Genomic DNA, 144,179 nt, shown 5'->3' with positions numbered 1-144,179 from the left:
CTAGCAGCAGGTTATTTGGAGTTGATTGCGGAGAAGCATATGGAACTTGCTTAGGGTCCTCAAATATAACATCTTCATCAGAACTAACATACTCCGTCAGCTTTCGGAAAGAATCCTCTGCACAGAAATAAAAAACGCCACTTGATTAAGAGGTTGCAAAGTTAAGTTCCATAAGAAAATCCAAATTAACACAACTTGGCAAACTCCTAAGTAACCAAATTACCCTGACTGTAGTCAAGTGATACCGGGGGAAAACCTGGCTCCTGCTGGTTCTTGGGCATGTTAGTGAAAGAATCGAGATGGTTAACCATGGCAATTTCTTGACATGTTTCCAAGGGAGAGTACAAGGATGGTCTGTCATCCTTTTTGCACCTTTTTGCATGTGTTAAAGCAGCATCCCACATATGTTTAGCCATTGTTGGCCCAAGTATCTGCAACAACGCAAAGCAGTCTTTTTCTTACTTCAAACCATGAAGCTGAAGTAGAAATAATCTCTCCTATAAGTCTATCACAGTACATGTGCACTCAAAATTGTTTAGATTCTATGCCAACTAGAAGTGCTTATTAGTGGATACAATGAAACAACAAAATGTCACAAGTCGAAGATTCAAGTTCCAAATGTTGTGAAAGTAAATTTCTAAGGAAGAAGAAGTCAGTTCTTACGTCTCGTAACCGTTTAGCATCTTTGTAGGATTCAGTTAGAAAATCCCCCACCGTTCTGATATGATTTGCAAACAACTTCTTATGAAAAGGGCCATTTTTACCAATCTGTTTGAGTCGCCATACCTCATCTGATGGTGATGGGGGATCACGTTTACTGCTTCCTGTGAACATGACTCAAATGCATCAACTAATCTTTGCTTCAGAAAATATGCAGAGAAATGTTAATCAAGCAAGTAAGATCATAAAATCATCTTTGTTTAGCTGCTTCACTGTCTAGGCAAATGTACATATAAAAACGTAAATATCAAGTATCTATGGCAAGTAATGTATTATTTTGTAACAACTATTGAGTAATTGAACCTTATACCATTATCAGAGCAAGTACCTGATGGTGTGAATAATGTTTGTACACTGACAGTGCACAAACTTAAAACTTTTAAGAAAAAAATACATACTTAATAATCGCTTGTCCTTTACAAGGAACAATCCTGTCACCGCTTCTCTGACTTTAACTGTATCTGGTAGATCTACCACTCTTGCCCCGAACCTCAGCTTGATTTTCATCTTCCACTCTGATCCGTGTTTGAGTTTAATTCCGTCAACGCTGCCAATGCCTCCTTGCAAATTCAGATAGAGATCTTTCCCAAACATTGAACTTCGCCCTCTTCCCCCAACAATTTTAATATTAAACTGATCAGCTGTCCAATCTCTACCAGGATCAAAGTCCCCATTAAGAACAACGATTTCAACTTTTGCCCAGGCCTCGGGTCCATAGTTAACAAGATCCCCTGTAACAGCATCAACTAATGCTATGTCTATACCAGTGGTACCATTGACGACAATATTTTCCCCAGTATATACCTCTGCGGGAATAGCCTGTAAGAACTTTAACCTATAACATCTTGACTCAGTAGACTGTCGTAATTTTCTCTGTGCATTCCTGTTTTATATGAGATACATTTACAGTGGTCAGCAGATAAAACAGCAAACTGTTTTTTGATCTTTTGAAGGCTAATGACAACAAAACCAAAGAATAATTATCCTAATCATAGACTCCACACACCATCACCATCAGAAGAAGCAGATCTAGGATTTAAATTTTATGAGTTCAACATTTAGGATTTTTAGCATTGAACCTATTATATCTTTATAATTATGAGTCCACATCTACTATTTATTGCTATTTTCGTGGATTTTAAATTATAAATTTATTTTTTGAGTCAAAAGTAGTGTGTTCAGATGAACTCGGTGTCGGTATGCTACATCCGCCTTTGATTATTCAGCATCAAAACAATTGACCACAAAGCAACATCAAGGCATGCAACACTAGCACGGTACCATATCAAATGACACAACAGTAGCAGTAATAATTCTAGAATTATTTGAATGTTCTATTTATACTGACCAAAACCTTTGCCTGGTCGAAGTCAAAGTCCTTCACTTGGAAGTAGAAATTTAGTCGAACAAATTAAATGCCATGAGAGCACCTTATAGTGGCGGAGAATTTTTACCAAGGGGTTTCAACAAATAAAATGAGAAAACACGCTAAGAAGTTCAGGGGATTCAACATCTTATATATATACATAAAAATGATTTAACCTTATTTTTACAGAATAACTTTTAGGAGATCGGTTCCACCCAGAAGCAGATCCACTCGGACACAAAAAAACAATTCTCAGTTAAGAGAATTAGCATAATCAATTCAAGAAGCATAATTTGAAAATAAAAGAAAAAGATTTCACAGGACATGCAACAGATTTACATATAGTTATGGGTTGTAATTTGAGAATATAATGCATAAAGAGAAAGCCAAATAAAAGAATAATATACCTCAGCTGATTGACAAGCGATCCATAATCTTACTCACCTTAATACTATGATTTAAGGCCTGTAAAAAAGTTATGGCAATGTACCAGAGCTTACAGAGAGAAACTACATCCCTATCACCCTGAACAAGACAAAAATAGAAGACCAAAGAAACAACCTAAGTCAACGTATAACTTACATGCAAGTTGCAACCAATTAATTATAACCTTTTTCCCTATTCCACCAGATTAAAATGCCTAGCGAATTTAATATAGGACAATAATTACTCTTAGATTGTTAATCACCTAACGCATAATCATTTCATTTCATACTTCAAGTACTAAAAGAACTTAAAAAACTTCATATAGTGTATAGTAGCAGCCTAGCTAGTTCAGACTTCAGCATTAGAAGAAAACAACACAAATTAAAGAATTAATTAAAAAAACTCAATTTCTTTCGATAGAAGTACTTTAACTACCTTGTGAAAATAGGTGATTTAACGTTGTTTTGTTGATATCCGGCATTTCCATAATTGAAGTGTGACATAGTTGTTTCAGTTTGTTCAAGTGGGAGTTATGTCAGTTAGCAAGTGCAAATCAACTACTACTATACTATTTATGTACAAAAAGGGAGAAAAATGGTACTCATTCTACATTTCTACAGCCGCGTTATGGGGGCCCAACTAACACATTAGGCGCGTCAGATTTTTCCCCCATTTCCATTTTATTTCGTTTAGTAGTTTAAAGATTTTTTTACGAGATCAACAATTTGTTGGAATTTTTACTAAATTTGGACTATCATCAACTTGTTGCGGTTTATAAAACGGGCTAAATAAACCTAATAAAATCTGTTATAGGGAGGATCATTAGATCGAGAGTTGATGTCTATAATATATAGTTAGGCTCTTCTCATCTCCTCAACCTTAAATTAACTGATCAATTCGACTGTCGGTTGTAGGAGGAGCAATGAAAGGAAGACTTAACCAAAAATTCCATATTCTTTGCATGACTTTAATTAATTTCTGTACATTTAATATGTAAAAATAATTACACTATTAAGTCATATAGCATATATCAATTAACGTTTATATAGAAATTTTTCTACAATTATCTTAAAATGACATGATCATATTAATTATTTTTATACCATCAGAGAAGAGTTGCACTTTTTTTTTTTTTTTTAATAATGTATAGTACCCATGGGGCAAGGAAGATTTGATTGGACAACCCTAAACTTTAACCTTTGCATATGAACGAATTTTCATACAATCGATTGAATCATTGAATAGTTGCTATAAGAAACTATTGGAAAAGAGATTACGAAATTGGGAGTAGAAATGCAAAAGTGAGTTGTAACCAGTTTGGCCAAGTTTTGAGAGGCCAATTTTGCAAAAATGCTTCTGTTTAAAAATTTTATAAAAAAAATGCTTATTTAAATATCAAAGTGTTTGGTCAAAATTTTGATGAAAAATAAGTATTGTGGAGTAGTATCAGAAGTTGGTTTTCCACTTTAAACATAAGCTGAAAGGGTAGCTTTACCTAAAAATAAGATTTTTTTAAGGACAAATTACACATATAAAAAATTTATATTTTTCAAATTAACTAGTAGTAACTTATGTGTAATTTGACACTTAAAACACCATACAACAAGAAATTACTTAGAGAAGCACTTCTCGAATGATTTATTCCCATAGAAATTGCTACTTTTACCCCCACAAAAATCAGAAAATACTTTTACTAAGAAAACTTTTTCAAAATAAACTGATTTCGCAGCTTGCCCAAAGTAGCACCATGAGGAAATTGTCCTACTCTTCTGGGCAACCAAAGTTCAGTGAAAAGTTTTGGTGTTTTGAAAGATTCATTAATCATTTAAATTGGTTCAAGTAAATATTAGAAATAGTTATTTGAAGGTCACCAGTTGATAACTGCACTTGAGGAAACGAGTGAAACAAATAAAGTCTCCTCATACTGTTATTAGGATTCAAGTTATATACATCCATAAAAATAAAAAATAAAAAGAGGTAAATTATCATTTTTACCAAATTACTCGTTAATGCTTATCAAGAAATTTACATGTAATTACTTGACAAATTAAATAACCTAGTTGTATAAATATTTTTAAAATTAACCGTGCATATATAGAACATGAATTCTAATTAATATTACTATTGTTTAAACATTATAACTGAAATTTCTAGGACAATGCAATAATATTACTATTGTTTAAACATTATAACTGAAATTTCTAGGACAATGCAATTGAAAGTAACATCATTCGATGGCTTGAGGTTTACGCGTTACATTAATGCTGATTTTGCCAAATGCCATTGCAGAAACCTACGTATCGCATGAATTGTACATGTACAAGACTAAAAAGCAAAAGGCCAGCCGCCTCCATATGAGCAAAATATGCACGCTAGCTAACAGCACCAAACATGATAGAAAGAGAAGTGGGAAAACAGTTAAAGATCGAACCCTGTGAATTTCTCAGAAAATTTCAACACAGATAAATAATGTAGTAGACTAGTAGGTAAGATCCTGTAGTTAAATCACCATCATTAGATACCACATGCCAAAAATACATACTCGCATTCGATATTTATATTAAACTAAACAATTTAATCTTAACATACATGGGGTATAACTTGTTTGTTAGCTAATTAACTTGTTTATAGATGTGCGGCGGTTAGCTTGTAGATTTTGATCTCCTAACCCTTCTTTTGCGAAGGATAAATTATTTTAACCTTGTGTTATATTCTGAAATAAGGCCAAGCCCCTCTCTTGTACTTATTCTCATGATATATAACATCCCTACTAATAAGGGACAATTTAATTTAAAAAAGAAAAAAAAAAAAGAATAATGCATGGAGTATTGGTCCACATTAATATGATTTTTAATTTCTTTTGGCAAACTGAATTTATTTTAAAGTATCAAATGCTTTAGAAAAAACAGCAAATATTCATTGCAGCACTTTTTAAAGTAGGATGTTTAAGAAGAGACGAATGATAATTTGAATAACTGTTCTTATAACAGTAATATTTTGAGAAAAGACATCATTTAACCCCTGAACTTGGCATGAATTTAAAACTCGTTTAAACTAAACTTAACTTCTATTTATTTACCCCCCTTAACAACTTACGTTTTAATTAAGACAGGTTGAGCCGGGTAGTGTTAGACACGCGCGAGCTAATTGGTCCACGTCATTTATTAATTCCCCAACTTATTTTTTTTAAATCGACCCATCCCAAACAAAACACCCAACCACGGTTCCAATCGACACTTTTCCCCTTTCCACTACACAACCAAACCTCCACAAACCGATCATTGCAAAGTTAAAATCCGAAAATATACGTAAATCTTGTCGTTTCTGAGTGATATTGAAGATTAGTTAAACACAAAGGTACACGATTCTTGTTGTTCTCGTTAGGGTTTGTCTAGATTTCGATTTCTGTTGCAAAAAATTAATCTTTAACTTCGTTTTTTTTTTTTTTTGGTGTAAATGGTAATCGAATCTTGTAATTTTTCATTTATTTTCAAATTTAGGTTTTGTGAAGAAAATATGTGTTTGTGACTCGAGGTTTAACCACGGAGGTAATTTAGAAAAAACCCCTCGTATTAAGTATGTTGGAGGTAGTGTGACGGATTATTTTGATGTTGATCTTGATAAATTCTCTTATTTTGAGCTTGTTTACTATGTTAAAGAAATCGGTTATAATGTTTCATCTTGTTGTGTATATATTAGACACCTAAATGTCGATTTGTAGTAGAAGTTAAAAGTGATAGGGACATTATGGTATTGCACCTCAATTAAAAAACGGAGATATTGTTGTAATTTTTCCGACTCATCAGTGGGAATCTTTCTACTCGCTTTTGATTTTTGTTGAAGATCCATGAGGGTAGTCAAACATTTGGGGGTAGTGAAGGCTTAAATCATGAACTTTTCCATGATGATGATGAAGACTTAGAAAGCGAGAGTGAATCGACAATGTAGTGGTAGAGGAAGGTGAAGAAGAAGAATTTGATAGTGATGTCCATGAGGAGGATAGGAATCTAAGGAAAGATTTCTAAAATCAAAAAAGAAGAAAGAGGCTAAGAGACCCAAGGGATATCTGTAGATATGGGACATGATGAATATTTATCTAGGAGTAAGAGTACTTTTGAAGGAAAATTAAAGGGATGAGCCATTTTATGACTCGGATGAACACCAGTTAGCTTTGAAATAGGACCGATGATGAAGCCTTGATGACGAAGGTGTGGTTGAAAAGCCTACAAAAAAGTCAAAAGACCCAAAAAGAATTAGAAATAGGGTTATTTTTTATCCCGAGTGTAAAGAAATAGTTTCGGTCTTGCATTTGAAAGTGCTAAGCAGTTTAGGAAAGCACTTACTAGGTATGCAATTCAAGAACATGTAGAGTTGGATAAATATGTCACCGAATGAACCAACTAGGGTGAGGGTAAAGTGTACCGTCGTCCATAGTTATTGTTTGCCGTTTACGATTCTAGAACAAATGATTTTGTTGTCAAGAATTATAATCTTGTTCACAAGTGCAATGGCACAACAAAGAACAAGTTGGTAAATTCTTTGTATATTTAAAGGTACAAGGATAGAATTATTTGCATTAGAATTTTTGAGCTTCAAAATTTGGTAAGAAAGGAATTGGAGGTGTATATTGGTTAGCATTGTGTTGCAACAAATCATGGGTGACAACAGGAGTTCAAAAGAATTTTGGATTATAGGGATGAGCTTTTAAGGACTAATCCAGGTAGCACATGTGTGGATGAGTGAAGAAACTTTTGAAGGTGGAATCAAAAAGGTTTTCAGTCTTTATATATGTTTTGATATTGTTTGGTTGTAGGAGAGAATTGGGTTGGATGGGTGTTTTTTAAAAAGTAAAAGGCAATTAAGGATTCGGATGCAAAAGTTGTTGAAGTTGAGAATACTTTTACTTGGAGATGGTTTGTCAACATTCTAAGGCATGATCTTGAGCTTGGAGAATCGGTTTGACAACTCTTTCAGATATGCAAAAGGTAATGTATTCTGGTTATTGCGAATTTTTTTCATTCTCTTAACTTATCAAGGTCACCTAATATTTTTTTACATGTTATTGTAGGGTCCGGATATAGCCATTAAGGATCCGTTGCCAAATGCAGTAACAAAAGAATGTGTGCAAGACATGTGCTTGCCAATTTTTCCAAAAAATGGAAAGGCATAGTAGACGGAGATGTGCTAAGTCCACATGTAGAAAGCGTGAGTTGCAAAAAAATTTGGATCATATGGAGAAGTTAGGTGATAGAATAAATGGAGATTTGTTGTATTACAACATAAAAGATAGGTGGTCAAGGTCTACTTTAAATACCTGTTGTGATAGTGTTGACAACATGGCGGAAGTTTTAATTCCGGATTTTGGGCCAAGGCACAAGACCATTATCACAATGCTTGAGGAAATTAGAGTCAAAATGATGAGAAGTAGGACAACGAAGAGAGTTTTCTCGAGACTTGGATAACAAACAATGGAATGGCTTTAGGTATTGCAAGAGAACACATCAAAGTCAATTAAGTGTACTCTTGAATGGAATGGTGAATAAGGTCAAGGACAGCTTCGTGGTAATAAATTCATAGAAAAACAAAGAATACTTGCACTTGTAGATCTTTGGATGCTTTAGGTATTCCCTTTCTTGTCATCATAGCTGCACTTCATTTTAAAAATTGGAACCTATTGACTATGTTGCACATTGGTACTAAGGACACTTACCTCAAAACATACAACTCATTCATTCAACCTGTTACTAATATGGCAATGTGGCCAAAGACAACCAATCCTCCTGTCTTCCCACCTGAGATTAAAAAGCTGCCGGGTAGGCCAAGGAAGTGTAGAAGAAAGGAGCAGACAGAAAACAAGACAGGGAAGCTGTCAAAAAGAGGTGTTGAGATGACCTGCAGCTTGTGCCATGCAAAGGGTCACAATAAGAAGGGTTGTCCTATGAATCCACAATCTGTGAGAGGCAGAGGAAGGGCAAGGGGGAGAGGGACAAGTACTAGTTCAACAAGGTCAAACTGAATTTATTTTAAAGTATCAAATGCTTTAGAAAAAACAGCAAATATTCATTGCAGCACTTTTTAAAGTAGGATGTTTAAGAAGAGACGAATGATAATTTGAATAACTGTTCTTATAACAGTAATATTTTTGTTATAGAGGTGTGTACTGTCATGAATGATCACGTCACAATCATTTACAGACGACAACATATCTTAACTTAAATCATTAAAAAATCAAAAGATTCTCGTAAAGCCACACCAGTCCTTTTACAAAATCATGACTTTTCCACTTTAAGTTGATGCACCATATTTATTCAATTTCACAAGAAATTTGGGTTGCTTTGGATGAGCTTCAACCTATCAGAAATTAAATATTCCAAAAGCAAAACTCTTATAGGGAAACAACAATACATTCCCTGAATCAATCCGAGATACTCTGGCAATTTAATATGACCAGGTTAGTATATTTCCTTGTCACAACCATGTACATGAAATACTGAACTTTCTATTGCATGCTAAACAAAGGAAATTAAATTCACAAGTGGACAATGAAAAAGGCAATTCTTTTAATCAAGGTCTATAGTAAGATTTCTAAGCAGATCAGATTTGTGCCTAAAGTGATTAATCATATCCTCGAGTAAGCCATTAGTACTGTATTAATTGAGAATAAAATTCAGAAATAGTTATTTTTTACTAGAATTCAAAAAATAACGTGGAGATTTTTTGCTAATTGAATGACAATTTTTTTAATGACAATGCTAAAAAGTGGCTAGCCCGTACTATAACTACTCTTGATTTTTTGTTGCCATCTATTCTAGCTAGTTGGCTAATTGGACCACGTCCTTGAGCATTTATTTCTATTTAAGGATCCTAATGGAATGTGTACTTGTAGTAGCACAATGTTATGGGCGAAATGCACCAGTAGCCATCTTTTGGGCCTACATTTATGTCTAAACCATAGTTTGCGAATTATTTAAAGTTTAGCCAACATCTAAAAATGACATTGTCCGTTTCTCTTCTTCTTTTGTGCTTTACTTAACTCCGAGTACTTTTAACTTTAGGACAGTTCAATGAAGAACATTTGAAATTTCATGATCATCATGAAGTTTGAACTCTACAACCCAACAATTTATTCAGTTCAATCTTAAGAGTTTTCCTTCTATGCAGTACATATGATAGGTTTTCTAGTTTAAATGTGATGTCAATAAAAATATATATGGAGATCACTCTTCAATATTTCAATCATATGATTCAAACAATACAAAGTAACATTCAGAACTGAAAAAAGCTGAAGTTTGAACGTAAAACAATTGAATTTTAGGACATAAAGCTTAAATCCTGAAGTTTGAATTGAGAAAAATGAACTTTAGGACACAATGGCTTGAAATTTTGCACTGAGAAACTAAAGTTTAGAACAGTGTATCTTGAAGTTCAATGAAATGGAGAAGAAGAACAAGCAAATCTCTGTTCTCTTTTTAAGTTATGACTAAACTTTAAATAAGTTGCACACACGTAGTGGTTAAAACTTAAATTGCAGTCGAGTGGCTACCAGGTGCCATTTCCACCATTGTTATGGCTTGTCCATTTCATACTAGGCACAGATACATTACACTTAATGGCAAAATAGATAGAGGAGAATAATTTTCTGTAAGACTGGATATGAAATACTACTCCCTTCAGAGGCGTGTCTAGCATGTTAGATGGGGTTCAATTCAACCCCTAACTTTTGACGCGAAACATAAATTTATGTGTAAGAAATTACTAAAATTATAATAAATAGTAGATATGATCCCAATAACTTTAAAAATATAATGGGTTTAATGATAAGAATCTCAGGATTGAACCCATAGAGTGTAAATCCTGGATTCGCCTCTGACCCCCTTCGTCTCAATTTATATGACACTCTTTTCTTTCCGTCCTAAAAAAGACAAGACACCTTTCTATATTTAGTAATTATCTAAATTTAAACTTTCTATTTTAACCTTAGTGAGATAATTTATAACTACACAAATATCCATGATTATTCTAGACCATCAATGTCAAAAGTCTTTATTTTCATTCTTAATTTCTGTGTCCAGTCAAATACCTTTATATAAATTGGGACGGAAAGAGTAATTGATTCAAATTTTGTTTTACAATTCCACTGTTACTCTATTTGCATCCTGGGGCAACATAGTGTTTGGGCTAGAACAAGAGGTTCCGACTGTCCTTCTACCGGACCCAATTTGTTTCGAAAAATTGTGCGGATTGACCTTCATGCTGGTCTTTAATTTTTGCTCCTCAAATCAGTGGTCTTTAATTTTTGGCCCTCAAATCGGTGGTCTTTAATTTTTTTTACCCTACTTTTCATTTAATGAAAATTTATGGGCCAAAGTATCCTTATTCGCCGGTCTATGAAACCAGAGATTTGAGTTCGAATCCCAGCAGAGGCAAAAAAAAAAAAAAAAAAAAAAAAAAAAAAAAAAAAAAAAAAAAGAACAATTTCATAAGTCAAGATTTCATAGCAAACTATGCCTATTTGGGCAAAAGTTATGCCTTATATGTAAAGTATGTCTTGTCCAGTATAGTTTTGTAGTATAACTTAATTTCTACAAAACTATGCCGGACAAGACATACTTTACATAGAAACTATGCCTTAAAGCATAACTTTTGCCCTAATAGACATAATTTGCTATGGAATCTTGCCTTGCGATTTTCTTTTACACTCTGCTGGGGTTCGAATCCAGATTTTCAGGGATATTTTTGGGCACTTTTTAATTACTTAAAGTAACAAAGGCCAAAAATTAAATACCGGTGATTTGAGGGCTGAAAATTAAAGACCACCCCAAAATAGGGAAAGTCGGACGAATTGCCCACTTATTTTACTACATAATTCTCGTTTAGGCCCAACACAATTTTCGTCAATTCTCCAACTAACCCAAAGTTTGGAGGAAATAAAATTTCTTGACCTCTTACAATTTGAATTAAAAAAATGATTTTTTCAGATCTCTTATGTGTAAAAAATAAAGATCTCCTGTAAAAGAGTTATAAAACTAAAAAACTTTGTAAACGACCAAATAATTATTTCTCCCCAAAGCTTGCTTGTCTAGAATTGCCTAAAACGCATAATAAAATGGACTGCATGGATCAGGTCGTACTCCCATAATTAAATATGCAAAGACTAAACGTTATAGATTCATACTACAATTGAAAACCATGATATAAATAAATATATGAACTACGAAGTACTCCCTCTGTTTCAATTTATGTGAATCTATTTCCTTTTTAATTCGTGCCAAAATGAATGATTTCTTTCTTAATTTGGAAACAAATTCACTTTATCAAATAATTTACAGCCACACAAATATTCAAGACTTATTTTGAATCACAAGTTTTAAAAATCTTCACTCTTTTTTAAATGTCGTGTCCAGTCAAATGAATTCACATAAATTAAAACGGATAGAGTAATGTTTAGTAAATCTAGATTTAAGTGAAAAGCACATCTTTATGTGAGTGCCAAAAAAATCCCAAATGTCAAGAGTACTTCAGTCTCATCTTATCTTAACTTTTAGTCCCTCCGTCACATTTTAAGTGTGTTATTTTTTTTAATCTGTTTTTTTTTTTTTTTTATATTTAGTAAATTGACAATTCAAACATTTTACGTGACAACTTTAAAAACACAAGATTCAAAGTTCTTTTACTATTTTATCCATTTTTTATTTAAGATCACAAGATTAAAAAAACTCATTTATTTATGAAATTCCGTGTGAAATCAAATTAAGACACTTAAATTGAGACAGAAGAAAAATATTAAATTATTTGATTTTATATAAATATCGAGTAAAAAGTATTTACCCCATATGATTGCCTTATAGTTTCGGCATAACCAAGAAAATATCAAACCACTCAACCATTATTGACCACACAACAACGCACCACCACCGCAAGCTGATCATACTGAAAATGAAAGATCATGACTTATCAAAAGACTTGGAACTAATCTACTTTGCATCAATTAAGTAAAGAATTTTATTAGGCACTTCATCCTTTAATGTTCCTCTCTCCAAAATTCACGATATTGTAAGAAAAAGTAAGAAAGTGTACATTACTACATCTACATCCAGGATTTAAGGATAATTAATGACTTCAAATATTTTTGTCTCTAAAAGTCAGACGCTTCAGTTCATAATTCATAATACTTTATGTAATAAAAAAACAAACACACATAATAAAGATCATCACTACATGGTGGAGATAAAATATTAAACGCACAAATCTCCAAATCAGCAATCTCGACCTAAATGCTTGACCAGGGTGTGCGTCAAGCTTAGGCGATTGTACGTTTACGATGTAGCTAACTGAAAGAGTCGTTGAGAAGTTTAAGAAATGTCAATCTGGTCCCTATCAATATTGTTATTGCATTTATGCCCTCGTCGTGAAAACTTAGGGCCTGTTTGGAAATCCACCTGGTAATTGGAATTAGTATAATTACTAGGTTGGTACACTACTGTGTAATTACAATGACCTGTTTGTTTGTTATAACGTAATTATAGTGTAATTACAAGCGTGTTGTTTGGTTGCACAAGTGTAATTACACAGTTAGTTTAATTTAAAAATAAAATTTAATTATAAAAAATTTAAAATTAATATTTAAAAAATATTTGCCTTTATAAATGATATTAAATTAGTTATTTAATTAATAATCATATATTTGTAACTAATATTATAAAAAATAATTGATATATATGTTTCGAATTATTAAAAGAAGACTTTTTTTGTGACTCGTTTTTTCCAATATTAAGAAGTGTCGTTCAAAAATTAGAATAATAACACAGTTATGCTAAATGAATAAAATAAAAAAATACGAGCAATTACATGGAATAACAAAAAAGAAGATTGGGAATGAGAAGAAAAAGAAAAATACATTTAAAAATAAAATAAAAAGAAATGAAAATAATATAAATAAAAAATAAAAAAATAAAATAAATAAAAAGGAAACAAAGGAAAAAGTAATCTTGTAATTATAAGGTGTAATTACACCGGATTCTCAACTCCCTTGAGAATTAAAAAGTGTAATTATATCCAACTTCTACCTAATTATGTAATTAATTAATCAAATATCAAACTGTGTAATTACATCAAATTTTAATTATCTTGGTGGCTTTCCAAACAGGCCCTTATGGATTGATGCTATTGAGTTAGTCACATTCATTAGCCATCCACGTGCTACTTATAGGTTGTACGCATAATTACGACTTTGGTGAATCCATTTTTTTCCCATTCCGTGACATTTTTGTTAGTACTTATAACTTGTACGCAAACACCTTTAATAAATATTAACTCGAGTCGTTGTAGTGTTCTAGTTAACTGCTCTCTGCTCCATTTTTGCAGTTAAATAGATCAGCTTTCTGTACTTAAAACAGTCTTAAACTGTGAGTTATGGCAATGTCTAACGTAGGTATCCCTAGTCGACAGCTGTACATTGACGGTGAATGGAGAGAACCCGTCAAGAAGAACCGTATACCCATAATCAATCCGTCTACTGAAGAAATTATTGGTACATGATTAGCATGCTTAGTTATTTCTCTGATTGTGTTGAAAATTGCTTTCAGTTACTGCAGTAATTATTTACTAGCAAAATAAGTTGCTTAGGTTTAGGATGAATCTACTTTTTTGAATTTTATATTTCTGTAACTTGAGTGTACTTCTTGATACTTCTTTTCAGTTGGATGTCCTTTTACTTGTGAGTTTGATTTTTTTTTTTTTTTTGGGGCGAAGTACGTGGAAATACTTTCCTTGTTGAGTGATATTATGTTGAATTGTGTGACTAACGTCGGCTAAAAGTTTAAGCTGTTTAAAAGAATATATTTATTAACTTATTTATTTGTAACTCAGTGAAATTGGATTTTCAGGGGATATTCCAGCTGCTACCTCAGAAGATGTAGATATAGCTGTGGAAGCTGCTCGGAAAGCGCTAGCTAGGGATGACTGGGGTTCTACAACAGGGGCACAGCGCGCAAAATATCTCCGTGCTATTGCTGCTAAGGTGTCTCTACTGCTTTGGCATGTTATATGTTCATGATTCTTTTTGGGAATAATTAGAAACCTGATGCAGATATTTACTTAAATGATCTTTATTTCAAATGCTGATTTCGTAATTATGTGTAAATTCGGAATAGTGTTGGGACTCAAGTTACAGGATCTAGCTGTGTTAGTTTGTTCAAATTTTTGTACTTAGCCATGAACTTACAGCGAGATCGCTTTCCTTGTGTCCTTGAGCTCAGGTGAAGTGAAACTTCTAGGCGTAAAAGCTAGGTAATTGCCTCTAAATACTGCTGAGTGTGACTGATAATTAAATCTTCAACAACCTACAACGTCAAATTCTACCTCTCCAGTGAAGGATAGCTTTGAGAATGCTAGTTTTAAAGATAAGATATTGAGTATCGGAGTGAAACAGTCCAACTGGAGAAATGAGTGTAGACGATATAATTCGAGATTTGGGCATAGTAGTAGCTTTAGTGTATATGTAATGTTTACATTAGTGATTCCTCCGAGGCGTGAGTACCTTTTGAGATTGTCCTATGCCAAAATATTTATCCACTTTAGATGCCTATTAAATCGTGCAGCTGTAGATGTCGCGGAGGATAAACAACTTGTTTTCATTTTGGGGTATCTAGCTTACTGCTTTGAGAAAGCAGAAAATCTCCACTCAAGTAGATTATGTTCTTATATTACATTTGAACTGGTGTTGGCAAGATATTGAAATGATCATTCATGACTAATTGACTACTCTGCATTTGCTAACCGTTTTAGATTTTTTTGTAGGTACTGGAGAGGAAATCTGAACTTGCAACACTTGAATCGCTTGATAGTGGAAAAACATCGTTCGAGTCTGCTGCAGATATGGTATTTTCTTGCATAATGAGATAAACATATTCTGCTTTTACTCAAAGTACACAATTTACTTTAATGTGCTGTCTTATATTTCAGGATGATGTCGCAGCATGTTTTGAGTACTATGCAGACCTCGCTGAAGCTCTGGATTCGAAAAGGAAGACTCCAGTTAATCTTCACCTGGATTCATTTAAGACTTATGTTCTTAGAGAACCTCTTGGTGTGGTGGGATTGATAACTCCATGGTAAGTGGCATTTTTCAGTTATTATAGTTTTGTTAGTATTACAAACCTTACAAAAGGGTAATCCTAATTGACTTGGTCTAAAGTCATACTTTTGGTATACTTTTTGTAAATGGGCGATTTTTTGCCTTTTTCATAAAATTTAATACTTTATGGAAAAAAAAAGAGGTGAAAACCTTGTGCTAAAAGTGCATGCTTCGATGACTATTTCAAGTTAATCAGGCCTTATCCTCTTGGAATTCTTTTGAAACAGAGTGAATTTTCACTGGATTTTTATAAATGACTAGTGATCCTTTTGTTTTCATAATGAAGGAATTATCCGTTGTTGATGGCCACATGGAAAGTTGCCCCTGCTCTGGCTGCTGGTTGTGCAGCAATACTTAAGCCATCTGAACTAGCATCTATGTGAGTCCTTATCATATCATCTTCATTATTATCTTTGATACACATCGTTTTCTTTAATTACACGACTCTAATATTCAAATGCAGTACCTGTTTGGAGTTGGGTGAGATCTGTAGAGAGGTCGGTCTTCCTCCTGGTGCCCTTAACATTCTAACAGGATGGGGGCCCGTAGCTGGTGCTCCTTTGTCATCTCATCCTCACGTGGACAAGGTTTGCCTGTTTCTTTTTCGAGTAACACTTTTTGTATATTTATCGAATCTCACATTTTATTCTTTGGTGACAGATTTCATTTACGGGAAGTGTCCCTACAGGGACTAAGATCATGACTGCTGCTGCTCAACTTGTTAAAGTATGTTCTGGCGTAAATAAGTAATCGTTTAGTTTACAACAGCAACATACCCAGTATAATCGTTTAGTTTATTACTGACAAAAGACTAGCTGGCAGGTGGATTATAGCTAAGCCCTTATGTTTCATTTGCAGCCAGTTACTCTTGAGCTTGGTGGGAAAAGTCCAATAGTCGTGTTTGATGACATTGATAACCTTGATATAGGTTCGCGCTTTTTAAATTGTACACTTAACTGGTTAAGAAGTTAACTTCACCCTCTGTCTAAGAAAATAAATTTGGTACTTTTGTTCCTGTGTTCCTCATTGTTTAATGCAGCTGTTGAGTGGGCTCTTTTTGGTTGCTTTTCGAATGCTGGTCAAGTTTGCAGTGCAACATCACGTCTTATAATACAGGTAACTAGCATTAATTCTGAATGAGGTCCGCGTCTTATAAACTGTAGCATTTCTCGGTCTTTTTGATGTATTCTTTTGTGGTACTTTCCTTTCTGCTATCTACAACATTAGAGCTTTTGTTGAAACCAAATTCTCAATACTGCAGGAGAGCATTGCTTCTGAATTTTTGGACAGACTGCTTCTGTGGACAAAAAACATAAAAATCTCAGATCCTTTGGAAGAAGACTGCAAGCTTGGTCCCATTGTTAGTTCGGGACAGGTAAGAAAATTTATGCTTTTGGGTTAACAGAAGATGTGGTTCTAACTATAAAGTGCTTCTGGTTAATAGAAGATGTGGTTCTAACCATAAAGTGTTTCTCAGAAACAATATGAATTGTCTTGCCTTGAATTGAAACTTATATTATCTTATTAAAGTGAATAACTTATCAGAAGACAATATTGTTGGTTTGTTTCTTTCTAATGTATTACTTTCTGGCAGATCTTGTAGACAATTTCTATGTACTAATTTTCGTTAACTTACAGTATGAGAAGGTATTGAAGTTCATTTCAAATGCCAAAAATGAAGGTGCAACCATTCTTTATGGTGGCGAACGGCCTGAGGTAAAAATCCTTCCAAGCAAAGTCCTGCAGGTGCTTTATTTGTCAATCTTTTGTGATACAACTTAAGTCATAACAATTTAATTGCAGCACTTGAAGAAAGGATATTATGTTCAGCCAACAATTATTACCGATGTTAATACTTCCATGGAAATCTGGAAAGAGGAAGTATTCGGACCTGTTCTTTGTGTCAAAACATTCAAAACTGAAGAGGAAGCCATTGAACTAGCCAATGACACAAAGTGAGTTGGCTATTCAGAAATTTACTAATAATGTGTATTTTTCTTTTATTTTTTCCCTATTTAGTTAGTCAGAATTAAGTTTTGGTCATGTTAATATGTTACTTTAGGTCCAATATTTTCTAGGATTCTTTTAGTCTTCTCAATGGATTATATGTTGGTAGAAAACAGAAAGAACTTCTAGTGCTTTTCTTTTTGATTTTATTGAATTGAGATGAGCTTAACTGAAACAATATCACGAGGATTCATATAGTCTATCCAACTTGCTTGGGATTTAGGCATAATTTAGCTGTTTGTTGTTGATTTTTTCTTCCTTTTTTCATAGGTATGGTTTGGCTTCTGCGATTATGTCAAAAGATGTTGAAAGGTGTGAGCGGTTTACAAAGGTGAGAGTAATATTTCTCATTTGCTACAGACAATTCTTTTATCAATATCAAAAGGCATGGCATTTCTGCAAGAGCTAGCAGAGTGACCTCATGTTAATTGGATTTTGCAGGCTTTTCAGACAGGAATCATTTGGATTAACTGTTCACAGCCAACACTTCATCAGCTTCCATGGGGTGGTAAAAAGCGTAGTGGTTTTGGACGTGATCTAGGCGAATGGTAAGCACTCACTAGCCTGCTATGAAAAACATATATAATGACTAACATATCACATATATGTTAGGATTTAAATCCCAAATCCGACCTTTGTAAGCGGGTTCCCGGGGGGAAAGATTGGAGGGTCGCGGTGGACCACTTAAATACCAACCTCCTTAGACAACCTACTTACGCCGTGATGTAAGCGAAGAATAAATAGCACACGCGTATTTATAGTGGTTCACCCTCAATGTGAGAGCTACGTCCACGTTCTTCGCGTGATCTTATTAAAGAAGAAATATTACAAGTGTTTACAACACTCAACCTCACAACCCCAATCCCAATTACACTCAAGAATTTTTACTAAAAATTCTCTCAAAGACTTCTCTTACTTAAGCCTTTCACTAAGAGTATTTCTCTTAGATTTTTCTCTCTATGGGATGTGTTGTTTTTATTCTATTTTTGGTGTGTCTTGAATGAAGAAGAAGTGCCTCTATTTATAGTTGAGATTTCAAGTAAAAAAATATATTTTCTACTTTCACTTTCGGCCAACATCATTATGATGTCTCCACTTTCACTTTCGGCCGACATCGTTATGATGTCTCAACTTTCACTTTCGGCCACTTTTCTTCTTTCCCACATGAGTGGACCTCAACCCAACAATTCTCCCACTTGAAGACTAATTTTAATTTGTCTTCACACTTTTGATCGACGCGAGCGTTCTTCTTTCCTAGTATCATACTTCCTGCAGGCCAACTGAAGCTGAACATAGCTTCAGTTTGTCTATCGTCACTGCCTTTGTCGCACATGTCTGCTGGATTCTGACTCCCTGCGATCTTCTCAAGCATTAACCCTCCATCTTCCAAAGCTGATCTAATGAAGTGGTACCGGAGTTGTATGTGTTTCGTTCGAGCATGGTAGACCGGGTTCTTTGCCAAATGAATGGCACTTTGGCTATCACAATATAGCACACTTCCCTCGTGGTCCCGATCCATTCCGATTCGAGAAAAGATTGTAGCTACATCATTTCCTTTGGCCTCCGTTGACAATGAACGTACTCACCTCACACAACTAGAGAGAGCTACTATCTTTTGCAACTTGGAGACCCAAGAGATCGCGGCCTCCGAAGGTGTAAACATACCGGATGTGCTCTTTCTCGCTATCAATATCACCACCGTTGTCGCATCAACATACCCTTGCAATCCCGTTTTTGATTTTTGAAAATAAGAGTCGAACCGAGCCGCCTTTCGTATATCCGAATATCCACTTCACAGCCCTCCCAAGTTGTTGCTTTCCGGATTGCTCATAAATCGCCCGACAACTCCCATCGCATGTGCAATGTCCGGCCTTGTACATATCATTGCATACATAAGACTACCGATGCGAGCGCATAAGGTATCTTGTCCATCCGCTTCTTCTCATCCTCGGTTGTCGGCGATCGATCCTTTCGACAACCGAAAGTGTCCCGACGAGGGGAGTATCGGCGGCTCGGGCATCATGCATGTTGAACCTTTTGATAACTTTCCTCACATATTCTTCTTGTGAGAGTTTGATGCCCTCCTTGCTTCCATTGGGTTCTTCCTTTATCCGATAAACCCATTTGTTTTGTAATGCCCTCTTATCCTTTGGCAACTCGGCTAACTCCCGTGTATGATTTGCCGATAGTGAATCCATCTCATCTTTCATTGGCCCCACTGGGTCGATTCATCGACTTGCATTGCTTCTTCATAACATTCCCGCTCCCCTCATCGGTGAGTAGAATGTAGTTGAGTGACGGAGAGTACCGTGAATCGCTTCCCGATCCCGGATGATCTACGAGCTTCGTGATTGGCGTCGCTATTTGTTTGAGAATCGGCACTTTCATCAGCACCTTCTCGGATTGTTTGTTCCACTTCCTCGGCTGTACCTGGCTGCGGCTCAGGTGTCGGGAAGTCTCTCAAATCGACTATTTCCGATTCCTTGTCCTGACATTCCCGAAATTTTTTGCAACTTCTTTGTACGACCTCTTCGTGAAGACAACATTCTCGTTCGGATGATCTTCCGATTTTGTTCATCCCAAAATCGGTAACCAAGCTCGGTGTCACCATAGCCAATAAAGTAACACTTCTTTGATTTTGGATCAAGCTTGCTTCTAGCCGTATCATCATTACGAACATATGATGCAGTAGACCGAACACTTTAAATGAAAGATTTACCTTTCGCCACTCCGGACTTCTTTCCGGGAATTCTAAATCCAAGGAACCGACGGTCCTCGGTTAATTAAGAAGGCCGCGGTACGGACCGTATCCGCCTGTAATGTCTTGGGCGGTCCGCAGTGTATTCTCGTACTCCGAGCACGCTCGTTCAACGTTCGGTTCATTCTTTCGGCTATTCCATTTTTGTTGCGGCGTTCCAGAATAGTCTTCATCATCTTGATTCCATTATCGGCACAATACCGTTTGAAATCACCATCGGTGTATTCTCGTCATTGTCGGACCTCAAACACTTCAACTCGAGGTTTGTTTCATTCTCGACCATGGCTTTCCATCTTTTGAATACACTAAACACATCGGATTTATTTTTCATAAAATAAACCCATACCTTCCGGTTGAATCATCAACGAAGGTCACGTAGTAGTGTGATCCTCCAAGCAGTAGGGATGAAGTGGTAGGTCCCCACACGTCCGTGTGCACTAATTCCGGCTTTTCGACCTTCAACTCCCCGCCGCATTCGAGAAGCTTACTCGCTTTTGTTTTCCGAGAACGCAGCTCTCCTCACACGTATGAAGGTCCACCGTCTTGCCCTCCGAATTAAGCCGTTTGTCACCAACGAGCTACCATCCCCCTTCTCGGCCGACATGTCCCACCTCGACAATGCCACAAATCTGTCTTCTTTCGTGTTGTCAACCACAACAACGATGATCACGACTGCCTAGTCGTATACAGAGTGCCAATCTTCTTTCCCTACCAACTACCATAAAGACCTTTCGCCACCTTCCAAGACCCATTACCAAAATCGAGATCATATCTTCATCATCAAGCCGACCTACCGAGATCGAGTCTCGCATCACTTTGGAACATGTCTAACTTTTGTAATCTTCCACGAGATCCATTTGACATCTTCAAATTAATGTCTCCCTGCAAGGCTACCGACAACGTCTAGCGGCTCTAAATCGGCTAAATAAACTTTGCGAGATTAAAACCACGTAGTTTGTCATTATATCATGATGTGGGGTGGTATGAAAGGACGACTCCGAGTCGGCATGAGAACCTGTCAGTCTAATCGCGGTTGATAACCAATAGCAACAACGTATCAATGTCTTCCGTAGCGTTGATTCCAGCCCCCTTCTTGTCCTCCTTCGCGCCTGGCGCCTGCGATTCTTGAAGTGACCTGGTTTTCCACGGTTCAACACTCATGTGTTCGTCCCTCTCCGGGATTGACCCCCGGCCATTCTCGACTTCGATCTCGCCACATTTCGGTTGTAGTTTTTGTCAAAATTTACGCTCGCATTTCAACATTAAAGCGAACCCGTCGATGCCTCTCGAGAACCGTCCTCGCGCACCTCCTCAAGCAAGGATACGATCGAACATCGTTGAACTTTAGTTTGTCCTTTGTAGGCAGAATTACTAACTTGTCGCTCTCATTGGCTCACTATTGGTAGGGATGCCAACAAAATTAGAACTTGTACTTCATCATCGAAATCAATTTTTACCGATGACAATTGATTTACAATGGTATTGAATTCATTTACGTAATACAACGTACGAGCATTTTCCATCATCTTTAGATGAAATAGTTTCTTCATTGAGAAATACCTTATTATTTGCCGAAGGTTTCTCATACATATCGGACAATACCTTCATCATATCCGCGGTGGTCTTCCCTTTGCCACGTTGTGAGCAACGTTCTTCGACGAGCGCCACCTTCCGAATGACTCTAGAACTTTGTCTCGTCGGCGAGATCCCAATCTGCTTGCTTCATCTCCTCCGGTTTCGGACTCGAGAGGTTCGAAGTTTTCTGCCCATACAAATAATCTTCAATTTGCATTCTCGAATGCAAAATCTGTACCATCGAATTTACCGATGCGTGCGTCGTACCATCTTCGCCTCCCATCGTTTCTAAAATCCAACACAACTTTGTTGCTCGATACCGATTGTTAGGATTTAAATCCCAAATCCGACCTTTGTAAGCCGGAGTTCCCGGAAAGATTGGAGGGCGGTGGGACTTAAATACCAACCTCTTGACGGGGAACCTACTTACGAAGTGATGTAAGCGAAGAATAAATAGCACACACGGATTTATAGTGGTTCACTCTCGATGTGAGAGCTACGTCCGCGTTACGTTCTTTGCAGATCTTATTAAAGAAGAAATATTACAAGTGTTTCCAACACTCAACCTCACAACCCCAATCGATTACACTCAAAATTTTTACTAAAAATTCTCTCAAAGACTTCTCTTACTTAAGCCTTTCACTAAGAGTATTTCTCTTAGATTTTTCTCTCTATGGGATGTGTTGTTTTTTTTCTATTTTTGGTGTGTCTTGAATGAAGAAGAAGTGCCTCTATTTATAGTTGAGATTTCAAGTAAAAAAATATATTTTCTACTTTCACTTTCGGCCAACATCATTATGATGATGTCTCCACTTTCACTTTCGGCCGACATCGTTATGATGTCTCAACTTTCACTTTCGGCCACTTTTCTTCTTTCCCACATGAGTGGACCTCAACCCAACAATATACATCCAATACCTGCTCTAGGCCCCGACTAATCCAAATTCACGTCACGTAAGGTCTATTATTATTTTTTATGTTTTCATCCGGAGTCCGATACTCGCACAGGACTCGACTAATCTAAATTCACACCATATGAGGCCCCTTGAAGGAAGAAGCGCTCCCTTCCTAAATATTTTCATTCTCAGGACTCAAAACTCAAGACATCTAATTGGTTGTATCTGTTTGTCAAACCATATCACCAAATGTTTACTTTTGTTTAAATAGCCTCAAATTTGACCATACTCGGGATGGAGAGGCGGCCAATGCAGGATTTCGAAGGAGGGTAGTGATTGGATATCAAACTAGTGAGCGTAGAGTACCACTGCACTCACTATTCTCTTGTGGCAAACTTAGTCTAAGTGTGTATTTTTGTTGAATTACCTCTCATCGCACTTATATTAATAAGTGATATGGCTAGTTAATTATGACATAATGTGTAATTTGGAAAAGTTATCCGCCTGATAAGTGATAATCACTTGTCTTCATTGATGCAGGGGTCTTGAAAAATACCTGAACATTAAGCAGGTGACAGAGTATACTTCTGATGATGCATGGGCTTTTTACAAGTCACCTTCAAATTAGAACCACTGGAAGTAAGTTGTCTGGAAGTAAGTTGTCTACGAAGCAGAGGTTGAGGCTTGAGATTATGTGCAACTCAACACTAGTCGACTTTTGTTTGTGTTGCTCGTCAGTCAGTATCAGTTGTAATAAACTCAATTAAATGGAGAAAACTCAAACAGATTTGTTCAACAAAATTACCTTTCTATTACATCTGTATCTTTCATAACTTTATCATCTTTTTCGGAGTAAGCTTCACAGAAGGCCATGTATTATGATTGTCGGAGTAAGTTTCACAGAAGGCCATGTATTATGATTGCGACAATATTATCGAACTTATTTTGTCAAAAAAAAAAAAAAAAAAAAGCCACTCAGCTTTCACTTTATTCCATAGTTGTACAGGATAAGTACATTGCAAGGAAGTTCCTTGATTAAAAGAATTTCCTTTTAACATCTTATCTTAAACAGTATCCTTCTGCGGAAGTAATTATTTCTCAAAAGGGTATTGTTTGTGTAGAATAAAGGATCAGTATTTAATTCCTTCAACAAACTATTCATCCCTTAGTCTACCAAATAAAAATAAAGTTAGCTTAGACATTCACCCCTCTTCACAAGTTTTTCCATAAGGAAGTTCCAAAACAAGTCTACTTTTTCTGACTTTCCAACTTTTGTTTCGTGAAAAGAAAAAACGTAAGAGGCTTCTCTTTATGAAAGTACTTATTTGACCTTAAATTGGGTCATTGAGCGTAAAGGACTGATCAGAATATGGATACCCACTTTCATAATCAAGATAAGAATATAATAGCACCAATATACTCCCTCCTTTTCACTCTTATATGTGTCTCAGTTTGATATGTGCATAAAAATATAAGAATATGTTCAATAAATTTAAATTTTGTGATCTTTATTTGTATAAACATAAGAAAAATATACCTTAAATTTTGAGATCTTAAACATGTCATTATCTTATATGAGAGTGTTATTAAAATAAAATCGGTATCAATATAGTATTTTCTTTTAAATGGACTAAAATAAAAAAGGAAAGTAAGATGCATTAAAATACTCATTTTGCAGAATAATTAGTACTAGGAAATTTCCTTGATTGCCACTGTCTCTCTTCCAATAGATAGTCAAGCAAAGCAAAGACACCAAAGTCAATGCCTCATTGCCAATCATCAAAAGCTTAAATACCCATTATTTTCCCTTAGCTTCATCCCATCCTCACCACAATCATCAATCTTTCTTCAAGATTCTTGAAAACTAAACAGTAAAAGTTGCAATCTTTGAGCAGCTGAGGTAGCAAAAATGGTGAGACTTGCAGAGGGTATAGAAGTCAAAGATGAGCTGATCAAGAAAGCTTGTAACTTAGCCACGGAAGCTCACAATTTGTCTTCTGGGAAGCCTTATATTTACAAGAAAAAAAGTGGGTCGATGGAGGCTGTTTTTGGTTTTGCTGGAACCTGGTCTCCTGATGGTTGGTACATTAGCACTTCTTTTGGAGAGACAAAGATTAACCGCACTCTGTATCCATCTTTGAGAAATGTTGGTACAGATGAGGTAGCTATGGTGAATAAAGCATTTTACAGCAGATTTGAAGACATATTGAACAAATCTTCACTTAAAAATGAGGTACTGTAGTTCAATAATTTTGTTCCTTTTCTTTTGGTGGTTTTGTTTTATTGGCTTCGCGTTAAATACTGTTAAAAAATGATAGTAGTAATTAATTACCAGTAGAGTATTGTGAATTGTGGTAAAAGATTCAATTTTTAATTTAGGTAGTGGGGTTGTGGAAGGAGGGACTATTGAACTGTTCTAAAAGAAGAAAGGAAGAACCTGAAGTTCATATGATATCAGTGGAAATGGACCAAAAACTAAGGACACATTCAAATGAGTATACTAGCACATAGAGGAGATTGAACATCATCTCCTTTCTTTTAGACATGTTTTTACAACTGAGTCTTACTCCTGTCCAAGAATCATATTCTAAGACGGTCTTTAAGCAAAGAATTCTCTTTTTAGTTCAAACTTTTTTTAATTACGTTCATCTTTATTGAGCTAGCCTTTATGTGAATATTGGTATTATTGCCTCTTTTATTGGAACCTACTTTGTCAATATCATCAATGAGAGCCTTAAACATTTATCTCAAAGTCAAGAGCATTAGAAGTTCCATGCCTGACAATATAATGCTGATCAACTTAATTCTTCTATAGTGGTTCTTAGTTATTAGTTTGTCATGTCAGCAAGTCAAAATAGAACACTGGTTCCAATAACAGATCCTTTCAGGCAGGGTTGGATCTAGAGTCTTAACTTTTGCTCAGACCCTATATATTAAAGAATCTACTAAATATCTATAAATATCTAACTGTACTCACTTTTTATTATAGTATCAACTTGAAATCATTGTAGGAACTTATCAATTACAAATCCTTGATCCGCCTCCGCTTTTAGGACAATACCTTTGTAGTCTAGGTTAATGGAGATTAATCTTCATAGCTTCATCTTTCGTCTGGCAAGTGAATGTTGATTCATGGGGTCTGTTGATTTTAGGTGGAGAAAGCAATGTCAGATGGAAAACAGATAGTGTTTGCAGGGCATTCGTCCGGTGGCCCCATAGCTATTTTGGCAGCCCTCTGGTGTCTGGAATATTGCCGCACAAGACCAAATGAAAACCTGGGCACAAGACCAAATGACAACCTAGGCACAAGACCAAATGACAACCTAGTTTATCCATACTGTATGACTTTTGGATCCCCTCTTGTTGGTGACAGAATATGGTCTCATGCCCTCAAGCGCGAAAATTGGGCTCGTTACTTCATGCATTTTGTCATGAAGTACGACGTTGTCCCCCGGATGATGCTTGCTCCCCTTTCATCAATTCCAGAATTGGTTCAAGCAATCTTTGCCTTCATCAATCCAAAATCCCAGTATTATCAGCATGAGGCTGTTGTAAGATCGAGTGAGGCATCGCATTTCTTCATGACTGTAATGAGAAGTGCATCTTCTGTTGCAAGCTATGTTGCATGTAATCTGCAGGGATGTACAAACTTGCTGTTAGAAACTGTTTCAAACATTGTTCAACTCAGCCCTTACAGACCTTTTGGAACTTACATCTTCTGCACTGGAAATGGGAAACTGGTGGTAATTGAGAATCCAGATGCTGTTCTGCAGTTACTATTCTATTCCTCTCAAATGAGTTCTGAAGCAGAAGCTGCAGCAGTCGTTGCCAGAAGCTTAAATGAACATCTGTTATACAGAAACGAAATGCAGGAGAGCTTAGAGATGCAAGATGTGGTTTATCTCAATAATCTCACTGATATTCCTTTGTCTTCAAATGTCATTCCAAGTGATGAAGTTGCAGCTATGAATTTAGCCCTGGATGACCTTGGCCTAGTAAGCGATAAATATGGTTAATTTATGTCCTGATATTTTAACAAAGTTCCAAATTTTCTCAAACTAAAGGGCGTTTTCATGTTTTCTAAATCTCAGAGTACAAGAGCAAGGTTGTGTCTTCGTGCAGCAGGAGAGTGGGAGAAGCAGAAAAAGAAGAACGAGGAAAAGATTGATCTTAATAAGAAGAGCATCAAGGAAGGATTAAGCAAGATACAGGAGTACCAGACCAAGTGTGATATCCATAAAGTTGGGTATTATGATGCATTCAAGCTTCAAGAAAACATTGATGACTTCAATGCTAATGTGAAAAGACTTGAGCTAGCTGGAATATGGGATGAGATCATTGAAATGTTGAAAAGGTATGAACTCCCAGATAGCTTCGAGGGAAGAAAGGAGTGGATACAACTAGGGACACAGTTTCGCAGGCAAGTTGAGCCCTTGGATATTGCAAACTATTACAGGCACCTGAAGAATGAAGATACTGGACCTTACATGATTAGGGCTAGGCCTAAGCGTTATCGGTTCACACAGAGATGGTTAGAGCATGCTGACAGAGTGCAAACAGATGCGCGTTCCGAGAGTTGTTTTTGGGCAGAAGTGGAGGAACTAAGAAACAAGCCATTCACAGAGGTGCAAAACAGGGTTTTGATTTTAGAAACAAACGCGTTGCGCTGGTTCCAGAGTGGCCTTTTGGGAAATGATGTTTTCTTCCCCGAGTCCACCTTTACCAAATGGTGGAAAACACTCCCTGATCAGCACAGACGGGCATCTTTGATATCGAGGCAAATAAATTCTTAGCTCCTTGCGCTCTAATATTTTGATAATGATGGTGTTCGGGCCAGCTTGCAGATTCCTCAAATATTCCACCACGTATACTCCAACGCCCTAATAAGAGCAGCCACGTGGTATCTGCCTAAGATAATTAAAAAAAAAAAAAAGGATAGACTGGGCCGACTGGCAGGTCCACATTACTTCAATGAGACAACCCAATGTATCTAGCTAAAATAATTGAAGATGTTTCAATTTTCCTAGGAATTGCATTTACCTGTATGGTAGACTAGTATATGGGAACGTGCGTTGCACGTTAATTCCAAAATATATAGTAGAAAATTATATTGCAACACGATAAATTTTAAACGGTACTCACAAACTTTAATCTTTCTTTGAGCAATAAAATAGAAATCAAAGCATACAGAAAGTAACAAGAAGTAATTTGAAAATCAAATTGTACTTTAGTTATGTAGTACCTTAATTTTAAGAGAAATATATGCTCGAGCATATGTAAATAACATGCATATAATAAAAATACTTATCTCATAAAAATTAACAATTATGTATGAACGTTAAAAATCAAATTGATATCTACTTTTAATCACATTGTGACAAACCCAACTTTTCAAGTCATGAGTCAATTTTCATTTGCCTGAAACACATGAATATTAAAAAAAAAAAAAAAAAAAAACATTATAGGTTCCCAATTTATATATATATCCTTTTCACAAATTCCATCGATAATTTTTCACATAGCCAATCAAAAGAATAACAAACTTACAATGAATTATCAACTGATAAAACTTCATTGTATCTCTGTCTTCGCTTTTCTTCGTCTTTCTTTTTCTCTGTTTTTGTCGGTGAGTTGTATTCACTTGTAGAGAATTATAATGTTTGCTTGCCTCGGAAGATTGGTCACTGATTGCCATGGATGTAGTGAGAAATTAGCTAGAAATCTATATTCTTATTCTTTGCTAAAGACTTCTATGAATTAGAGAATTTAGTTAATTACCATCTCAATTTCTACAAAATGATTTTTATTGACAAATCAAACATATAATAAATTAACTACATATCAACTTACATAAAAATATATCATTGCGTGTTAGAGAAAATAATTTTACTACCTGAAAACAATACCACTTGAAAAAAATTATTCTGAGTTGCTTCATTACTGCATCAACTACGAAATTTTAGCAGCACTGCTTAACTACACCTGCAATAAATAAAGAAAATAATAAACTCATAGACAACAAGAAAGAGATACATATATATATATATATATAGCAGTGGAAGGTGGCTCCCATATATATATTATGATTCTTCATTACCCTCCACCTATACTACAACTCTTCATTGCCCAAGTCTATTACTCCACAACTCTTCGGCCAATTTGCAGACTTGGAACTTGGAAGATGAAAGCATCTCAATGAATACACATTTAATTATATTTTGCAATAATTATTGGAAGTAATTCCAAGTCCAAAAACGTTACAGACTACACTAATAAATGCCTGGCAGATTCAGGGAATTCACCCCAACACCAATGACTTCCCATTTTATTGATTCATATATATATATTTATTGGAAAGTAAATTTACTCTTTAGTACAAAAATATAATAGGAGTAGTATTTGAATGAAGGATAAAAATGTCGTTTAACTTTTGATGGACATTTTCGTAATTCAACTTTACACTTAGGATCTTCCTACTTTTATAATAATATGATTAGTATCAAGAATACCAACATTCAAGTATTTACGGTGGGATACAACAAGCTCACATTTTCCCCATTTACAATAAGAACTTCCAACTTCAAACATTTTAAGAACCTTAAATTAACCAAGCTGGCAAAACTTTGGTTTTACAACTTTTAATAGGAAGAAATCTGGACAACTTTTCACGGAAGAAAGCCAAATAAGGTCAAAGTTGCCAAAAATTGAAGTCATTCATAGTTAGAAGCATATGATTGTTGTCATTACATAGTTTTCTTTGTAGCAGGGATTCTGCAACCATAACATCATAGTTGCTTGAAATGAAGGTCTCAGATCTACCACCTTCAGCTTGTATGAGATTTTCTTTCCTCCATCTAAGTCAACTTGGGATTCACTGATAGCCAATTCCATACAAAAATTTGGAAAAGATAACCTCGTGAACATCATAATAAAGTGTAAATTATACAGAACCAAACTTTTATTGCTCCCGTCAACATCCCAACAATCTTATCAGCCATGGGAAACATGCATCGATCTCATTTGTTTATCCGTGGAACAAACCAGAGGCTCCAAAGGAATTGAACCTCAAGAACAGCAAGGAGAAGATCAGCTGTAGCACAAAGTCTTCTGTTCCACGGAAAAGCAATCAACTTGTACAAGGGAAAAAAGAAGCAACACCACATAATTGCTGCTAAGGCTCTAAAAACAATTGTCACACTAACACAATCTCGTTATTCCAGTAAGCAGACGGTAGAAATAAAGCTTAGAAAAAGTTTGAGATAGTGAATAGAAGCTCCACATGTAAATGTTAGCTTTCAACAAAACTAAACATTTTTGAAGACTTGAAAATCAACCTTTAAACAGCTTAGGAGAGGGGAAGGGAAGCAAAGAAAGGCATGGGACCTTTTTCGAGGTACTTCCAAATGACAGTCGCCCCCAGAATGATATCATTTTCAATACTGTTTATAAGAATCTACTGAATGCACAATCTGAATCCAATATAGAACTATTAGGAAATGCAACAAAGATAAATTCAACAAGACTACTTCACTTCAAAAAACCCTACACTTAAAGGTGACTCCCAAAAGCACAAGAATTTTAGCATTTCAAAGAGAATCTAAATATCTATATCTAAAATTCACTTCTTTATTACCTTGAGGCAGAGCATCAATACATATCTTCTGGTAAAAAATATTTCAATACATATCTGCCGAACTAGAAGCCCATAATGTGGTAAGCGTTTATATTGTGGTTCAATCCGAAACTTAATTGAAGAGAAAAGTGAGCGCAATAGACCAGTTAACAGCTGATTTGAGGATCAATATATAGGCTGCGTATTTACTCAGATTCATCGCAAGCAGTCAAGAAGAAAAACAGACAAAAATATTCAAGAAGAGAAGATAATCATGCAATTGATGTCCAACTGTTCTCTCATTTTTATTCATGGTAATCTGATAAAAGGTGACAAAGGGCTCAAAGAGACAAGGACCTCTATATCATCAAATTCAATCTATCGATCACCCACCTTATCTATTCACATAAAGAGTCTTCTACATCAGCACAAGCACCATATCTATAATGAGCAAAATTATAAGAGAACCATAACAGTTCCCCTGTGCTTTCAAACTCTCGAATCCTATATCAACATCTAATGTTAAGAAAATTTGGAGTCTGACAAAGTCAAGCCACATAGAGAAAGAGCACGCAACATACACATTCACAGAAAACAGAATCTTCCTACGACCTTGAGATCATGCTATAAGAACGAGCCGGTCGAGACATCAGGCAGCCTGCACCTTTGTTTGCCTCTCCCTCAACTGGATCATGTTTATACTGCTTCCTGCAACCTGGACACCGCCCATCCTCCTCAAGAATCCTCTTGTGACAAAAGAGACAAAGCCTAAACCCACAAGGACAAGGGAGAAAGCTTGAATCTGTAAAATCCAAATCCTCACAGCATATAGGACATGATGTGGGTATTGATAAACTTTTACATCCCCATACAGAGCCTCCCCGGTAATGGCGCCCCGAATTCATAGGGAAAGTATACTGTTTCGACAAATTCGGAAGACTCTGTGGTCGGAATGCATCATCAGACCTCCACGTCTTGGGATTCTGCTGTGATGTATCCATCCCTGATACCTGCCGGTCAGAAACTTTTGGCTGAGAACTCATATGCACCACTTTGCCGTCACTCTCTGTAGATGAATCCAGGCTAGAGTTATGCTGCTCCTGCTTCTTATCAGTGGCAGCTAAAGCATCAGCAACAGCTTCCCAATCATCCAAGCAGTTATCGTCCTCTTCGTTATCTTCCTCGCCGCTCATACTCCCTGAACAACATCCACCACTGCTACAACTGCTGCTGCCACCTGTGAAATTGGTCCCAGAATCATTCCCTTCCAACACGCTACTAGTGTGGCTGGTGGGGCTATTTGAAGTTGAATCAAAATCACTGTAGTGGTTCATGCAACCTCCATTTTCTTCTTCTCCTCGAGGCTTTATAGCTAACTTCTCCATCAATTGGCCCCTCTCATCAGCAACGTGAATCTCCTGCCCACAAGCTCCTCCCCCACCATTCGGTTCCTCCTTGGAGCCTTTATTCTTCACTACACAAGCCCCAATTACCAAGAATTAAGGCACATACAAATAAGAAAACAACATAATGAACAACAGAAATACAGTGAAGTACCAATCTTGAGATTGATCAAACATAGGGATGGCAAATGGGGCGCGGCGGGGCAGGGCAGGTCCAAGGTTAAATGGGGCAGGGTCGGGCGGGTCAGGTCAACACTTTTTTTTTTTTTTTTTCAAAATATTAAATGGGGCAGGGAAGATCTAAGCTCGGTCCTGTTTAGTTGCTTTATTAGTAACTTTTTGTTTGCCACAACTATAGATTACAGTACAGCTGTGTAATTAGCTTAGCTGACTATTTAATTATCTTTACTCAATTATAGATCAGAGGAAGTATTTATTCCAAGTCATTGAATGAAAACCTTTGAAAATGAAATTAATTAATCAACAAGTATCTTATCATTGCTAATCAATATTCCTTTACTCTAACTTGGTATTTTATTACTCAACTGGGGATAACAATCACTGAATCTGCTTCAAAGATTAAGCAATTAAATAGAATTGAACATTCAAGTCATTCATTAGAAAGTGACTGATAACATTTTCTTATAGATGAAATGTCCTTACATTACCTGTACCTTTAATCACTTATGTCTCGGGTAACAATATTAGAAATTGAAGATGATTTTCAACGGAACAAATTGGGGAAAAATTAATTTTCGTAACAAAAATAAAGACCAATAAATAGAGGCTAAACGGGGTGGGACAAAACAGGGCTAAACGGGCCAGACAGTTAAAGGGGGCAGGGCAGGGCTAACTCTAAACGGGGCAGGGAAAAAGCTTAGCAGGTGAAGACTTAACCCGCCCCGCCCTTTTGCCATCCCTAATCTAACATTCACCAAAAGCAAACAAATATTCAAAGATTTTAACTTAATGGGTGTGAAATACCTCTTTACCCAATTTTTTTATTTACAATTGATATGAGTAGATTGTCATTACACTGGTTATGTTGTTGTTGTTGATATAAGTAGAGTGTCATGAGCTCAATTAAAGGCTGAGTGCCGAGCTGGATAAATAAACAAATCAGGCGATATGCATTAATGAGGCGCAACAGCTGTGACTAGCTGAAGAAACAACCTTATAACTAACATTTGGACATGGCTACAGTGTTAACAGATATCTGGTGACAAACTCTCCCTCACGCTTCTTCTTCTCTTTTTCTTCTAGACCCTTCTATTCTTCTTCTTCTGCAGACTGGAATGCTATCGAGTTCTCATTTCGCGTAGTTTAATTCCTGTATTTCATTACTTGTAACCGTTTCTTTCAAATTTAATAGAAAACCCCGAACAATGTCCCAAAATTCTCGCATTTTTAAATTTAGTCTATCGCAAATGCATTCAAAGATTTTAACTCAATGGGTGTGAAATACCTCTGACCACAAAATTATTTATCATATGAGTAGAATTAATATAACTATATATTCTAGAAAAAAAAAACTTGTTAATTGTATATATTCAAGTCCAAAGTAATGAACTTGCCCCCACCCAAAAAGACAAAATTACTAATACATGAAGTATACATAAAAAAGGTTAAAACTTTAACAAACCTTGTGAGAGCCACTGTTCCCTTCGAGCATCAAGTTTGCACTGCTTCAACTTAGCCGACCTATTAGCCTGAAATTCAAGAAAATATCAGAAACATATACTCCCTCCATTTCAATTTATGTGAACCTATTTCCTTATTAGTCCGTACCAAAAACAATAACCCCTTTCTAAATTTAGACAAAACAATACGTAACTCATTTAACATCACAAGTTTAACAGTCTTCTCTTCTTTCTTAAACTCCGTAACCAATCAAATAGATTCACATAAATTAAAACGGTGGGAGCATTACATAACACAATCACATTGAAAAAATACACACACAAAAAAAAAAAAAAGAACGAAATTGTTACCCTTTTTTTCTTGTTGAAATCTTTGGGATTAGAGGAAACCATAGGGATTGAAGGTTTGACAATTGAATCGGAAACCATTGTTGTTATTGATGAGTCACTTTGGTAAATCAAATTTGTGAAAAACCCTAAATTGATCAGAGAAATATATCACAAAGAATTTAGGTGGATAGGAATTATAGAGAGAGAAGATAACGGAAATTGCTTTGTTGTATTATAAAATTCTTTACAAGTGTGTGTCTAATATATAAAGACAGTATATCGAAATTGCCCTTTGTTTTTACTAAATCTCTGTGTTTTATCAGAAGATGACACCGTAAATAAGTGGAAGTTGAGGGGTAATTTCGGTTAGTTATTAAAATTACACAATCATCAAACCTTATACTGTCCATGGTAAACAAAATTAGAAAAAGGAATCCGAAATAAAATATCCTACCAAAAATGGAATAAGTTAATCGAGAAATTATAATCTCTTATCCTCAAACCAATATGTTACTCTATTGACCCCACTATTTGGTGATCAAATTATTTTCTTTGGCTACAACTTTTTTTTAACTTATAATAATATTCTTAACTAAATAAAATTATAATTTATACTAATTCAATTTACAACTAAGTATATTTTGAGTTCACCTATAAGAATACAACTAGTATTTCTTCCATATCATAATCGAAGATAAAGGTGAGCAAATAGGAGGCATTTCTTAACCTATTTTTTTTTTTTTTTGTGTCATATTTGATTAAGGTAAACAAAAAAAATGAGAGAGAAACGAGAGTAAAGAAAAAAATGGTTACAAGTTGTATTTACCTTACCTCAAAAAAGGCTCACTTTTACAAAGGGAAACTTTAGTTTTCTAGTCTTTTCCTTAATTTCATTCTTGCTTTTCTCTTATCTCACCTCTCTTACATGAGTGGGGTTTCCTTTTATTCTTGAATTCTAATTGGATAAGTAAAAGTGATATCTACATATCCTCAATATTTTTTCCAAAAATCCACAAGAAATCGATGAGAGTTTTAAGGTAAACATTTTCTTGTCATATACTACTCCAATAACACAAGTAGACATCACCATTTATACCAAGATTGTACTGCGTGTGTTAAAAAGAAGCAATGAATTTAGTACTAGTAGTAATATATTGTATCCACAAGTTATCTCTTACATCAGTAGTTTATTATGAGTATATAAAACATAGTAAAAAAGATTAGGCCAAAGTCATAGATAACCAAACACTATTTTTACTTACCTCAAAAAACGTCATCACTTTTACAAAGGGAAACTTTAGTTTTCTACTCTTTTCCAAAATAAATATCAAACACACAAATGGTGTGTGTAATCTCACCCAAAAATAACAAATAAGATGCCACGTGGATTTTAGCTTTAAAAAAATAAAATAAAAGGATTTTACAAAAAAAAAAAAAAAAAAGTAAAAACAAAAAGTCATCTTCTTCGCCCCCCCCCCCCCCCCGACCGACATATCCTCAATATTTTTTCCAAAAATCCACAAGAAATGGATGAAAATTTTTAAAAAATAAAATGAGAACAAACACGTAAAAAAATCAACGGATTTGATCTTGAAGTGGATGCTTTAGGTTTTTCTCGAAATGGCCATCCTAAATGACTAAATGTTCGGAAACTAATTACCATTTATACCAAGATTTCTTGACTCAAAAAATAAAATTATCACTGTGTTACTAATTTTTTAAAAGAATTTGTGAACTTTTGAATGTTAAGTAATTCATTTAGATACCAAATTATAATTATAAACTACTAATAGAAAACAAAGAAACAAAAAAAACGTGGCATTAGGAACCAATTTGGAGAAAAAATCGGTAGATAATTAATAATAATAATAATAATCGTTGGATCTGCTGAATCTAACCAAATTGACTAAAATAAGTAAAGAGGTGTGTTTGGATGAAGGGTTTTTTTGTGTGTTTATTTCAAAGGACTATTGATTTTTTTGGTCCATTAATGGAGAAATCATGGACATTTTCTGTTGAAGAAGATGAAGGGGAGAGAGAGAAAAAGTATAATATTCTCATGTCTTTAACTCTTGAATCACAATGGGAGCATTAAAATTTGAAAGCTTCTCTTAAAAAGTGGGTGACGCAAATAAACCAATAGATCGTTAACTTGGAGGGTTCCCAAACTTGAGAGGTCCAAATGAAAAATATGTCAAGTTTTTGTGATATCTATGACTTTGGCCAAAAGATTATAAACATTTTGATAAGGTTTTTCGTGTGTCAATTTGGGATACATATCTAAACCAAAGGCTAAATTGAACAAGTCAAAAGCAGGTAAGTAAATAAAACAACAGGTCATTAACTTACCCAAACTTGAACGGGTTGAGCTGATCAATATTTTCATGAACTAATTTTGTCACCGCTAGTGTCATATGGTTAAATAGGCGACGAACAAAAGCAGTTGGCCTTACTTTTGCTTGCGGACAAAAGTTTCCTTTTGAATTGCATCAAAAGCCAAAAGCTACCATAAGGGAAACAATACGAAATGGGCATACAAGATATGAGAAAAGGAAATTACCAAACATACTATTTTCTACACAAAATTTTCTTCCTTGGTTGTTATAACGCATCTGATGTGTTCTACCTTTTAATACCATAATGACTTGCCTTTTATGGGTGATCGCATCCTCGTAAGGAAAATCCATTGCCATGCTATCTATGTATGCTACTTGCACAGTATGTCTCATTGTATAACAGTAAAGTGTTTTGCACATTCATCTTGTAAATATAATTATTAATGAATGCAAATCATACAACTGTGGAACTCCAATATCGTTTCAACTCCATCTAACAGTTGTTAGCTGCTATAACTCAAGAGTTACGGAGACTTCAGCAACAAAATAGCAACAGAAAATGAATAAACATAACATACTGTCCATCCAATTTGTTCGTTGGATGAGAAGTTCATGAAGTGCTGCCGTGTTTTAAGTATCCTATGGAAAAACTGTGAAAAAATTATTACACAATGCGACAAGATTCAGATATCTTCCGAAATTTCTGGCTGGACCTCAGCTAGCAACATGAAGACCCAGTGTAGGACTTGAAAACACGTCATTCTCCCTGCTGAACTACAGATCCTTCTTGTTCATTTTTCTGCTGTTGCAGGACGAAAATGGCCATATATCAGAAAGCTTTCTTGTAGAACAAACAATTTAATAAATGAAAACCATATGATGGCAACAGACTACGTAACATTCAGATTCAGTAAAGATTATCTAGGAGAGACAGTTTGCTGTCAGCATTCAATAGTCCAAAGGCAGAATGAGTATAAAGGTGACTAACAGAACGCACATACAATAAGCACATGGGACGCAAAGCAAGATGCCTGAAACTAGATGGATATAGTATTTAAAATTTCATATCAATTGGCAAATATAGCACACCAGCATGAAGGATGGTCCAGCTGCTTGCTTAACTCATTATATACATCAGCCTCAAAGTAGCTGCACATACACAATGAGTGAAGAAACCAACTTAGAACACAGCAACTCTTCAAGGATTTTCTTAATCAGTAGCTCATGCTCAATACATCTTTCAGTAACTCACTAGATCACAAAACAAGTTTGTTTGAGTTTAGATATGAAAAGAACAGAACAAAAGACGTTTCAGCTTCAGCACCAAAGAGAAGAAGAGGTGTGGTAGGAATGGAGACCATTCAGAAGTATAAACAATAGCACTTGAATACTTAGTTGGTCCTCAAGAAATGAAAGCATTTGAGTTACTGCAAACTCATACTACTGAAGCCAAAAAAGAGATCCGTCAACCAACATACTTCAGTTTTTGCGCTCCAGTAATTAGTAGTTTGATAAGTAATGATAAACTCTAATCTTTATACGCAATTGGAAAGACTCCAAGAAAACCAAAATACACATCCACCCAGCATGTCAGATGGAATTTCACTGATCTCTGGCAGCAAAACAGTTTCATTTTTTATCACATTCTTTTCCACTTGGAAAGCTAATCATTTGCAGCAATTTGGGAATGTTTAACTATGTTTCCATTGGGAGGGACATAAGAGAATGAATTTCTGTCCTTTACCCTTCTCCTACCCTTATGGAACTAACACCGCATTAGAAGTTCACATCCAACAGTTTAACGATTAAAAAGTCACAAAGACAGGCATTTCTTGGTATTAACTTTTGATACAAGTTTCACAATTCACTGATTACCCACAAATAAATCTCTCATTGTTAACACAAGCTAGACATTGATAATTAGATATTTTCATGTAACTGCACAAAAATAGTAGAGCTAAATCTTATGGATAAGTTTTAGAGGAAAGGTACAGGCTCTTCCAACGCCCAAGCGGAAGCTGGAACTTTGGTCCTGTTTGACTGTCTGGTTCACTGAACAACAGGGTTTCAAGTAAGGGCCAGTAAAGCCAGCAGAACATGAAGTACAACTCTTGGGCTGAACAATCCACGGTGATATATCCCGTCAATACAAAGGGGTAAAGATAGAAAAAGCAATAGACAAACAATTGGTAGTAGAGAAAGAAAATCAAGGTCAAGTCTTTTAATTTGTACTAGGAAACAGTGGCAGAGCCAGGAATTCAAGCCAAAAAAAGGGCAGCGCGGTGCAATATAATATTTACCATTTGTCCAGGGGATTCGACAACGTAAAAGTATAAAAGAAACTATTTTTATCCTATTTATGCAATATAATTTTACAGGGGTATTCAATTGAACACCTTCACAATAGGTAGCGCCTCCACTGCTAGAAGACGTCCTTCATGAAAAACGTATTAGTAACTATGTTCAACCGACTCATTTTAAGGGTAGGTAATTCGGGTAGTCTAAATCTTGACTAAGTTTTAAGAGTATTTTCAACAACCCAACCCAACCTAATCCATACCACACACGTTCTACATGGGCAAGTTAAATAATCCATGTAACATTAGATACAGAGACAAATCAAATAAGCATGACGGAAGATCAAGAAGGGGCTACTAAAAAATGGATCGAGATATCTTCACAAAATAAAAACAAAACTATAAATTATCATTTCCAAATCATCAGTTAGAACCCCACAATTAGGGTTTCGATCAACAAAAATATAATAAGTGTGTTAAGGGGTATTGTGGAGGGTACCGATTGGGCTTTATGCCAAGAGAGACCACGGTAGACGTTAGCGGAGAAAGTAGCAGTGAGATAAATGGTGGTGACGCCAAGTCCCCCCACGAAGGCCTTAAATACCAAGTCCCCTGCTTTGCTTGCTGCTCCCATTTTCTACTTTTGGGATTGAAATATGAGACTGCAATATGCAAAACCACAAAACCCCTCTTATTATTTCCCAACTTGAGAGGGGTTTGGTTTATGATTACGACGTTTTTTCTTTTTGTTATTTTCTATTTAATCCTGCTTAATTCATCTATTTTACAACATGTTTTGGACTGAATTTGTTTTAATCATCCATATTCCTCTCGAAAATATTTATTTTTTGGTTGGAATGTTACAATTTAAATCGACGAAAAATTACTGGTAATATATATTTTTTTCATTTACCATTTAAATACCTTTAATTTCTTAGAAAGTTGGCATTTCATAATTTCTTAGAAATGGCCATGAGAAACTTTCACTTTTTTCCGGATTTTTTTTCACTTTATTTGAAAATTAGTGTTTGGCCATGAAAATTTCAAATAAAAATTGAAGTTGAATTTGGAAAACACCTAAAATTTATTTTCACTTTTTTCACCTTTTTCCACTTTTACTAATATTCATTCAAACAAATATTCTTTGAAAAAACTACAACCAAACACAACTCCATCTTCAACTCATTTCAAATAAAGTGAATTTTTTTTAAAAAAAATTTGGTTTTCATGGCCAAACGTCCACTATGTTTCCGTTGATCATTTCTGTGCAAAAAGTTACATAGTAGAGTTTGGTATACCAAACTTTGTACATGATCATTGACGTGAGACTAATCTATGTCCTAACCAAAAATCAAATTAAAATATTGAATTCAAGGTGGTTCATAAACTATTTGAGCAGGTTTGGCTTGTTTGATTCTGAAAGATGAAAGATTTCATCCATCCGTGTTAATGAGACCTCTGATGTTCTTTGGAAGCTCAGTAAAAGAGTTGAACATCTAGATTTCTTCAAGGCTATGACTCAGATTAGCCAATCTATCAGCTGGTCGATTAGCTTCTCTAAAGCAATGGTTGATTTGGAATTCATGTTCTTCTATTAATCTCTGAATTTCATCAATGAAATTTAAGATTCTCCAAGAAATTTTCCATTCTCTCTTTGTGCATTTAGCAATTAAAAGAGAATCAGTTTCTTGTTAGCACACCATTTGATTCCAAAAGCATGGCTGCTGCTTCAGCCATGTTACTTCTTCCATGTCCAAGGGGATAGAATAAAAATGTATCTCCCTTGGCTATCTCTGAATGGACAACCTCCACCACATGAGCCATGAGTGCAGCTTCCATTAGTATTGAGCGTGAACATTTTTTTTTTTCCACTTGAGCTTGAAGGTTTTTTTTCACAACTTTACTTGAGCGTCAACATTTCTTTTTGAAGTTTTGATTTGGATGTATGTGACCTGCCGAGAAGATAACGTGGATGTATCATCAAATAATATTTTGATTTATTTGTTATTTTGTATCGGGTACCAAGATTATATTCTTGATAATTTGTTTATTATGTTTGTTATTTTTGATGGTGTAAAAAATGAAAGAGAATGATCATTACTTTCCTATATTCCTTTGTCACAGTCAAAATCCTCAAATGAACACTTCAGCTCTTTTAACAGAACAAGGGATGCCAAAGGAATCAACAAACATCCCACAAGAAACCACCAAAAATGTGGTTCTCTATCAACAGATGTATCCCAACATATATCTTTGGAAGTGCCAATCTTTATCAACAAATAATTCACAATTAAATATGGAAAAGGATGATTAAACTACTTAAAACAGATTAAACTACTTAAACAGGATAGATGAACAACAATAAGTTTGAAAGCTATATATATTGTACAATGACAGAATCCAAACGATATGATAATGACAGTTCACTTACTGGACATCAGAGGCGGATTCAAAATTTGAAGTTTACAAGTTCCTACAGCAATCTCAAGTTAATATACAATAAAAACTGGGTTCCCTAATTTAGTGGATTTCTTGATACAAATACATGATTTGGGAAAAAGTTAGGATTCACGTGAATCCGCTACTCTAAGGCCAAATCCGCCTCTGCTGGACATCATGCCTGTAATCACTTCAATCGGGCATCCCACTCCTAGACCTCCATCCTTAATGACATGATATTCAAAAGGTGGATTTCAGAAATAGCTGACAGAAGACATTCCACATTTTCCGGCACAGAAGACATGGCACACTCTAATTTCACTAGCACTTCTTCTTAGATAAAGGAACTAGCTGTCAAGAACAAACAGGGAAGATATGAGCATCCAAAAGACAGTACAACATATTTCCAGAAATTTAAAACTACTCTACCACATTTAACAGCCATCAAACTTTGTCGCAGATGCAAAGCATAATGGCAACCTGCTGACAGTACTGATCATTAAACCAGCATAACTTGCTCGTTGCAACAAACAGAGTTGATACATTCATTATTCCAAAATGTTCTTACTTGAAAAATTTATCCTGAAGGAATAAATTTGTTCCGACTCCTATAACATCTTTCTATGAAGAAGCTTAATAGCGTGTTTAGCCAAACTTTTTTGGGAAACTTGACGTGCTCATTTTTCAACCAAAAAAACACAAATGTTGTCAACAACACATTTACGACCAAAGTCTCATAAACATGCTCCCTCTCTTTCTTTTTTTTGATTTTTTTATAAATATTTTGATAAAATGAAATTGAATTTCTTAATTAAAGTCTCATAATAAATATTTCCAATGATTTATCTATTTAGTAATATTAATTGTAAAGTGAATATTTACATGTCACTTTTCATAATTTTGCACTCAAAAATATTTCTGGAAAGATTGGCCAAACACAGATAACTTCTATAATATTAACAAAAGTGTTCCACAAATAATTTAGTCAAACACAAACGGCTAATAAGTTTTTAAGAGTAGAAGGTTGGTCTTTGCCACTAGAATGAGACCTCCTTAGTATAAACTTTGTAAACGCTAGGAACTGATGAATTGTGAGAATTTGTGGAAGCCTGGAAGGCTGTCAGTAAGTCCAGAAAACAGACCAATCTTCATGGAGTTGCAACATATTCTCAAAACTCCAGGACAATTCCCTACATAGATCTAAAAATAGACAGAACTTCAATGTTTTCTCCTCTTTCATATATTATAGTTTTCAAGTAATCAAAATGACATCAAAATTTGTCACCTTTCCTTTCTCATAATATTTCTTTTGGATGGAATAAAGCATATTATAATAGTTGGACGAGCTCTACCAGCCTGCTCATAATGTCATCAGATTCACACGAGGGAAGACTTCTATATGTATCTCATATTGAAGGTGTACCAGTCAAATCAGCATATTAACAAAGATAGGTATACAACAGAAACATCAATGGCATAGATAAGTAATAAATAAATAACCAACCTGTTGAGCAACCTAATGACATTTGCCAACTGTCACGAGATGATTCTGTCACTGAACTCATCCTGTGTGTCCAAAAAACTATGTAGTTTCAATACATTCTTGTTCTTTGAAGGGCTCTTTGGAATTGAAGCATTCTCATCAGATGCACTCAACAATTCTCTCTTCCTCTTTCTTTGGTATGTGTACTTAATCACTCTATTATTTAGAGGTTGGCTAGGAACCCTATTGTCTACATCAGACGCCCTTGATTCTGACTTTAACAGCTGATTGCAAAGATTTTTTATAAAGAGCAACTGATTGCAAATATTTTCAATATCTTGTTCTGAAAGATCCATCTTTCCCTTTAACTCCTCATGCTCATCTCTGGCATAAGGAACACCACAAGCATCAATAGACTGCAATTTATCATCAGAACTTTCTGCATATCCCAGCTTCATGCCTTGTCCTTTGAAAAATCCTAGGGCCATCTCAGAAGGATCTTCAATAGGAGCATTGCCTGTGGCTAGAGTCGATTCATCTCTCAAAAAAATTATTTCCATCTTTGAAGAGTGTTCGGAAAATGTTTCTTTATGCATGATTTCCCTATCTGACGGATTTCCTTCAGCAGCATGAATTCTCTGTGTATGTCCATTTTGGTATAACTCTGGCACTTCATCTTTCAGACTTATAGAGGGTAAATCTGCACTAGCAACATAACAATTTCCCGTGTTAATCTTTGTATGACAAGAATGGTAACCCTCAATTTTCTGGTTCATACTGTTGACCTCCGTATTAGAAGTTGTCACAGAATCACCCTGTGACTCTGGAGGCAATACAACTGCGTTCACCTTTGTTAGTTCTCCAGGATTAGTAGTATCAAGATCCTGTGATTGCTTTCCCTCTTTCTCTTCGCTGCCGACTCTCTCAAGTTCAGCTTCAACTTCTCTCAACTCAACCCTGAGATCACTTACAATATCTTCTGCTTCCTCAAGTTGAGCTTCAAGTTCTTCGATCTTCTTCTGTTGACTCAACGATGTCATCTCTGCTTCAATAATCTGTCAAAAAGGACAGATCAATAAGATATGGAAAAAGTAGTGGAGGACCAGCAAAGAATATGTTTGCAAGATGTCTTCTGGAAGAATGATATATAAGGAAAAGAGAAAAGTTAATGTTGCTTACATATGCTAAATAATTAGCCAGTGAGGAATCAAGAGTCACAGAAGTTTCTTTTGTAACTGAGAATCAAAGAAGCTTCGTAAAATCAAAAATGGGAAAAGCTTCCCTTTGTCTCTCCTCCCTCCTTATCAAAAAATAGAAACAAAAAGGCTCGACATTTATCTTATTATTATTATTTTTTGATAAATGATCAAATCCACTATTTCAGTCCTCGAAAAACCATAACACTACTGTTGTTACTCGATGTAAACTATGCAACCAGATTGGCCATGTTACAAGTGTCTACCAATCTAAGTCCTACAATCACTTTTGTGGCCAAAGCCAATTACATCTCTGACTCAATACCACTGCCAATCCTTAATCAACTCTGCTGCCAACTAGCAACCGTATCACAGCAGCCAGGATGTCTACATGGGCGATGGTAACAAAATTTCCATTTCACATACTGGTTCTACACAGTTACAGGCATCAAATGATGTTTCTAAGATAACTCACACTCTATGTGCTCCCGCCATTAAACACAATTAACTCGCACTCTATGTGCTCCCGCCATTAAACACAATCTTATCTCTATTTCCAAAGTATGTTAGGCTAATCTAACATCTGTTGAATGTCTTCCTTTTCGTTTTGTTGTAAAGATCTCAAAATGCAGACACCGTTGGCATCCAGAACAAAAATGGACTGCATGAGTGGCCCATTTCACCTCCACAAGCACACATGTAAGCTCATCTACATCCATTTCACAAAATGACTCTGAAAAGCTCTAAACCACTTTAAATTATTTTTAGTGATTTGTGAGAGCCCTTTCTTGTTTTATCTCTTGATGAAAGATCGTATTGTTGCATCTTTTTTATCTTTACAGAAGAAACACTTGGCTCTACACACTACCCAAAAAAAAAAAAAAAAAAATGAAGTCAAAGAGCTTTTTCAACAATCCCATCCTTCAATAAAACATTTCGATGCCAAAATTCTATCGCCTTATACCGATGGTGAAGGACAGCAAAAAGTCTTGACCATATCTTTTCCTTCACGGTATCAAACATCTTTCTACTCCATCCTATATGCCTCAAAGAGTTTCTCTTAGTGAGCGTACACATTGTCACATTAAAGAAACTGCAAGAACATTTTTACATGAAGTGTCTCTTCAACGAATGTTTTGGTCCTTCGCATGTCACCACGTTGTTTATCTAATTAACCCGTCCACTCACATCAGTTTTAAATAATTACTCCCCGTTGCAAAAATTATTTGGCTAGACACAAGACTATACCTCTAGAAGAACATTTGGATGTTTACATTAAACCTGGCTTAAACCATACTCCAAAAATAAACATGCACCCAAATCTACCCGATGTGTCTATCTCGAGTTCTCCTCGGCCCTTGTTTAAATCAAACTGCTAAAGAATCCTAACTAAACTAGAAGATAACTATATATATTTATCTCTGATAATCATCTAATTTAAAAGATAAATACTACTCCCTCTGTTTCAACTTGTTTGTCTGGTTTTGAATTAGCGCGGAGTTTAAGAAAGTAAAGAAGACTTTTGAATCTTGTGGTTGTTAACCAAAAATATGTAGAATTTACCAAAGTGACCTTTAATTTTGTGGTCTCAAACATGTCGAGTTGCCAAAAAAGAAAGAGACATTCTTTTTGAAACATACCAAAAAGAGGCATTCCTTTCCAAAGTAAGACAAACAAATTAAAATAGAGAGTAGTAACAAGAAATTTAGGGTGTGTTCGGTATGAAGGAAAATATTTTCCATGAAAAATGTTTTCTAGGAAAATAAGTGGTTTCTCACTTATTTTCTTGTGTTTGGTACGTAAGCAAAATAAATTGTCCTAAAAGTATTTGTATATAATCTAAATATATACTATGGGAGGTGGGGGTGGGAGGTAGGGGTGTGGGGTAGTGGGCAGTGGCGGATCCAGGATTTCCACTCAGGGTGTTCGGAAAAATAACTGGACCACTTGGCCTAGCCTTTTGCATTTGTTCAGGGTGTTCAAAAGTTAATATATGTACATGAACACAGAAAACTTACCCTAAATATACACTGTAATTTACTAAATCCGCCCCTGGTAGTGGGAATGGGGGCTACGATGGTGGGGTGAAGATGGGGTGTGTTGGTGGGTGGGAGGACACAAACAATATGGCATGACACTTGTGGAACTTGTTTTTCTAGTGGAGTCATTTTTCTCATTTTAAGAAACTTGTTTCCAAAAACTTTGACCAACCAAACATGAAAAAATTGGAAAACACCCCACTGAACACACCCATAGTGTTCAATAGAGTTCACCTTAGCATCCATAATCTGTTTGAGCCTCATCAACCTGAGTAGCCCCTTTTCTTTCACCACATGCAGCTCTTTCTCAAAACATTGAGCTTTCTGTTCCCACATCATAATCCTCGCTGCTTCCTCCTTCTTTGTGTTCAAGATTATATCTGCAGACGCCTTCTTCAAGGCTGTTAATCTCTACAACAGAAAAAATAACATACCGAAATAATCAGAAAAATGCCAATAAAATTAATACTAATACTAGTAATACTCCCACTACTAAAAAATCGTTATTTCCCCACTGAAATTTCCCGCTAAAATATGTTCAATGGCTATTTCCCCAGATATTGATTGAATCGGTGAGAAAAGGAAAATAGTAGTATTTACGCACAGAAATTTTTTTTAAAAAAAATTCAGCGTTTCAATAGAACCTGTTTCCCACCATACTTTTTTGCATTGAGCTAATTCGGTGAGAAAATCATATTTTATAACACAAATTTCACGTTATCGGTGGGGAAAATCTCTGTATGTTGTCCTCACTCCTATATATTAGGAGTATAAGACTAAAAATAACGTCTTGAAACAACAACAACAACAACAACAACAACAAGTGTAATCACATAGGTGGGATCCGAAGAAGGTAAAATGTAGCAGACCTTACCCCTACCTCATGTCGTGAGGTAGAGAGGCTGTTTCTGGAAGACCCTCGACTTGAAAAAAAAAATGAAAATTTGAAAAAGAATTAAAATTGACACCTCGTCGACATCCATTTCGGTTTCCATAAACTATTCACAAGTTGTCGTTTAAGGTTTTTCAGACCGAAGTGTGAAGAACGAACGTTGGCGAAGGTGGTGTCTTTTTTTTTCTTTTCTTTTTTTTTTTGTTTAAGAAACAGATGTCTGTTTATAAACTGGACGTCAGTTCTGCTGCTGTGGGTGTAATTACTCAAGTACCCCTGATAAACTGATTTAAGTACAAGATTGTCACTTTACTGTCAGTACATGAGAAACTTTTGGAGGGAAAAAAGGATCTTGAGCGGCAACGGCCTAAAATATTTGTTTCTTTAATGTTTCCAGCAATTCACCAAAAAAAAAAAACATGTTTAATATGTTTGTTTATTTGATAAAAAACAACAAGGTTGAATCAAACTAACATCTTACTAAAATAATTTTTACAAGCAATATTAGAATACAATTTTGCTTCTGTGAACTTATACTAGTTGTTTATAATAATAGCCTAATTTGATAACCTAGTAAAGTAAATAACCTGTTATAATAGGTAAAAATAGGCTTAAGTATAAAAAAATTAAAATTGCTAGTGTATAAAAAGTTAAAAATCTTATCCACTGAACTAGCTAGAAGCTATCGCTTCGGGTCGAAGCACTAAAAGAAAAGGATCGGGAATAGCCCCCATTTTCATCAGACATCCAATGAAGTAGGAGCTCGCTCCCTACCTAGCGAAATAAACTTGGTTGACTTTGCTTTCATTAATTGATCAAAGAGTTTTGGTTTAAATCACTCATTTTGCTATTTGTTGCTTTGTATTAGTAGAGTTTTTTTTTTTTTTTTTTCACCAGCGTTCGGTACCCGTATTGCAGCCCGACTATATTTGGATTCGCACCGTGTCGGGTCCATTTCTGAGGAAACACTCCCTACCTGGATTTCACTAAACCCTATTTACTGTCCCGTAACTTTAATGGTTGAGAAACTATATCCCCTTCACTTTTTGACCTTCAAAGGAAAATATGAATATTTTCGTTCATAATTAATCTGAAAGAAAATGTGAAAGGTTGCTGTGTCATTGACGAAGGTCTGGTACTCTAGGGAATAAATTCATCTATTTAAACAACAGACCGCGCAAATGAAGGTTTTCATTTCTCTGAGAAGGGTTATATTGATTTTTTAAAATACAAGGAAAAAAAAAGTAATTCGACATAAATAGACTACTATATGAAAACTGAATACTTGGAAACAGGGGCAGAGCCAAGTGGTAGCCAGGGTGTTCACCCGAAACCCTTCGGCAAAAAATTATCATGTATATACAAGATTAAAATTATTTTTATGTATAAATAGTAGATGTTGAACCCATTGGCTTCCTCGTTTCTTACTCTTTTATGTTTTTGAACCCCCTAGTGAAAAATCATGGCTCCACCACTGCTTGGAAAGCATTGAAAATCCAGTTTCTCCAAATAAGGTGCACTTTGAGCCAAATCATGAAGTTAGAGTTAAACGCCAGCCCTTCGCCTCAGCCTGCTGCCATAACACCCATCCCTCTATCACCAGCAAGCTTATTCACAAGTTTATCAATCTTTCGAAAATGATAAGGCCAGCTGACATTGTACAGAAACTGGCATAGATCAAACCTGTTGTCCGCAGGTGAATAACTCTGCAAGACGAAAAATGTTATATGCTTCTTTCTATGATAAAACAATCTTAGAAAATATAGGAAACTTCAAATACTTTTTCTTTATTTTTTACTTTGTAATTATCGGTCTGAGATAAACTTAAATGGAGTGATATAATCTGTGAGAGAATTCATAAAGTTGGCATCAACTTGCTTGGGATTGAGACATAGATGATGATAAAATGCTACTCTAATGAAAGTATGGAACACACAGAACAAAAGTTTTACTACTACATGTTTTATTCCTTTCTACTGGCTCTGACTATCTGGATATAAGATACATGGATACAAGAACGAGTAGGTAACTGATTCTCTGACAGTGGCGGAGCCACAGCCCAGGAAGGGTGTTCAACCGAACACCCTTCACTGAAATATAATACCGTGTAGACATGTCAATTATTACGTATTACAGATATGTATTACATCTTGAATACCCTTAATATATAGTATAAGTATTATATAAATCGAACACCCTTGATACAATTTCTAGCTCCTCCACTGTTCTCTGATACAACTATGTATAAGTAACCGATATGGGCATTTGTAGGCTTTTTGCTTATTTTTGAAGTATTTTAGAAGAAACCCGTGAAGTACCTATAGCAGAGAGAGATACTTCAACGCAAGTAAATGATCCATGCAACATAGAAGTGACTACATCGAGGCATGATATGAAGGCGTTAGTATATATAGTACTATTTAAAGAAGTATCTCACTTTGTCAGCCACCTCTGCAGGCGTCAACTTTGTACCCCATTTGTAACACAGATTCTGCAATATGATTCGGTAATCTGTCAAAGACTACGAAAATCTGTGGATGAAATGATCTTACAGCAAGTCTGATACCATAATTGTTTACAGAATGAAGAGGAGAAACCTCAAATATTGATACAGGTTCACAGTGAAAAACCTTCAGCAACCTTCCATACACTGAAAGTTCATCACAGGTCATACCCATACGGGCCATATCCACCTCATCCAGCTGTTTCACAAATATTGTAATGCAAAAACTTTTAATTGCTTGATCACTTCTTCGTAACCAAACTCCATGTAATTATGGAATTCGTTGAACTTCCAATGCAAAAGCTTTCAAGAAACTATTTAGTCAAGATGAACGTGAGAAAGAGGTGACCTCGGGAAATCTGGAATGGGACGGATCTAGATGGTTAGTTACTGGTTCACGTGAACCCAATAGCTTTATTACTCAGACCCTCTGTGTATATATGTAAGGAAATCCACTAAATATCTATAAATATTTGACTGTGAATGTTGTAGGAATTCATTAACCTCAAATAATGGATCCGCCCCTAATCTGGACATTGATGGCAAAATGCACTGAGGAAAACAAAGACCCGCTCCATCCAACCAGAAATACATGAGAAATCTGCAGAGTGAAGGATGAGAAAATACTAGAAACAGGAAACAATGATCAACCACAACACTAGAAAAAGCATCATTAACTGAAAATTGACAGGACACTACATCAGATACCTGACTATAATTTGAGCGTATAGGCTCCAATTCAGCATTAGGCGCACCCATTTCAGAAATGTTTGAAGATCCATCTTACTGATGCTTCCAATTGGATTTATATCTGCTGAACTATAATCATACTGCAAAGACAGACATTATCACCAGGATAAGTGTTAGAGAAAAGAGGGATGCACTAATAAATAGTTCAAGGAAAACCATGAAGCCAATTTGTTATCTATTTACTGACATGCTCTACAAGCACAGAAGATCAAATACAAGGAGAGTTCAAGCTAGCCGCAAAATAAGTCCAAACAGTAGTAGATGCCCCAAAAAACCTCAATTCACTGGATTTAATTATAGGATAAATGTTGTTAATAGAGAAACAATGTTCAAAACAACAAAAGTTTCTTCTACCTTTGTCAGGTAACCTCGTAATACTTCATCCAAATTGGAGCCACCCAAAACTAGATAAAAACCAGGTTTATTATGGACCCATGGCGACAGAGATACTAGCATGAACACCAGGACCATTCGGGCTCAAATTTGAATGTTGTGCAACCCTAAATTTTCAATGTTTGATCCTCCATCTACCTGCAAAGATGGAATCAGGTCAACATTGCACTGTGATGCAATAACTTGATCTTCATTTCAGAAATGGTTCCTCGTAGCCCAACCAACTATTAGTTGGCTAAACAACATGAGGGTAATGGTTTCAATTCCCACATAAAGCAAATAATAAGATATTGGTTAAAAAAAAAAAAAAAAAAATCAACTTTTCTACCTTGCAGCGTGGAAACTTCCCAGTGATTGTTTGAAACAGAGAGATTAACACAAAGACCGCCCCATCGATGCGAACATTAAGATGCCAAGATCCTATCTCATCAGCCACCTTTGCCAGATTTGTTGTGGCTTCTCACACGCATACACTATCGACAACACTAGTTTGGCTCAAAATATCAATTCAAATAAATCTTTTGTCAAATATAGAGTTCTAAAAGAAGACGGTGTTGGTATTCTCCGGAACAGAGAAGAAGCCACTTCTCAACTGAAGGTGACATCTATGAATCAATAGAAAGGCATGAAATCTGTATTAGATCATCAGCTTACTGTTAGAGATTATCATTCTATCTCTAATTTCATCTGCCAATAAAAGTAAAATGTGCAAAATTTAAACAGTGAAAGTTCTTTAGCTTATTACGATTTGTAAGGTAAGGTCTAGCTCCCCTTGCTTGTACTCATCCTTTTGAGGATTAGTTTTATTATAAATAAAAAGGCCACTAGACACTCTGTCTAGTGGTATAAATTCATTAATTTAAATTAAAAAAAAATAAAAAAAAAAGGAGGTGTCATTAGACAATGGAAATATCAAATATTCGCTTCTTGGACTGCTACTGAGTCTCTTGATATTAGAGAATGAATGTCATTTAAGAAACAAATGAGAAGGGTTGACTCCTAGAATGCGGGTATTGGCTTTGTTTTAGCAGGCAGCACAACTCTGAGTCCAGCCAAGATTTCATGATGTGTACCGGAAACTTGACCAATAATGTGACAAATCAAGGATCCCTCTAAATTTAGCCATGCTGTAGCATTTTCAGTTCAGCTGCACCGTGGAAAGTTCAATCCCAAAATTATATAAGTGAATGACCATTCTTTAGTAACTCATACATTTTAACAAAGCAGAGCTCCACACTCATCATGTTTTCTCAAAAGTAATTCACCAAATATGGATACAGTTTAATAATTTGAGTAATCAAACAGCACCAACAACTTTCTATCAGTTTTCCACTGAAGGAGGCTGTTGGTTCCCTAGCAAAATACCTTAGGTTCAGGCGGCTACAGGGATAGGGGAACATAATGACTGCATTTTCATTCTTCACTCAGAGGAAAAAAAAAAAAAAGACGAAACCTATTTACATGACATCAATATGATTGTCAAACACTAGCTACAACTACAGGAAAATAGCTAGTACTAAGTACTAACAATATAGATGTTTACGGAGGGAAATTCAACCTTTTACTACAAGCTGGCACATTGGACAAACTATGGCAGCAAGGGAGGAGCTATCAGCACCACCAGAAAGTGGAAGCAGAAAACCAGATGCACCAAAACCAGATGCACCACTTCTTCTTAGGTAATTCCATAGCCAGCAAGCAGGTCCAAGTTCTATTTAATTTCCTCCTCCGGGGAGTGGTATCTAATCTGGAAACAAAAGCACTTTACTAAGTAACACACTTAATCAAGCAACGGCGAATCTACCAGACATTACACTCAAAACAATCGGCTTAAGGTGCAGTAGAATTCTAAAGAAGATAGAACAAAATTTAGCCGATACAAAGCTGAAAAATTAGGAGCTTTGAAACATTTAAGAAATAACTACAGATGGAAGTTTAACAAGAAAGACAGGAAGTTTCGTAGTAGATGGGATGAACCCAGTTTGATTTGGCTAAGGTGGATATCTTTCAAGTGCTTGAAAGATAGGTATAGACTTCAAATAGAAAGCCTGGCAATTGAATAGATTTAAGTGATCTGAGATTGACAGATAAATGGAGAAGACCAGAAAATTAATGCCTCCAAACCATCCCCTCCCTGCCAAGACGAGGGTGAGAGAAAGAGAGAGAGAGTAAGAAAGAATAACTCATTACTCGTATAGAGATAAGATCTGTCTCATGATAACACATAAATTTAATGGCTCCTAAACAGGGGCGGAGCCAAGTGGTGGCCAGGGTGTTCACCCGAACCCCCTTCGGCGAAAAATTACCATGTATACACAAGGTTAAAATTATTTTTTATGTATAAATAGTAGATGTTGAACCCCCTTGGCTTCCTCATTTCTTACTCTTTTATATTTTTGAACCCCCTTAGTGAAAATCCTGGCTCCGCCACTGCTCCTCCTAAACCAGCAACCATAAAGTTCAGTCAAGAAAAATCTTCACAAATAAGAAAAAAGACCATTTGGAAGACTTGAGCGTAAGGGTTTTAACTCAGCAGGGCTGCTTAAATAAGGAAAAGCACAGGGAATTAGTCATTACATGCAGAGGTTGTTTTTGAACACCATTGACCTTACACAATAACTTTCTTCCAGTGGACTAAAAAGTGACATCCGGAGGTTAAGAAAGGCAAAGCTTGTGCTGCACAAATACTTTAGCTTTACAACTTGCTTGCTCTTGAAGGCTACTGCTAGATGACCTAAGGCTTGCAAACTGGTACAAAAGAGGAAGTAAGAACTGTTATCACTTGACTAAATGGATAGGTAACAAACATTATTTCTTTCTATAGAACAAACTCTACATATCAAGATTTGACTATTTTGTTGTGTGCTTAATTGACGAAGCACAAATCTACAAGTCTAAGGGATTAATGAGCAAGAATAACCCCTGAACAGCTAAGCAGAGAATGGAATTGATACAAGTAGAGATGGAGTTTTAGAGAAGAATAGAGAGAAGAGTATTATTCAATCGATAAAATCCTCAACAATACACGAAGGGATTCTTTATACAATTCCCGGAATCAGTTGGGCCTCTAAGTAACTCACATAATACTGGAAATGACTAAACTGCCTTTCATTAGCCTAACTACTCTCTAACTGATTAGCTAACCGACTTTCAGCTAATATGTATATATAACATATTGCTTAGCAGACATATCAAAATTTAAGGGAAACTTAAGATTAGTTAAGCTATGAACAATGTGGGATCAGTAAGCAAAAGCATGAACGAGCAATTAATACGCGCATAAGCATAATCTGAACCAATTTGTTCGCATTAGTTTGGTAGCCCACAAAATACTTAAGATACCCCCACCAACTCGCTGATGAGGAACAAATTGAAGATATTATATAGAAATATTTTCAGACATTGAGCTCAAAATTCAAGCATACCGCATCTAGATCTATTTGAGCAAAAACCATTTCAACATCTTTCAGGGAAAATTGTGAGCCTTGTGCTACCACATCTCCGTTTACAACAACACAAAAACATCCATCTGCCAGAGGTAAATCAACAATCAATACACACTAAAAAACTGCACAAAAAGGTTACCAGAGGGAGTTAGTGAGTATATAAACACTATTACCTTCATTTCACCTCAGCTAATAAATATGGGTTAGATTACTAATATGGTAGATTACTGACAGGACAGAAAGGAGACTTGCTACCATAATAGGGACAACCACCATCACATCCTTGGTGATTACTGGATATGTAAACTCCCCCTCGAATATTCGTGGCACTTACAAAACCACGAAGGCGAAGATCAAGCTTTCGTAATTGATGATGACTTCCACTTCATTCATAAACACTTCAACTTCATTCAATGCAAGCTCATTGTGAGGAGGTTGAGGAGTAAAAAGTTCCTCACGAACTTTAGCTGCACCAGCTCTGGAGGCAACATTAGAACAAAACTCAACCATATAAATGGTGAGCAAAGTCAATAAGCTGCAACATATTGTTACCACACATGCAAAAAAAAAAATATTGACTGCTAAGTACGGCATTGTGTGTTCTTGGTAAGAGAAATCTCCCATACTATGTGGCCACAAAGAAGCACTTAGGCTAGGAAGAGCACTTTCATATATTTTTTTTTTTTATCCTATCCTACTAATTTCTTTCTTTTGCTAGCACATTGCAATCAGGAATTTTATCCTTTCCCCTTTTTTCACAAAAATGAGAAGTTTCACAGAACAACTCGAAAGATAACATAATGTCAAGTAAATTACTAAGAAGCTTCAACTAATGTCATTGTTAATATTTCAATTTATATAAGTGTCTAACAGAGATTTAACTTAATTAAGTAGCAATTTCTCAACCATCATGGAACTACAAAGAATGATGGACACCAAATTCAGTAGTCTCTATGATACGGGACTGGAATTTTGAGGAAGCTGAAGCATTATCCCCTACCTAAGTGACTTCTGTACTCTACATGTTCACCAATTTTTTGGATTATATCGATAAAAAAAGAGTTAATGTTATAAGAAATAGAAACTAAATATTCACAAACTAAGCATAAATCATTCTTATATCAAAATCATGAACGAGTAAATTTGAAAATGTCAGTTAGTTCTATTTTTGGTAAACGAAATAGGACAACATTGACACAGACTGAGTAATCGGCCGAAATTGAAAATGCCAAAAGATAAGGAGCATTATGGTCAAATAATGACTTGTGTGACTCTAATACACTGATACTACCTTGAGCAAGGAGTCTTTTTAAACTGTTTCATGAATAGTAAATTATCATACAAAAAGTAGTCAGAGAAGTAAAAAGTATTTTTCTTATATAGCAAAAATATCTGTGGTCAAAATAAGAAGGACAAAAAACCCGAACTGACTGAAGCAACCCAAAGCCATTTCTTTTGAAACTTATTCAGCTGGTTTTGGTTTTGAAGTTTATTTCTGTTTCTGGTATTGGTTTTGTCAATTAAAATCTGTAAATACGCCACCAAAAAATCCGTCAAATAAAGAAAACTGAACCGATTATTCTTATATAAGTTCATACAAACTATTCTTAGTGTGTTTAAGTTCATACAAATTATTCTTAGTGTGTTTTGTAAATAAACTTCTAACAACTGGCCAGTAAAAGATATTCCCAAACAATTAGCTCCATCTAATGATAAGAAGAAATGTAAAATTTATATGTTAATCTCTTATGAAGTTGTTTCTTGAGCATTCAAGATATGGTCTACCTTTTCCAGCATATTTTCATTTGTTGAAGAAATGTGTATCTTATGTATGTGCTCTTAATAGGTAAAAATTAGAGCATCATTTATTAAACGGAAAAGGCTCAAATATGCCATCGAACTATCGGAAATGGCTCATCTATGCCACTCGTCAATAGTTTGGCTCATTTATGTCATCGCCGTTACCAAAATGGCTCATTCATGCCATTTTTCATTAATTTGGGTAGGGCTTTTTTATTAATTTGGGATTTAAAATTGGGTTGGTTTAATTAAACAACGTGGACCTCTAATTGGAGGCCACGTGTCATATCTGGTATTGTAAAACCGGTGTTAATGAAAAATGGCATGAATGAGCCATTTTGGTAACGGCGATAGCATAAATGAGCCAAACTATTGACGAGTGGCATAAACAAGCCGTATCCTATAGTTCAATAGTATATTTAAGCCTTTTCCGTTTATTAAACTAAGAGCTGGTCTTCATACTCATATTTTTGTTTTCTATTTCAAGTGTTTTATTCAGATGATCACTTTGAAAAAGATGCAATGCCAGAGGGGAAAAAACATTTTATAGAGAGAAATATTAAAAAAATGATAAACCCAAATACTCCAAACTAGAACCAAGTACCAACAAAACAAAACAGACAGTTTTTTACACTATTGGTTTGGTTTTGTTTTTTATCTTGGTTTTGGTTTTTATCTTGGTTTTGGTTTAGGCAAAAACCAGATCACCAATAACTGTGCACATTTCAGTTAAAATGAGTTCTCGGAATTTAGTACCTTTTCACAAATATGTTTTATCGTAAAGCATTCCTACTTATCCGTTGTTATAATCAGATCCGCAAATAAAAAAGTTTAGTCATGCAACTTAATAAAAGTTCATTCTAAAAACATGAGTTTACCACTCTAATTCTATATAACAATACTTTTCACTCTTCACTCAACTTTTTTAGCACAAAGCTTACCAATACTGAACGATTTGGCAACTCGATCAAACTAAACCAAATAAAGGGAATACATTTTCCTAGACTGAGTTGGCTTAGTGTAGGCATACCACACCATAAACTAAGCAACCAAGAACATACATAAATTGATCTGTTTTTGAGTCTCCCAATCCCAAGCAAGCTAGAAAGAGAGGCAGAAAAGGAAAAGAATAATAATAAACAAATACTATGAATGTTTAATAAGGACAAGTAGCGGAGTAACATACGTATCTAGAAACTGGACATAGCCATAACCCGAAGGTACTGTTGTCTGAGACAAAGCATCTGAAATTTCACTTGAGAGATGGAAGTCCTCAAGATGCTCTTTTTGTTTCCAAGCGGTAATCCGTCGGAGTTCTCGGGAAGTGCCATCATTTGCTAGCCACATCTTTGGCAGTTTGATGATTATTTTTCTGTTTAGACACAACACTTGACAGTTATAACGTTCCTAATCTCCTAACAGTACTTCTTTTAAGCATTCGCACCTGCAAATTTGTGGAAACTTCACAAAGGGGAGAAAGCTCAAATAGTGATTTAATGTCTCTCTACTTCCTTTCTGATGCCAACTTATCAGCAAGTGTTTCTTTTTAAACATCAACTAGTATTTCAATGGTCAGAAACATTGATGATACCACATCAAAGGGTGTGGACAAGTGATTTATGAAGTGGATTGAGAATCGCGATATCTCGGGTTCAAATCCAACAGCGGCAAAAGCACAAGTCTTGATGGATAGAATTGGTGATACCTATGTTGGTGGGAGATAGCACGTACCGTGGAATTAATTTGAGGTGCGTGCACGCCGACCCGGACACTACAGTTATCGGGGAAAGGCAAAACAAAGTGAATTCCATCTCAAATAAAACACTAGCATTTTGTTAATAAGTTTCATTACATCCACAATATTACCAAATACTCACATGTACAAAGTAATTAGGAGAAAAAGGAAAGTGAAAATAGATATCTTAACATAGCACATAAAGAAACTTACGCGTGAGCAATAGTATCAAGTTCCAAGATGTAACAACCTTGGGTCTAACTCACACACCAAAATCTAGCTATTGAGGTGTGAGAGCCCAAGTTTATTTAAGTCGCACACCAGCTTCCCATTCAGCCGATGTGTGATGCATAGGATCATAATAAGCGCCCCCACTTGAGTACCAACAACATCGTTAGTAACGACTGGGCCAGTAGGTCACGGCTGGCACCCCTCTCGAGTCCAGGCCACCACTCCGAGCCTTGGCCCCATGCGCCGAACGATTGGCTCTGATACCATGTAACAACCTAGGGTCTAACTCACACCCCTAGGTGGATGTAACATATTAGGTAGGAGTTCAATTGACCCCATAACTTTTGAGGCGGATCACAAGTTTATGTGTAAAAATCTATTAAAATTATAATAAATAATAGACATGAACCTATGACTTTGAAAATATAATGGGTTTGATGCTAAAAGCTTAACAAAAAATTGCGCGTATCGCCCTTCATATGGACTGGTCTTTAATTATTTTCCCCTAATTCTCATTTAATGAAAATTTCTGGGCCAAAGTGAAACTAGAGATTCGGGTTCGAACCCCAGTAGAGGGGAAAAAAACAATTTCGCAAGGCAAGATTTCATAGAAAATTATGCCTATTAGGGCAAAAGTTATGCCTTAAGGCATAGTTATGTAGTATCCTATGGAACTATGCCTTAAGTTTCTATGTAGTTCCTTTTCTGGCATAATTTTGTAGTATAACTTAATTTCTACAAAACTATGTCTTGCAGCATAATTTGCTATCAAATCTTGTCTTGCGATTTTTTTTTTTTTTTGCATACTCTGCTGGGTTCGAACTTAGAATCTCGGGGTATTTTCGGCCACTTAAAGTGCCGAATGGCAAAAATTAATGACCAGCGATTTGAGGGCCAAAAATTAAAGACCACCCCCGAAATAGGACATTTGTGCGAATGACCCAAAGCTTAAAGGTTGAATCCATCGAGTTTAAATCTTGGCAATTGCAAGATTTTTTTTTTTTAAATTTTGCCCTATATTTGTGGTCTTTAATTGTTGCCCCTCAAATTGCTGGTCTTTAATTTTTGTCCTTGGCGTTGCAACGCTGAGCTTTGCGCAGAAATCATGAGGTTCTGGGTTCGAACCCCCGCTCAGGCATAAAATTAAAAAAAAAATCGCAAGACAAACCTTGGGGCGCGTGTATGCCGGATCTGGCATACACTTCTTAAGGAATAACTATAGTTATGCCGGACCCGGCATAACTATAAGTTCCGCCTTATAAGGTAAAGTTTATGTCTTAAGGAAAAGTTCACCTTAGGACATACTTTTAGTTATGCCTTAACTAAAAGTAATGCGCTGAACTTTTCTTTAAGGCATAACTAAAAGTTTGCCTTATAAAGCAAAGTCATGCCTTAAGTGAAAAGTTCATTCTTTTGGGCATACTTTTGGTTATGCCTTAACTAAAAGTCTGTTCCATAAGATATAACTAAACTATGTTTTAAAGAAAAATTAGGGGCAGACTTTTAGTTATGCCGGGTCCGACATAACTATAGTTATTCCTTAAGAAGTGTATGCCGGATCCGGCATACACGCGCCCCAAGCCTTGCCTTGTGATTTTTTATTTTTCTTTTATACCTGAGCGGGGATTCGAACCCAGAACCTCAGGTATTCGCTCACCTTTTCAAACGAAGGGCAAAACTTAAAGACCACAAATATGAGGAGCAAAATTTAAAGACCACAAATATAAGGGTTAAAATTTAAAGAACACCCCAAAAGAAGGTCAACCCGCGCAAAAAAATGAATCGTGAATCCGCCGGGCAATCTAGTTACACGGAAAAAGGGCGCGTGTATGCTCCTTCTTTGGTCTTTAAATTTGCCCTTCATATATGAAATTTTTAAAGGAATAAATCCCATGGTTTTGTGTTCGAACCCCCACACGGTCAAAATTTTAAAAAAATTAGGGGGCGTAGTTTAAATTTCGCTATGTTTAGTTCCAACACTTGTGAAGGAATTACAAAGTTATTCGACCCGGCATACTTATGCCTTATGCGTACTTGGCTTAACTAAAACCCTGATAATTCCTTCACAAGTTTATGAGAACAAAGTTTGCCCTTTAAGTAGCCCCATCGGCATAAAAAAGGATTTACCAAAAGCAAAGGGGGCATACTTATGCCTTATGGGCAAACTTTGCCTCAAGCATATATATGTATTTTTTCAAGCATATAAACCAAAGTTACATGAAAAGTATTATGCCGCTTAACCAAATGTCAATCCTGCATACAAATTCACATCGGCAATACAAAGTAGTTAGCAATTGTTGATGTTTTAAATTTGGCATTCAAGTGCCACCCGATCGCATCTTATGCGTACCCAAGAAACATTTTCCCATCTTTATTTTGAATGCTCCATCACAAAAGACCGTGGTACGGATTGTTGGTATGGCTGGGGTACACTAGAAGAATAAAATGCAAAAATGAAATCAAATGTATCTCACACTCGCTAGACACAAATCAAAGCCAATCGCTTCCATTACTTGCGCATTTTTGGTATGCTAGTGGCATTGGTTTTTCGCATTTCAAAATATACTTTCTCCGATAGACGAGAGAGATTGCACAACATATTCACATCCAAGGCAAGAACAACTTCTCGAGTATTCTTTATTGCTATAATCGCTATCCCTAGCTAAGTGTAGTTGATTGAAAAGGGTTTTTTTTTTTAATGTAATAGTTGCTCCTAGTTTGACTTATACAAGTATAGTGAGTAGGAATTTTACCAAGACCAAGGTTCCTTTATGCCGTAAAGGATGGAATAAAATAGACTTTCAACCAAAAAAAAAGTTTGCCTTATAAGGCACCCCAACTTTTTAGTATATTTAACTAAAAGGTCAACCCGATCCGCATAACTTTAAAAAATGTATCTTCGGATCGTGAATCCGCCTTGAAATTATTTTTTATTTTTGCCCGAGCGGGGTTCGAACCCAAAACTTCATGTATTCGCTCATCTTTCCAAACAAAAGCAAAAATTTAAAGCACCACAAATATGAAAAAAATTTAAAAGTTAATTAAATTGAGGGCAAAATTTAAAGACCACCCCAAACGAAGGGCAATCCGTGCAAAAAAATGAATGATCTTCCAGTGATTTAAAGCTCTGGGCCTAGCCTGATCTTCACACAGGAATCTGATTCGTAAATGTTCCCCAAATTGCAGTCGAAATCCATAGCCCATTGGTTCAAATTACGTGTAGCCATCTTCAACAGCCTCATCTTCAATTTTGATTTTGAATTACTACTCTCAAACTATGAGAATTCGAGGCGTGCGAATCCTAATTTGGAATGTGAAATTCGATTGAGAATTCATTTTGTAGTATTGTGAAATTTTGCTGGTTGAGTTTCCAAAGACCGCGAAGTACATGAAAAAAGATTCAAACTGCATTAGATAGTTTGAAAACAAATGCCAAGGGGTTTTTATCATTACGGTTTTAGGTAAGCTAATACATTTCTAGTAGTAATTAATTATCAACCCATAACTTTTATTTACGTTTTGTAATAATTAATTGTTCATAAAATTGATAGGAATAGAGATAATACAGCTACTGAAATTTGATTGGCAGTCTTTAGTTATTAACTTTGCATGGTTGCATCAATATGATATTCGTGCCTCATTGATTGGAACTTGGATAATTTTTTTTCATTTTGACAGTTCAACTAAAAAAGTGACGACTTATTGAACCCTAGCATATATGTAACATGTGCCTATTAGACCCTTCAGAAATATTCAACCGAAAGTACAAATGCATGTAAAATACACGCTAGTGATGAACAATTGATGTCCAATATTATGAACGAAGTTGCTGGATAAATGATCCATAAAGATTTTAATGATGAAAATTATGGGAAGATGGTTGAGTATGTCTTTGTCAAACTCAACTCAGAGGTTGTGGTTTAGGCTTGAGGTTCTACATATAACACTCTTATAGAGGCACTTTTTTGGTTAGGCAAGAAGGAAAGTGTAGCCAGAGTGTATATGAAGCAACAAAGAGGGGACTATTCACTGGGTTGTTAATGCTTCTGTTAGTTTCCAGGCAGGAACTTATGGAATGAAGTGTATATTATTCTAAGTCATATTCACTAGTTATTCTCTACTTCATCTGTTCCAATTGGTAGACGACACTCTTTCCATTTCAGGACGTCCCAAAATGTTTGACGCCATTCTATTTTTCTATAATTTTCATAACTTTCACGATTTTAAATTCATTGAAATATTCCCAATTTACTTCTATCATATCAATGACTAATTATTACTCCATGAAGGTTGATTGGACTAATTATTACTCCATGAAGTATGATTGAGAAGTGAATGCAAAAGGTGATTGATAGAAGTTGGAGAACTAGTTATATCAGGTGTATGAGTCTGTCCAAGTTTGAGTTGAAATTTTAAAGTCAGTAATGAGAAAGGTGGCAAATGAATAGATTTCAAAAGCTTTTATGTCATTTTGGAATTTGCCAAACATGAAGTAGATTAAATGAAATGGATTGTTTCATACAGTCTTACAATATAGAAAAACCAAATTATGACCATATATCATTGCTACTTCTGCCTGAGGTTCTGAATGACATGCCTTTCTATAAACTTTCTACTACAAGTTGAATTGGGGGATTTCCATTCTTAATTTGGCCTCCACTTATAAATACAGAGAACCCAAATCATCCAGGCCTGCATCCCTTGTCAAGTAATAACCTAAGCTAAGAGTAGGATAGTTCAATATAGATATCCAATATACATTAACCAAAGATCTTGCATGCCTGTCTAGCATACACTGTTAACAGGACGGTTGGTGGATGACGAAAGCAAAACTTCTCACATCTCTATGAGTGTAGCCTGTAGGTACTAATACTATGTGAATGAAATCTTTGACTTGGATTTGAGATTGATCAAAGCTTATTCCATATCTACTCAATTGGTAAATCTAGCAAGGAAGAGTCCCTTACTCATACGCCTAGCCTTACTAACTAAAGGGTTTAGTCATCCCGGGGCCTAATTTTCTTTGTGAACGAGACAAAGTTTGACAAGCCAAGAAAGTCCATAAAAGTAAAAACTTAGATATAATGACTTGAATCAAAATGCTCTTTCGGGAAATGTAACCCTGAGTCTGATTCTTGAGGTCAATGATTTTATCCCCTTTGTCCATTCTGGAAAAACGACATGACTAATCATTGGCATAATGCCACTAGAATCTTTAGAGGTATAGCTTTATCATGGAAATCCACTTATATCCAAATGATGGGCAAAATTTGGAGACTTCAAACTATACTGGAAAGATTCTGCTGAATGATTAACTATAGCAAATTCAACATGCCACTATAGGTTCGACAAATTTCTTATGTATGTCGTCATTGGTCGTCCAACACACATGTGGGTTGACAGCTTATATAATTGTTAGGTAGCGTCATCCAACTTGTCTTAATTACTTTGACTAGCAAGTGAATCCGGTGCTTAATTCGTACTATTTTGTGCTGAACATTAATTAATTAAGCAGGGTAGCATTTATTAGTGACGTACGTACTATTTTGTGCTGAGTTATGTCAATTTAATGATACAACTCGGTTTGTGGCATGCATATGATCTTGTGCAAGCTATGTTGATCATTGATCTATTGACATAATTCGATTTGTGAAAGGCCGAACCCTATGATTTTACTTCACATTATTTTTCAAGTGCTGATATTTTACATAGTTGTAGCTATGAATTTGGCAAAACTTAGTTTTGGCTCAAGCTTTATATTTGTGTCCAGGAGTCATAAATAAAAAATCTCCGCTCCTGCACACCTACGGTGAGAATTAAGGGATAATTTGAGCAACAATTTGATGTGGATATCATGTGCTTGAACAACTATACAGCTGTGAGAACCTATCCTGGTCTAGATTAATTAATTCCGATTTGGTTGGCTAATCTTCAGCTGATGAATAATTCGTCCCTAGTTATAGACTTATAAGGTCTAGGGCCTAGATATATTATGAAAATGGAACATAGAATCTGTTGGCCATCAACATAATGGAGTTCAGATGAGAATATATCTGGTCAATAAAACATTAGTAATAAATATTTATTGCAACTTGTAGATTATTTTGGCAGACAAACCAATAAAGGAGACAGAAAAAAGTTATCCAAAGTTTTTATAAATAATTCAGTGATTGCATCTTAGCATTAATTATCTCATGTCATCCAGATCCATCAAACACTGTACTACATATTTTACCCACAAAAACCAGAAGAGAAAACAAAAGACCAGTTGAATGTAGTTATCAAACTAATTTTTTCTTTTAAATTCCCTTTGATTAACTTTAGAAAACAAAAAGCCCAGTTGAATGTGGTAATCAATGTTATCAAACTCCTCTTTTATTTTTAATTCCCTTTGATTAACTTTTAGTTCTGGTATATTCGTTTAATTTGGTAAATTGATCGTTAGAGACAATGGCTCTCCTTTTGACATGTTCTGCGTGAGTTGCTTACTTTAACTTTTAAGATTAGTATATGATGTAGTATTATTTAATTGTCACATGCAACCCTAATGGTCCAACTTTAGAAGAAAAGCTTGCTGCTGAAAAATGTCAAAGCACCTTTGTGGGATTCAGGCCCTTCTTCTTTACCTAATTTAGATGGAATGAAGGGCTTTGGAGCTTCCACTAGGCAACACACAAACGTGGATGCGCACATATACGTTATGTGTGTACAAATATATGTAATATATGTGTGCACGTTGACGTATATTGAGAGTTAAGAGTTAAGAGGACAAGAGGGTTTTACAGTGGGAATTACTATAATATCTGAATGTATGACGATATTTGTAATGTAATCAAGTGTGAGTTGCAAGGTATGAAATATTACGCAAGTAAAATGAATGTTTGTTGAGCTAGAACATAAATATATTGACATCTTACATGTAGTAATTCATATTCTTCAATTCTAATTTTGTTAATTATGTTGCATGTATCATGCAACATATTATGAGCAAATATTGCAGTTGGCTGAGAGAAAAGGCACAAAGCCACTAGGATGCCAAATAAAACTTTGGTTTTGAAGTACTATAGAAGTGTTGAAGAATTAATTTCCTCATTTTCCATATTTTGATGGCTTTTGGTACCTTAGACATGAAGGAAACTCTTTTTCCTCTACAGTCGAAATCATGAACCATTTTTTTGTGAAAGTTAGTGGGGAAGTCTAAAATCACATGCCTAAAACACACCATACATTCAAAGGAGGAAAGGTGAAGAAGAAATTTATAAAAGGCATAAAAGAGAAAAAGCATAAAAGAACAGAAAAGAAGTATCAAAACAATGTCAATTCCCAAAAGCAACAGGATAAGGGAATTACCTTATCACGAGTTTACATCAAAACCTTCTCTTAAACTTAGTGCTGCTACCTTTAACTTCTATACACTAACCACATTTTTTTTTAAAATACACAAAATGCTGATTTTCCCTTTTCTTCTTATATTATATGGTTTACTTATAAAATATACAAATGATAGAATGAGGATGAAAGCTTGCACATTTTAAATTTCACGCAAAGACAGTAATAGCCCGTTTTGTCAAATTTCTAAAATCTGCTAATTTTGAAAAACACGTTTTGTCATAAATGATTTTTGGAAAAGGAATTTTGGAGAGTAGCAATTTGTTTTTGGTGAATTATTTGTAAAATATTTTTGTCAATAGTAGAGTAGCAATTTGTGCTTGACCAAGTTTTTAAAAAATGCTTCTAGGGTGAAGCTACTCTTTTTTTAGCTTTTGAAAAAAATATTTTATGTTACTACTCAAAATCACTTATTTTTTTCCTAAAAGCTTGGCCAAAATACCTCAACTTTCTAAAATAATAATTTTTCAAAAGAAAATAAATACTTTTAACTTCTCGGAAGCTTGGTCAAGATATGTTTATTTTCTTTATGAAATTTTACTTTAAGATATTGAAGATGATGACAAAACTCTCAACTAATTAGGGTCGATAATATGAATCCTCATTATAATAAAGCTCTGTTTGGTTCTCCATTGGTTTATATTTCCTTTTTCTCCCCACTCAACTTTTATATTTTTATTATATACGGTCGCGCAAACGATAATTGTGTACGTACTTGTTCTTATATTAAGTCCAATTGTTCTTGACAAGAAAAATAACCTCGAGATCAGAAATTAGTCCAATGCTTCTTGAAAGAGGTGATGATAATTGTAAAGTAGTCCATAATTATAGTGCATAATGTCTGAAAACAACGGGTTTTTTTTTAATGAAGTTCGGAAACATAATTAGCTGGATCAACGAGTTTAAAATTAATTGACAGCTTGATTATGTAGTTAATTAAGAAAATTAACAATTGACTTAAGTTAACCAAACTAAGGAAGATAATTCAAATTTAACCTCGTATCTTGATTCTTATTTTCTTGATAGAAGAACCTTGTATCCCTTAGAGCTGGTAAAAGATCTTCGTTAAAAGAAATATATGTAAGGACGATGTTTTCTGTTCCCGAAAAATTATAGACTAAATTTTGATGATCTCTGTATCAGCAAGCAATAACTGTTTAATTTCCATTTAAATTTAAAAAGCGCATAATACCTAAAAAATTCCTAAATTTTAATCGTTTATTTGATGCACACCTGAATTATTCGACATCATAGCCCCTTGAACTTGGTTATTTGATAGACTTTACCCCATGAACGTTGACGTGACAAAGAGCATGAATATACTATTTTTCTGAATGCATGGGAGTGAACAAAATCAAAAAGTTAGCTTCCAAGTAAGATGCTGTCCAATTGTGAATTCTTAGTCAGAAAAAAAAAATTGCCCAAATAATGAAGTTCTAGCCAATTTCTTTAAAACAAATTTGACCCAAAAAAAGATGTCTGGAAAACTAATGACTTTTAAAACTTAAAGATATACTAGTATAATTTATTTCTTAAAAATTGTCATGTGGGAAAAAAAATCCACGATACAATGCGTGCCTCTCACTTTCTTCTAATGAGATCATCTAGCAGGTAAATGCTAAAAAATAAAAGTTCAGGAAAGTAATTAGAATTACTAATAATTTAGATGTGCATCGAATAAACGGTAAGAAGAATAATTAGGTATTATGTTTTTAAAGAATAAACGGTCCTAATCAAACCAAGCAACTACGTACACTTCTTTTGGTTTCATTTATTGAATTGCTGGCTATCAGATTGTTCTCGGTATTACTGATTTGCAGTCTTTGTAAGGAATTAATGAAGGAAGAAAATTAAGTGATTCAATTCTAACTAAGTTCTGCTTTTTGTCTTCAATTCTAACTAAGTTCTGCTTTTTGTCTTTTTTATACTTTAGAAACAAAGTTAGTTTGCTGGAGACCATAGACTATCATGATCTAAATTCCTAAATTAAAAACTGTTGCAAAATCAAATTGACTCTTCAAACTTCCACCTCTCTTATAAAAAATTCTGACACACTTTGAGAACAAAATTATTTTAGTACAGCTATTTAATCGTTACTTAGGCCTCATTCGTTTTCATTAATCAACGCACATCCGAATGAAAAATGTTGTCTTTCATAGACATTTGGACGTTTGAAGTTATAATTTTTTTCGGTTTTGTTAAGAATGCATAAGTTGCATTTCATTAAGGGTAAATTTGGAATAAGGAAAATGGAGGGCAGAAGTTGGAAAAAAAATTTTCATTTAAAAGGCCAGGTGGCCGTCCATATTCCCACTCATGGTTGGCCAATTGTTTTGAGCCAAGAAATGGTATATGTGTTCATTTCATAATTGTGGGAGCTAAGGTACATAAATAAAGATGACCATGCAAGATTAGTCATCTTTTACAACTTAAGGAGAATTCTAGAAAGTTTGAGAAAATGAAGGGCTCGCCGGCCACCTCCTTATATATATGTATAGACATGTGATGAATAAGGCAAGACTTATTCATCTTTTCCAACTCTAGAAACTTAGGGAGAAATGGAGAAAAGAAAAGAAAGAAAGAGAAAGAAGAACGGCCATGGCCGGCCGAACCAAGGACCATGAGGAAGTGATCAAGAGAAATAATTTTGTTCTAGCTTTTCAACTCATCGGGAAGGCCCTCTACAACATGGAGTAATGTGAGCAAGAAAACATTCACCCTCACAAGACATGTCCTAGCCGAGAAAGAAGAAGGCAAAGTGGATGGAAGAAGGTGAGACAGCTTCTTTACATGTTTGGTAGGTGTTTATACATGTTGTGATATGTAAAATGAATGAAGTTCATGAAGTTATGGGGTTGTGTTGTGTGGCCGTGTATATGTAGTATGGTATGGAAGTGATGAACTAATTTATTTAGCATGTTGGATTGTTGTATTATGAATGGTGTGCATGTTGTAATGTGAAGGAACGGATAGAATTCATGAAAATGGGTGTTGGTATGTTGGCCGAATGGGCTTTGTGAAGGAAGAATGAATCAAATTTATTTAGTGTTTTTGGCTATTGTTGTTGAGAATTATATGGTGAGAATGAAAGTTTAATGACTTATGTTGAAGTTGTAATATCGTGTGGAAATGTCGTTTGGGGAGCCAATGTGATTTTAATATGGCTTCTTGTCTTGATGAAAATATTGTTGCTAACGTATGGAATTGGTTGTAGTGTGTGAATTCGGAAGAAAGAAATGTATTGTTGTCCCTATGGAAATGGGTGGTTTCGGGTTCCATGGCATAGTGTCGGGATTGTCTTGAATATTTTGTGGATTGTTCGGAATGTTCTTAAATCTTGTTTTGGATGGTCGTTGGTTTGGTTGTTGTTGAATTGGCCGAGTTGAATTCTCGGGGATGTTGGATTCATAGAGAACCCAAATTTCGTGGATAAAGTGATGGCTTGGAATTGAGTTCTTCAATGCTTATGGCTAATGTTGGATGTCCAATGACCTTATGGGAGATTGTGAGAAGCCGAGACGTAAGTTTGGATTAGCTTGATAGGCGGCTACAAGGACGTAAAGCTTACCTTTCTTTCTTTGGCATGTCTTAGTGTAAATAGGCCATGATATGATCCCCGAGGTAATTCTACTCCTCCGATCCGAGCATGTTCATGATCCTTATTTTGATATCCGTATTCGTAATGTAGTTAAATTATGGTCCTTACGCTTTTGTATGACTAAATATGAATGTGTATAGAAAGACTTTGCTGGTCCGTAACTACGAATGTCCGTAACTTTCGTAGATGGAACCGGATGGCCTTGAAACCTTCGTAGGAAGTTTTGTAATGTGTAATGACCTTAAACCTCCACAAAGCGGGCTCGCATCGGTTTGATGATTTTCCGTGGGCCCGCAAGATATTCTTTGTATAGTTCTAACAACTTGTTAAAAAGAACTTAATACGACCGTTATTCCGACACTCGAGTATGCTTACTTAGTTATCGTTAAGTCGTATGAGGATTCTTATACATATGATTCCGATACATAACTATGATGACCAAAGTTTTATTTGACAAGTCCCAAGTGACCTCCGAAAGAAATTGGATTTAACTATGACTATTGGCTTGACTTTTGAATGATAGTCCGGTTTGATTGTTCTATGGAATCTGTGTATAGGTACGAAATGAGAATCTGTATGTATATGATTTTGGTACGTAACTATGATTAATAAAGTTTTAGTTGATATGCTTCCGAATAATATCCGGAAGAGATTTGATACGACTAATGCTATTGGCTTGTAAATTAAAGTCCGTACAAATGTTGTGAATGCATATAGATCCCACGATTCTCGCTCGTGCATATTATTGTTACTTCCTTCGCCGAGTCCGGCCGGTTACTATCGTGCGCACAATTCGAAGTATGATGAGCTTCCTAAGTATGATGAGCGTACGATATATGATATGATACGAAGTATGATGAGTTACGAAATATGATGTGATCTCGATTTATGATGTGTGACGGAGATACGGAGATCCGAAAACTTCCGAAGTATGATGAGTTGTGGCGCCCGGCGCAGGGGCGACCACGTTCCATCCGCCGGGTACTATGGACCGCATAGGGTATATGATATGATAATGTGATGATCCGATAATATAATGAATGCATAATAAATATAATATGATGACTCGTTTAATCCGATGATATGATAATATGATGGTTTAATGTGATGATATGTGTATTTTGAAATATGATACGTTGGTTTCGGAGCGGTGGTGGGGCAAACCCAGTGGCGGGGCACATTCCGCACCGGTTTGGCGAATCCCACATTGGTTTATATGGTTTAGGCGAATCTATTAATGATTACTATGATATGTTCTATTTTTATATACATATGAACAAATGTTTTTCAAACGAAAGCTAAGTTTCGAGCATTCGATTATTATATCCGTCTTACGTACCTCCCACTATTTGTATTACGGATACATGTACTTCGATATTCGACTATTATGCACTTTTTACGTACTCCTCATTTCGGTTATGATCTCGTTTCCGAGAGTACATATTCCGTACCGATCCCCTTTCTTCGGGTCGCGTTTCATGCCGCGGTACACCCGTACGACTAGAAGGGGATTGGCGAGCTCCACTTCCTCCGAAGGCCGCCGAGTCGAGTTTGTTTGTGTTATGGAGTCAAGTTAGAGACTTTGCGTACTCCAGTCGCGTGTGTGAGCGGCTCTATAAGCCGTTGTATTGTTATACATGATATTGGGATTTTGTACGGTTGCAAGTTTTGTTTGATTTGAAAAAGATATAAAGTATGTTTGTTTTTCGGCATTTATGGATCCGGTTAATATTTTTTACGAGTATTATGGGCCTAAGTAAGGGTCGTGGTGCCCATCACACCCTATCGGATTAAGGGTGTGACATGAACACCGAATGTTTGTTTTTCAATATCCGAATGTGCATAATGTATTTATTTAAACATAATAAATATACAATTCAAATTAAAAAGTAACTAAATAGTAGAAAATAAATACAAATTTAATAAAAAAAAAATATTTTTGATTAAAAACAAATGAAACATTTATGTTTTGGAGATGTGTACGTGGTGGGTGGTGAGTGGGGGTGAAGGGGTGAGTGGGTAGTTGGGTTGAGAGGTGGAAGGTAGTGGGGGTGGGGTTGGTGGGAAGTGGGCGTGGGGTTGGTGGTGGGAGGTGGGGGTAGTGGGGAGTGGGGGTGGGTGGTGTGGGGTAGGGGTTGATTGGGATAGTGGGGTTGGTGGTGGGGTTGGTGGTGGGTTGGGGGGGATTGGGGTTGGGCGTGGCGGAGAGGGGGTGGTGGAGAGTGGGGGTTGGAGTAGTAGGTGCGTGGGTAGTGGGGTGGGGTTGAGGTGGATGGGTGGGGTTGGAGTGGAGAGTGCGTGGGGGTAGGGTTGAGGTGGAGGGTTGGGGTTGGGGTTGGAGCTGGTGATAAAAAAGTTTCATACAAAAATACCTCTTAATGATATTAAAGGCTTGAGATTTTAATGATTAAAGACATTCGGGCCGATAAGTCTTTAGATCTTAATGTAGAAACAAACGCAATCTCAATTGATTCAGACCTCCAATAAGTGCAAACAAATGAGGCCTTTAGTTCAATAATTCTACTACTTCATCAATAATTACATGTAATACATAATGGATATGTCTTATACTCCATTTAAGGTTTTGGTTGATAATTCCCTTTAATAAATCTGTGGATTGAATTTATATTTTATTTGAAGATACCTAATCTAACTACAAAGCAAAGACTTCTCGATGTTTATTAATCTGAAGTACGGGTCAAAACAATAATTATCATATCAAATTGTTTCTTACACATTGAAATATTTTTCTGTATCAATGGCAGGGTCAAAGCAAGATGGAGACAAGATAGACACCTCTATCTCCAATGATCCAGATGAGATGTGAACCCCATCATCAGCTTTTCTTTATAATTTATTGTCTGGACGTCATTAAAATGAAAAAAAAATAAAAAAAATATTACCATTGTCCCCCCAATTATGCAAGGAACTGAATATCCCTAGGCTAACTAGAGTGTTTAATCTTATCATAAAAAATAAAAAAATCTCTCTTGAATTTACCTCTCTCTTTGGCCTAGTATTTTAAACTAGTCACAACCTTAAAGAATTTGAAATACAGGATATAGAATCAAAAAAAAAAAAAAAAAAAAAAAAAAGGGTTCTTCGCTTCCTTATGAGACGATGAAACTTGTTAAATTAATGATATTACAAATATATATTTCGATTCACAGTTTATTAACAAAAAAATATATATTTCGTAACATAGATTTTACTTTACCATATAGATGAAAATAATTATTGAAATATTTTTATGAACTTTTGCCAAGTGGTTCGTATCATTTTTTTTTTTGCTACATAGTTTCTTTTTCACTAGACCCTCGTGCCTACAATTTTAAAGTCGCGTTGTATGACCTAATTCAGTTTTAAAGGATTAACTTCTTAATTTTTGTTTAGTTTTAAAAGTAGTAATTTATAAAATAAAAATATAATGGAGTATTAGAAACATGTGCGACTCATTAACCACCGACTTTAAATGAAAAAAATAATTCAAAGAAGTATTAAAAGTATTTTATTTTTTTCTCATCCCATGTTAACTACCTTTGGTAGGTGCGACTAAATCAGGATTCGCGCCGAAAAGTTACACAATGGGGGCAAAGCGCTCTCTAATAAATGTAACTTTGTACTTAACAGAACTCAAACCCAAGACTTCTAATTAAGAATGAAAGAATACTTATAACTTCACCACAATCCTTGTAATTCCTCTTTTAAATGTTTATGGTATAGCCAGAGGTGTATCTATGACAAAAAGTTCTTGTGAGTTTATTTGAATCAATTTCTTTGAACTCGAGTATATATATATATATATATATATATGTAAAATGTTTACATATGATAGGACGTATCAAATTTATTTTAAATTATTGATTTAAATTTTAAATTTATCTCAAATTATTTGTAGCTACGTCAAACAAGATGAAAGAGATGGAGCATTTGACAAAGGCAATGAACCTGTTTCAATTCCCTTTTTACGTTTGTTCTCTCTCATCTCTCCTCGTTTGAAAATACATTGTATTTATCTGGCACACCATGAAAATAATAGTCAACTTGAAAAAGATTCTGCTATTTGCGTGATTAGATAAAAGGTTTTATGTATATGATATGTCTAACGCAATTTCATCTGTCACATTCAAGGAAGATTATTTTTTGCTTGTAAATTGTCGTAGTCAAATCCAAAAATATATATACAATCCTTTGAAATGTAATTAGCGAATAGTTTTGGAGTTAGGAGAACAAAAATTAAGTTTTTTAATCTTGAATTAGGTGTGGAAGTTGTTGTGTAGCTATTAATAAATAATGCCCAGATACTCCATCTCTTTCATCATCAAATGTAGAGAAGAAGCTATCTTTCTAAAGTAACAAAAATGTCCATGTAAATTTTATTAATTTACGCCTATAATATGCCAATTTCTAACCCCATATATACTAAATTTAAAGAAGAATAATCGTCATCAGACATCTCACCCTCTCATCAAAATATATGGTATAGGCAAGTGCACAAATAGTCGCTTGGAAGACCACTATTCTTCTTAAATGATGAGAAATCACGCACCGTTAGAAATTGCTAAACATTAAAAAAAAATGTTTAAAAAAATTCAGCTATGTCTTAAATAGTAGTCTTCCAAATGGTTATTCCGTTCAGGCTCGATCCAAAACCTTTAATTTAAAGATGAAATGATCTCATCTATGCTATCACATTTTTTATGATAAAATCATTTAAGCAAAAAAAAAAAAAAAAAAAAAAAAAAAAGGTCATGTAACAAACATGATTAGGTAATGAAAGGTACTTACATGGGATAATAATGCGAGGGCACTGGGTATCCATAAAGATTGAAAGGTACTTACATTACAGATAAAATAGGTAATGAATTAGCGTGGCCCTATCAAGAAATTTAACATCATTATCTTGAATCAAATAATTGAGGAAGGAACACAGCTAGCCACCCATAGTTGTGTTGTAAAGATTTCAACGTCTGTTATTTACAATTGGAAGGTACCTAACTAATTAAATACCGGACTTAATTAAATAAGTTTAATTAGACAAGTTTGTCAGCTAATCAATCACTAAGCATTTCTTTTTTCACGTGATTCTTTGTTTATTTACTTAATTTTACCCTCCACTTGCACCAAAAATTTTGATTATTTAAGTTGACGGTACAACATTGGTTTTAGTGCATGGAACCAAATCACGTTAGCATTGATCCAAGTTTAATGTATTAATTATTATCTTAACTAAAGTCAATTTTTATCTTCAGAAAAGATAATGTTATCGCTTTGGTAAACAGTAGGTGGTCCTGTTTAATTAACTTGCTTCTTTGACCATTTTTAAACTATTCCATTCACCGACTAATCAGAAAACTTTGCCGGAAAGTAAAGAAGCTAAAGAAATTAATTATTAATTAGTCTCTAATATGTAAAGAGCACTGTTTGGGTAAGCAAGTTAAGTATATAACCGACTTGAATGAATAGTATTTTTGGTCCCTCAATTATTGATGACTTCTAATTTTAATCCTTATAATACATACATTTGACATTCAGTTAATTAAAATGTTTGTTTTTGGTCCTTTTACGTAGAAAATATATTGTATTTAGACTAAGTCAAACCTCTCTATAATGGCGGTTGTCAAGAAAATTTATGCTAGCTTTATAGTGAGGTCTTGTTATGTGTGTATCGACATTTGATCTTAGATCTCGTTGAGATATAAACAAAAGTACGCAAACAATTATTTTTATGTTATAGTTGTACCATACCAATAAAGAATTAAAATCCAAAAAAAAAATTCATTTAAAATTAAATGAGAATTTAAATATTTCAAGTTTGACGTAAGAATTGTAGGTTGTTTCATAAATTACAGTCTCTTAGTGATAATATAACACTTAAAATTGATGAAAAATTTTGTCCAAACATTCAACAAAAGGGAAATTAAAAGCTTTTCCTTGAAGGCGGTCTAATAACTTAGCAATTGACTCTTCTATCTCACCTCAAGTAACAGTTGACTCTTAACAATAGCTTTTTATTTTTATAAATAATATATTATTACACAATATTTGAGTATGACTGTTATAAAGAGGTAATTTTACAAAGAGTGTACCGTTATAATGAATGTCATTGTTGTTATAGGTAGAATGATGTTATAAAGAAGTAAAATATAACATGAAAAATCGGTTCCAGAGAAATACCGTTATAGTAAAATCTTAGTTATAACGAATGACAATTATAGAAAGGTTTGACTGTATTTTTAGAAGTATATTATCCTGATCTCCACTCTCATTCTTTTTTGGTCCCTTTATTTCTCTCGTAGTACAATTATTTCTTAACAACAACATTAGGATGGACTTGGGGCTTTTGAATTGCAATTAAGCGACGAATTGTGTAGATATAACTTTACATTATTAATGTAAAAATAGTAATTCATGTTAAAATTATAAGCTCTCGAACAAAACTGGGAATGATTGGATTGAAATTGTCAGGACACAAAATTTGACAATTTTAAAATTCTAGCATAGGAATTCTCTTTAAATGATAAAGTCGACAAGATATAATCTACACACAATGAGAAATAATCAGAATTATATTATCCAAAGAAAAACTGTATCTCATTAATCAATAAATACATATGGGGTGAAAATCATTTTCACAATGAGAAATAATCAGAATTATATTATAAGAAAAACTGTATCTCATTAATCAATAAATACATATGGGATGAAAATGATTTTCACCCCCAACTTTGCTTTAAAATCAAACTCCCCCCTCAACTTTGAACAATAGTCATTCTCCCCCCTTTATCCTAATAGACTTTTTAAAATTCCTATTTTACCCTTACATTATCAACTTGTCTTCTTTTCTTTTACTTCTTTAAAATCATGATTTTTTTTAATCTCTTTAATCTATGTAACAAATTTCTCATTAAAAATAAATATTATTTTCGAGACGGAAAAGGAAAAGTGATAAATACTAGTTAAGTATATAAGTTAATGCCGTTTGATAATGAAATAAATGAGAATAAATAAATAATTTTTTTAAATAATGATTAAAACTCTGATATCTACTTATAAAAGTAAAAATAACAGGTAATAATAACTTTATAAAAAAATATTTTAATGCAGGTAATACAAAATAATTAATAAAATAGAGTTATATTCCATAACAAATTCCTAAAAGATTATCTATTTATATTATAAATGAATTTTAAATTATAATTTAAAATATTCCATTAATGACAATAGAGAATAAGAGAGAAGTGAAACTTAAATATACATATAAATATATATGTAAAAATAACATGCACTATATATATACACACACACACATGCATGTACATACATAATATACTTAATCCATGTAATATTAAAATATCAAGCATAAAAAGTAACATTAGATTTTGTGATAAATTTATAAAAGGATTATTCCACTTATAATATGAATTTAAATAAAAATCTATACATACCTAGGTTAAAGAGTAAATTTTATAGGATATAAAAAGATATTACATGGATGGAGGATTATAAATGTCAAGGGTAAAATAGATATTGCATAGCATAAAGTGCGGAGAATGTCTATTGTTCCTAGTTGATGGGCGAGTTTGATTTTTAATGCAAAGTTGGGGGTGAAAATCATTTTCACCCATGCATATGATGTGTCTTTGTATACACTCTTTATTTAATCGTAATTGATATAATTAGTGCCAAGTTGATTAATACAGTGTCAGTCATTCTTTTTTAATTGTCGCAATAAAAGTCTAACAAATGGAGAGATTACTAAATATAAATAAATATACAAAAACTAAATTTAAACCCATATGCAAAACTAAATTTAAACCTATAAAATTTAAATCATGCCTCCGCTCGTAAACTTTTATGCGTAGATTTTCATTATCTTCTCCTGATGGTGACTGCAATTTGTGTCCCAACAAATGCTATCTGACAAAATATAAATATAAATGATCTTAATTAGAAGTAATTTATTTTCCCAAACAAAATTCTGACAATACAAGCAACGACAAAGTCAAACTTCAGTTCAACTATCTTGGCCAATGCAATTAATATCAAAGCGAAAAGAGAAAGACAGTATACATTGATAATTCTTTAAATTTGTCAGTAAATTTTATTTAAATATTTGAATTATTATTTATTCCAATAGAACACATGAGAAAGTATTCTTATTTGATCTATTGCATGTATTTTCAAGCACATATTACGTAAATAAGTTAACCATATAAAGTATATTATTTTCATTAATTATACGCATTAACCTCAATTATAACAGAATTTTGCGACTTATTGAGGCTAATGTGTATAACTAAAAGATATTACATATTTTAAGTGATAATTTATCTACGTAATGGACGCTTGAGAATACACACAAAAAAAATTTAAATTTTGAACTGAAAGTGTTTATAGGAATACTTTATCGTATGTTTAGGTGCTTAATCGAAACGAGCCGTAATATGAATGCATAAATGAAATTTATTGACAAATTTAAAGTATTATCGTTTGTGCATTTGCTACTCTCATCACCCATAGATAGTGATAGATTTAAGGTGTAAGGATGAAATATTTGGTGCATGCGAAGACGAATCTAACATTTCTAGAATATGAGTAGACTACTTAAAAAAATAGTAAGTGAGAATTGTTCCTCGATTCTTGTCTTTTTAAGTAAATAACTCAACATTCAACCAAGTGCATCATTTAGCCTTTTTGAACCATGAGTCTTTGCTAATTAATATTATACCAATTTTAAAAAATATATATATAAATATCTAATTTTATCGAGAGACCATAAATTCATGGCCCGTAATTTACCTGTAAATTCACCTGTGAGTGGATTAGTCTGTCATTGATTTTTCTTTAACTACTTATTACTACTGCTTACTTCTTCCATTCCATGAATGCGGTCAAACTTCAAAGTAGAGAATCAAATTACTTAACTTTCAGTATTAATTCGTACTTATAGTTTTAATTGTTTAAAATAAAATTATTGCATATTCAAAACTACACGAAAAATATTATAAATCAAATAATTAATAGCTCAATATAACTAATGATATATAAGAAAATCAAAATAGTAATAGTACCACAAAAAATGAAACTGAGAAAAAGTTAAATAGCTATTTTTATAATTAAAAGCTCTCAAAAAATATCTGAAAATTGAATAAAAAACTGTTTGAATCATGAATAATATTATTGTCATAAAAGAAACACTATATTAACTTATGTTATGAGAGGTTAATATTATTAAGAATATTTCTACTATATGGTTTACCCATGTTTCGTCGTTAGTCACTCTTTAAAAAAAAAAAGAGGTGGGCCCCAATCTTCTTTAATAGTAGAAAAATTGTAAAAAAAATAAATAAAAAAAATTAAGGTGGGGCCCAATCTTCTATAATACTAGGAATGAAAAAAAAAATTTAAGATGGGGCCCGCTCTTCTATAATAGTAGAGATTAAAAAAAATCAAGGCGGCGTCCGCGTGGGAAATTAGGAGACAACTGCAAAAAAAAAATAAAAAAAAAAAAAATATATATATATATATAAGATGGGATTCACGTGAAGAAATAGGAGACAATTGCTAGGAAAAAAATTAAGGTGGGCTCCACGTGAAAAAGTAGGAGACAATTGCAATAAAAAAAAAGGATATTTAAATAATGATAATAAGTTTAGAAAATAGTAAAGATACACTTAGAGAAAATGTAAAGAAGAGAAGTTCGGGAAAAAAGAAATAACGATTTAAATTGAACACAAAAACTGCTAAAGAAGTCATAAAATCAAAAGATTTAAAACTTATACCATACGTCTAACTCCAATAATGAGGAATAACATCAAGAAGGCGAAATATAAACGGTCTTCTATAATAGTAAATTTAAAAAATAAAAAAAAGGTGGGGCCCACTCTTCTATAATAGTAGAAAATTTTTCTTAAAAAAAAATTAAGTTGGGCCCCACTTTTCTATAATAGTATAAATTAAAAAAAAAAAAATTAAGGTGGGGCCCACTCTTCCATAATAATAGAGATTAAAAAAAATAAGGTGGGATCCACGTGCAGAATTAGGAGATAATTGTAAAAAAATAAAATTAAGGTGGGATCCACGCGAAGAAGAAAAAATTAGACTATTTAAATAATGATAATAAGTTCAGAAAATAGTAAAGGTACTCCTAGAGAAATACAGAAAAAAAGAAATAACGATTTAAATTGAACACAAAAACCGCTAAAGAAGTCATAAAATCAAAAGATTTCAAACTTATACCTTTGGGTATAAGTTTAGACATATATGTCTCACACAAATAATGAGGAATAACATCGAGAAGACGAAATATAAACGGTTAAGAAATGTATACACATATTTTCTTAAAATGATTAAGTTGGTCTATACTTAAAAATTTAAGACTACAATAGATGGTGACACATGAAAGCGCTTTTCAGTGTTGTTGATTAGAAAGAGATGATGGCATGAAACTCGGTAGGAGAAAGTGTATTTCAAATCTTTCAATTGGAGAACTAAATAAGGAAATTCATATATGGGAGAAGCGGATTAAGCAAAATAATTTGTTGATATTTTCAATTAATTGAATTATAATACTTTCTGCAATAAAAATTTCATAATTATATTACTAAAAGGTACTCTCTCTGTCCTAATTTATGTGACATAATTTGACTAGACACGAAGTTTAAAAAAGAAATGAAAGATCTTTTAAACTTGTGGTCTAAAACAAGTCATAGATATTTGTGTAAATTTAAATCATTTTATTTAAATCGAGTTAAATGATTTCTAAACATAAAAAAATATCATCCTTTTTTAGAGAGTCTACAAAAAAGGTGCACTATTTTTTTTCCTCCAACTCATGTAAAAAAAAATAATAATAAAAAAAACATGGACCCCATATTAAAAAATAAGCAATATCAAAAAAAAATAATATGGACCCCATATTAAAAAATCAAGCAATATTCATGTAATTCTCAAAGTATCCCCTATTAAGTCAATAATGGTACATTCATTCAGTTGGATTTCTATACCACGCACTACATTTGCAGCATTTTTGAATGACTGTCCAAAAAAAGTGGCCCCTTTGTTGGTAGATCAAAGTATTCACTTTCTCTTATTGCGTTATTTTTCTAACTGTTTTATTGGATATTCCATCTTTTATTTTTAGAAATTTATGGATAACATGTGTTACATCTTCTGATGTCTGCTTAATACAAAACTCCTTCCTTCCCAAAAAAAAATTGATGGAGGTAGTTTCGTTGTCCACCTCCAACTCATATAAAAAATAAAATAAAATAAAAAGGTGGGGATCCACATGTGTGTTGCAGGTCCTACCAAAACTTTCGCCACATTTTTTAGGCTCATTGTCACTTATGCCCTTATTTTGTGTTGTTGTTTAATTTTTGTCCCTAAAAAAAAAAAAAAATCTGGGGTATAAATTTATATTTATGCATCATAATATCTCACAAGTTATGTTCCGCACCATTAAAAATTATGGCCACTAGGCATAAAATTTAGGAAAAATAACAGCCTATGTCTATTTGGAAAAAATATTTACCTGAAATGACTCATATTTTTAATATTAACCAAAATAAACCTTTTATACATTATTATACACTTTTATATAAGATCGATACATTATTTACAGTAAGTGTACAATGTTGTATATTGTGTGTATAAACACTATTATAAAAAAAATTGGCTATACAGATGTAAATTAAAATTATAACTATGTGGATATAATATTTTATGCTAGAATGTGTATTATTGCAATTATTCCTAAAATTAATTGCTAAAGGCAAAAATTAAATACCAGCCCATTTGAAGGACAATTCGTGCAATTTCTTCCATTTTTTTAGTTTTTAATTGGGAAAATACCTTAAACCACCCCCCCCCACCCCAACCCCCAATGTATAGCCAGATTAATTATGACGCACCCAACCTTTGCGGGCGACCTATTACCCCCCCAGTCTTAATTTTTCAGTATTTTAGTGACCTTTTAGCGCTGATTTTTAGTGACCCCCAATTTTTTAACTTACCCCCTTAAACATAAACAAAATTCATTTCCACTCCCCTCTCTCTCTCTCATCGATTTTCACAGCATTTGCACTGTTTACCTTGAGAATTTTCAATCGATCTTTCACCACATACATTAATTCGTGTAATACTTAGTGATTTCTAGGGTCGTTTTTGCATTCTCAAGTTTGGTGAAGTTTGTTTTGCTGAAGAAGGCTATCATTCGTGATTTTACAGTTTTAGATTTTTTCGTTTTGTGTATTTTGTAGTGTATTTCTTTACTGATATAGTTTGCTTGTTAGGGTTTTGACACATTTAATTATTTGCTTGCATTCTAGGGTTTTGAATCGGGTGTTTGTTAATGTAGGTTTTTTTTAGTAGAATGAGGTAAATGAATGAGTAACTTTTGCTGCTGATTTTGTTAAAAATCATATGTTTCCCTTTGATGTTGCTTGTTGGTGAGAAGTTTTGTTGCTTTGTAATTTAAGGATTTTGTTAAGTATTGTTACTTTGTAACTTTCGTGTATGGTCACGATTTTATTTATGTTACGTTGAAATGGTTTTATGGTGGGGTATTTGATTTAAGTAGTGGTGTGCAAGATATGAGGGTGGTAATTGTACGTAATTCTTAGATGTTGATGTTGATAGGTTGTCATATTTTGAGCTTAGGGACTACATAAAGGAATTAGGATATAGTCCAAGTTATGGTTTTAAGGTGAAACCCCCTAATGTCTTGTAGATGTACTTACTGACAAGGATATTTTTGACCTTTTCCTAAGTTTGAAAGATGGGGACATTGTGGAGATTTATGTCTGCCACATGGTAGATGAACCGTAGGATGTGCCTCATTGCCTTTGGAATATATTGTTCCCAACAACCAAACAAAAAGTGATGCTTTTAATGAAGTTAGTGAGGGTATCCAATGTGAACCAAATGTTTATCAAAGCAACCCTAATGAGAACCCAGCCACTGAAAATACACCACTTGAAACTGCAGCAACTACTACTTCACCCTCTCAATTTCCCACTAATTCTTCAACCCCACAAACAGAAGCTGCTGAAAATTCACCCAAACAAACTGAACCTGAAGATGGTGAAAATACAAAGCAAGTAAGTAATGACCGTGTTGACTCTCAATCAAAAGATTCTGATGTTGAATCAGATGTTGAATCTGATGTAGAATCAGACCATGTGACAGTATTTGATGGTCCAGATGGTGATGACGGATCTGATGTACATGAGGAAGTTAGAACATTTAGGGGGGTGAAAGGAGGAACATAAGAGAAGCACGAGAAGAGAGAAAAAGGGGCAACCTAACATTGATGATGTTCCTTTCGGTGAAGTTGAACAAGACATAGGATTTGATGAAACAGAACCTAATGAAAGAGGTTTGGAAGGAAAGGTAGGTGGTGATGAACCTTTTTTTACTTTAGTTCTGATGCATATAGTTGTACATCGGAGGGATGATCTTGAGGAGGTAACATTGAAACCTAGAAGGAAAGTAAATACATAAGGTTTGACCTACATGTAAGAAGGTAGTATGGCGACTTGGTATGATTTTTCAGAATGTTAATGAGTTTCGAGATGCTGTGACTAGATATTCACTTCAGAAGCATATTCAGTTAGATAAGTTTATCAATGAGCCTTCAAGGGTGAGGGTTACATGTAGGGATGGTTGTCCTTGGTTAATTTATGCTAAACTGGACAATTCAACCAAGAATTTTCAAATCAAAACATACTATCCTAAACATAGATGTGTTCAAACAACAAGGAACTACATGTGCAATTCTAAGTACCTAGCCAGCCACTACAAAGATAGAATTCGAACAACCAAACATCGAATTCCAAACTCCAAGAGGCAATTAGGAAGGAAGTTGGTGTACATGTTGGCGGTGTCCACTGTTAGAGAGCTAGATTTAAGGTTTTGCTAGAGATCATGGGTGATCAAGAAAAAGAGTTTGGAAGAATACTTGATTACAGAGATAAAGTGTTGAAAACAAATCCGGAAGTACTTGTGTGGTGAAAGTGTCTCTACGAATTTCTGTGAAGATGGTAGGCCTTGCTTCTTAGGTTTCTACATCTGTTTTGATACCTTGAAAAGGTCATTTTTGAGTGGTTGTAGAAGATGCATTGGGTTAGATGCTTTTGTTTCTTAAAGGGTTGTAGCAAGGGTCAAGCTACTATTCTTGTGGCTAAGGATGGCAACAACCAAATGTTGCCAATTGCTTGAGGTTGTTGTGGAGTATGAGAACAAAACCACATGGACTTGGTTTTTGAAAATATTGATTGAAGACTTGAACTTAGGCGATGGGGACTAGTTACACGATCATTTCGGATATGCGAAGGTACTAAACTGTTGATTTTATATTGTTTATGTTGTTACACTTTACTGATTTTATATGCAGAAGGTACTAAACTGTTCATTTTCAAAGGCTTCTTGCCACTATAAAAGAGCTCCTACCAGAAGTGGAGCAAAGGCAATGTGCTAGACATCCGTCTTAAACCGGTCAAAAGATTGGGGAGGCCTTGAAAGGAGGCTGATTTTTTGAAAATGTGCTAGAAGCACATTTGAGGCAGATTTGAGGAGAAATTTGGACAAATTAAAGCTGCTTGGTGGTGAGAAGATTGTTGAGGATTTACTCTACTACAAGGAACACACTTTTTGTAAGGTATACTTTAATACTGAAACTAAGCGTGACATCATTGACAATAATATGGCTGAGAGCTTTAATGCTTGGATCTTGCCTGCAAGACACAAGACCATCATAACCATGCTAGAAGATATTAGGATGAAGGTAATGAATAGGATAAGCGTGATGAGGTCTTTTGCAAACACTTGGGTCACGAGAATATCTCCAATGGCATTAAGGACATTAGAACAAAATATGGGGAAGTCAATGAACTGTAATATTATGTTTAATGGTAAGCATGGGTTTGAGATTCTTGATGGTCCATATCAAAGACACTTCGTTGATATTGTCAATGAGAAATGTAGTTGTAGGTCATGGCAGCTCAAAGTAATACCATGTCCACATGCCATTTGTGCCATGTTGTACAAGAAGTATGAACCTATTGAATATGTCCATGATTACTATAGCAAGAAGAACTGGTTCAAAACCTATTGTCACTACATTCAACCAATGACAAATATGGCAATGTGGCCTAGGTCTGCTAATCCTGCTATTGCACCACCAATCATTAGAAAAATGCCAGGTAGGCACTCAAAAGCAAGAAGGAAAGAGGCCAGTGAAGCAAAGAAATCTGGAAAAATGCCAAGAACAGTGCTCGATGACTTGCGACCAATGTGGAGGTAAAAACTACAATAAAGAGAGGGTCGAAGGGTATGTCCTTCCTACCATTTTCTTGACTTTGCAGACGCACTATTGAATTTTTATGACTTTGCATTTTACTTGTAGAGGGGAACATACGGGTCGCTTTTCTGTCGCTTCTCGCCCGCATCTTGCTTCTCAAACATATTTGATGCTTCTCGCATCGCCTCTCAAACTAATGATACTCTCAAACCTTTGTCGCTTCTCGACCAATGCCTCTTCTCAAATAATCTGCCTGAAATAAGCTTCAAACAATGTCCCAAGGCGAGGGGACGCCAAGAAAAGCACACGTGGTACACGAAACTCCTCAAGACCAAGGGGTAGGCCAAGAAAAGATTCTAATGTGCACAGTGCTCCTCCAAGACCAAGGGGAAGGCTAAGAAAAGAACCGCATTCTTTACTCCAAAGCCTAGAGGAAGGCCAAGAAAAGAAACAGAGGCTGTTGCTAGTCCTTCCCCTGCTGTTCTCAAAAGAGTTGATTCTGAGGGTCTCCCTTCTTACCCAAATAAAAGATCTAAAACAGTTGGTATCGGAGTCTTTGTTGATGAAAGTGGTTATACATCCCTGAATGTAAGTTTAATATTTTCGTTACAATGGCATTGGTGTGTGAAATTGTGAAGTGACTAATTTTCAAATTTGTTTATTGCAGCATGGCATGCCTACTAGTAGAGTCTTTGAATTTTGGTGGTAAACATCAAGCAAGTCGGCTATAAGATCTCTTGAAGTCACGGGAGACCTTGGTCACAAGGCACGGCGAGGGATGAGGTACAAAGGCAAACCTTGCTACTCAAGAAGCATGCTTGATGAAATTAGAAGGACAAACTCAACAAGGCCACTGGCAATGAGCAAAGAAAGAGGCTATGGAAGTGATGACCATTATTTAGATTACTAGAATTAAGTTGTTTTTGGATATTAAACACTTTGTATGAATTTGGCGAGTTTGGAAGACTTGAATTAGCGATTCAATGACTTAATGTTTTACGCTTAATTAAGTGTTAGAATGACTTATTAATCATACTTGTTTGTGTCATTGTTTGTGCTCGTTAGCGTGGTACTGTGATTTGGGCAGTGTGTACATTGAGCACTAAAGTTAAATGTGCAGTGTGTGTACTGTGCCATGTGTGTACATATAAATGTGGGCAGATTTCTGTGGCGGCTTGAATTCAGGTACATTGACTGAAATGAATTCAGTCATGCATTGGACGATTCAATTCAATGTAATTGAATTCATGTACATTGACTGGTAGTTGGGAAGGCTAATGAGAATTGTAACCATTCAATATCATCACCTATAAATAGCCTATTGTTGTCCATTTCAACTCATCCCTACACCATTCCTTCTCATTCAAACAACAAATTTCATAGCAAAATGCCTCACAGGTGAAGATGAGGCGATTTACTTCGAGAAGAAACTAACCAAATCATACGTTGACAACGATGACTTTGTAAGTGTTATTTTGCAAACTTATTTCAATTGATGTGTTTACTTATTCATAATGCCTCATGTATTTTGTGCAGATCCTACCTTCTAACATACAAGATTTTCTTCCAAACACAACTACACAAGCTGTTGTTTCTACGAGCGGCGTGAATACAATATGATGTATAAGGTTGGCGCGCATACCCGCCTACGCAAGGGTGGAAGGATTTCATTGATGCAAACCTTCTAAAGGGAGGGACACGTCTTATGCTTTAATGGTTGTGAACATAATGAGAAAGTAACCTTCTTTGTTAATATCAAGAGGGAAGTTATCGAAATAGATTAGATTTCTCCCTATTATGTAAAGTTTATGAATTATCATCAATGAAATCTATATCTATGAACTTTATCTTTATCTATGGTTTTTCTTCTCAAGTTGAATGAAGACAACTTTTTAGTTGAACATCCATGACAAGAAACTTCTTCAACTTACATACATAAAGTGAATAACAATCACTTAAACATCCTTCAACATACAAACATGTAATCCTACTATGGCAATCGACATTGGTAATGCTTGTTCAAAAACACCCAATAAACCAAATAACAACACCAAAGAAACAAAAAAAACAAAAACTTGATAATAGTAATGCATCTACCCCTCTTCTCTTGTTCAAGTTTCATCACTTTCATCTCTTCTTCAAGCTTTGACACTTTCATCTCTTCTTCAACCTTTAACACTTTCATCTCTTCATTTGTAGTGATATTCTCATTACCGATGGCCATTTCACTATTGTCATTACCAATATCTCCATCAATGCAAGAAGACTCTCCTTCTTCCATTTCATTTGTCAAACCAACTTCTTCCGCCATTTTCTTCTTCAATTCCACTGTTTGTTCTTCCATTTTCTTCTTCAATTCCACTGCTTGCTCTTCCATTTTCTTAATCAATTTGTGAATAACAAACTTAGACCTTTCATCAATAGGATCATCCCTCCATTCAAAGAACTTACATTTCTTAGCCTATAAAATAAATTCAACTCATGTTAGGCACACTGTAATGTGTGGCAGAAATAAGGCACGCAACATAAAAAAATATATTTATAATCGTACCCCATAGAATGGGCATGTCCAAAATCTTCTTCCGGGATTATTGGGAGACCAAGAAATCTGCATTTTTAATAATACTCCATGCTGGCATCGCACTTGACGCTTCATCTTTGGATCGTCATTTTGAGTACAAAGATTGTTCAACTCCGATTTGAGCTCTTTCATTAAGAACCCTAGAAAAAAAAATTAAGTGAAAGATATAACATATAAATAAAAGATGAGAATAATAATGAGTTTGGAGAAAATATTACTTACCACTAGAATGCATGGCACAGATTTCAATTTTTTTTTTCTTCAAGCTTTGGCAAAAATGGAGTCAAGATTAGAAAATGAAGAAGAAAGAAGAGAAAATAAAGGGGGAAGGGGGTGGGGGGGGGGGGGGGGTTTGTCCCATTATATTTTATACACATGGCAAAAAATAACAGGTCAAATGCCCCCTCATGCGCTGCTTGGTCGTGTAGTCACGCACAGTGCCAGAGCAGCGCTAAAAGGTCACTAAAATACTGAAAAATTAAGACTGGGGGGGTAATAGGTCTCCCGCAAAGGTTGGGTGCATCATAATTAATCTGGCTATACGTTCGGGGCGTTTTAATGTATTTTCCCTTTTTAATTTGTAATAGACAAATTCCCTTTTTTAAAACTAAACTATATAAAAGCATGAGTTGAAGAAGTGGATCGTCGATCAAGGGCAATTTGGTCAAAGCACTTGCCATTGAATAATTTTATTAGTTAAAAGTAGAATTTTATTGTAGCTTAGTATTAAATATATTAGTACTTTTCCTATTTTGCCCCTGCTCATAAAAATTGCATCAGAACAGATGATGTCATTTCAAGTGGCAGGTATTAATTATGTTTTTGGCCACGTGTCACTTTTACACTCCTTTTACTTTTCACTGTTTTATCATGGTCACATAATTCCACTTAATAAACAAATAACATTTGTGTATAAGCCTTTTCTGGAAGCATTATGTTGAGTCACTCTAAGAGTAGAATCAACAGCTCACCTCACCTTTTAGGAACCAAATGAGGAATCACACGTAGACGGACCTGAGCATTCTCCTGCTCTACGGAGCCCTCTGGAGCTAGAGTTAGGGCTCACCATCTTCCTTTTGATTGGCTTATATCTTTGAATCCGATCTTTCGCTATTCCCACAGTCCCTTAGTCCCGTACCGGCTGTCGGTCTATCTCATATTCGCAGAAGAAGGAACTTGCTTAACTTGTCAAAGCCTCTTCAATCATTGAATCATTGTTCAGCGCTTCCTCTCGCATGCCTCTGTGGTCAATGGGAGCAGCAAAAGATCAAACCCCACCCGTACCGCACTTTGGGTACAAGATCGGAAATTCCATTCTCTTTTTTACCATCTAAAATCAAAGAAAAGAAAGAAGGGCGAGATAAACAAATAAAGAGCTAACTTTCTTTATTACTATGTAAGATTAGAAGATGCAAAATGAATCGGCGCTATGCATCGATAGTGCAAATTCACGTATGTTTATTAGCAGTATAAAATATATATATATATATATATATATATATATATATATATATATATATATATATATATATATATATACTATTACTATCCAATATATAAATCTTTATAATTAATTGTACATAACTATATACACATAGATACACTATATAATTCAAAGTGTTGGGGCCGTGGGCAGCACGAGCATATGCGGTCTGGTATATTTTAGTCGATATGTATACGTTCTAATTTTTTGCAGAAAAGTTCGACTCCATATAAATTTTCTGTATTATCTGGATAGGCCCTAGGCATCACAACCTAGGTCCTCATCCACATATGAAATGCGCCAACATTAGTTGGTTGAGAATTCCAATAAAATCATATACTCACCTCCACACCGAAGATTCGGATTAACCGTCAATTCGTCAACACGTGTTCGTCTCAAACTCCGATATTATTCAAGTTACTCCTAGCCGCATGAGGAAAAAATAATCTAATCCGTCCCTTTATTTTCTTAGTTTGACCAGAATATGAATTTTAAAAAGTTGATTTCTTTGTACAAAACTCGTGATCTTAGTTAAAGGGAAGTTACACCTTTGGTTATTCGATAAAAAATAGTATTAATCTTCACTAATTAATATATATGATACTCCTTCCAGTTCAAAAGAGAGTAATTGAGGTTTTAGACTTAGGCACATAGACACTTACTTCTAAAAATTAAAAGGTATATTAACTAAATAATTTAAAAAAAATTCGTCAGTAAAAAAGGTATATTTGCATTATTTTGTAACGACAGAAGTATATTTACATTACATATCTGCTGTAAATCACAAAATTGAGAGGCATATTTACACTTTTTCCCTTAATAGTTTAGCTCTACAAATTAGTCACATTGACTCTCGCGAAGCGAAACTTACAAGTAAAAGTGTATGAGGGAGTAAGTAGTACGAGTATACTATAACTTAATTTAATTTAATTTTTTATATATAATAAGTGGTAGCATCACACCTGTCTATATATTTCCAAATCTCTATACACTCTCTGTTCCGCTTTATTCGCTTAGGTATACGGCTTCCATTCACAAAGTATACGTTTTAGTCATCACCAATTGATTGTTGGAGAAGGATGTCTAGCGCATGTAGCGACAAGTCATCATCGTCGTCGATGACCGGCGGTTTAGGAGGAGGGGAAAAGGAAATCATGTTGTTTGGTGTGAGAGTTAAAGTTGATCCTATGAGGAAAAGCGTCAGTCTCAACAATCTGTCACAGTACGAGGAACCAAATACTAACAACAACAACAATAGCAACAATGGTGGTGATAATATCAACGAGTCTTCTAAAGTGGTTGATGAAGGTTATGCTTCTGCAGATGATGCTGTTCAACACCAGTCCAACAGTGCTCGTGAGCGTAAGCGAGGTCAGATCTCTGATCTTTGTTGCTATTAATATTTTTCCTAGAATAATCCCTTTGTTTTATGATCGTCTTCATTTTACAACTGTAACATGTTTTTTTTTTCTTGATTTGATTCAATTATTTCTGTCAGTTATTAGTCAATTAATGTAGGAGTATTATGTAAATGTTTTTTTTTAAAAGAATAATCGCATGTTTTTATGATCATATTTATTTTACAACCATAGGATGTCTTTTTCCTCCTTTGATTCAGTTGTTTTTCTCTGTTAGTAGTCAATTAATGCCTCATCCAGTCAAGTTTTTATTAGATTCATCGATCATTTTCTCTGTTATGCACAAAGTTTTTGAGTTATACTCTTCTATCCTAATTTGTTAAGTACAGAGTCAAATATTATTGTTAACCATAAAAATTTGTGATTTATCTTATTTAAATTCTGTTTTAAAAATGATTCCAGAAGATGATGGCTGGATTCATAGAAAAAAATTAGATCCTGTAAAAAAGAGTTTATTTTTCCCCTGTCGTAGGAGTTGGAGATTGTTTTTCAATTCTCTACGGGAGTTCCAGGACCATAAAGTAGGGTTTTCATCCATTCTGCTAAGGTTTGGATCCCTGAAAATTGATGTTTGATGAAACTTTGTTGATTTGGTTTGTATTAGGAGTTCCATGGACGGAGGAAGAGCACAAGTTATTCCTTTTAGGATTGCAGAAAGTGGGAAAAGGAGACTGGAGAGGAATCTCTAGAAACTTCGTAAAGACTCGCACACCGACGCAAGTTGCTAGTCATGCTCAGAAGTATTTCCTCCGCCGAAGCAACCTCAACCGTCGTCGTCGCCGATCCAGCCTCTTTGATATCACCACTGATTTGGTACGTTATCGCATTATGTTGCTGTTGTTACTCTTCTTCTGTATGTTATGTACTGATTTCCCTATTCGTTGTCATGTTTCCATCATTTTCATATTTAAATTGCGCTACTTGAGCCGAGGGTTCATCGGAAATAACCTCTCTATCTTCGTGAGGTAAGGGTAAAGTTTGCTTACACTCTACCCTCCCAAGACCCCGCCGGTGGGATTACTCTTGTTATGTTGTGTTGTTGTTGTAACTATATTTTTCTCTCTTTTTACCCTGTACTAGTGAAGATTAAACTTGATTTAGGTGGTAAGCAATTGTGTATAGAGTGTTTTGCATAAAATAGAGGAACTGATATCGTAATTGAGATAGAAAGTTGTAGATGGTCTAATTTTTGTACTTCGATCATATCACTCTCTTTAGACAGAGGGAGTATTATTTTGCAATTTTATAGTTTTTTGGTTTTTTGAATTGATATTAGTGCTGGGTTTTTGCTGTTATTGTTGTTGTTTTCCTGTTGTGTCTTTTTTCTAAAAAGATTCTTTCTTGGTGTCAAGTTATTTGTCTTATACAGTTATACTTGTGTTTTTGAAAAAGATAAATTTTGAAGTCTGATGAACACTAGCTGAAATCTGTGGAAATGCCACTTTAATACTTGGTGATGAGATTTGTTTTTTAGGCCAATTTCTAAGATTCTCTTTCTATGACAAACAGGTATCAGTAATGCCAATAGAAGATGGGGAAAATAAGCAAGAAATCCCAGTTCTAGCACCAGCAACATTACCTACTGCAGAAACTACCAAAACCAATGCATTTCCGGTGGCACCAGCTGTTGGTCCTATCATGTTACCAGCACAGATTGATAAGTCAAGAGAGAGTCCAACTCTGTTTCAACGAGATCAAGGGAATTCATCGATGCTGGTTCGTCCTGTTCCTATGTTTTCAATGCCCAATCCATCAACAATGATCGACCTTAACGCGAACCAGAACTCAACAATTGAGCCATCGTCTTTGTCACTGAGATTATCCTTGTCACTAGATCAAGGACAAGCATCATCTACTAGACACCCGGCATTTAAAGTGATGTCAAGCTTCAGCAATGGAGAAAGCATCATCAGAGTGGCATGAGATCAAAGCATCTCTGAAAAAATGAAAGCAATATGGAAACCAAAAAAAATAGGACGAGTGAGTAAGGGTTCATAATTATAATTTATATGTTCAGGAAATGTTTATTTAAGGAGATATCCATGTGATTAATTGACTAGACTTCTGGTCCTGATTTGTACAGACCAGAAATATGTCATGCCTTGTGGTACTGTTTAATGCTAATCTTATTTAACTACATTCTTCCTTGTTTATGTCTGGTTAGGGGGGTTAAAACAAGAACATTGAATAACATCACCCCTGCTAATATCTAATATCAGTGGGTGGTATTTTCCATTACCATGAGTTCATAAAGCAACATACTAAATGAGGCCACAGTTGAATGCAATTTACTTTTCCATTGAAAAGCACAATCAATATTTATGGTAGATCTTTGATGAACAGTGATAATAGGGGAGAGTGGTCCTATAGGTATCTGTGGGTGATTGGATTACCATGTGATAACGTTATCCAAAATCCCGAATGGGTTAGAGTGTCGTGCATGTGTTGGGTTGCAATTATATTTCTCATCTGTTTTCTTGATTGGGAATGTATGGATTACAAGAACGGTGGAAATGTTGCTCTAATTGGTTGGTTCTTTGCCCTCTGGTTTGGATTCTGACTTCAGTAGAGCTTTACTCACAAGCTAGTACTCCCTCTGTTCATTTTTATTTATCTAGTATTTTAAAAATAAATTCACTTTTATTTGTCACTTTTAGCATATTATGAGAAGATAATTTATTTTTTTCTGTTTTATCCGTAGTATTAATTACTCACTTCAAATCATTTTTCAAATTCAATAAAAATATGCATAAATTAATATGGGTATATTAATAAATTATATACTCCATTTATTATTTGTTAAAGAGGGTGAAAAGTATAAAGTGAACAAGTAAGAGTTAGCGGAGGGGGTATATGCTTCTTTTTTTTTCATGATCACCAGCTGGCTTCCTTTTACTCTTTTATTATATAGGGGTGCCAATAGTTTTGCGAAAACGGGATGGAATCGATGGAGTCGAATCTTATAGGACTTGATTATTAGATTCTTTTTAATGAAATGATAGATTTTTATATAATTTTATAATCGTGTTGAATAATTAGGATAAATTTGAAATTTACAAAAGAAAACAAATAGATATCAAAGTGAATAGATTATTAGGCTCTTCTTAATAAATTGTACGAGTAGTAGGTTTCTATAATAATTTGTTATCGTGCCGAATAATTAGGATAGATTGATTGACTTTATACAAGAAATGGAAAAATACCAAACAGAACCTAATAAATTTATATATAAAATATACTTTTATATATATAGAGTACAATTTAAATATCAGAGTACAGCTTAAATATAACAAGACATTTATTATTGGCCTTCGCTTTGCAGCAAACTAAATAGAAACGACTACAATTAACTCCCGAACCTACCTATTGAAACTAAATTGGTCTAGACTTTTCAATAACAAAACAATCTACCAACCAACGTATGTTTTCTTCTCTTTTTTCCCCTCTTGTATCTGAGAGATATTTGAGTCAAATATCAAATCTATATTTTCCCCACAATTTTAGTAATACGTTTTTTTCTTTCTTTTCAGATTCGATGCATTTTGAACGACAAATTTCCTATTAGCAACTCAATTATCGTTTCAAGGATATAACAATATCTGTGTTTGGTAAAGAATGAGTTAGAAATGCATAACTACTTGTATTATTGCAACTTCTGTCTTAGAACTCAAAATCTTACTTGAACATTGTATGTATATAAGTTCCTGTAGTAAAAATTGTACTCAACGAACACATCATACTCTCATTTATTCTTTATTTGTTATATTAAAGGTTATTACTTTACATAACAATGATACGTTCTAATAATAGTACGATTCTTATGTGATGTTTTGAAAATAAAGTATCAAAAATTAATCGTATCGTGTCATATCAATAGAAAAAATAAATGGTGATAACTGACACTATTAATTCTGGAAAATCTAATCTTAATAAGACACAGTATAATAACCGAAAAATCGATTTAGAATAAATTTTCTAAAATAACCAATCCAATCGACCTATTGACACCCCTAAACGCCTGTAGAATTGAACATAAGTTAAAAATACAATGTTAATTCTTTATTTGTACTTTTTGTCACGAGTGGAAACATCAGTACTAGTAAGTCGGTAATGCTGCCTATGCGTGTTCCTAAAACTGATCAATTATTGGCCGTTAATAATGAAAAGTGAATAGGTCAAACTTGAAAAACTGTGCTAGGCATAAACTAATACATACTTAAATTATTAGATAAACTAAAAAATAGTCTCCAGATTAACTCGAGGCTAAATTGGCCTATCAAAAAGAAATTTTTTGTGCAGTGGTTCCAATATTATTGGCCTTCAAAAGTCATGTAGTGATACCCGCACTCGAATCTGTGTTTAATTTCTGTGTGCATCTAAGAATGTTGCCAATAAAGCTGGATTGGTGATCATAGGATATCAGAATTTAAATTTTCGCAAATAACAAAATACTTAGGTGATTTATTTATTTAAAATTTGATGCGCAAAGTTATCGAGTATTTGCACTGCTGGAAGAATTGCATATTAATTATTTAATAACTACAAATTAACTCGGATACCATCATTATTAGTAAAAAAAAAAAAAAATATATGCTTTGTTGTGAAAATGCGTTTACGTATGGAAGGACATATCGGCAAGGGGTGAATAACAGATTGTCACGTTTACACGCAATAAGGTTCTCAATTTAGTTGGAAAACCACAGATAAGATGAGGGTTGGTAGGGCTATAGCCTATAGATATTCCCCTTTTTGCTCAACAGACAACAATATTCTCTTGCCACTTGACACAGATATGCATTTTCTTTTCTCTCTTAATTTATTCTCTCTAATTATTCATTTTATATAAGGAATTTTTTATTTCTCATATGATGAGACTCCACTAGTTCGAATTCGCGCTGAGAAATTCCAATTTGGAGACAAAGTGCTTCCAATTTAAGGCGACTCCATCCGAAGAGCTCAAACCCAAATTTTTTGAGATGAAGAAGTACTTACCGCACATCTAAATAAAAATTTAAAAAAAAAAAAAGTAAAGATAATTGAACAGACTTCTGTCCGTCTTGTTCACCTATCAACATAACAACTAGGGGTGTTCATGGTTCGGTTTGGGTCGGTTATTGGTTAAAATCATAACCAAACCAATTTAGTCGGTTTTTAAATGTCTAAAACCATAACCAAACCAAGTAAAATAATAACCACCGGTTTAGTTATTGTCGGTTTGGTTCGGTTTTTCAATTTATGACTAGCCGTGACAATTCAAATATTCTCTCTCTACATTCTTCAAATTTCTTATGAAGTTCTTTTTTCTCACTACCACAAGCGAACTTTGTCGCATATTGAGTGAAATACATGTCTAATAAGCAATGTAAAATGAAAAGAGATAGTAGGATTTTTACTTTTTACCCTTATGCTTACGACTTATTAGAGTTGGGTTTGGATTGTTGACTTGGACATATTCTTTTAAGACATGGGCCTTAAAAATAAGTAGACCAAAATTAAATTAATAATGAAAAGGTATAAAATATCTTTAATTATTTATGAAAAGTTAATATTATACATATAAATAATTATAAATTTTATGTATATAATTATCGGTTTGGTTCGGTTATTTATTCGGTTATTTTTTACTATAACCATAACCAAACCAAATATTATCGGTTTTTCAAATTTAAAACCAAACCAAACCAAATGTCGGTTTTTTTATTCGGTTTGGTTTTGGTTTTAACCAAAACTGTGAACAGCCCTAATAACAACAATGGAATATTTCTCCCTGCCCCTTATTGTAGTACATACTTTTGCCTCAATTCATATCTCAATATCTCTCTTTTATTGCCATCAATTCTTTTGTATATGTCAAAGAGTTCTATTTTGAGATGATATTGTATTACTTTGACAAAACAAAGCTGGAAATAAAAAAATTGGAATAATGGATCACTTTAGGAAATAATTACTCTACGATAAATAGAAGTAAGACGGAATACATACAATACAAGTTTAATCCAACAAGAAGAACGAATGAAAAGTAAATTTACAGGATCTCGGTGAATGCATACAATTCAAATATCTAGACTTAGTCTTAAAGACGTAGCACAAAACAAATGTTATACTATAGAAAAATATCTAGCAAACTGAAAGGCATGTATTATAGAATGGTTGCGACTTGCGAGACCAACGTTTAATGAATTAGGTATTGACACAAGATTGGACAACATCAAAGATGTTGTTTATATATACCTCCATGCAGAACCAGGATTCATATTAAGGGGTGTCAAAAAATATAGAAATGTCACAACCCAGGTTCAAACATGGTACCTTAGGAAATTTTGCAACCCCTTAACCATTGAGCTAAAACTTCAACTTGTGTCAACAAGTGTCAACAGTGGTATATATACCTATAAAAGCAAAACTTCACCTATCTATATAATGTAATTTTCCGGCGAAGGAGTGTCGCTTGACACCTCTTGGACATGGATAGCTCCACCCCTGCCTCCATATGCCCAGTCATAGTGCGAGAATAACATAGCTAAAAAGAAACACAATGGAAGCACTGGACCCATATAAGCGAAACAACCCTTTTGGAATAAAGGGTTAGGTCGTTACACTTGCATTCAGTAGCGGATCCAAGATTTTCACTCGGGGGATTCGAAAAAAACAACAAAAGCTAAATATAAAAAATAATGTTGTTGATAGGAATCGAACCTAGGATGCTAGAGACAATTTTGCACACCCTGGACCGCTTCAACTAACATTTTGCATATGTTTAAGGTATTCAAAAGTTTATATATCTACATAAACACAAAAAATCTATCATATGTATACACTGTAATTTTTTGCCGGTGAACACCCTCACCTCCACTTAAATCCGCCCCTGCTTGCATTATGTCCTATGCTTACTAGGTGTCTTAATATTCTGCATAAAAACTTACATGCTATTTAAATGATAAAATAAGTGCAAGATTTAGATAATCATAGATTCGGAGAAGCCTTAATTCACCTAAAAAACAACTTATTTAATATCGGAATGAGATAAGCTTTGTTGGAAATAATAATTCAAAATTGTAGGAAACCAAAATTGGTTAGGCTTTGGTATTTTAATCCATGTCCAATTAGAATTTATAGTCAAATTAGTATAGGAATAAATTTTCCTGTTTTGAGTTAAAGTAGGTTTTATATTATTATAAATAGGGTTGCTGCTAGTTATTTTATATTGTGAAGATTGTAGAGAGCATTCAGATTTTCCTTCATGCTTGAATAAAACGGAATGGTTAGGATTCATATAACTGATTCCAACTAGATTCATATAACAAACTCCAACTAATTTGGTTTAGTTGATTACATGAAACACATAAGATCAATAGATGCCAAGCAATAAGGAAGAATGGTAAGAGCAAGATGCAAGCTTCTTATGAAAAAAAGCCTTCAGTAGACAAAGGAACAAAAGGAGAAGATTCTTCATCGCCATGACACTAATCATAATAAGCCTGTTCTCAAGAGAAGCAAAGCATATTATCCAAGATAGATGAAGAAAAGACATTTATTCTACGCAATAATAGTAGAAGATGGTAATACACATGGTTGATAGTACAAACAGGACTACATGAAACGAGGTGGAGGTGGAATGACAAATCCAGAAAAACTCATCGCCTCGTCTGAATCATGACGATTCTTCTCATGCACTCTTCTAATGTAATCAGAGGCCCTACCATCTACACTCTTCTCATTAACTGCATATGAGGATTTATCACTTTCAGCTGGCTCAATCAGGTAGGCAACGGGCTTTTTGACGTTCACTGGCTCCTGTGACCTAAAGCTCTCAGGAAATTGTGCTGTTGGCGAGCCTTTGATGAATGTTGCAGGGCATGATGCAGCCGTTTTACCTGCTGCTGGTTGTGCTGCAATTCCAAGGCTCATTGTGGCAATAGATAATGACGATAGCCTGATCACACTTGTTACAATGTTCATTGACTCCTCACAGAGGGACTTGTTGCTTCTGCTTTTGTTCTTCATGGCAAATGCTACAAAATTCTAACTGCTAGATGCTTTCAAGAACAGAGAAGGTGATTGCATAACAAGCCAAAAACAATGGATATATATATATATATATATATATATATATATATATATATATATATATATATATATATATAAAGCTAAAGAAACTTGCTTCTAAAGCATTGTAGGGTGGTAGAGTAACCTTAGCTGATTTCTCATTTGTGTTAATAAAAAGACTGGAATCTCCCTTAGGTTTCATCCATCCTAACAGTAGCTTTATTAGTGCTAAATACTTTTCCCATTCATCCAATTAGATGTTTTCTCTCATTTTCTAATTGTCCAAATGGAACTCAGAAGAATCTATGCTGGTTGCCTATCTACGAACAATATTAGACTTTTGAGTATTGTGATAAGAGGCTAGTTCTTAAAGCAATTCCAAACAAAATGGAGAGCAACAGTATCTGATGATCATATTATCTATCCACGTGATTAATGAGTTCTCCCCCCCAAACCGGACGGTTATTATTGAGCACAAACTAAGTTATCAATTTAAAAGTAACTGGAATAAGATGCCTTTCTACTCTCCAGATACCATATGAAGCTATAACTTGTTTAAGTTTCATAAGTAGTCACCAGTGCTCTTCAACTGATTCCAACCTTTATGCAATTTTTTTCACAATATCTAGATAATGGATATATACTGAAAACCATCTTATTCAGAGATCACAAGTGTGCCCCTTAGAAGTTTCCAGAAGCCAGCACATTCAGGAAAGGAGCAGATCGAAGACAACTTTTGCTCCACATGGTTTTATGGTTCATATTGTAACAAGCATGTCATTTTTCATTCCTTTCCTGAGTGGAACCATTAAACATCTCACTAATGGGAGACAACTCTATACTGTTCACAGAAAATATAGATGTCACATCCCTAAACTGTTAGCAGTTAATTTCTGAGACAAACATCATCTAGGAAGTAGATATCTGGATGCTAATTTGTGCATATGTTCAGTTCTTCTGGTCAAAAAATTACTTTACAGTCTCAGGTTCTAGGGGAAATAATTGACAGGGAACTACTCAAAAATCTTTGTAAACAAATGTCTAAATACAAAAGTTTGATTGGTTTACCTTATTTTTATTTATTCATGTTTCACACTATTAACCCGAAGAAAGAGAACAAATACAAAACGCTGGAGGAGCTTGGTCAAATACAAGAGAGATGAATAGAGTTTCTTGAGCCATAAATCAGTAGGCAAATGCTGGTAATTTGCACATGCTGAAATAGTGTCATGACCCAACCGGAGGGTCATGACGGGCACCCGGATCTAACCTAGCGAGTAATACAGAACATACATGCATCACATAATCGTACCTGAGTGGGCCATGATGCTAACTAGTAAATATCATGATCTGGAAGGGACAAAAGCCCAAAAGATATAGACATACATACGTCATCAAGCTTAACCCAAAATATACAAGCCGACAAGATAATGGTACAACAAAATATGGACTGAGAAGGTCATAAGACATCTAACTGTGCATATCTGTCTACGAGCCTCTACTGGAGTGCATAACATAATAAGGACGGGACAGGACCCCGCCATACCCATATGTACACAAAAGAATCATACCAAGCTAAACTGCTACTCCGGAACAAGTGGAGTGCTCCCGTACAAGCGCTGAAAATGCAGCCTAAGGGTCTCAACCGTCTCTCTGCCTGCGGGAATGAACGCAACGTCCACAAACAAAAGGACTTCAGTACTAATTATGTACTGAGTATGTAAGGGATGAAGAACAACATAATAAAGCTATGAAAGTAACATGAGATACGAGAAATAACCTGTACATCTGAATGCCTCAGAAGAAGGATGACATGCATACTTTCCGTTTTAAAAAAACTTTTTCATACATAGATATAAGTCATATCATCATCATACCGTACCCGGCCATAATAAGGCTCGGTGTCATCATACCCGGCCATGATAGGCTCGGTGTTACCGTACCCAACTGCAGTAGTGTGCACAATAGGTATCGTACCCGGCAAACTATAGCGCAGCTCGGTGTCATAAGATAGCTACATATATATATATATATATATATATATATATATATATATATATATATATATATATATATATATATATAAGCATGCATGAGAGCTCAAAGAAACATTACAACTCTATCGGAGGGGCGTAAGGTCGATATACTTCCTATTACCATTATGGAGCTAACATCATCGACATATCCCACCTCGAAGGAACAATAGCCATAAGATGGGATCAACAACCATAAACAAGACCAATAATCATGAGACGAGATCAATAATCATGAGATAAGATCAATAACATCATAAGAAGATCAAAAACATAAGCTCCTACTATTTCTAAGAGTGGAGTTGTTATGGATATCATTCGTGTATGTTTGTACCGATATGATCATGCCAGAAGAAAGAAAGGGACAACCTTAACATAACTCAAGTCTTCCAAGTAATCCAACAACAAGCTTATCACCACTAGAGCCACTCCTATAATCAAAAATACATATACGACTTAGATGGCGCTTGTATATCATGATAACTCAATTCCAAAGTGAAATAGACAGCTTTTCCCCTATTCCTTAATCATTGCCACAAAGTCCACAACCAATAATTTACATAACAACTCCATATGATCTCCTTTAACCTCATATTCACCATATTTAAAGATATACCATTGAGCAGCCCCATATACACTTGTATACAACACTTCCTCAACATTACTATTATCCCTCATAACAAAATTATGCTCAAAACACGCTAACAATCATAGCTCAAGTTAACTTACAACTCAAAATATCATCAAGTTCATGTTTGAACCTTTCCTCCAATTTCTTTCCCTCAAATCTTAGGATAATTACCACATAAACTCATAAACACAAAAATAAGATGAAATCTTACCTCAAGAACACTTCAATTTCAAGATCACTTCACCTTGAAATACCCTTCAAAGCTTCTACAAGAAGAAGAGACAAGTTTCAACCACACTTTGAAACCCTAAGTACTTTGATCCTCACTTTGATCTTCGATTTATGCTTGGAGGAGTGTTTGAATATGTTTGAGAGAGGTTTCTAGAGCTTTCTTGAACTTGGGATTATGTTAAAAATGACTTCAAATGAAGAGGGGTCGTGATATATAAAAACAGAAAAATTCCATCGCCATTAAAAATATGGCCCGTATTCTTGGCCGTATAACATTATACGGCCAACTTTCTAGCCGTATAAAATTATACGGTCCGTATAATGGGCCGTATTCCTCCACCTCAAAAACTGTCTTCTCTGGAAATTTTTAAAATCCTTAAATACGGTCCATATCTCAAAATACGGACCATATCTCATATTATACGGTCCATATTTTATATTTCCCAGAAACAACTTTTGACGAACCTTTCCGCTTCGATTCACCTATTCTCTAATCCTTCCGCTATTTACCAAACATGAACTTAAACCCTTATAAGCATAAGTTAAGCATGTCCAACTTCGTATGACCTTGAAGACAAATCCCAGTGTCTAAAACTAAGACAACTAACGTACGACAAATCTAAATGTATAAAACTACAAGGTGTAACAAATATTAAGCAGAATCAGACCGACAAGTTACAAGGAGAATGTATCCGATGTTCAGACAGAAGAAATAAAAGAAAAAACCATCTTCCAAAATTTCAGAAAAACTGCAGACACCTTTAACACTTTCAGTTCATAAGAATGACACCGATCTATTCATATAAACATGACTAGAGTTATTGCCTAACATAGTTCAAAAGAGCACAACTTTATTCATCAGAAGATTGAATGCAACTTTTCCAGTTGCTCCATTTAATGTCTCACCAGTTACTAACACTTTCACTAGTTGGGAAATTCGCCGCCTTCTACATTTTTCAACTGCTATTGAACAAGAGTGTGCAAGCCTGTAAAACAAGCAGACAGTCCCAGAGAAATATCTCTATCCAACAACAACAACTTACCCAGTGTAATCCCACAAGTGGAGTTTGGGGAGGGTAAGATGTACACAGACCTTACCTCAACCTTTATGGGTTAGAGAGGCTGTTTCCGATAGAGAGAAATATCTCTATCCAATCAAAGGAAATAGATAAAGAAGAATACCCACTCGTACACTTCACTAATGCACCAACAATACCCTCAATTTGCTCCTTAATTCAGTTAACCAAACGGTAGAATTCACGTGGCAGAACTCACTAGCATTTTTATACTCTAGAATGCCACAAGGCCCTGGAATATCCACTCTTTTCAGCTTCCCAATGTACATATTTGTAATGATTCTATTTTAGCTTTTTCTCATTTATCAATTAGAGTTCTTGAATACTGACAACTGTGATTAATTTTCAAACAATTTGAAATTGAATATAGGAGCTAAATGAGTGAAAAGTAATGAGCCATGCCGTTCTGGTATATGGGCAGCTAAAGTTCTACATACACTAAGAATCGGCCATTAAACTGGACATCAAAGTTATACTCCCTCCGTCCCATAATAAGTGTCACTTTAGTCAAAAACACGCATATTAAGAAACCAATAATGCAACGTAAAGTTTACTAAACTACCCCTATATAATAAAAATAAGTTATTTTTCCCTTTTGATTAAAGCATGCATGAAAAGTAAGCCTTTTAACATTGGGAATGCAGCAATACCAAGTTTTTATGTGCTTTTTGTCTTGAATACATAAATTTGTCAATTTTTGTCCAAGGGCAAAGTAGGAAATTTTTTGTTAATATATGCATTGATTTCCTAAGGTGACACTTATTATGGGACAAAAAATTTTGGCTAAAGTGACACTTATTGTGGGACGGAGGGAGTACATTTTAAGATTGTACTTCGGAGGTACACTCTCAATGCTCCTAACGAAAAGTTAGGCAAGTTGATGTCCAGTTAGTTTGGCCAATTAGAGATGCTATTACTGCAGCATAGTTACCATCCTCTATCCTGTGATACTATGTTGGTGCAATAGGGTTGCTGTGGAAAAGTTCTTGAGTAAACACATTCTTAGATTCTCTTGCAGTGCAAAAAAAATGAAAGAAAAATATAACTTCCTGAGAGCATTGAATAGACGAGGTTGAGAGGAAACATAGAGGAGCAGCTAAAGAAAGCTACACGATTAAAGTCAATTGATTTATTTCACATCTTGTCCATAAAGAAGAATGAGCTTACAACAGTACACAATAAGAATTAGAAAGATTTGCTTTAATCATGATACAATCTGATCCATATATTTCTCATGATCCTCTCTCTAACAAAGAATGACTTACAGTAGCAAACTAAAAGTTCGAAATTTTGTCTGGATAAAGACTTAATCAACTAGAGGAGAGCCAAGGATTTGGTGCTACGTAAGTGTAACCTTGAAAGTGTTCGCCTGTTGTTGGAGTAGATGCTGGTGAGTCATCCGGTGGCATCGCAGTCCAACATTTGTCAAAATTGGCAGTGCAGTCTCTGCCAATTACATCTGGTTTGAACTTAGGCTGTAGCTCTCTGGCATCTAATTTCTTCCAATTGATCGCCCGGAACCACTTGTGACTTTTGACCTCATCCCCTCCTCTTGGTCCACTGCCTAATCTTTTGGATGGGTCCTTCTGTAGCAGCTACGGGAAAAAAGTGCAAGTTGTCATTCAGTTGAACTACAAGCATTTTTCTAAGAAAGTACAGGCAAGCAGTCAATTGATAGTTTGTACATACTCCTTTGAGCAGAGAGTGAGCTTCACCGGTCAGACGTGGTAGAAGTTTCACTTTCTCGTTGATGATCTTTTCTTGAAGCTTCTTTCTATTTGAATGTGTGAATGGTGGCTGAAAGAAATGAGAGTCAAAAGTGTCACAATATACACAGAAAAATCAGTCTAGGAATAATGCAACTTATAGTACGTTTCACATAAAAAAGGCCCCAGAGAATGGCTGCTGAATTGTACGCTTGTCACACAGTACATGATTCTAGTGTACTAATATTACACTGCAAGCAAAATGTTTCCACCAACTTAGATTACCTGTCCAGTCAGCATCTCATACAGAAGTATCCCAACGCTCCACCAGTCAGCATCTTTATTGTGGCCCTTGGAAAGTAAAATTTCTGGAGCCATATATTCCGTGGTTCCACACATTGAATTTGATCTGCTTGATTCATCAATCTCTTTTGCCAGTCCAAAATCTGTCAGCATAACCTGGGCAGAAAATGAGATTCTTAAGAAGAGGACGGAATCAACTGCAATGTTCAAACGAAAAATGCTATTTCTTATTTCTTTGTTATTTCATGCATCAGTCATGTTCCTGCAGTAAAGTAAATAGGCAAGGCCGTTACATGTCCATCAGCATCCATGAGAATATTTTCAGGTTTGAGGTCTCGGTGCACGATCCCTCTCTGGTGAAGATGTGAAACAGCAGAGACTATCTCAGCAGCATAAATCCGTGCCTGGCCCTCACTACCAAAACCACACCAAAGAGCCGAAGTTATGAGAGCTAAACGCATATCATGACTGGTTAGTCAATAAGAATTACAGAAGGTACCTGAAAATCCCTTGTCTGTATAAATGATAGAAAAGGTGTCCTCCATTTATAAAATCCAAAATCAAGTATAGCTTAGACCTTGTCTGCAAGCATATTCCAAAACAAAAGATTAAGGAATAATATTCTCGAAGATCGTATACCAAGAAAATACCTAATTTGCGTCAATGACATAAAGAAAATGGAAACTAAACAAAAGAAAATCGCAACAGAAATTCAACAAAGTTAATGAGCTTCCTTGAAATTGTTTGAACAAATCTACTAGAGATCCAAATGTTCAATAATCTGATTAAATTCTAGACAAAAAGAATTGAAAAGAAATTCAACAAAGTTAATGAGCTTCTTTGAAATTGTTTAAACGAATCTGCTAGTGATCATAGTATCAAATATTCAATAATCTAACTAAATTGTTGACAACAAAGAATCGCAACAGAAATTCAACAAAGTTAATGAGCTTCTTTGAAATTGTTTAAACAAATCTGCTAAAAGATCCTATTAAATATTCAATTAATCTAACTAGAATCTAGGCAAAAAGAACAGAAGTTCCAGTTGAAATTAATTTCATTAGCAATTAATGGTGTTAACTAGTAACAATAAAGTTCAAAACTTGCTCATTTTGTCCCAGCACAAAACTAAGGCATGGGTGACATCAAAAAACAAACAGATACCAAAAAAGGTTTCCTCTTTCTATGAAAAGTTTTTCCCACAGAAAGACCCAAAAGGAAAGGCCCTCGCCTTTTAAGTACCTGTGTAACAGAAAATTAAATGAAAGGACAAAAGCCATGGTCCTAAATTTAGCTTTTGATGCAAAACCAAATAACAAGAACAGGCGGGGAGCTAGATAGGCTCCAGGGGGTTCATTCGAACCCTCCCGGCAAAAAATTACACTATATATACAAGGTTAAAATTATTTTCTTATCTATCTATAGGAGATGTTGAACCCCCTTCGCTTCTTCGTGTATTTACCTCTTTATATTTTTGAACCCCCTAGGTGAAAATCTTGGCTCCGCCACTGCACAAGAATATCTTGTTCTTGTACACCAAAAAGGAAAAACCAGTAACATCAATTCAGATTGATACTGTTTGGTAGCTGCAATAACACTTAGCTAACTCCCTTAATATGGATACACTATTATCACACAAGATATCCCTGACTATTTATGTATAAAATTCAAATAAATATACCCATCAATTCAAAACTGAATAGACAAAATTCGTAAGTCCAGTATAATCAATCATTACCTGAAAAGAGTACCTAAGTTGAACAATAAAAGGGTGTTCAACTTTTGTAAGAATATCTCTCTCAGCCCTCATATAATCTACATGATTATTCTTAATAACTGTGTCTTTCCTCATCACTTTCATAGCTAATATCCCATCATCATCACCATCACCACCACCATAACCCTTCATCCTCACCTGAAAAACCTTCCCAAAAGAACCTTTTCCAATCATCCTCAAAATCTCAAAATCACCTGGCCCATATTTTGTTACTCCACTAATCTCTTCAACACCATCAATACATCCAGTTTCTTGATTATCACTCACATGAGTATCAACTTTATCACTATCATTTTCACCTTCAGAATCAACTTCTTGATGAAAAGGTAAAGGCTTTGAGAGAGTGATTCTTGGAGATGGACCCACAAAAGAGTGAGACCTACTATAAATGATTTGTGGGTCAGTTACAAAATTGGAAGAAGATGAAGGAGATGAAGAAGTAGGAGCACCAAATACATCAGAAAAATCAAAATCTTGATCTGTAGAAGATAAAGAAGAAGAGTCAGGAATTTTGAGTTGGGTTAGCTTGCTTGCTAACATAGAATGAAGGGCCTTTTTTTGCTGAGCTGCAAAGGCCATATTAACAAGAATTCTTGAAACCCTTTAACTAGAATTGCAATCTTTATAAAATGTTAAGAGTACATATCAATAATTCTACTATTTGTTCCATTTTTTTTTTTGTGAATCAAGAATGGAATTAGATACCAAGTAGTGTGGATTTAGGGAATAATATACAGTAAGGCAAGAAAAGCCAGCTGAGATTGAACTCAAAGCAGGCTGAGAAAGAAAAGGGCTACATCTGAGGATCTGTTAGGACTAATGGGAAAGAAGAAATCAAGAAAGTGAAGGTTGTAACTTTAAAGGGTGTTTTGTTGTGGAGAAGGTGAGTTATAGGATGAAGCAGTGATTATGAAGAAGGTGGCTGATTGAGAAACCAGAGTTTTACAGATGCATGAATGAACAATTGAACATGAAAATGAAAGCAGAGAGAGAGAGAGAGAGAGAGAGAAGTGGGAAGTGAAATCCGATACGGTAAAGGAAATTGTTGAAAAACCAACTTGTGCTTACTGCTGATGCGCCCACAATATGCCTGGCTCGCATCACATTTTTCTCGTCACTTCCCACTTAGATTGTATGGTAAGTACTATAAACTTTAAGGTAAATGTTTAAATTTATCCTTGATTAATAATTGAGGTTAAATATATTCTTGTTATTATAAGATTAGTTCAAATATTCTTTTATTTACTAAATAATTACACAAGTTTTACTATATATGGGCCCTTTTTTTTAATAAAGAAAGATGATTACATTTTCTCTTGAACTATGCCAAATGATTCAGGTTTACAAAATATAGGTAACATTTATTCTTGCAATTACACCAGGTTAATTAATATAAGACAGATAACTTTGGGAGATATATATTGATCATTTAATTATGATTAAGTAAATTAAAAATTTACCCGCACCAACCAATGGACGTATGACTATCACTTAACCGTGATTGATTAATGTATATATTCACTTCATTAAATCAATTAATCATGATAAATTATATTTGATTTGATGTAAATACCTGAGGTGGGTAAGTATTTACCGATTGAGTAATATGTACTCTTGACTTTATGTTCTAATCGTTTGTATTAAATAATCTAGTTTGATATAAACATCAATGTGAATATTTACCAGCCTAAACATGCAGTGTCATTAAACTTTGGGGAACTGTTAGTATTACACGTTATATACCAGAGACGATTTTGAGCTTTTTCTTTAATTGTTTTATTTTAAGACACGTAAATAATGGAGTTATCTAAATTGTTGTTTGGATAGAGCTCATCCTATTACTATGATCATTAAAGAAAATGTGTGTTAGGGGTCGTTTGGTTGGGAAACAAGTTATTCCAGGAATACTTATATTGGAATTAGTTATCCCGAAATTAATTATTCCACTCTTCTACAGAGATAAAATAACACTACAATCCCGGAATAACTAATCCCGAAATTAGCTATACCGCTATTTTATCCTAACCAAACATGGGACAAACTCATCTTAAATTTAATCCCGGGATTATTTATCCCTAATTCCTCGTACCAAACGAGCCCTTAGAGAATAGTAGTCTCTATATCAGAAAAAGAACAGGAAGTCCTATGAATTTGGAATATGAGGCTCAAAGCTCAAGTTTCATATGAAATCAAACATCGACCTTCTCCTTTTTTCTCTTGAAAAGCTACATACCTTAAAACAACACAGAATCTTTTAAGTCACAAAGTAAAGCTTTTCGATGTCCATATAGTGACACAATAACCAACGACAAGCTGGATGAGACTTATTTTCAAACGAACACTTTTGAGTTCTGAGAAAACAAGCAGTAAAGTAAATTGCATCCTCCAGACAAAAAAAGGTTCTCTACTAAAAAGTAGTGTAACAGATTAAATTTAAAAAGGCTGATGCAATGCAATGCTTACATGTTGTGAAAAAGCAGTGAAACAAAAAAGGTGATCAACCACAAGAGATTGAGGACAACCATCATGCTTGATTTACAGATAGAGAAACCGCATTCCTTTCCCCAACATTGATCTATTGAACTATTTGTAAGCACATTACATTATCTAAACAACTGAACATGGTCTAATGCCTTCTATACACTTTTAAACTGCAAAATCTCATCAAATACAGAAGCTTATACATTGAACTAACAGGATTAAACCTGAAAACTGGAAACTCCTCTCCATCAACCAAAAAAAAAAAAAAAAAAAAAAAAAAAAGAAAAGAACCAAAAGTTCCCCTCTCACTTTCCACAAGAAGAAAAAGTAACAATACAACACCCCCTTTTGCCGCATCAACTCGTACAAATTCGCAAGCCGCAGAAATGGACAAACAATGAAATAAGGCCTCCAAAGAATCATGAAAAACTACCACCTGCAGAGAAGGGAAGAGGTTAAAAAGGCCCTTCTGCACCCTCTCCACTATGATACAGCTACTATGTTCAGATCAAGTGGCCTCAAAGCTCCTTGAACTATCTCCTGCACAGTTCGATTACGCCGGCAAACCTCAGAAAGCTCATCAATTGGAACCACCAGACCGTTCATATTTGCTCCAGAGGCTGCATCTGACAAAGCTTGTAAAAATCTAGTCCTTTCCCACTCTGTAACAGCTGTAGATGGAATTAAGGACACACATTCCTTTGCCCACTCAAGAGCTTTCAACCCATACGCCCGGGTCAATGCCAAAAGAGCATAAGTTACCTACAGAGGAAACAGCTCCAGACTTAACTCTTGAATGACACAAATAAACTATGTCAACTAAAGAATATTACATCCTTTTTACCTATCTGCCTTCTGTAGAAAATAAGGATTTGTACTTACTGTTTCTAGTCGTGAACTAGGAAGGGCTCCAGTTAGACAAGCAACCAAAATTCTGGTGATAGTGGGCCCTCGAGGAATAATTACACTGTCCCTTATGGATAGGCAACTTTCTCCATGTGTAGAGTTTGCAAGATCGAATATGTCAGACAAAAAGTTTAATATTGAATTGGAAGCCTCCCTACAATCCAGTCAACACTTCAATATTTAGATCAATCAAAACTTTATAAAATATCAAATAAAATGGATAATGGAATAACTAGAGAAGGAGAAATCCAAATCTTAAAGGGCCAGCGTTTCCTCGCAGTTCCTGACTGGTTCTCTTGTAATTAGATAGATGAGTGGACAATGATATACTCCCTCCTTTTCAATTTAAGTGTCGTAATTGCCGTTTTAATCTGTTTCAGAAAGAATGCCTCTTCCTCTATTTGGTAACTTCCTAATTCCAACATTTTACATGGCTTGTTTAAGACCACAAGATTCAAAGGAAATCTTGATACACGACCCACATCTTTAGTTTAAGACCACTAGATTCAAAAGTTCCCCTTATTTTCTTAAACTTCGTTTTCTTAAACTTCGTGCCTAATCAAACGAAGACACATAAATTGGAACAGAGGGAGTATAAAGATGCTTCTACGACTAACTGATTAAAATTCAAGTACAAGTAGACGTATAGTCGTTTACTAAAGATGCCGCGTACTTAGCCTCTGGAGTGCATATACTAGGGCATAGGCTTTGGAACCAAATATAGCGGCATACTGATACGGAATGAACTGTTGCTTATATTGCATTGGGAAATGCAATAAATATGACAACCAAGGCAGTGAGTAGACTATGTTTTCTTTAGGTAAGGAAATATACGACGAGTTCCTTCAGCATCAGACGAGTTTATGTCTAATTAAGCAGTTCATGCCAATCAAACCGTTAAATAGTGTCGTGCGACTCTCAGTTCTAGTTCATTCACTCAGGCACTTGATCAAAGTTATCTACATGAATCCTTTTCCTCTGCTCTTCTCTGACGGTTATATTTGCCGATGTCATAATAACCAGACTTTGGTCACGCGAAGCCTCATAGTGATCTACTAGGTCAGAGAAGCCTCCTAGTATTCCAGGAGATATAAAAAGTTGGTAAACTAAACTACCTCACAATGACTGACCAAATATTATCTTTCCAGTTAGGACTTAGGACTACAAAGAAGTTTCATGGATTCTCTGAGTGATATTCATCAGGATGCATGCTTCAGCATATAAAATTAGTTCCAGATGAAGTATTACTCTACGAGAATCAATGACATGACCAGTGCAGATTGGCTGGTGACACATTTTGCTGGACGCTATATTTTTAAGTATTGCGTTCTAGTAGGAGCAACTTCTCCTAGGAGAGCAGGAAAGAAAGTGCGATTGCAAGATCTAGTGTACATCGCACCACAACCACAGCAGCTTCGGAACTCGTGCTGCCAAACTACTCGAAGAATTGAAGTTCGTAGAGCTAAGCCTGATGAAACTTGGGTGAAATAACTAAATTGCACTTTGTATTATACCGCATCCATTACATAATAAGAGGATCAAACAATAGAAACTTACCATTGTTTTGTTAGAGAAAAGATACTCTCATGAGTCATCATGACAAAATTCATAAAAGCGAATGATTGGCTCACACAGATGTCATCAAGTCAGTCACAGTCCCTGAACTAATTATTTATGTAACAGACATGGCATACACGACATGCAGCCACAAGCTTGAGTTCCGTATCATATAGTTAAATATAAATGTTACACGTATAGATGAAATTGAAGTTTTTCCTATGAAGGTATCTCAACGATAGTGCTCTATGCATGAAGAGCTAAGATGATTCAACTGTAAGACATTTGTCCTCGCAAATTCTACCAATTTATTTCACATTTCTCAAAGTTACTTTATGTAACTGTCCAGAATACAAAATCCTCATCACTCTACATGTGTAGAGCCAGAGCTTCTTTTTTACATCAATATAGATGTATTTAGGCAGGAATATTCATGGGGTTAGGGGGGAATATAGAGAATTTACCTGTGCTGCACGGTGACGCCGACCATGGCACAATCCACCAATGATGGAAACACAGTAGAAGGAAAAAAAAGTTGCGGACAGTATCGGATACATCTTGATGCCAGCAAAAAACAATCATCTGCTATATCCGGACGGGCAATGAAATCCTATAACCCATATTTTTGGAGTTAGCTTATATAACTAGCGGTAAAGTGCAAAATCAAGCAACAGACTGCACCTGAATCTTTGTAAGTAGACATGCTGAATGGCTAAAGAGAGACTCAATGAGAACTTTCAAGTAATCTGCACAAGATGGATCTGAACCAAATATCTGCAGCAGAAGTTCCAACTGTTGCTCAAAATGGAAGTCGCAAATATGGTTAAAACTTTGCAATGTAAGAAAGAACTCAAATACCTTAATGACTTCACTAGAGAGATAAAGAAAACACGGCTGGTGGTGCTGTCCATATAGTCCTTGTATTTCCTCCAGCATCGCCCCGACTGTAACTCCCATGAGCCTCTTAGAAGTTCGTACCTAATGGATGAAATCATCAGAGTTAGGGAAGTTGTAATACCATTTGCTCGCTGGCGGACTCGGATTAGGTCACCCTTGTCTTCAGAGTTCGGACCAAGTCATTTTAATTTTTAATTAAGCTGAAGAGGAGATTATCAAACACAATTTAAAAGAGCAACATAAAAGCAGTTTGAGGTCATAACATTAAGCAACACAAGTCAGAAAGAAGAAAGCAATCAGTTATGGATGTAGATGTCGAGGCATAAGAATAAAGAAGAGAAGAACATGAAAATGTCAAAGGACTATAAAAAATGCGGCATATTTACAGGAGATGTTGTGTAACTACAGCATTTTCAGGAATAGGCAGCTTGAAAAAGAATTTCCTTGAATCCCTTGGCAGGAGATGACATAGATAACTGAACTTACAGCATTCTTGCACGCCCGGCAAAGAGACTCCATTGTTCGCATGTCCCACGCACGACTATGTGAATATTATCAAACACAACAATCAGAGAACTTATAACCAAAGAATTATCGCGAAAACAATATTTACAGCAAACAGCTTTCTTACACATCAAAAATGGCTTTGAAAATTGGCCAAAGTCTTTGAATTGCATCTGCAACAGCTTCTGGGTGATTTACATATCTGCAAATGATTTCAGTCCAAAAATTGACAATATGCAAATAGAATCAAACAGATGAACGACAGTACAAGGAAATTGCTTATTACCTAAATATATTTGCAAGTCGATCAAAATGAACTGTTAATTCACGAGCGGTTTTTTGCCCCAAAACCACGGCACCTTGATTGATTATCTCCTGGTAGTTATCTCCAATTATTGGTAAATTGACACTTAAAGAGTCATTTCATAAAATCTTAGAAAGGAAACTAACTTGTAATGGAGCAACAGATGGTAGGCATACTGCCTCAAGGGCCTTCTTAGCATGTTCTGAAGGAAGTTCTGTAATAACCATACTGCAAAAGAAAGGACCAGTGCGTTTATCTTGCAGGGTGGGTTGGGGGTGTAAGGATTTAACAAGATAAGGAACCTAACTAACTTAGGGATCAGCTTCTAAGAAAAAGATAATACCTTAAAGCTTCAACCAGATGCAACGAATCTTCGGCAGAAACTTTGAAGGGACCTTCCCCACTGACCGCCGTTTGGTAAATTTGAAACAGACCATCTAGGTACCCACAAAGCTTCTTCTTGCAATCTACAATGACATAAATTTTTTTGAAACAAGCTCGATCGAAAGAACAATTAACTCTGGCCAGAATGTAAACTCAGAGAAGGAGCAAAATCACCAGGTCATATATCAGAGGCACTGAGTAACCAAGATGCAATTTCACAAAATTAAGAAAAGACTGATCCTAAAATTCTCTTTATGAGAAAGCTCCCACAGATAAACTGGACGCGAATTTGAAACAAGAGGTATATCAATATCTACCAACAAGACTGATCCTAAAATTCTCTTTATGAAAAAGCTCCCACAGATAAACTGGACGCGAATTTGAAACAAGAGGTATATCAATATCTACCAACTAGTCTCATAGATGCTAATTAAATTGTTGACAGAACCCAACCATAAAGTGATAAAATTTGATCAATCGTCACATACTCCCTCCAGATCAAAAAGAGTGTCCACTTAGCCATTTGCACACCCCTTAAGAAAATACTAAGTCCTAGGCAAAAATAGGTAATTTGACTAAAATGCCCCTAATTTGATTTGGTCACTTAACATTTAATAAGGGCAAATCTGGAAAAGTAAGGTTAATTTTTCTTAATTTGGTAAGTGGACACTTTTTGATCAAAAAATTAAAGGCTAAGTGGACACTCTTTTTGAACCGGAGGGAGTATTACACACCAAAAAAAAAAAAAAAAGGTTACCCCTTGATATAAAGGAGAATGATTATAGAAAAATAATTAGTTCTTTAGCAAAAAGTATCACTTTTTTGGATAAAAGGTAAAATTACTAAAAGTAACATTAAAAAGTAGCTAATAAAAACATGAAAAATTGAACGAAGTATTTACCATTGCATATGTGTCTGAAAGCTAAAGCAGCAGCTGCTGCAGAATCTTCACACATGCTCATGCCACTCACAAGAATATCGATGAGTGTGGGCAAGAATGAGAGTCCACTTGATGCAGCATTAAGCCACCTTGAATAAGCTCCGATCGTTAAGCAGACTGGAAATTAGTAAATTAAAAGTACAAATGAGAATAGTCAAATCAGTAGCTCATCAGCAGTTGAAAGATATATCTAGGACGATTTGGCAGAAAATGACAGTATATAACACAGATTGCCAACAACTTAGACACATAAACATGAAAGGAACTCTCAAAGAGGAGAGGGTGGAGAGTGGACACTCTTAGGGCATGTTTGGTTAGCAAATACGGACAGGCGGAGAGGATAAGGATGACGACATTCATATCTGTCTCCAATGTTGTACTTAAGGGACTGTGATATGGTGTCTACATTACTCATTCTTTTATCAATTTACTTATTGTTGATGAGGTCTATCCATCTAATGAAAATTTAACTAGATCCACCACTAGATGGATTTTTAATACCCTCTATATGTTTGTGACTGTTAACTGAAGCCACAAAATGGTTAGGCTAATTAGCCAGGATATAACCCCAATAGGTAAATCTTATCAAAGTAATCTCATAGGTAAAAGAATAAAATGAACCAAACTCCAGATTATTATCTGGCCTAATGCATTCCCCCTACCCTACCAATATCCACGAACAATATCCACGAATCCAAACACCTCTGACTTTGATGGGAACAATTAATTACCTGTCTGAAGTAGTTGGGGCTGATGCGGCAGCTTAGGAAGCAAAGACATAATCTGCAGGTTAAAATAGTAAGGCAACAAAAAAGAAAAACAAATTAACACAATATCCTAATTAAAACAGAATTGAATGGACATAATTTTCAATCATCATTCAAACCTGTGGCATCACTTCGGCTTCAATATCAGAAACATAATCTGATATAGCTCGTATACAATATAAGGCAGCCTCTGCAGGACGCCAATCAGAATTCTGATCTTTCCCACAGTGACTGATGGCCTGTAAAAATCAGCAGAAGTTAATATCTAAAAATAAATGCAACTCTACGGCCAAATAGTGTTTACAAAGACCTTTTTAACTGAAAGTTTTTTCAGTGAAAAATATGAATAGTTGATGTAGTATCTGAGACATAATGCTCTAATGTCTCTCACAATTTTCACAAACAGGAACCAAGTTCAGGAAGCTCTAGTGAGAGGTTATAAAATAAGCAACACCCCAAAATCTCCAAGAACCAAATGTAAACAACAATTTCCAATCTTATGCTGTTTAAATCTGCCTTGTTCTACAACTGCTCTATCCTTACTTAGATTACAACAAGTTGAGATGCCCAGGGCTGAGGGCACAGAACTGACTTAAAATTTGTGAGAAAAATATTAAGAACAAACTTTTGTATCAAAAATTTACACCTAAAATGCATTTACAATGCATCCAAGAGTTTTTTGCTTTGCAGAGATCCAATAGCAATTCCAAATGAGTAGAACGCTATGCCCCAGGACTTCAAAGCTTTCAAGTTTTACTTGCAGTAAGAACGTCTGACATGTTGGTGAACAGAAAAAAACATCTGATATGTTAAGTAATAAACGATCACAACACAATTTTGCTTTGATACTATCACACGACAACTTTAAATGGGTACAATTGATTTCTTAACTGTCCTAGTGTAAATCGGTTGTTATTTATCCAATTCAAATATATTAGCTGTGTAGAAATTTTAAACTTAGAGACGAAGAGAAGGGCAAGGGCAGCCCGGTGCACTAAGCTCCCGCGATGCGCGGGGTCTGGGGAAGGGCCGGAACACAAGGGTCAGAGAGGAAGAGAGTCAAAATAAATTCTCTTTAAACACAAACTTTGTTTAAAAATGAGTTGAGCTGAGAGACAACACAAGGAAACAGGATGACCACCACCTCTAAGACAGGTCAAACCACAAGCTTTCAGACAGCAGCTTTACAGTTACCACTATACTGACTCGATCCTTTGGCAGGCATCAATTTGAAGGACTCTCTCAGCAACCAGACACCACCCCTTAGTAAATTTCTTTTTGTACAAATTCCAGAATAATTCAAAAAAGTCAATTTCACAGACGTACAACACGTCCACAACTTCAAGGGAAGATTTCAAGGTTAAGTGCATTAAAATAGTTGACTCTCTCAGAAGTGGTGGTTAAATATTTTTGGTCCCTATAATTTTGGAAGCTTACATTAACCAAAAGAATTTGGTACAGTAATTTGAGAAAGTCAACCATTTCTCCAGGATTACAGTAGTAGTATGCACCTCAACTAGCTTCATATAGAGAATTTTCAACGTAGGTTCACCTCCTAAAACCAATGCTGCATCAATCAAGACATCTGCAACAGCTGGCAAATGGCAATGTTACAGAGTAAGTTAGCATGGTGGAAAGCAGAATCTTTTACATTTCTTCTCAAAACAATAGTTGATACACATTCATGATTGGTTTTCCAAATTTTCAAGACAACATGGTAATAGAGAGAGTGCCATCAAGGAAATAACTGATATGTTGCATAGATGGTACAAATTTAGCTAGACACTTGAACAAGGTGATAAGGCCATTGAGCATTATTTCCTACTTTGGCCTCAACCCTTCAACATTGTCTTTTGTATTGTCATCATGAAGAATTAGTTTATAAACTTAACGTTTAGTGCAAGACTTCCTTAGAACAAAAGGTCATCTTTGTCAATCCTAAAACTAAGGTTAAAACACAAAGAAAAAAGCACCTAAAATCATGTTTGCAAACCATAATACAATAGGGCAACAGGTAATATATAATCTTTCCATTTGAGGCCGAAGGGTCCTCTAATACATAACTTCAAGGTCATGAAGCAAGGGAAAACCAAGCCCTTTCTATAGACATTTCATCTTTTATGTTTTTTTTCCTTTTGAGTTGGGGGGGGGGGGGGGTATGGGGCAGAGTGTTGGCCAGTTAAGCTATCCCACGTTCAAAAGATGAAAGTTGCCGAGATGAGAATGTTGAGATGGATGTGTGGGCACACCAGGAGTGACAGGATTAGGAATGAGGCTATCCGGGACAAGGAGGGAGTGGCATCGGTGGAAGACAAGATGCGGGAAGCGAGACTGAGATGGTTTGGGCATGTGAAGAGGAGAGACACAGATGCCCAAAGGCGGAGGCGTGGAGAGGTTGGCCGTGGATGGTTTCAAAAGAGGTAGGGGTAAGCCGAAGAAGTATTGGGGAGAGGTGATTAGACATGATATGGCGCATTTACAGCTTATCAAGGACATGACCTTAGATAGGAGGGTTTGGAGGACCCAGATTAGGGTAGAAGGCTAGTAGATAGTCTCGTTTATCCTTTCATAGTAGTAGTCGCATTATCGCGCTATAATTTTTTGTGCTTTGATTTCTGCTACTATCTGTTATTTTCTGTACTTTGATTATCTTATTTTATCTCGCGTGATAGCACCGTCCTTTGCAAACCGTTTCATCATGGCTTAATCGCTTTCGTTATTTTCATTTTCATAACGCTTTGAACTTCTTGGCCTTATCCGACCTCTTTATGCTTTCTATCGAGCCGAGGGTCTTTCGTAAACAGCCGTCCTACCTTCGTAGAGTAAGGTGCGTACACTCTACCTCCTCCCTGCATTCACGTCGCGTGGGATTTCAGGGGGGGGGGGGGGGGGGGGGGGGGGGGGGGGGGGGGGGTTGGGGTTTACACATGCATGAACAGTAATGGATATTTAATCATAAAAATGCAACAACATCAGAAAAAACTTTAAGAAACCAGATTAAGTTTAGGGCGCGATCTATAGAATAAATGGTACCATATCTTGTCTGCTTAAAATCTTTCTGGTCCTCCATGGAGAGATCAGAGTAATCCTGAGGATATTGAACTCTGAAAGTAACCTGAAAGTGAATACAATCAAACATAAACTTAAAAGTGGAAGAGGATAGGATGGGCAAACAATGTATGTGATTATAAACTAAGGTTATCATGTCCCGGAAGAAATTAAATTAGTTTTTGTCTCCTGAAATAAAATAGATCGATATAAATCCATGCACGATAAGTTAAGTTCAACAAATCTTATATGTCTAAACCAAACTGCCTGCTCCCAAATCCAGAGGACTCACCAAGGAGACGAGTGATTCATATGATGAACGGAAAATCTGCAACCTCCGAGTTCTCTCTGCCTCAATGGAAGTTTCATTACCATATGACTCCCTGGATTGGTAAAATTTTAGATGCAAAATTTGTTTTGCAGCAAATAGACTGATTTGAAAATTCCAACAGCATTCACCTTTCTGTCAAAATCATCTGAAGATTGTGCCAGAAGTTAAAAGTCATGGAAGCAATATCGAACTCAGGATGTGAAGCAACTTCAAGTAATGCATGTACAATCAGCATTGATTCATCAGAACCTGAATACAGTTGTTATTTTTTGTTATACATAAGTAAGAACAGATATCACATACGTTTTTTAAGCACGCCAACCTTCTTTGGGAAGTCAAAGAAAAAGAAATTACATCTGGAAGGGACTAAGAAAGAGAGGAAGGATAGCTACCAGTGGCAATCAATTCAACATATGCATCGCCCATGTCAGCAAACAAACGAGCAATGGCTTTAATATCCTCCTCATCCTGGAAGTGAAAGGAAGAAACAAACAACAGGATGATCAAATAATTAAAGAACAGCCATTTCTACACTTAAAACAAAAAAACAAAAAAAAAAACAAAAAAACAAAAAAAAAACCTTAAAGCTCCATAACTTATCGTGTCACCACAAAACCCTTCAACCAATAGATCACAACAGAGAAAGGGATAGAAGATCATGAAAATAGAAACAAAGGCATACACCTCCCAAGAACATCATAGATATGGATTGGCAGATAAGTCGGGAAAAGCAATGAATTCTTATGGTGTTAGTTTGTACAGGGGATTATAAATAGAAGAATACTTTCCTAAGAATATATAGAATTCAGAGTTGGTAATAGCTTGAGAATTAAGTTATGGAAGTGAGATTGTGCGGTGATAGTACTCTGGAGGAAGCATTTCCACCTGCTTATAACGCGTGACCAACAGAGATGCCCAAGTATTTGAATATATGAGGTGGGAAAACCAAGGAATTAAATGGGACGTAACTTTCACATGACTATAAGAGACTTAGAAAGGGGAGAGGGCGAAGAATTTCTACAAGAATACTAGTTGGCCAGTATGAGATGAGAAGATAGGACGCTATGGAAAAGGGGAGAAGTGCAGAGTAGTTTATGCTGAAATTGTCATATAGGAGTTTGCAAATGAGCATTTAGGGGGGAGGTCTGGAGGAACTAGGCAGGTGTTGCTTACCAAGGCACCCCAAGAAGGTACCTTGCTTGACATGTGCTAGCACGAGACGCAACTTTAATGACAGAAACAGGAGTAGGGTGGTGAATGGTGTTCTTGTGTAGAGGAGGGGAAATAATGATCATATCATGCTAAATTGCAGGTTTATAACACATTATGGAACCTGGATATGTCTATGTTCGACGAAACCTGGGTGATGCTGTTTTCGGTGGCAGAGGCAATCACTAGTTGGGAAACGCAAAGATCAGCAACAGAACACGGCAGTATGGAAGACCACTGTGTATTTTTTTGGACTACTCGAAACGAGAAATATAGAAGATGTTCCGTAATAGTACAAAGGATATAAGATGCATTAAGAATTTACCGAGTTATATATATATATTTTGTGGGAAAAAAAAAAAAAAAGAATACCAGATGACTAGAACAACTAAATAGAGAATCACAGTTGAGCCACCCTCCCTGAGCCGGAAACAGCCTCTCTACCTCCCGAGGTAGGGGTTAAGGCTTGCGTACACACTACCCTCCCCAGACCCCACTTGTGGGATTACATTGGGTTGTTGTTGTTGTTGTTGGTTGAGCCACCCGCTCAGTCTGTAAAAAGTTTTTGACACCATCTCGGGGTGAAATCAATGAATGATCTTGACTTGTCAAAACAACAAAGAATTCCCAAGAATATCATTTAAATTTACTTTCAAATAATTGCAACTAGAGCACCCACCAACCAATTCTGCGTAATGGTGAACTGCCCAACAATCAGCAGTAGACCAACGATGTTACCCTCATAACATTCTACAAAATAAAGAAAACAAGTGCATAGGAGGAGCACTATGCCAGACATTAGGAGCATAACAAACTTTTTCAAAGGTTTTCAACCAGTAAAAAGCATTTTAGGGAACTCAATGGCCTAGAATGAGATTTTGGGGAATCCCCCAAATTGGGACCCTGGAAGGAGAGGAAATGGAAAGTGTAAATACCAGCCATAAAATGACCCAATCATTCAAAGTATCTTAAAAGGCAGTGTATTTAAATTTTCTTAGCACCAAAGACAAAGATGACCAAAAATACACATTGGCTTTCAATCTGATCACCATATAATTTTTTTTTTAATAAGGTCAAGTTTTATTATTAACAATTCAAAGAAAGCTCCCGTATACAAGAGATATACCAAAAAGTAGAGAATCTACATCAAAACATGATTCACTACAAAAGACACCCAATCATCTATATAAGAAGGAACTATGAGGGTGCACCAAAAAGCAATCAAAGAAAAAAGCTATTCCTTGAGTGTGCAAACTCATTTTCGATCCCCTGAAAAGCTCTCACATTTCTCTCTTACCCTATGATCACCATATAATTTCTGCACTCAACATCTTTTCATCAAGAATGCCTCCCAAAAAAGAACACCAACAAATTTCTAAATGTCTAAACTTCATGTAAGTATAGGAAAAAAAAAAAAAAAAGAACCAATCAGAACTTCCCTGTTCAATGCACAAGGTATATATACCTTTGAAGGATCTCTGAGCTGAGGTTTCAGACTCATAACTTGAGGAACAATTACTTGAATCAAGGGCAATTGTGACGAAACTCCACCAGAGTTTCTTGCTGCTGTGTAGTGTATCAATTCAGAAATGACTGCAAAAAGTGGAATATAAGGAAAACATAGTGAATTTTCCATCAAACATGTTGTAGCAAGCACATAATCATAACAAAATGTAGGAGAATTGAAAGACGATTATAAGTAGAAAAGAACGAGGGAGAAGGCCATGAAACCACAGTAATTTTCCAACTTTATCAATCTACTGCATAACAATAAGACTTTTTTTTTTTTAGACTGGTAACATAAGACTTGTAAAGTGAAACAGACTATTAATCAGTAAGATATGGATTCACTAATAATGGACCTCGGTTAAACTTTATCCAACAAACCAGTGATTACCTCTGAACTTAAGTTGCATTCTCTTTCAACAGTATGAGATTTTCTATAACCTAAGCCTCATTTGAAAAGGTTTAGGATAGATTTATTTCCAATGTAGCTACAACTCATTTAACAAAGAGACTATAGGGAATTGAAACTACAGTTAAAATCCCCAATAGATTACCTTAAACAGCTTAAGATGAAGTGTATATAATAATAGTTTGTCGCACTAATAACACAAGATCATAGTAATGAATTTATAAGAAGAAAAGAACATGAACTCAAAACATTCACAGTACCATTAACGGAGGCCTCAGACAATACTTCAGAATTCAAGCTTGAGAGAGCTGCAAGCACTAAAGGGTGTGAAGAAAGGGTAGATGCAGGTATCCTGAAATAGAAATAGTGCTGTATTAAGCAACAATATTCTGTTATGTTCACAGGAAATAGAAAACTGATGCACACTAGATTTACAGAATGAGGAAAAATAAATGTCCAGTTCTAAACGAGTATGCAATTGATTTCTATGATCACGAAAACTGAGATCCAACGCATGCAGAAGTAGAAAAAAGAGGACAGAAGAGAGACTTAGTCCAAGCAAATCCTTTATATCTAAAAGTCGCACTTTATTACATAAAAAGTAGAGTAAGATCAGAAGACTTCCTTTTCATAGGACAGAAGTATACCACCTAAAGAATTTATCTAGACAGAAAAACTTGTCTTGTGATTTGTTTGCACAAACTGCATGACATATATAAGTCCATAAAATGGTTCTACTAATCAGTTACCTAATCAAGAAAGATTGTATGTTACAATAAGGAGTTTTCCCGTCATTAAAAAAATTATTTACCTTATCAAGAAAAAATTACTTAGGTATGCAAAACACCCGTTTGTATTTATATTTAGGTCTGAAACAGGCCACCTCGTGTGCAAACAAATTCTTTTTCATAGACCAAACATGTGAAAATATTTTTGTAGACCAGTAGCATAGAAACTCACCTCCAACCCAAAACCTTAGGACAATATGTGGAACCTCAATAACCCCCCTTTGGATGCCTTGTCTATCCGATGTGGGATTTTATATAATTCGGCAATTAACTGGTTCAAATACAGTATACTTTTCTTGTCTCTCCCACTAATATTTATGCCTAACTTGCACTCACTCTCCACACCAACTCTGTTATTTTTTTATTTTTTTGATAAGGTAAAAGTATTCCACACCGACTCTTAAAGATGTTTCAATCATAAAGACGACAGGCAATGTTAAACACCTATAAATTACAGCACAAGAATCTCCAATGAAGATGGAAAATGTTCTGCATTCAAGAAGACACGTCATAGAGTTAAGAAACAAATTTTTAAGAAACATCATGTACTAGCTTTTCCATGAAATCGGGGACCAGCTTCCCCAAACTTGCAACTTTAGTTTGGGAACAAAACAAAATCACAGGAACCATCAAACAAGGATTACAATCTGTGCCAAAGCAAATCAATGTTCAGCATGTGAATACCAAGGGACTCAGAGAAGCCAAATAATACCTATGCCTGAGCCGTAGCCAAGAAGCGAAAGCCTCAAGGACCTGTCAAGTAATTGGAAAACCGATTAGTAATAGAAGGAAAAATACTGAAGCAATCACAAATCATCAAGTCAATTTTTCACCTTTAAGAACTATGAATAAAAACGAAAAATAAACAGTAGGCACATGCAACTTCCCTTTATAATATCTTTCATTTCCTAGAGCATTCACCCACTAATTAGCGGATCAGAGTGCGTACAGAAAGAGCTAAGAGAATCTGGATTTTGATTAGACATGTATCAGTTGACCCCATATCTTGTGTAGAGAACCTATATTATATGGACTCTTTCTCAGGTGCGTATCCAAAATGGGGATGCTCTGTATACAGAAAGATCTAATTGTTTTGGTTAATTCTTAGTGTATTTTGAAGAATCTGCACTATGTATTCACACTCATAAATCATAATACACATATACACGTGTACAATCAAACAACGAGGGGTATCTCTGTTTTTGTTAAATAATGGTTCACAATATTACTAAACATGTAGATCAACAAGAGAATGCTAGAAGTGGAGTCACAATTGGACTATTTACGTTACAAATTTGTATTAACGAGCTACATCATTTACATCCCATTGTTGCACTAGAAAGTGAGCGAAGCAATACATCCATATTTGAGACTAATTAAATTTCCCATTTCACTCTCAAAATTCTAATATTCCTCAAGCAGAGATTTTACACCCAGCCACTTATCCTACATAACTCCGAAAGGCATAATTGATGTAAAACATAATAATCAAGACAGTTACAGGACAAATATAAATATCCCAGTTTATAAATTCCCTTATACTCTCAATTTTGAGGATAGTTATTATAAACTAAGAAGTAGTATGTTTCAACCCTGTCCTCGTTACCTTTTTCTTTTCATCTAACCAATTGCAACTCAAATTAGAGCATTCTTTTAACGATCATCAGCTCCATTATGATGTGGAAAATATGCATCCCAGTAGACAAGCAGAGCTCAAGGAAAAAATGAAGTGCAACACACTGATTATGAAAATTCTCAATTTTATATAATTTGGATAACAAAAGAAAGTGATACAAGTTAGGGAAAGAACAGAAAGAAAATTACGAGAATCGGCCACAAATGGTCCCATAATTATGAGAGTAGGTTCAAATAGTCCCTTAACTATGCACTTAACGGTTTTGGTCTTTTAAGTTTATCAAAAGTTAACAAAAATGGCCCCTTAACTATGAGGGTTGGTTAAAAATAGTCCCTTAAGTATGCATTTAACAATTTTGGTCCTTTAAGTTCGCCAAAAGTTAACACTTTTAGTCTCCGACAAAATATTCATTGAACTCTGTTTGTTAGACTTGACGAGAACTATGAAAAGAAAGGTTAGCCAGAACTCACATTTAGAGGTAAACATTTTTAAAGGAAATGCCAAATACCTCGGTACAAAACCGACGGACGTCAGTCGGTTAATAGTGAGGAATATTTTGTCGGAGACTAAAAGTGTTAACTTTTGACGAACTTAACGGACCAACACTATTAAGTGCATACTTAAGGGACTATTTTTAACCAACCCTCATAGTTAAGGGAAATTTTTTATTAACTTGTGGCTAACTTAAAGGACCAAAACCGTTAAGTGCATAGTTAAGGGACTATTTTGAACCTACTCTCATAGTAAGGGACCATTTATGTCCTTTTCTCAGAAAATTACACAGAAAGCAACAGAAACTATTTTTTTTAACCTATTATCAGAACAGACCAAAATCAAAGGTCCCTTAAAATCAAAGCATAAGTTATAACAATTTTTGGTTGCTAATTCCTTTTCTCATAAATAATACCCGCATAAGTTAAGAGGGGATGTATGTGGGATATAATGTTGAATAAGAACACAGCTATTGGTAATACATGGATGAAAACAATTAAACTGACAGAACTGCCACTCCTCTAAGCATACACACTTTTATTTTTTTTTAAAAGTAAACATATATTTTAAATTTTACACTATATACTAATTTTAATTACATCAAACCAAACATCCAACAAGAAATGATTTCCTAATCGCTGCATAACTTCTCTCTCTCTCTCTCTCTCTCTCTCTCTTTTATTTGGATAAGGAACTTGGCTCTAAACCAAACAACCTCTTGACTATTCGTATATTCATCAAATTGGAAATCTCTATCAGGAGATATTACCAATCAGCAACTTGAATTAGTCAAAATATCAGATGATTAAGAGGCACAAAAGGAAAAAGTAAAGCTCACCTGCTCCTTAAGTTCATTGATATTCAAACAGGCAGTCAAGATATTAAGTGCAGTCTCGATAGCAGAAGCAAGTTCTTTTACAAACTGGCGTCGCCTATCAGGACGAGCAGCTATCTTGTAGTTAAATTCCTCCTGTGTGAAGACACGTCCATTACCAATATTGTTCAAGATTTTAAAAGAGGCAATATTTCCTCACAAAATGCAACAAGGACATAACTTTGAAACCTCTAATGTTTTGTATCTTAAATTCAAATAAATTGAACTAGTCCTTTTCAATAATTAAAAAGCATAGTAAGAACCAAATATTTACCGTATGCTTTAATAAAAACAGTGAGACTTATACCTCAGGCAAAACTCTAAGAAGCTCCAGAAAACTCGGAATAAACTCGGGATGAGAATTCATTTCATCCCTCAGCCAATTTATAATACCACCATCTCCCCAATCATCTGCAGGCACATGAACAGCCAAAGCAGCCACTGCAAGACTAATCTATAATAAAGCATTTAGTACAGAATCTTTTAATTAAATGTCGCATATTGTTTATTTGACAAGAATATCTAAAGTTACCTGTGTTCTAACTTTTGGGGGACCCTTATGAAATGTTTTCAACAAGGTCTGCATTTTGAAATCACCAAACTCATAGTCAGGGGGAAAATATAGCATTTGATAAATCTACATACTTATTTCTACCCCTTTTTTTGATAAATTAATAAAATATTATTAATAAATGGCATAAATACCCGTACACAAGAAGTATACCAAAAAGTTGAGGAACCTCACAAAATATGGTTAGACACACAATCCTCTATATATAACAGGATCCCATGGGTGCACCAACACATAATAAAGGAAAAGAGGAGGCGTAAAAGGATATGTATGTTTATGCACATATAGAGCAAAACCTGACGGCAGCTTATGCAACTCATCAAACAAGTTAAAACAGTTTGATCAATAAAATTATTTATCTTACCAAAAAGAACAAGTTACAACAGTTTGCTTTTACGGTTTTAGCAAGCTGGACAACTAAACCACCACAGTATTGGAGCAAATTTTCCACTAAACCTTGGACTCAGCCATAGCTACACATAAAGAATTCATAGTTGAGTTGTTAACAAGCACAGCACACAATAATTTGGAATGTTATAGTTTAGGATCCAAAACAATTTCCTTTTTAATATATATTTTATAATCATATTCCTCTTCTTGAATGTAACTCAACCCAATTTGGTATATCAATAATGTTTATAATTATTCCTTATATTGAGCATTCAATGTATTTCTGGAGTACATTTAGATGAAAGCTCTCCTGATTCTTGATTCCTTAAAGATTGGAGCTTTAGACAGCAGGTCGTTAGGAGGAAACCCTGGGTACCCAGAATTTATTTTGTTTTTAATAACCGTGGGTCCGTGCAGAAATTTATCATACGTCCAGATGACTTCTCCAGCTTTGTCTATTAAAGGAGTATACATGACATCTTCAGTTGTCTAGACGATTGGCTAGACAGTTTAGAAGGAAAAAGAGAGCATCTTTTTGTTAACCCTCTTCTGTAAAGGGAATCCCAAATAAAATATAGTTTACTTATTAGTTATCAAAGAAAATTATAAGAATCATATAATCTTACAATACTACACCTAAAAAACTACATTATTTGATGGAAGGCAACCCATCAAATAAGTTTTTATAATAATGGAGCAAATCTAATATTTTTTCCCAATCACTTTCTTTCCTGTGGAGGAATAACTCTACCACTATCCCAGAACATGAAAGCGGTGTGATGATACCTGAATTGAGAGACGACTGCCTAGGAATAGAACTTATGATCAGGCAAATAACGAGCATTCATCCCTAGTACCTATTTCCTTATATTGCTAGTAATTAAGATGTGCCTTATATATCACAAAAGAAACCATAACAGTTTCATACACCACGAAGGCCGAAGAGGAATCAATTTAATTCCCCCTATGATTCACAATTTTTTGGTTGTTGATCAAAGTAAGCAATCTGCTGGCAATATGAATGAATCTGATAAATTCTAATGATAATAAATATCCAAGTTGTAAATAATAATTATGTAGAGATTAAAAACTCTCTCACGTTCAGAGAATCCCGCAATGGACGAAAAGCTTCAGAAGGTAGTTCTTCAAAATCCCGTTGAACCTATCAATCAGATAAAAAATGCCCCTATGAAATTGCTGATAGAAAATACTGACATAGATGGATACTGATATCATTTATTCGAACAATTCAGTAGCTTTTATTTGTAAATACTTCATTGAGAAACTGAAAATAAATGAATAGACCTCCGTAGACACTCAATATGAAGATTACCTTGCTTCTGAGGGTTTGAGAACAGAATATTAATGTTTCTTGATTGCTAGATGCATCATGAAGCAGATTATCAGCCACCTAATCAAATACAAGAAACTTAGTAAATTGCCAAGCACCATTGTGTGAAGTCAAGTTACAGAAAAGAGAGTGCAAATGCAATGACATATTTAGTTGAATAATTAAAAGTGTTACAAGAACTAGGTTGAGGGAGAGAGCTAAAATTAACATATGCTAACAAACCATGTACACCACAATCTCATGAACATTAAACCAATCAATCAACTACATCAAATCCCAAAAACTAGTTGGGTAGACTGTATGACTCATCTATATCCTTTCCGTTCTATGCGAGGCAGCCTAATAGAAACATCGATCATCAGGCACGGGCACATAAATCTTAGGAAACTAAAGCAAAGCAGCTGAAGAGGGAGACTGTATTGCATATAATTAAACAACAATATCCCCCTTGTCACTTAATGTGCTCGGCGTACCTTTTCTCCTAGCATGCAGACTAATCGCAACAACCGGCTAGTTATTTGCTTCTTCTACATGGTAAAAGCAATCAGTCACATTTAACTCAGCAGTCAGATATAGAACAATGTTGTCAAAGGCGCGCTTAATCCTCGAAGCGAGGCGCAAAACATGTTGAGTGCTTTGCCTCTCTTAATGTGCGCTTCAGTGTTGTCATCAAGGCTCTAAGACATACTTTTCCTTACTGATGACTGTCTCTTGAAGAGGCGACACACAACAATTGATATTTCACTTTATCTTATTTTTTTCAATTTCTTTGTCAATACATTTGTTATTCATGCTTATTATTATTAGTTAGGACTAAACATATATATTTGTATTTTTCTCTCTATTTGCGCCTTTTTTCATTAAAGCCCACACTTTACTTGCACTTTGCGCTTAAAGCCCCAATGGACCTTAGAGCTCTTTTGTGCTTTTCGTTTTTGATAACACTGATATAGAATAGTAAATACTGTCGCATTTATGCTCCTCAAATCGGGCTGGACTCAAATGGTCTCCATTTGTCACCAAGGGAGTTGCAGTAGTCAGATGTAATTGGCTAACGACGTTTTATCATCCTGTGATACGCCATCACGTGTAAAACAGATATATTGATTATGATTGAATCCATGTTATGGGCATCACATACATATTAATGATGCACCTTGCACTTACTTTTTTATCCATTAACTTTGTAACCATTATGACGGCAAAATTCAGATACCATCACAATACTCTTGATACACTCTTAATTACTCTGTTTAAGATAGATATGAATTCCCCGAATTAAATCATTACTTATGTTCTCTTTCTATTGGACATTCAAGTCCTTCCAAATGCCCAAAAACTGCTATTCGAATACGATAATAAGATAGAAAGTATTGCCATACTGAACTTGATTGGCGTACAAGAATAAGTGCTTGCTTCCATACCGTTAAACTCAAACGACTACTTATTGACCAATGACCCCTCCTCAAACCCAACCATCAATCACCACCTCAAAGCACCTCCCATTTCCTTTTTTCTATGATGTAAAAATATTACTAACAAAGGTACCAAGAAGGTACATAAACATACGACAAAATCCGACAACTCCCTACAATAGACTCCACGTGTAACCGTGTAAGCACCTCCCATTTCCCGCGCCAATCAAAGTTAATCGCAATCCAGTATTTTGTCGTCTATACTGCATTCACAGCAACCTAAAAAAACACCACTATTGATTTAACAGACACAAACTGAAAACCGTACAAACAGAACTCAAATCAAATAAAAATCAATCAATCAACTATGTCTCAATCCCAAATTAGTCGGGTTCTCTAAAAAAATCCCCTTTATCCCATTCCACTATTAGGGTCAATCTGAAATGATTTTTTTTTTTCTTGTCCCCTCCATAAAAATCGAAATTCTTGATCAGCTCGGTAATGGCATACTCAAAATCAAAAACCCGAATCCCATTTTTCTTTATCCATTTCACTATTCGGGTCAATCTAAAATAAAAAATCTTTTTTTTTTCTTGTCCCCTCCATAAAAATCAAAATTCTTGATCAGCTAAATAATGGCATACACAAAATCAAGAACCCAAATCACATTTCTCTTAATAAATGTATCCATTTGATTGAACTTAGAAAGATCGAAGAATAGTCAAAAGTAATTAGAGAAAATTATTCAAACCTGCCAAGCATCAATTGTACGTTGAAAATCCTGTAACCATCGATCTGCTTGCATACGAACGGCGTCGTCTGGATGATGATAAAGTGCATTTAGGGCTTCTTTAACTGTGTTCTGTAACTCCATAAATCTTCTCCTTCAACCCCAAAATCAACACAAACAGCTATATATGAATATATAAAAGGTACTTATTAATCGCAGTTTTTGTATAAATTGAGTGTGGATTTCTTTGGTTTATAAAGTGAGAGTTTTGAAGGGTTTTTTGGCGTTTTGCTTTAAGCGGTTGCGAGTAAGTGTCAGTGATTGAGGTAGTTTGGAATATGTGTAGGCAAGGTGTTCGATGAATTGTCACGGTGAATACACGATTGGTCGAAGGGGGAAGAACTTTTGAATAAGAGAGTAATCCTCTTCTTTAGTTTTGTACCGGTCCTAACATGGACTTTGGAATTTGAATATTCAAGGGAAAAGACTATAAATAAATAAATAAATAAAATGAAAAAGACTTAAATATGTCATCCAACTATCGAAAATGGCTCATTTATGTCACTCGTCAATAGTTTGGCTCATTTATGCCATCAAACTATAGAAAATGGCTCATTTATGCCATCGATCCTATAAAATGGACTCATTTACGCGCTCGTGATAGTTTGACTCATTTTATGCCATCGTCCGTTACCAAAATGACTCATCCATGCCATTTTTCATTAACGCTAGTTTTATAATACAGATATGACACGTGACCTCCAATTAGAGGTCTCGTCGTTTAATTAAACACCCTAATTTTAAATACCAAATTAATAAAAAATCGACCCATACACCTTACTCACCCACAACCATAATCTAGTTGGAGGCCACGTGTCATATATGATATAGTAAAATCAGTTTTAATGAAATATGGCATGAATGAGTCATTTTGATAACAGGCGATGACATAAATGATAAAACTATTAATGAGTGGCATAAATGAGTCATTTCATATAGTTTGATGGCATAAATGAGTCATTTCTATAATAATCAGATAAGATAAATGAGCCAAACTATTGACGAATGGCATAAATGAGTCATTTCTGATAGTTGAATGACATACTTGAGCCTTTTCCCTAAATAAAATTGATACGTTAATGTTGTTTTGTTGTTACCGTGGTAATACTAGTTTTTTTTTTTCCTTATATTGGTTTCCCAAGTCCAAAAGTTGCATTGGAGTACGCCAAGAATTCACGCCGTGTAGGGCTCATTTGACAAAAACCCTACATATCAAGAGCTCGAATCCGAGACATCTGATTAGAAGGAGCAACCCATTAGCTGCACCACATCATTTGGCGGCTACCGTGGTAATCAGTGGCGGAGCCATGCATCCAAGGGTGTCAACCGACACCCCTTCGCCGAAAACTTACACCGGATAAATATGTAAAAAGAACTTTTTTTATGTACATACTAGTATTCGTATCCGCGCGATGCGCGGACAAAATTAAAGAATATTAATCATATTAAAATGTGATTTATGAGATACTTTTCACTTTTCGAGAGTCAATTTGATTAACTCAATATTTGAAAATTAATATTTTATTTGAAAACTACATGAAAAATAAGTTATAACTTTTATCATATCAATTTGGTAAAAAAATATATCTCAAGATGATGATCAAAATTCATGCAGTTTGAATGTTGGAAAACGAAAAATATACATAAATTGGGATAGAGGAAGTATAAACTTTTGCATCCCATTCACCAAACTTACCAACTATCAATATCAACACTATGAATGATTCAAATCATTCGTACAAGTAATTTTCTTGTTCCAAACATGCGTTGTGAATTCAGCGTTCAACCTCCATTAGCTCTTGTTTTGAATTAGTGATGTCCTTGAGAAAACTTCTCATCAACATTCTTGATCTCCTACTCTACCAAAGCCCGGTGTTGAAAGGATAAAAAAGAAAAAGATCAAGAAAATCAATCACCTTTATATCATAATTATGCAAAACAACATAAAATCAAGAAACTACACATGTTGAACCCCCTTAATTTCGTCGTATATTTACTTTTTTATTTTTTGATACCCCTTAGGATAAATCCTTGTTCCGCCCTTTGATGGTACCGACTTTACAAATGTTAACCAATCTTGTTTAGTCCTTTTATTTTTTATCATGCGTGTGTGTTTTTTATTAGATACGGATATGAACCTTCTTTTTTGTGCTCATATATTATTATTTTGTACTCTCTATGTTTTTCACTAGTTATGTGATTCTTATTTGTATTTGAAGAATTAATAATTGTACTCTCTATGTTTTTCACTGGTTATGTGATTTTTATTTGTATTTGAAGAATTAAATAATTTTTCTTTAACTATATCTAATTTATATGTATTTATTAACTAATTAGTTATAATCAAATAATTTTATATATTTTTCTGAATTTCTAATTTATGTAGAATTTACTTTTAGAAGTTAGAAGCTTTTCACTTTGTACCCAAACTCCTCAAAAGTCGTAAGTAGTACTATTGATTCTTACAAATTGTCAGTTTCGGTCATTTTATTTGTCATTTTTCTTTCGCAAAAGTCATATGAGTTCAATTTAAATACACGTGGTAGTGCATTCAGTTCATTCACCTCATTTCGTTCCAAACTCGCAAACCCTAGTATCAGAAGTAGCAGAATTGATTCTTACAAATTGTCACTTTCAACTATTTTTGTCATTTTTCTTTCGCAAAAGTCATATGAGTTCAAATTAAATATATGTGTTAGCCATTCAGTTCACTCACCTCATTTTATTTCCAAACTGGAAAGCCTTAGTATCAGAAGTAGTAGAATCAATTCTGACAAATTATTAGTTTCTGCTATTTTATTTGTCATTTTTCGTTCGCAAAAGTCATATCAGTCAAATTAGATATATGTGGCAGCACATTCATTTCATTCACCTTATTTTTTTTTTCCAAACTCGCAAAGCCTAGTATCAGAAGTAGTAGAATTGATTCTTACAAATTGTCAGCTTCTGCTATTTTATTTGTCATTTTTCATTCGCAAAAGTCATATGAGTCAAATTAGATATACGTGGCAACAAATTCAGTTCATTCACCTCATTTTGTTTCCAAACTGGCAAATCCTAGTATCAGAAGTAGTAGAATTGATTCTTACAAATTGACAGTTTCAACTATTTTATTTGTCATTTTTAATTTGCAAAATTCATATGAGTCAAATTAGATATATGTGGCAGCGCATTCAGTTCATTCACGTCATTTTGTTTCCAAACTCGCAAACCCTGATATCTAAAGCAGTAGAATTGATTCACAGTTTCTTATAAATTTTCATTTTCAGCTATTTTATTTGTCATTTTTCTTTCGCAAAAGTCATATGAGTTCAAAGTGAATATATCTGGCAGCGCATTCAGTTCATTCATCTCATTTTGTTACCAAACTCACAAACCCTAGTATCAGAAGTAGTAGAATTGATTCTTATAAATTGTCAAATTTTCAGTTTCAACTATTTTATTTGTCGTTTTCCTTTGCAAAAGTTATATGAGTTCAAATCAAATTTACGTTGTAGCACGTTCAGTTCATTCAGTAAAACTAGTTTTTGGACACATGTGTTGCACGTGAGTCTCATGCCTATCAATACAAACTTAAGAAAATAACAATGTTAATTTTTAAACAGTTACTTTCTCATGTTGATTAAGTTCAAACCTTTTTAAATTGTAAAAATATTGTTTAAACATGTGTATGATGCATAGCATAAAGTTCAAAGGAAAAAAACATAATAAATGGTAAGCTTATTCGACTGAATTGACTGTTTCAAGCAGATTAGATAATCTCAACTTGCAAAACGACTAATTTTTTGGACATATGCGATGTAAGTTTGTCAATTATTATAAAATATATATTGCGTCAGTTATACAGAATTTAATTAGCAAATTGCAGCGTGCGCATATTTTAGATTGCCAGAAAATTTGGAAAATCAAACTATAATGCCTTGTACCTTCGAGTTAAGGAGTGACCCATAATATGGGGATATAATGGAACTAAGATGGGAGGTGTAGAAAGTGTTTTGAAACCTATAAAATGTATAAGGATTTGGGCAAATTAGAGTTGGAAGCTACACTACGGATTTGCAGCTGGGCTTACTTCAAGCAACTATAACCCCCTTATTAGTTGGGAATTTGGAAAAGATTCCTTGATAAATGTTGTAGCCCTTTGAAATACCTTTCCATCGATATAAGTATCAGGTCAAACGGATCTCTGTGTAAATTTATGTACGTTTTACTAAAGAGTTGTCAGTGGTGCTCGTCCACGGGCTCGCGACGCGAGCAGACTGGCATTCCAAGGCAATATCGTGTGCGTCCGGGCAGCAAAGCGAGGACCCATTGCTTGCACAAGCACACACTTGAGCAGGCAAGGCAGCGCACGTTGCAGGGCACGCAACATGTCCTTCATGACGTGCGGCGGAGTCTTCTGGGTTTGTCAGTTTCAGCTATTTTATTTGTCATTTTTCTTTTGCAAAAGTTATATGAGTTCAAATTAAATATATGTGTCAGCACATTCAGTTCATTCACCTCATTTTGTAACCAAACTCGCAAACCCTAGTATGAGAAGTAGTAGAATTGATTCTTACAAATTGTCAGATTCAGCTATTTTATTTGTCATTTTTCTTTCGCAAAAGTCATATGAGTTCAAATTAAATATACGTGGCAGCGCATTCAATTCATTTACCTCATTTTGTAAGCGTGCAAACCCTAGTATCAGAAGTAGTAGATTTATTCTTACAAATTGTCTGTTTCAGCTATTTTATTTGTCATTTTTTGTCCGAAAAAGTCAAATGAGTCAAACTAGATATATGTGGCAGCGTATTCAGCTCATTCACCTCATTTTGTTTCCAAACTCGCAAACCCTAATGCTAGAAGTAGTAGAATACAAATTGTCAGTTTCAACTATTTTATTTGTCATTTTTCTTTCACAAAAGTCATATGAGCTCAAATTAAATATACTAGTTCTTGAACACGTTGTACGTGTATTCCATATTAATTAGTGCAAATTTTTTTAAAATGACATAAAAATTAAAAATGTGTGATGATTAACACAAAATATGAAGGCAAAAAATACAAGCTTAAAATGGTGAATGCTTAGCCTATTCGGCTGATAGAATATCGAATGCAAAATAATTACATATTGTCTGAACAAGAAAAGTTGAATAATTTTGTACATATATGTGTAATGACAATAACTTTGTACATATATGTGTAATGACAATAACTTTGATGTTATTTGGTAGACAAATAAATATAATTGTATCTCATCTAAACTTCCTTATAAATGACTATAGTGTGTGTTCCAATCCGAAACAAATTAAGCAGGAGCCAAATACAATTTGTGTACAAAAATAAAAAATAATTTTTGTTTGATAATACATAGATCATGAACTTCACTTCTAAGTAGATTTGAATCATCTAAACAACCAAAGTTTCCAATCATCTATAGCACAAAACTAAAATTTTAACAACTTCATTCCATACACCACATCATTTTTCAGTGTTACTAATTTTGTAAATTATCAAAAATTTAATGACAGGTAAGGATATTTAGTAACTTTGCCATTCTATAAAGCATGTACCGCTTCATGTTGATTTTATCTGATAAAAGACGAAATAGTTAGCATGTTACTCGATTATATTCTAGATTTCAAAAGTTATTTTCTTTCGGTTATTTATTGGTTGGGGTCCAACAACTTAAATTCGGGATTGCAGCAAAAAAATCCCACTTTGAAAAGGTAAGTAAGCATTTTCTATCAAAGGCGACTCCATAACTTATACGAACTTCTGAAATCTAGAATAAATTAATCATTTAACATTAAAACGTTGAATATTATATGCATGAAGTTTCTAAGAAAGCTTGGAGCTATTCCTTGAGCTGCACGATTAGAGTTTGCTTTGCATACTTTCAAAATTCATCGTACTGGCAATTACACTATACATGATGCTTAAAATAACTTGTCAATAAGATTATCCAGTATAAAGGGTGGTGAAACCTATAAAATTTAGAAGCTACCTGATGAGACATCATGGAGTTAAAAGTTTTGGTATAGTTAGGCGTATCTCAAAAAACTCCAACCAATGATCAGAGAAGTATTTCTCTTAATAAATAATTTGGCGTTGTCACACGTATCTCTATTAGGAACTCCAATATTAAATTATTAGAGAAAATTTGTCTTTCTCTATCTTAATGCGTCCATAATAGTATAAAAAATTCAACTTCTATCTCGTCCTAAATAAGTTCAATTAAGTCGAATACCTAAGCTGGGGATCTAAGCTTGCATTTGAGTCATATGTGATTCACTTTTTGAAAATACTTACCTATGAAAACTTTCACCCACATTTTGGAACTGAGTTATTACCGCTTGCAATACATATATATCTTCTTCTTCCTTTCCCATTCAAGCAAAACTTACACATGAGAATACTAAAATGATATTTGAACCTCTTTGTTCTATCCTTAGATAAGAGTTGAATCCCTCTTATCCGGTGAAATCCACCAGCATATTCCGATCCATTTCTGTAATCTTACTAAATATATGACCGAACAACATTTGTATTATAAGTTGAGCTATTCAATCTGGACTTCTTCTTTAAACAGTTTTGAAATACTCAAAAGTAGGATATGCATATTCAGAAATCTACAAAGCAAATTCCTCATCTACGAAAAAATAGAACAAAAATGCTAAAAGAAGACAAATAGATCGGCATACACGACACAACTAATGATGAATTCATCTAGAGTCTTGCCACTGCAAAATGCCTAAATCATATAAATTATCAGCTATCAAAGAATTTTAGAAGAGAAATGCTAAATCACTAATAATCCAATCGTTAACAGATTTGATAAAGGAGGTACACTCAAAAAATCGAAAAATTAAAATGAAAAAATAATATTGGTATGGAGACAGATTTGTTGGAATTCTAAATAGATTTTCGGAAAAGAAGTTAATGATAATAATGAAAATTGAATAGATTCATGGTCTAGGAGAGATACCACGTCTAAGTGAATCAACGTAGGTTTTTGTCAATTATGTGATAGATGATTACACGATAAGAACATTTGGATCATATTGCATGACGGGAAAAACAACTTCAACTCTTCTTAACCTGTTCCTAAAAAACCAAGAAAAAAAAAAAAAAGTAAGTCAGATAATGCAAATTAGAATATGCACAAGATTCATAACTTACAATCTATATATAATGCATAAAAAAGAATACTAAAAGGCATAAGAAGTAATTATCAATTCAATTGTGAGGAATTAATACATATTAAATAATATTATAATTAGAGGTTACAATAAAAGTCGGTAACAAATACATATGTTAATTAGAAAAAACTGATTGAGAATGTGAAATACATGTGATGGGAGATGCAATTATATGGCGAGTGATGAGTCTTTACTCTTTATTATGGGATAAATTGAATCTTTATTATTTTATTTAGTAAATAGAGTGAATGAATAGAAAAATGTCAAAAAAAGGAGAAAAAAGATAAATAGGATTCTTGGCCAAAGAGAGGTGCCACATCACTTTTCTATAGTTCTATTGCCTAGCTTTATATAATTATAGATTATAGAAGATTTTATGAGGTCTATTGGCAATATATCATGATATAACTACTGTAATAAATTTCATCTGTTATAATTGGAAGGGAGAAACCAAAGAGGTGAGAGGAAGATAATCAAGACCCTAGCATTAATTGGTTGTGTTTAACTAATATCAAACCATTTAATCCAGTTTGGAACGTAAGAAGCCACAAAATAAATAAATAAACAAATGACTGCTTGACTTCTTAATATGTTGGAGTGGAAAAGCTAGTGTAATTAATAATATGATAGGATGAGCATTTCATTTTATATTTTTATTTTGCAGTGAGGAAAAAATGGCAATCAACTTTCTATGAATATTTTGGTAATTCAACTTTTGATAAGATCTGATATGATGTGGCAGCGCAATCAGTTCGTCCACCTCATTTTGTTTTCCAAACTCACAAACTTTAGTATTAGAAGTAGTAGAATTGAATCTATCAGTTTCAACAACTTTGTTTGTCATTTTCCTTCGCAAAAGTTATATGAGTTCAAATTAAATATACATGGCAGCGCATTCAGTCATTCAATGAAATTAGCTGGAACTATCACTTGGTTTTGTTGGCACCAGAAGTTGAACCTGATAATTCAATGAAAATGAGTGAATTTGCAAGTGCACTCAAATCCTATTTGAAATATCTCAGTGGAAGAATCAAAACCATGAGAAAGTCTTTCATTATCCATAGATGTGTGTGTGTAATATAAATGAAAACCATGCATGTATGTTTACATATAGGCTATTTAACAGCTTCATTCTCCACTCGAGTAGCTTCTAGAATCTAATGGGATCTTCGTAAAGTCGATTATCAGAATGTTATGATTCAATCAATTGGCAGGTCCAAATGACTCATGGCTTCTCGATTTGTTCCATTTGGACTATAAGGTAAGGTGAAAAGCTTGCTGGACTATACCAGAATTGTTTCGTTCCATGCAATTTCACCTGCAAATGCAATTAGTTAATTGTGCTCCACAACTGAAAAAAAAACATCACTAATAGACTTCAGTTAATGACATCATCATCCGCGCCTCAATCTCAAGCGAGTCAGGGTTGGCTATATGAATCCTCAGTGTATCGGTAGAGTTCAGTTTTAGGCTAAATGGAGCATTAATCTTTTTTTGTAGCTCGTGAACATAAAAATTATAGTACCTCTGGGAGGAAAATGTGTACATCAATCAGATAAAGAAGGAAATCACTACGGAGAAATCACCTTAATTGGATTGTCGCCCTGCATCTGCATACTCTGATGAGGTATTGGCCGTGTGTCTAAGCTTCTGCAGATGCTGAGCTATCTCAGTCAAAAGCTTGCTTCCTTCATCGCCACTTTGTAACGTCATGGCAGCATGTTTTAAGAAGCCGCTTTCTGCTTCAATGGCTCTCAACCTCTCTCTTATTAACGAAACTTCTCTTGTAAGAAGAACCTTATTTTCATTTCCTAATAGTATTTGAAAACTATGATTAGTCTATATGCAGTCTTTGAAAAATAAAATGAAAGAGACATCAACTTCTCTAAACTGATTTTAACACTATCATGTCATATAAAAGGTAACTACAACTGTTAATAATAAGTGATAACATGTTATAACAAGTTAAATTATATTGATAGTGTAAAATTTCTTTGCATTGTCAGTATATATATGAGCTAATCTGACATGAAAATGTTGAGAAGAAAATTGGGGGCAGTTCATTACCTCTTTCTTCGATCATGTTGGATACAGATGTACGAGGTCCTTCTTCAGGAGATGTTTTGATTTTCTCTACAACATCAGTCAACAATCCCATTAGATAAGATCGTTGTTTCTCAAAATCAAGTTGTGATTCATCCACATTCACCCCTCTATTTTCCGCAGAACATTCAAAAAGGCGCTCGTTTACTCTATGATGATCCGCTTCATCAGGACTGGCACAATCTGATCTCTCACTAATAGATGATAAACACTGAGATTTCAGTTCTTGATAATCTTCATCAGCATCAACTTCACAAACCTCACTACCTATCGTCTTTATATGTCCGAATTTCTCTCTGTAAGTCTCGAGTTCAACTTGTAAGAGCTTCATCTCCTCCTCTTTCTTCAATAGCTCATCTTGCATGAACTGCAAAGCCTCTTGATCATATTCTGCCTGTTCTTCCATCATTCTCTGATACTGAAAGGCTTCCATTTCAACAGCTGCTTTCTCCGCTTGCAAACGAGTGATCATCGCCATTGCATTGTTTGCTGCAATTGCAGAAGCACTTCTTTCTTCATCCAATTCCATGTATAGTGCCACGAGAGACTTACGATCCAAACGGACCTGTCTTTTTAAGCGTTGCAAGACGTCATCTTCTAAATCGCTCGCTACACTATTTGTGTCGTTAGCCTCTGAAGCGACGTCAAGTTTATCACTAATCCATGACTTTCTGGGCCTATGATGAGACAACCTAGGACTTGCTTGAGCTGAGTCGGATAATGGGATTCCAAAAAATCTGTTTCTTGTATTATTTGGAGTTTTGCAAGAGGAATCAATATCAGAATCTGGTAGCAATGGCACAGCAACAGCTTTCATATCCTCTTTACCTGGAATGCATTAATTTGTCATAAGTTTTTGTGTCTCACACTAGCTTGTATATTTAGACTGACATACAAGAGTAGAACTACAACTTCCCATGTTGGTTTGGTAGAACTCCGTAGCTTTAGCTCAAACCTTGTATTTGTGTTTAAAAATCCACTTAACTTGTATAAATAACTTATTAAGAACCAAGTGAACTGCGGTTTCTAGAATCTAGAATCTATAAACTCAAAATCCTAGCTCCCCTTTGCTGACATACAATCTCAAACCAGACAAAACTAAAGGCCTCTTTTTTTTGTTTTGATAAACAACAAGAACTATGAGGAAAATATTTAACATGAAGGTAAATATTGTTGAGACAATTAGTAGATTACCTCCATTTGAGGGGCCTTCATCCTCTGGGCTGAACTTGAGCTCTGTGTACCTAGCGCGAGGTGAATCTAGATGGCGCACTTCCTCAATAGTTCTCCATGTTCCTAATAATGGAGCTCGAGGAGAAGCGCGAGGAGATGGAGCAGGAGCTTGAGAATAAGACCTTCCATTAATCGATGCGTTCCTCGAGAATTTAGACCTCATTTTTAGAGGCTCTCCACAACAAGAACACCTCGCAACTATGCCCCTCTCAATTTGGATGGCCTCATCTAGTTCTTTCTTCCCTGTTTTTACAGAAAGTCTTACATCATCTACCACAAAGCAATCAATGTCCTTCTGCAGAACCCCAGCTAGTGATTTGTACCTGTTGAAGACATAACTAATTAAATAAATGTGTTCCCTCTCGAACGGTTTAAGGTTCAGATGACCCGATTACACAATTTAACATGATACCAAAGTAAGTAGGAGGTCTTGGGTTCAAATATAACCATAGTTGTTATGTAAACGAGTTTCCACGTACTAAATTCATGAAAAAGAATTAGGCTTACAGTTCAATGGCGGAGCTAGGATTTTCACTAAGGGGATTCAAAATATAAAAAGTTAAACACACAAAGAAGAAAGAAGATTCAACATCTATTATATAAACATAAAAACTGATTTTTGACCTTATATGTACAGTGTAATTTTCTGGCAAAGTTTGGATAAACCCTCTACGCCCCTGGCTCCGCCCATGGTCTACTTGTGATGGGATGTGTTGGAAAAACAATTAACTAAATAAAAGAGTGATTTTCTAAGAATTTAAGCTTTTAGAGAAGATGGTCGCACATTTTTACAGTACCTATCGCAATCAGCATCTCTCTCTGTTGCAAATGACAAAAGGCAGCCTTCACACATATTCTTGATTTCAGAGAGCTTCTTGTGGACATGACAATATGCAAGTGAAGAAAGGTCCTTCTTGTGAATTTCACAAATGGATTCATTGTAATAGAAATTCGAGGTCCTATGCACGAGAACGTGATCTATCCTCGTGCAGAGCAAGCACGGGATATTCAATTCGAAGAACTTGGCAAATTCATACGAAAAGAATGCAAGAAAACCATCCACAAAAAGCACAATGATCAACACCCATTCAAGTATAGCATATAGGAAGAAAAGTGTAAATTTGCCCCATTTCTGATCAAAAGAGCACTTGAATGATCCTAAAGCCATTACTACATTTACATATAAGGTTTTATGTAAAACAACCCAAGATTCAAAACTAGAAATAAAGGGTATATGAAATGAGATAGATCATGATCTTGGAAGGTAAAATAAATTAACCCCAGATCATGATGACCATTTTTCTGGCTCCTTCATTTGCATGTATGTATTTCTGAGGAAGAAAATAAATAAAACTGAATTGATAATTCAAAGGTTTCAAAAAAGTGAAATGGTGACATTCATTTGAGCTATATACAGAAAAATGGCCAAAAAAAAATTATTTTTTTTATTTTACAAATAAAATTTGCTTGGTTGGGCATTTACCTGACTGAACGGTCGTCCTCTCTCTTCGCTTAAGTCAATGCATAAGTGGATTTTTTTTCATTTGCTATTGTTATTCATTTCAAATTATTCGTGAACAAAGATGTCCAAATTTCACTCTCAAAGTATTGTGTACACATTCTTTATGACATTTGACCTACAGGGCCACCACCAAGTGAGTCTCGATCATCATCATATAACACTAAAGGTGGGAAGCTCATAACTTTAAAGTTGGATTACGCTTTTGCCCCTGCAATAAATCATATCATATCATATAATACTAAAAGTAGGAAGCTCCTAACTTCAAAGTTGGATTATGCTTTTGCCCCTCCAATAAATCAAAATGTAATAAAACATCTAATTAAATATTAAATAGTTAATATTTTAATTACTTCAAAAGTTAAAAACTAAATTCCCCCCTATACAAAAGTAAGATTAGCCTCCACTAAAAGTTAACATTTAATATTTGCTTTAAATTGCTGTTATTGTAAGATTACAACCGATTAAAAGTTAATACTATATTTAACATTCTTTAACAATTAACATTTGAGATTTGCTTTTAACATTTCATCTCCTGCGTTGCAAAGCTTTTGGGTTTTCTTCGGTTATCAAAATTAAATAGTTGATAAAGTATGGCTCTTCACCTCCTACATTATAAAGCTTTACAAGTTTTGGATGAATTATAAATACTTAAGTAATACATTAACTGGGTGAATGAGATTTAATGAGATCCTATTAAACTCTGCATGGAGTAATTGCTATTTCTTTCTCCGTTGCAAAACCTTTTGGTTTCCTACAGCTGCAAATTAAAACTAATGATGAATTATCTTACCTGATATGTTTAAATTCTGCTCATTAATTAATCATTCTATATAAATGGACATTAATAATATGTCTAACCCTCACCATTTATAAAAACAATAGAGCATAACTGCAAGTATGTGAACTTTTCCTTCTGCCTTCTTCCATGGCGGCCTCTCCTTCGTAAGTCGTTTTCTTATCTCTTCACGTTATATTCCCCTTCACGTATATCTCTAATCTCTCTACCTGTTAGTAATTTAATTATTCACAATCTTTATCCTAATTTTTTTTTTCCATTTTTAACTTGAAGTTTTCAGGCGAAATATGAATCAACGTTGATGTAAGTAGGTACAGACTTTTCCATGTTCACAACTCTTTACTTTTGGCCATTAATTATAAATATATATATATATATATATATATATATGAAGAATAAACATGAACTTAATATATATTATTTGTTACTAATCCATGTTGGAATCATATTTGTATCTGGAGCGCAAAGCATGGGCAAGATGTGTTCCTACAAAAAGCAGCCACCTTTTCCTTACAATTATAATGCAAGAAAGTACAAGACGTTTGGTTCCTATATTTCTTTGGTTTTGGAAACTTAAATGTCATGCCGCAAGGTTTTATTACACTTTTTAGAACACAAAATGCTTTGATTACTGCCTTTTGCTTTTAATGAAGTATGCTTTCAATTTATTTTTTTGAAGTAACATTGTACAAGTAGTGTTCCAACTTCTCATCATCATAAAAGTTGTTTAATAGCGGACTTCAAGTTTTGGTCATCATGTTATAACTTTAGTCATTCTTTTGACTACTGAGAGATGATAGTTGAATGGTTAAGATTCCTCCGCTCTTAATTCATCAAAAAAATTGGGTTCAATCTCAGAAATGAAAAACATTTTGGTTGGAACTGCTTTACCCCTTTGTGGGGTAAGAAATTTGCGTATGCGATGGCCTATATAGATACTTTGAATATGCTCACGGCGCGGAAGGGTGAGATTAGGAATAATGGTCATTTTGTGAACTAATTTTCTATCATTGTGAGATCAAGAAATTCCCGTGTTGTGAACTAATTTGTTTTTTTTTTTTTGCCCTTTGAGTTTTGTAAAGCTCTCGAGTACTATTTCAGCTTTCTTGTTATTGTATGTGAGTTGTAGACATCGAATTCAAGTGAGGATGGTTCAATTGTTACATATGAATCTTCTTGATAAACTTAAATCATGATCGGAAGTTTATGTATGAAGAAAAGAATTACTATTACTTCTTTTCACATTTAGAATTACTTCTCTTTTTACCAGTGTTATATTTTGCGAGAATTTGGAAGTACCAAAATTTCGCATGCACCAAAGATCCTTCGGGGTCAAATAAATTGTTATTTTCAAATCACTTCGACAATGATCTACAAGTTGCGTGGGACACATGTGCGTGTCCAAGTATATATGTTAAACGTGAAGCCCATGTTTCCATTACTAATCTGTATTATGTCCTTTATTCGTGATGAAGACATACTCCCTGAGAACCAAGAATTGACAGTTTCCCTAAAATAAACTTATGTTTCCATACAAAAAGATCGAAACATGGATAAATGTGTTTACACTTTCCAGGAAAAACTGAACTCTCTGTCTCTCATTTCCCCCTTTTTTTTTTTCTTCTTTTTATGCATTCTCTCAAATCTAGAGGCAAAAAGACAAAAAAGAAAAAAACCAAAAAAAGCAAAAAAGAGAGAAAAAGAAATCGTCGCCTGAGAGATTCGAACTCTCGCGGGGAAACCCCATGTACTTAGCAGGCACACGCCTTAACCACTCGGCCAAAGCGACTTCATGTTGAGGTAGCTGTAATTTATCTTACTATCTCTGCATTCTTGAAGTATTCTCCTCCTAATTGAATCTTCTTATTACTGTATAAAAAGGTCCATATGCTGGGCACGTGGCATCAACGGATACTAAGCACTATCATTAAAGACAACTTTTGACATTAATCGATAAAAACAAACCTAGCCTAGTCTTTTAGGGTGTTTGGTTTGAAGGAAAATATTTTCTTGAAAAATAAGTGGGGTTTCTTACTTATTTTCAAGTGTTTGATAAGCAAGCCAAAAAAAAAACTATTCCAATAGTTTCTATTGTAATCTAACAAAAATCAATAGGGTGGCATGGGGTGGGGAGTGGGGTTTCAAGGGTGGGATGGTCAAGGGGTGGGTTTTGGGGGATTTGGGTGCGTGGGTAAGAGTCAATGAACTTGAAATTTCACTTATAGAACTTGTTTTTCCTACTTCTATTAGGGAAGTCATTTTCCTCATTTTTAAGGAACTAGTTTTCTTAGAAAAAAAATTTTCCAAAACAGACCAACCAAACACGGGAAAATTAAAAAACATTTTCCGGCAAACATTTTCCTCCATACCAAACACACCCTTAATGACAAGAATAGGTTTAACCTCAACTAGTGCAGGCGACTGGGTGATTCTATCTAGGATTTCTTGTATGACTCCAATCTATTAGGTTCATTACATGTAAAAGGAATGGAGTACACAAGAAACAGGAGCTATTTGGTTGTGCAAAGAAGGAAATATATTTTTCTCATTATGTTTAACATAATTTTAACTTTGTGTGGTCATTTGCCTCTTTATATAAATGATACTTGCATAAGTTAGGGGAGAATCCATATATACTATGTGGATAGAATATAAAATAAGAGTGTTAGTATATTAGCAATAAATGAACCAAAACTGCTGAAATGACAAAGATTTCTCTTCTCTTCAAAACTCAAACCAAACATTCGACCTGCATCATTAATTTCCACATTGCATCACTACTCTACGTTACTAGGGAAAATGAGCTA

At 34.9% G+C, this 144,179-nt stretch overlaps 10 protein-coding genes, 1 non-coding gene and 1 pseudogene across 15 annotated transcripts in view; 3 read left to right on the top strand and 9 right to left on the bottom strand.

The window, feature by feature from the left end:
- Nucleotides 1-3,057, bottom strand: part of LOC132052435 (calmodulin-binding protein 60 A-like) — a 3,783-nt gene extending 726 nt beyond the window's left edge. The window contains exons 1-5 of the mRNA XM_059443968.1: nt 2,948-3,057; nt 1,119-1,603; nt 664-824; nt 224-431; nt 1-117 (exon numbers count right to left, since the gene is read on the bottom strand). The exon at nt 1-117 is cut by the window's left edge and continues 726 nt beyond it. Coding sequence (XP_059299951.1) covers nt 1-117; nt 224-431; nt 664-824; nt 1,119-1,603; nt 2,948-3,015 — 1,039 coding nt within the window. The 5' untranslated portion in view covers nt 3,016-3,057. The remainder of the gene's footprint in view (nt 118-223; nt 432-663; nt 825-1,118; nt 1,604-2,947) is intronic.
- Nucleotides 3,058-13,781: 10,724 nt separating this feature from the next.
- LOC132052434 (aminoaldehyde dehydrogenase 1) lies at nt 13,782-23,719 on the top strand. Its single transcript, XM_059443967.1, has 15 exons — nt 13,782-14,042; nt 14,398-14,531; nt 15,311-15,391; nt 15,476-15,624; nt 15,934-16,026; nt 16,111-16,234; nt 16,308-16,373; nt 16,506-16,575; nt 16,687-16,763; nt 16,909-17,022; nt 17,286-17,363; nt 17,451-17,602; nt 17,925-17,985; nt 18,096-18,202; nt 23,424-23,719. Exons 1-15 carry the CDS (start codon nt 13,925-13,927, stop codon nt 23,509-23,511), a joined length of 1,512 nt encoding a protein of 503 aa, XP_059299950.1. The 5' UTR covers nt 13,782-13,924; the 3' UTR covers nt 23,512-23,719.
- An 878-nt stretch (nt 23,720-24,597) lies between these two features.
- Nucleotides 24,598-28,020, top strand: LOC132052433 (protein EDS1L-like). Its single transcript, XM_059443966.1, has 3 exons — nt 24,598-25,116; nt 26,036-26,878; nt 26,975-28,020. The coding sequence occupies exons 1-3, from the start codon at nt 24,793-24,795 to the stop codon at nt 27,674-27,676; spliced, it is 1,869 nt and encodes a 622-aa protein (XP_059299949.1). The 5' UTR covers nt 24,598-24,792; the 3' UTR covers nt 27,677-28,020.
- A 2,755-nt stretch (nt 28,021-30,775) lies between these two features.
- Nucleotides 30,776-34,111, bottom strand: LOC132052432 (uncharacterized). Of its 2 annotated transcripts, none has more exons than XM_059443963.1 (3): nt 33,890-34,111; nt 33,541-33,607; nt 30,776-31,969 (listed from the first exon to the last, which is right to left on the bottom strand). In XM_059443963.1, the coding sequence occupies exons 1-3, from the start codon at nt 33,965-33,967 to the stop codon at nt 31,101-31,103; spliced, it is 1,014 nt and encodes a 337-aa protein (XP_059299946.1). In that variant the 5' UTR covers nt 33,968-34,111; the 3' UTR covers nt 30,776-31,100. The 2 variants fall into 2 exon arrangements, with proteins under 2 accessions (XP_059299946.1, XP_059299947.1); XM_059443964.1 differs by having other exon boundaries at nt 30,776-31,964; nt 33,890-34,049.
- Nucleotides 34,112-40,855: 6,744 nt separating this feature from the next.
- LOC132052431 (uncharacterized) lies at nt 40,856-46,917 on the bottom strand. 4 transcript variants are annotated; one of them, XM_059443961.1, is made up of 4 exons: nt 46,627-46,916; nt 45,893-46,059; nt 42,445-43,478; nt 40,856-41,291 (listed from the first exon to the last, which is right to left on the bottom strand). In XM_059443961.1, exons 2-3 carry the CDS (start codon nt 45,995-45,997, stop codon nt 42,477-42,479), a joined length of 1,107 nt encoding a protein of 368 aa, XP_059299944.1. In that variant the 5' UTR covers nt 45,998-46,059; nt 46,627-46,916; the 3' UTR covers nt 40,856-41,291; nt 42,445-42,476. The 4 variants fall into 4 exon arrangements, with proteins under 4 accessions (XP_059299944.1, XP_059299945.1, XP_059299942.1 ...); XM_059443962.1 differs by having other exon boundaries at nt 45,893-46,038; XM_059443959.1 differs by having other exon boundaries at nt 45,893-46,069; nt 46,627-46,915.
- Nucleotides 46,918-48,033: 1,116 nt separating this feature from the next.
- LOC132053966 (glutamine-dependent NAD(+) synthetase-like) lies at nt 48,034-62,200 on the bottom strand (annotated as a pseudogene).
- Nucleotides 62,201-85,606: 23,406 nt separating this feature from the next.
- LOC132054620 (uncharacterized) lies at nt 85,607-86,590 on the bottom strand. Its single transcript, XM_059446594.1, has 3 exons — nt 86,503-86,590; nt 86,251-86,420; nt 85,607-86,160 (listed from the first exon to the last, which is right to left on the bottom strand). The coding sequence occupies exons 1-3, from the start codon at nt 86,513-86,515 to the stop codon at nt 85,690-85,692; spliced, it is 654 nt and encodes a 217-aa protein (XP_059302577.1). The 5' UTR covers nt 86,516-86,590; the 3' UTR covers nt 85,607-85,689.
- A 2,147-nt stretch (nt 86,591-88,737) lies between these two features.
- Nucleotides 88,738-91,318, top strand: LOC132052430 (transcription factor MYB1R1-like). Its single transcript, XM_059443958.1, has 3 exons — nt 88,738-89,134; nt 89,786-89,994; nt 90,691-91,318. Exons 1-3 carry the CDS (start codon nt 88,843-88,845, stop codon nt 91,102-91,104), a joined length of 915 nt encoding a protein of 304 aa, XP_059299941.1. The 5' UTR covers nt 88,738-88,842; the 3' UTR covers nt 91,105-91,318.
- A 10,987-nt stretch (nt 91,319-102,305) lies between these two features.
- LOC132052429 (serine/threonine-protein kinase AtPK2/AtPK19-like) lies at nt 102,306-106,058 on the bottom strand. The gene is made up of 6 exons (XM_059443957.1): nt 104,946-106,058; nt 103,707-103,789; nt 103,501-103,621; nt 103,190-103,363; nt 102,888-102,995; nt 102,306-102,793 (listed from the first exon to the last, which is right to left on the bottom strand). The coding sequence occupies exons 1-6, from the start codon at nt 105,561-105,563 to the stop codon at nt 102,509-102,511; spliced, it is 1,389 nt and encodes a 462-aa protein (XP_059299940.1). The 5' UTR covers nt 105,564-106,058; the 3' UTR covers nt 102,306-102,508.
- A 1,485-nt stretch (nt 106,059-107,543) lies between these two features.
- On the bottom strand, nt 107,544-128,941 carry LOC132052428 (transportin MOS14). The gene is made up of 27 exons (XM_059443954.1): nt 128,496-128,941; nt 126,312-126,389; nt 126,078-126,140; nt 124,550-124,597; nt 124,325-124,471; nt 123,982-124,113; nt 121,728-121,768; nt 120,488-120,579; nt 119,778-119,905; nt 117,496-117,571; nt 117,232-117,352; nt 117,065-117,155; nt 116,758-116,839; nt 115,236-115,318; nt 113,844-113,963; nt 113,689-113,740; nt 112,919-113,074; nt 111,977-112,100; nt 111,780-111,861; nt 111,616-111,704; nt 111,457-111,531; nt 111,312-111,366; nt 110,787-110,906; nt 110,610-110,702; nt 110,393-110,538; nt 108,348-108,525; nt 107,544-108,227 (listed from the first exon to the last, which is right to left on the bottom strand). Exons 1-27 carry the CDS (start codon nt 128,616-128,618, stop codon nt 107,949-107,951), a joined length of 2,874 nt encoding a protein of 957 aa, XP_059299937.1. The 5' UTR covers nt 128,619-128,941; the 3' UTR covers nt 107,544-107,948.
- A 7,612-nt stretch (nt 128,942-136,553) lies between these two features.
- LOC132054619 (probable myosin-binding protein 5) lies at nt 136,554-140,465 on the bottom strand. Its single transcript, XM_059446593.1, has 5 exons — nt 139,852-140,465; nt 139,016-139,377; nt 137,786-138,649; nt 137,305-137,529; nt 136,554-137,036 (listed from the first exon to the last, which is right to left on the bottom strand). Exons 1-4 carry the CDS (start codon nt 140,220-140,222, stop codon nt 137,306-137,308), a joined length of 1,821 nt encoding a protein of 606 aa, XP_059302576.1. The 5' UTR covers nt 140,223-140,465; the 3' UTR covers nt 136,554-137,036; nt 137,305.
- Nucleotides 140,466-143,079: 2,614 nt separating this feature from the next.
- On the bottom strand, nt 143,080-143,161 carry TRNAS-GCU (transfer RNA serine (anticodon GCU)). The gene has a single exon. It is a non-coding gene; the product is annotated as a tRNA-Ser (tRNA).
- Between the last annotated feature and the right edge of the window lie 1,018 nt (nt 143,162-144,179).

This window comes from Lycium ferocissimum, chromosome 4 (genome assembly GCF_029784015.1).
Source record: "Lycium ferocissimum isolate CSIRO_LF1 chromosome 4, AGI_CSIRO_Lferr_CH_V1, whole genome shotgun sequence".
In the NCBI taxonomy this organism is placed as follows: Eukaryota; Viridiplantae; Streptophyta; class Magnoliopsida; order Solanales; family Solanaceae; genus Lycium; species Lycium ferocissimum.
This window is presented reverse-complemented; position numbering and strand designations above follow the sequence as displayed.

Excerpts from the sequence above, each read along its gene's own strand:
- LOC132052431 (XM_059443960.1), bottom strand. The coding sequence starts at position 46,653 with ATGGAAACCGAAATGGATGTCGACGAG. Across the intron at positions 46,070-46,626 it reads CCGAAATGGATGTCGACGAG|AGATTAACAGCCTTGAAGAA; the intron begins GTGTCAATTTTA and ends TTTCTGTTGTAG. Across the intron at positions 43,479-45,892 it reads AACAGATTATGGATGCTAAG|ATTATTGAAGCAGAGATGAC; the intron begins GTGAACTCTATT and ends CCTTTTTGACAG.
- LOC132052433 (XM_059443966.1), top strand. The coding sequence starts at position 24,793 with ATGGTGAGACTTGCAGAGGGTATAGAAGTCAAAGATGAGCTGATCAAG. Across the intron at positions 25,117-26,035 it reads AATCTTCACTTAAAAATGAG|GTGGAGAAAGCAATGTCAGA; the intron begins GTACTGTAGTTC and ends TGTTGATTTTAG. Across the intron at positions 26,879-26,974 it reads CCCTGGATGACCTTGGCCTA|AGTACAAGAGCAAGGTTGTG; the intron begins GTAAGCGATAAA and ends TCTAAATCTCAG.
- LOC132054620 (XM_059446594.1), bottom strand. Across the intron at positions 86,161-86,250 it reads GGACATGCCCATTCTATGGG|GCTAAGAAATGTAAGTTCTT; the intron begins GTACGATTATAA and ends TTTATTTTATAG.
- LOC132052434 (XM_059443967.1), top strand. The coding sequence starts at position 13,925 with ATGGCAATGTCTAACGTAGGTATCCCTAGTCGACAGCTGTACATTGAC. Across the intron at positions 15,392-15,475 it reads TCGAGTCTGCTGCAGATATG|GATGATGTCGCAGCATGTTT; the intron begins GTATTTTCTTGC and ends CTTATATTTCAG. Across the intron at positions 16,576-16,686 it reads CATTGATAACCTTGATATAG|CTGTTGAGTGGGCTCTTTTT; the intron begins GTTCGCGCTTTT and ends TGTTTAATGCAG.
- LOC132052429 (XM_059443957.1), bottom strand. The coding sequence starts at position 105,563 with ATGGCCTTTGCAGCTCAGCAAAAAAAGGCCCTTCATTCTATGTTAGCA. Across the intron at positions 103,790-104,945 it reads AACTTAGGTACTCTTTTCAG|ACAAGGTCTAAGCTATACTT; the intron begins GTAATGATTGAT and ends ATATGCTTGCAG. Across the intron at positions 102,996-103,189 it reads ATGAGATGCTGACTGGACAG|CCACCATTCACACATTCAAA; the intron begins GTAATCTAAGTT and ends CATTTCTTTCAG.
- LOC132054619 (XM_059446593.1), bottom strand. The coding sequence starts at position 140,222 with ATGGCTTTAGGATCATTCAAGTGCTCTTTTGATCAGAAATGGGGCAAA. Across the intron at positions 139,378-139,851 it reads AGAGATGCTGATTGCGATAG|GTACAAATCACTAGCTGGGG; the intron begins GTACTGTAAAAA and ends TGTCTTCAACAG. Across the intron at positions 138,650-139,015 it reads TGAAGGCCCCTCAAATGGAG|GTAAAGAGGATATGAAAGCT; the intron begins GTAATCTACTAA and ends AATGCATTCCAG.
- LOC132052428 (XM_059443954.1), bottom strand. The coding sequence starts at position 128,618 with ATGGAGTTACAGAACACAGTTAAAGAAGCCCTAAATGCACTTTATCAT. Across the intron at positions 121,769-123,981 it reads TCAATGAACTTAAGGAGCAG|GTCCTTGAGGCTTTCGCTTC; the intron begins GTGAGCTTTACT and ends ATTACTTGACAG. Across the intron at positions 108,228-108,347 it reads CTAGTTCACGACTAGAAACA|GTAACTTATGCTCTTTTGGC; the intron begins GTAAGTACAAAT and ends TTTCCTCTGTAG.
- LOC132052432 (XM_059443963.1), bottom strand. The coding sequence starts at position 33,967 with ATGGTTTCCGATTCAATTGTCAAACCTTCAATCCCTATGGTTTCCTCT. Across the intron at positions 33,608-33,889 it reads ATTTCAACAAGAAAAAAAGG|GCTAATAGGTCGGCTAAGTT; the intron begins GTAACAATTTCG and ends CTTGAATTTCAG. Across the intron at positions 31,970-33,540 it reads GGAACAGTGGCTCTCACAAG|TGAAGAATAAAGGCTCCAAG; the intron begins GTTTGTTAAAGT and ends GGGCTTGTGTAG.
- LOC132052430 (XM_059443958.1), top strand. The coding sequence starts at position 88,843 with ATGTCTAGCGCATGTAGCGACAAGTCATCATCGTCGTCGATGACCGGC. Across the intron at positions 89,135-89,785 it reads TGCTCGTGAGCGTAAGCGAG|GAGTTCCATGGACGGAGGAA; the intron begins GTCAGATCTCTG and ends GGTTTGTATTAG. Across the intron at positions 89,995-90,690 it reads TTGATATCACCACTGATTTG|GTATCAGTAATGCCAATAGA; the intron begins GTACGTTATCGC and ends TATGACAAACAG.